We start from the raw sequence: 120913 nt of genomic DNA, 5'->3' as shown, positions 1-120913 counted from the left end.
TCTGGACTCTTTATGAACAAAATTGGCCACCCGGCCGGGTGGAATTATTGCACATAAAATCCACCCGGCCGGGTAGCTCCCGGCAGTCCGCGCGGCTTTCGTAGATCGGTCATATCTCTCTCATCCGAACTCCGATTGGGGCGTGTGAGGTACCCACGCGAAGCTCTTTCGATGATGAAGACAATGGTACTCTCAAAATAGGATTTGGACCCCATATTGATAGGCAGATTAACGTTTGAAGCAGACCCCAGTCACGGCTTGGCTCATTTTGACTCCTTTTTACCTATTTGAACTTCAAACACTGGATAAACTCATCAAAGCACCTTTATAGTGAAATATGGACGTAAACTCAAGTAATATGCATTTAAACACCAATTATCATCACGTTTAATGCCCAATAAAACAGTTAAAATACGAGTTTATCAACTCCCCCAAACTTAATCACTTGTTTGTCCTCAAACAAGAAGCAGACAACAATCAAATATAAACTCGTACACATAAGTTGGATCTCATCATTGCCTCAGTTAATAAACAATAGCATGCATCAATAACTTCACACGCATGTAAACCAACTGATCATTGCTTCAAGTTACTAACACGTACGCAACCTTGTCAATTTGCCCTCACAAGATAGATATGTAGTGTAATTCTCCCACTCTCAAAGTGTATAGGTAAAATACAAGCTCTCAAATCAATCAATCATGCATAGTTTACCATAGGCTTGCTCGAAATCTAACCTCTCCTCTACTATTTTGTGACTATAAATCAAGGATCTGACAGGTCTTATTTGTAGGTTGTAATGTAGGCTTTTTGGTTAGGTGAGGAAAATTTGGCCAAAGTGACTTATAATCCCTTTCGAAACTATAATAACTTCGTTCTTTAAACAACTCAACTCCTCAGTAGTCTTTATAGACTCTTCTCATCTACCAATTCTCCCCCAAACTTGGTTTCTTACGCATTTCTAGACTTCGTCTAGCTTATACCCCCTCTAGGCTTCGCCTAGCTTATACCACCAAATTATTCTTCTTTTTTTACAACTCTTTTTTTTTCACAACTAAAAGCATACATCCACTTTTCCAACGATATTCAAGTCAATACTTCATCTTTAAATTCTTCTTATCATCCAAAAGTGTTCTTTCCCCCCAAAATTATTTTCAAGCATATATACCCACGCGAAGCTCTTTCGATGATGAAGACAATGGTACTCTCAAAATAGGATTTAGACCCCATATTGATAGGCAGATTAACGTTTGAAGCAGACCCCAGTCACGGCTTGGCTCATTTTGACTCCTTTTTACCTATTTTAACTTCAAACACTGGATAAACTCATCAAAGCACCTTTATAGTGAAATATGGACGTAAACTCAAGTAATATGCATTTAAACACCAATTATCATCACGTTTAATGCCCAATAAAACAGTTAAAATACGAGTTTATCACCGGACCAAGCGGTTCCCGACGCCGACCGCAAGGAATGAAGAAGGCGGCGGCCGAACGCCGTCGCGCCGCGACTCCATCTGCCCACGCTCCCGAACCCGCACCCTATGTTCCACCTCCACCCCCGAACAACTCGTTGTGGGCCCTTTTGGCCCAACTCAATATGGCCGATAGGTCATCTATGACCCCCACGCAACTTCAAACACACGAGACCATGATATTGGGTCTCCAAAAACAATTGGGGTTGGTGCCGCCGGATGCGTAGTCTTCCTCGGGTAATATTAGCCAATAATTGTGTAATTTTTAATTTTTAGGATTTTAATTATGTAATTTTTAATTTTTAGTATTTTAATTATTTAATTTTTAATTTTTAAGATTTTAATTATGTAATTTTTAATTTTTAAGATTTTAATTATGTCTTTTTTTATTTTATTTGTAATTTGTAATATTTATTGTGGTTTTTTAATGAATTTTAGTATTATGGAAATGTTTTTGTATAATTGAATTTTAAATTAATTGTGCTCGTCCTTGCGGAAGAGCACAGCTGTGGGTGTTGTGCTCTTGCCAGAGAGCAGGCAGAAAAAGTCGGGTCGAGCCCACAACCGTGTCGCTGGCAAGAGCACAGTTGTGGATGCTCTAATGGTCTTGTTAGCGTTTACTACTAAAAAAATAGCCTAATACTACATTAAATTTGTGGCACTTAATAAAAACTGACATTACAGACAGTCACTCATTACAATAATATTTCACCACACATATCCTAAACTAATACTACGTCTCCAAATAAATGTCATTAATAGAATTATTTAGTGGCACTTGTGAGTCGGTACAATGTATCGTGAATTATTGAGAACTTTGTTTCACCTCAAAAAAAGAAAAAAAAAAGGCTCCAAATATTCAGAAATTTTCCCTTCAAATTTTCGCCCAACATTTCCCCCTAATTCTCAAATTTCTAATTTTTCAGTTTTCAACTCATTTTGCCCTGAAATTTCAATCAGCTACGGAGAAATCTGCTACTCTGCAATCTGCTTCCCAGAGATAGCAATAGCAAGATGGAAAGCGTAATAATTGGATTCGACCACCGACAAAGTAAAGAAGCCACGTCGCTACCACCCGGAACGGTTGCTTTTAGGTTCCACAAATGTTACCACAAATTGGAATTACTCCTAAGAAGGTCTCCTAACTTCGTATACAAATCGTTATTTCAATTTTAGTGACAAAATAAGAATCTTCACAAGTTTCTGTGCAATCACAAAACAGTGTACTAATATATGTTCCTTATTTCTTCTTGTAAATGCTCCTTATTTGCTATGAGTGAAGCAACAGTTGTGAAGGAAATGTTTTGTGCTCGTGCAGTCGTGCTTTAAAAGTTATTAGTGCTACTGCTTTTTGATTTTTTTTCTCAATTGGAGTAGTTTGTCACCGTTACTGTGGAATCTTGTACGTATTTGAAACTAAGTAGGCTATATTTGCTGTGTTTTCGTTTGCAGGATTTGAAAAACATGAGGCATGAATAATGGCTTACTTTCTGCTGCAGCTGCTTCAACAAATAGTGCTTATGGTACTAAATTTTCTTATGTTTGTGTGCTTGTTAGTTACATCCCTTTTTTGGGAGGGAAAAAGCTGAATTTTTTTATAGGTAGTTGCTTCAACAAATAGTGCTTATGGTACTAAATTTTCTTATGTTTGTGTGCTTGTTAGTTCACATTCCTTTTTGGGAGGGGAAAAGCTGAATTTTTTTTATAGGTAGTTGTTTATGGGGGCTCTGGACTGTGCTATCTTGCTTGGTAGTTTTCATTTTTTTGGTTTTTAGTGTTCAAAGGTCGTAGTATGGTTTATAAAAAGAATAAACACGCATGGATGCATTTAGTATTTGATAATTCAGATTTTGTCCCTCTAGTTAGGATCCACCATAGACATCAAAGATTACTCTAGTTTCTCTTGAATTGCTAATTAATGTTTTCGATCTCTTACAGAAATGGGAACAAAGATGCATTGCAAAAGCTACTTCCCAGGGCCCAGGGGTTAAGATGGTGAGACCTTAATGATGATTCTTGCAGTAATAGTTGGACCTTATCTCACAGGGCCAATATTGTGGCAAAGAATGCTTGTAGTATATAAGAATCTGGTACTTTTGTCATCTTTTATCATTATATTTCTCATTCTAAGATCAACTGCCATTTGTTTTGATCAACTATATAATGCATAACTTCTTAGAGTTTCTTTGGGCACATGTTTTTGAACTCCATCGTATTTCTATAATTTATAGGGACATATGGAATAGTTCAATATGAGTGATCTTCGTAATGGTGATCGAGCATTAGGGGAACCAACATCATTATCAACTCTTCAAGGACTTCAAGTGCCTTTAAAAGATGTTTGAAAATAGCAGGTTTTCCTTTGTTAAATTCTTTTCATGGCAGAACATATGTTGCTCCAGTTAGATTTGGACACTTTATACACATAATAATCTGCTTCATTTTCTGGAATACTTGTGTTCTTATGTACCTATTTTTTAATCATCTATTTGGATATTTCTGTAGCAGAAAAGAGTGATGGATTTTTTGGAGGGTATACACCTCTATTAAATCAAGATTCATAGGTAACCGACCTCATTTACAAAGTTTTTATGCATCCATTTTCTGACATGTGTGTTTTCATCCCATTTAGTTATATTTTATTCTTTGATATAGTTTATTTCTTTCAGTTTTTTCATTCTTCTTGTACATAGTACATTGGTTTATGCAGTAATTCCAAATTTTAAACTGAAATGTTCCAGGTTGGTTGCAGAGAACATTTGCTCATTTGACAGATATAAGAGACTCACATATCTAAAGAAACAAGCATGTCTCGTGCAAATATGTTATGCACTTTTGGATAGATAGGACTTTACAGTTTTTACTACATAGAAGATGAACAACACTTAATATGTTTAGTATGCGTGTGAAAAAACACATTACATTTTGGCATTAGATACTTGGAATTTTTGTTACTTAAACATGGCATTTTATTTTAATGAGTTGTTTATGTAATTTTGTTGGATGAATAATTATAGTTTAATATGATTTTTTTATATGTTGGAAATGAAATTGAAATATTATATATGTATATAAAGGTAAAATGTAAATTTAAGTATTTGAAGGATGTAAATATAAATTAAAAATATTTGTGGACTAGAATGTAAATTATATAAATGCAGGATTAAATTGTAATAATATATATTTGTGGGGTATTCTCTAAATTTCATCCGGATATATTGGTGTAGTCTAAAAGAACATGTTGTGGCTATTTCTAGTGCCATCTCTTCATCACATTTTTTTACTGTAGCAATGATTGATCTTTACTTACACTTGATCTATTATTACATGTGTTGGGGCTGACACTTGTTTCAAGTGCCATTATAGGTAAAGTGTAACGTTAACATAATTCTTGTGGCATTTTGAAGTGCCATAAAAAGTCAATTTTCTAGTAGCACTAAGGGAGTTTGCTAGATCGGATAGATTTTGTACTTGGTTTTGTCGCCTTGCAAACTTGTGCTCACCATTCATGGCTTGAGCCTTTTATTTTTATCAAAAAAAATGATTAGTATAAAACATGTCAAAATAGAAATCGTGATTAAAATTATCTTATTTATTACAGTAATTAACCATGATAGAAATAGTAACGAAATTAGACAAAAACAAATGATAGGGAGGGAGCATAGAATGCAGCCTGGCCCCTATGGTCCCCCCATCATTTTTATCTATATTGGTCATATATATTTAGAATGAATAATTAGTGTTACTCTGGTGCAATTGGTTACTATGTCCGCCTAACTCAAGTGCAGGAGCTCGATTTTACTTGTTTGCTTACTAATTTTTTTTTAAATATTTGTATTTTTTTGTTTACTCTATTCTTAAGTTTTGTTAATTCTTTTAAATATTTGTATCTTTAATATAGTAGTACTATGTAAACTATTGCTTTCTATTTGATTGTGGAGTTCTTTTATTATAGATAACAAAAAATTAAGTAAAACAATATTGTAAGATTTAGCAAGAAAAAAATAATTGCTTGGTTGTTAAGGAAGAATGTTATTAATGGAGTAGTTTTTATGATAATACTATTGTCGCTAATGTTATAGTACCATTTATATCGTAGCCACTTACAACGATGACGACATCAAAAATATTCACAAACATTAAGAATAATTAGGGCCCCAAATATTATAATTCTGGCTTCGCCACTGATAGAATGCATTAGCTAAATGCATCACACACCATATTATTTTAGGAATGGGAGTACCTTATTAAAGATAGTACTCGTACTAGTAATTAGGGAGTACTTACATACCCAATCCTAGTGCTAAAATTTTACTCCCTCTGTCCCGTACTACTCGCACGTTTCATTTTTGGCACGGAGATTAAGGAATGAGTGTATAGCAAAGTCAAATATTACGGTTGTAGGTGAAATTTTTTACTAAAAATGGAAATAGTGCAAATAACTTGGGACGCCTAGAAAGAAAATAAGTGCAAGTAGTCCGGGACGGAGGGAGTACTATGCTACACTCATCATAGAGAAACTTTGCAAACCTCTTCATATGTTTTTCACCCAGCGTTATCGCAATATAGATGCCCCCTTCATTTTCCGGATCAGAATACAGATAGCCCTTCCCTTCAAAAGTAGCCACGCCGAAATCCACTTCGTAAAACGGGAAGCGCAGCCAGCTCGTGATCCCGACGTTGGGGCATTCGCGAGTGACCGCAGTGCCCACGATGGCATCGCGATGCAGCTCCATGTAGTCGACAGCCGACCTCAAATACTCGTCGTCCATCCGCGCGATCGCGTCGTGCACTCTCCCCACCGCGAACGCCAAGGGCTCCGTCACCAGCTCCCCGCACAGGGACATCGCGTCGGTGTAGAAGATCGCGTTGCCTAGGTATCCCGGTGGGAGGTTCGGCTGCAGCCTCGTGCGAGCGTCCACGGGGAGCTGCAGCATGGTCTCCTGGTCCCCAGGTAGCCCACGTGCGGCGCTCACGCAGCGCCACACATGTCCTGTAACAACCTCGTACGTTGTAAATTTCGAATTGTTGTTGTTGTTGTTTATGTAAATGTTGTGGTTGCATTTTTGTTTGAGGGAGTTGATTTGGTCAAGGGTGAGCTTGAAAATGGAGAAAGTGGTGTGGGAGAGGGGGAGGGAGGTGGGTGGGGGACGGTCGAGGAAAGCAGGGACGGAGGGGGTTAGGCCGCGAGCGATCTCACCCCATAACTTGTTGAAATGTTGGCCGGAGGTCCCATCGGAGAGATGGTGCTCGTTTGCAAAACCTAAGCTCACTCCGCCGCATTTGAACGGAGTTAGGTGTATCAGAGTCATGTTTCGGTCATAAAATGTGAATGAAAATGGTACTCATTCTAAAAAACCACCAAAGATGAAAATTTATTGGGTGTATATAGACTTGCCTTATTTGATTGCATGTCAGACTGGAGCAGGTCATTTTTCGCCAATTGGTGGATATCATGCTGAGATGGATATGGTACTCATTCTGGATGTTGCTAGATTTAAATATCCCCCACATTGGGTTCCCCTCACACTTCTTTGGGAAGCCATGGACTCCACTGATGAAGCCACTAAACTGAAGAGAGGGTATGCTTGCTCTGATTTGTCACTACTTTCTAAGATTTACTTGCATGATGGTACCTTACTTATTTCCTCTTCTCAATCTTGTTGTAATCTCTTATACAAGTACTTGTCCCTCTTCTGCTGTGTGTGTTCCGAATACACCCATGGTTGTGTTTCTCGAGTTTCCCTTCTGGGCATATGCTTGAGTGAATTGCAAGTTTTTTTATAATAACATTAGATTGTGTAATTGAAGGAGAACATGGTTAAACAAGTTCAAAACTATGAAGTCCATCAAGATAGTAGTAGCTTGGATTTTTTTTATTTATCCCTGTTATCACTCTAAGTAAACAGCTCCTTATTGTCTATGTTACTTCCCTTCAGGTTCATGCTCGTGTCAAGGCGCCAGAGAGAACCAGCTTTGCTCCATACCCTGGTACAACCCGAATTACTTTCACTCAATTTTCTAACCTTCTAAGAAAACGAAAAAACAGATACTTCATCGCCTATAATAGATAAGTGTCCTGTGGATTAGTTCATGTTTATTTATAGGCTTGTCTAGTTAGTAACTTTTAAATCAAAAAATGGCAATTGATAGGTAAAGTTTCCCTGTTTATGTTTTCCAAAATATGCTGCTTTTCATTATGTTGTATCCCGATTGGTGTAAGGCTATATAAGGGAGTGTTCTTTTTTGTTGCAAAACATATCATAAGAAAAATGAGGGATAAAAGAAGATTGGAAAATTCTCACATTTAGTAGTCCTCCCACCTTCCCTAGGGCGTAAAACATAGGAAATGTGAGGAAAATTGGAGTGAAAACGAGGGAAAAAGGGGTTGCCTGGAAAAAAATTCAACATACTTGGGAAAAATTCTCTATCTTACCGAACATGTGAAGAGAGTGGAAAATGATGAACATACTTATATGTATTTCACCATTAATACTTACTTTTGCAGAGCTGCAAACATGATGGTTGGACCAGTATTGGGAAATACTTGACTGATGATGTCCCATTGTTGCTAAGTTCCCATAGCATCAAGGATGTAAGAGATGTCATTTCCACTGTTTTCACTTCTCTACCTTCATTAAGTGGGTGGCAGAGGTTCTCCTTGCGAAGGATGGTGGTCTGCCTCTAAGTGAACAAGAGAAAGTAAAACTCGAATTTAAGGTAAGGAAACAAATACGTATTATTAAAAACTGAAGCACCTAAACACTTAGTTGGAGTATTTACTTTTCATGATTGAGTATGTTATGTCATTTACTAGGATATCTCCAATTAATCTATATAGGTTAACTCTCAAAAGTAAATACCCCATTATCATCATGTGCTTACCCGACTTGAGTGAGACCTTCCAACTTTTTTAGGAAACAGTGTTGAAGCAAGTGCAAGATACTAGCCTCTACAAGCATGTGACAGATGCACTGTCTTCAAAGAATTGCTTTTGCAAGAGAGAACAAAATTCTTTGCCACATACTGTAGCAAGTGCTAGTTGCAACAATGCAAGGGAAATGAGACGTACTGTTGATAAGAACAATGCTTGTGCCACGAAAATCTCGAGAGCAGAAGCAAACGGTGCTGGAGAGGTTGGAGTTGATGTTGGTTCTGAGTCACATTGCTACTCCAGCATGCACCAGGCAAGCAACCATGTGTTGACGGTGCTTCTCTTCGCCTTGCCCCCGGAGACATGGCGTGCCGTAGTAGATGAACAAGTGTGGGAGGAGATATGTGGCCCAGTTTCAATTCAGAAACTTCCTCCATTGCTTCAAGATGAGGTATATAGTTTATTGTAACACTCTCTGTGTTTATGAGCTGTTAGAAACAGGGCAGAGTATGTTTTTGGAAGAAAAGAAAGTATTTTAGCACCCCTTGCTGTTTGAAGAATTTGATTTTATCTTCGTAAAACTAATTTTCTGCGTACGCACCTGATTCGCGATTTCTTCGTGTTGTTTTGTTTGCAGGTTTTGCACTTGAGAGGTCAACTCTTTGTGCTGAAGATATCTTAAATAAGAACTATGAACTCTGTAACATGATACTCCATTTTTTAATCAAATTATGTAATAAGATAGTACAATTATATTTCTTCCATACGCTAGAATTTAGCTCCTGACTCAACTCATTTTAATTGATTTAGCTTGAAAATGTAATGAAATTTTTAGCTTGATACAATTATGCATCCTTTTATAATTAGTAAGAAGTGAATTAATATAAGAAAATAAGTTTATCTATCAGTCACAATTATATTATACTATATCATTAACAATAATTTTAAGAAATTATAAGATACCAGTGAATCTATTATTATTGTGGATGAAACATTAATATTTTAGATATATAACAATTATGAAAGTTTGTTTGAGCCCAAAGAAGCTCATAAGCTTCGAAATATTCGATAAATAAAGCTAGATACTAAAAGAGCTAATCTTCTAAACACAATAATTTCTCATAAAGACTTGCCACTAATGAAACATATTTCAATGCTCACTCTTATACCAATTGAGAATCTCCTTCATCAATCATGATCAATTTCACTAAAGCAATAACAACTCAAGAAAAAAAAGAAAAAAGTTGGCATCTTTGTTTCATGAAAGCTGATCTAGTGTAGGAAGAGTGAGATTCTTGAATGCTGTGAAGCCACCATCCACCACAAGATTATGCCCACTAACAAACTTTGCATCATCAGAAGCCAAAAACAAAGCAGCATTTGCAATGTCACTAGGCTCACAAGCTGCCCCTTTCAGTGCACTAAAATCACTCACCATCTTCGCCAGCCGCCCGGGGTCGACTCCCGGGTAGTACTCCCGTATCTCGTCCATCACAAACGGGGTCGGGATGGCCATCGGGGATATGCAATTGACGCGTATCCCGTGCTTGCACATCTCCGACGCCACCGACCGCACCACCCCGATCACCCCACTCTTCGACACCGAGTAGGTGTGCTGGGCCAGCCCGCCCATCATCCCGGTCACGCTGGCCGTGCAGAGGATGCACCCCCTCTGCCTCGGGATCATGACGCGGGCCCCGTGCTTGATCCCGGCCACCACTCCTCGGACGTTGATCGCCATGGTGCGGTCGAATATGGCCATGTCGAGGTCGACGATGCTCGGGGGGGTGCGGCACGCGACGCCCGCGTTGTTGTACATGATGTCGAGGTGGCCGAACTTGGACACGGCGAAATCCACTGCGTCCGAGATGTCCGATTCCTTGGTGACGTCGCACGGGACGAAGGCCGCGTTTGGACCGAGGTCCCGGGCCACTGCACGGCCCGGGTCGGCCTGGATGTCGGCTAGGACTACCTTGGCACCATTGTTGATGAATTTGATTGCTGTTTCTTTACCTATACCACTTGCTGCCCCTGTGATTAGAGCTACCTTGCCTTCTAGTTTGCTGAAAATCAAATTAGTCAATTAATTTTGAGTTATTCAAATTTTGTGTTACCAGTTTTTCACTCTTTTTTTAGAAAATGTCCACGAGATATGGATTGAATTTTCCCCAAAGTTGAAAAAATCAATTAAATTATACATGTAAATTAAACTATAATCTGCTTAAGAAACAAAAACTATAATCCATCTAAAAATCCTAAAAATTTCTTCATTAAATTATAATCCACCTTAGAAACAATAATCCACCCAAAAACACCCACCTCAGTTAATGCTAATTAAACCATAATTTGGCTAATTAAAGCTATAATCCACCTAAGAATCCAAAACATCACCAAATTATGTCAAAAGGGAAAAAATAGAGCAAATTTACCTTGTTTCTTGAGAAAACCATCTCTGATAGGGTGGAGTCAGCAAAACTCTTGAAGCAGACAACTTTCTGTGTCACGAAAAACCAAACAACCATTCCAAAAGTCAGAATTATTAAAGCATTATTGGAGAGAGAAAAAAAAACCCAAATGCAAGATCTTTCAATGTGAATTAAAATATAAAATGAGGAAGAATCTTTTTTAAACAAGAACATAAGTTAAGAAATTAAGCATGAGAGAGAGAGAGAGACCTGAATGGAGTCCTCAACATATTGATTCAAGTGAGAGATGTGAATGAGAGACAATCACAATGCATTGAAATAAGAAAGCAAAGTCAGGATTTGGCTTGTCAGAATAAGCTAGCGTTAATAAATCTAGCAAATTTAATACAGCTAAGAAACAGAAAGGAAGAATCCTTTTTTTATTTATTTGAGTAATATTTAATTTTTGTTTTGTTTAACTACTTCTCATATACTCCCTCCATCGGTGAAATATTGTTCAATTTTGTCATTTCGGTGCGTCGGTAAAATGTTGTTCACTTTGCTATTTTTCTATTTTTGTTAAATGATCTCTACTTTCCACTAATTCATTACACTAACATTCTATTATAAAACTAATATATAAATGTAGGGCCTACATTCCATTAACTTTTTCTATTCATTTTTCTTCACATTTATTAAAACTCGCACCGAGTCAAACATTGACAACATTTTACGGACGGAGGGAGTAGTGTATAAATACTAAATAGAAATGCTATTATTTTCAGTTTATTTTATTTATACTCTATTCTCTTCACACTTAAGATATAAAATCTCGTAGGGAATAAGATATGCATGTAATTAAATGGGACGAAAAGTATTTTATTGGTTCTAGGATTCCGGTTTTACAACTTTTAGATCTATTTTTTTAAGAATTCACAGAGTGCATAAGGTTTTACTATGAGATTATATTTGACTAATCATGTCTTTCACATGATAACATATTAATACTATTATATTAAAATGATATACTATTAGAGTATCTATAATGTGTAATTTTATTTTTTGAATGTTCTCATAATTTTCATATATAATGATGTGATTGGAGTTCATTTGGAATAACGATAAATATAGTATAATTATGCTTCGTATCATGCACCATTTCAAATGTATGGTATAGATAGAATCACATAAATTTGTGGAGTCCTATATGAGATAAACTTCAATATATATCGGAATTTTTATTTATAGATTTAAAATTAACAAGATATATATATCGCAGTATTATTTTACAAGCAAAAATTTGCAAAAAAAAATGAAAGGTGGTTGCTTAGAGCATCTGTAACGCAAGGGGCCGGGCCGCATCTCGCGAGTCCTGGCACGTCCCGAGCGTTGCACGGAGGAGAGTCACGGCCCAGGCCCGTCCCGGGGCCGCATTCCCGGCCTGTCGCGCGTCCCGCGTCCCGGCCTGGGACGGCGTTGCACGGTGACGGGTCGCAACTGTAGAGTCCCGGCCCAGCGTTACACGCTCCTCGGGCCGGGCCGCAACCAATATTTTTTTTTTAAATTCGAAAATTTTTTCTATAAATACTACTCCATTTTCATACACATTCAACTTCATATTCAACTTCAAATCTCTTCCTAGAATTCGAAAAAATGCCTCCACGTCAAAGAATATTCGAAGATCCGCAATGTCATGGCCCGTTCAGCTGCGATGCGCCAAGAGGAACAACACACTCGCCTCCAAGCCGATCTAATCGAAGAAATTTGGACTCACACCAATGTTTTCCAGAATTGACGTTATGTTTTTATGTATTTTATTTTCAGTTTTAAAATTTCTATGTTGTAATTTTGCAGTATTCGATGAAATTAAATTTTCCGTGTTATAAATTTCCAGCGTTTTTTATTTTACGAGTTAAATAGGTTGGAGTTGTGAATAGTGTCATTTATTAGTTGCGGCCCGGGCCGCAACCTGCAGGGTTACAGCAGTTGGGGCCTGGGCCGCAACTGTAGAGGAACGATGACGTGGAGGGGACTTGGGGCCGGAAATGGGGACGGGGTTAAAGATGCCCTTATTACTAGAACGTTTAAAAGATTGAATTCACAACACAAAATGAGTGAAAACTAACACGTTAAATCAGCAATTAATTAATCCAACAAAATAAACAAAATAGCAATATTACATCGTTGCAAGAAAACAATTGAAAATAATCCCAAGGCTAGATAGAAACATTGACTACTCGTACAAATAAACCTGTCATATGCATATGATGCATTGCAACTCAAAAGCTTGGCGATTTTGATCAATGCTACTATGAATCTTCTGTGAGGTCTCGGGCATATGCTCTTAATCCACCAACGTATGTCGCTTCAACCGATGCAGAAACTTCTGCAGCAAACTCATCCCATGAATCCACAGACAGAACCACAAAGTCAGCCATTTTACCCGGGGATAGAGACCCGATTTCTTCATCAAGGAAGCACGATCGAGCAGCAGAAATGGTATACCTACCGGATTATGATAAATAAATGGGTTTAGCTGTAGTTTCACATAATATACACATCACAGTGCGAGCAAGAAAGTGTCAATTAGGCCATTTTTGCAACCTCCGTCAAAGTTCGGTCACTTTTTTGCATCTTCGGGCCATTTTTGCATACTGCTCCTATGTTCTTGCTATAAACTACGGCTGACCCTAATGAATGATGACTACTCATTGACAAGGCAAAGATACATAAACTACTAGCACATGAACTCTCAAGAATTTTAGCTGGTTAATTGGCCTATGATAATTCATGTATACCACAAAATTGGTGAGGTCTGAAACTTAATCTTTGAGCAAACAAGAACATGGGGTTGTAGTGCATACCCGTTCAATGCATCGTTTAGATCAATGCATTCAGACGAAATCCAAGCATTCCCCCAACCACGAGGCACTCTTCTCATTGATGACTTTATGCTTCTCAAAGGATTTATTTCGACAACCTATAGTGAGATAATGAATGAGCAACGTTTAAACAGGTAGCATGAAATTTTGTAATTCTAGAGAAGAGAACTGATAACTAAAAAATGTTCTTACTGGCCAGTCAGAGCCAAGAGCCAACTGCGCATTCCCAGCAAGGAGTGACTTAAATAAATATGATCCTCCATTTGCCCTTTCCACCCCGAGTTTTTTTATAGCGGAATCAGCATCATATAATAAGTGATCAGGCTGTCACGATGGTACCACGATAAGCCGATTAGGGATCTGAGGACTTCCAATTCACATTAATCACAATGTTGGTATTTCAAATTTGCCTAGTATTTATCTTCTATAATTAGAAAATGTGCATTACAAATGCTTAAAAACATGTTACTTATTGTTTAGTTCTTAAAAGCACATGTTTTCGTGTTGGTTCTCTTTCAGCCTTCCCATGCATGCACGGGTGGGTAGGGAACACACTCTTTACCACAAGTTCAACTTTAAGAATCACTTTTCTACCTTGAAATGCATGCATTAGGCAATTAGACAAAACCTGCACGGAAGCAAAAATTTCTTGTTCACCAAATCTGGGTGCCGTTCCAGGAGCCAAATGCTGTGCGTGCTCGATCTGCAAACCTTTGCTGAGACAATAATAAGCAATACCCGGAACAAAGATTAAAGTTTTGAAGCAACTGAACAGCTCGACTTACCCTGAATCTTCGATCTCTGATTCCATTCTCAGTAGCCACTGATTTGTACAAGTCCAAGATCACATCGTTGGATCTATCACCTATGGCGTGAATGGCGACCTGAAACGAATTATGAATTCTACAGTATATGTATCTGCAGATATCTTGATGGCTTTTGCAGCAAAGAAAGAAAACGTTTTTTAGAAAATGCAAAAGCACCTGAAGACCGGCCTTATCAGAAGCGAGAGTTAAATTGTACAGCTTATCTATGTCTGTCACTTGCAAGCCGTGATTGAGTGGTTCCTCGACATAAGGCTACACAAAAACACACACACCACACACAAAAGTCTCAATACAATTAACTGGTTCAAGCTTCCAGATTTGAAATACTAAAACTGGATCTGTACATCACTTCATTGTCTTAAAAATAAGAGTTTTTCTGATTTACAACATGGATTTTACTTTTTTATAAAACAAAGAAAAAGAAAAGAGAAAATATAACTATTCTCACCTCATAGAGTAGTGCACTACTAGAACCCAATGATCCATCAGCAAAAGATTTTACACCACCTAAGTAAAGCCATTCGCTCAACTTCCTACCTACTCGATTTATAAGTTCCTGTACAGGAGAAAAAGGGCAAAATGGAAGTAATAATTAAGACGTTACAGGTTCTAATCAAAGATGATGCATAAAAGGAAACAATTCCAGTTGAAGTTAATTTTGACTGTACGAAAAGTGGAGCAGTGTTTGACAATAACTGATACAAATCCTACGTCCCTTTGGTCATATCTTTGAAGTTCCATATTTGAACTAAAAACACCAAGCACACAGCAGCTGTCTGAACTACTAACAAATTTACGCAAAAAGGTATGGTGAAGCTGGATTACATGTAACCGATCCCATGTTTCGATTGGAAAAAATAAGCAAACCCTAAGCTTCATCTTTCCTGATAGGTTGGCCCATCTGTAGACATCTGCAAGGACCAGAGAATGAGATTGAAATAAGAAGGCATTCATATATTGTCTGTTAGCTTTTGTTTGAACACTAAACTACAAGCATTATTAATGGCTCGTAATTTGTTGGTCTTAACATACATGTCGAAAAAAAAATCAAAACTACCACACTTATCCTTCAGTACATCAAAGCAGAACCTGAGAAATCTTCCCAAGAGAGCTCTGTTGACGCGCCAGGAAAATATCGCCCCATATCAACAACTGTTGTGACACCTTTGCTTAAGGCATGATCACTAGCTCTCAAAAGAGCTTCCCTCCTATCCTCCACTAAGACCTCCGGGATGCAGGAAAAGATGAGCTTCATGGCAGAATCAATCAATAGACCAGTAGGTTCTGCATGCAATAACAAAGCCAAAAGGCAATCAGCTTAATCTATATCCTGAGAGATAATTGCGCCTAAATACACCAACTTTCACCAACTCCTGGTTTTGCACACAAACTAAAAATTCTACATCATAATACACAAACTTTCAATTGTTATGATTTTTCACACGATTGTCGCTTGCCTCCACATTAATGTTCAGATTCTCCTAGATAAAGTTATTGTGCAATGTGCATTGAACCAATACAATATAAGTTATCCCAGGTAAAAAAAGGATAATGTAATTCACTGTAGGTTCAACAAAGTTCAAACTTGATTATAGAAATAAAACTAGAAACAGTATGAAAGAAGGAACCTCCTAGACTGTTTCTCATGACAGTTCCACCATCAGGATCCTTCGTGTTATTAGATATTCCAGCAAGTTTTAATGCTAGAGAGTTAGCCAAGCCCATGTGACCATCCATTCTTGACAGCCACACCTACACATTAAGTTACCTAGAATCAGCTACACGTTATTTAACTTAAATCGAATAGCACATTAGGAATGGTGACTACACTTACAGGATTCTGAGGCGTGATATCATCAATCCATGATGCTATTGGAATTTCTCCCCCCCACAGATCATTGTTCCAACCACCACCCTGCAACCAAGTTCCAGGTGGCTTATCTGGGGAAATTTTGAACCAGACGTTAGATAAGTAGTCGTACTTTAATATGCTAATAAAACAAATATAAGCTTATAAAAAATGAAAAGGGGGCAAATAGTTTCCCCCTTAAGCTGATCAGGACAAGGAAGCACACATCTAATAGAAAAATAAACATTGAGGCCGTCAAATATAACGGACAATAGGGACATTAGAGTGCAATCAGCACTCGATGAAGAGTTTCTGCTGGAAGTAGGGAAAAGTGTTTTCTATATGCATAATTAAGATAGAACTTACTTGATACTGCCTCTTTGACCTTGTTCACAAAGTGTTCTTTTCGGCTGACACCATGGAGTTGAACTTGACCCATCTGTTTCGATTATTAGCTCAAATCCATCATACGAACAATGGTAAAACTATCATATTGCAGTCTAGTACCACTTTTATTCACTACAACTTTTCAAGGTTCAAGTCAAACATACAACTTTTGGCTCTGCCCAGTGAACCAATCAACAGTGATTTTTTCTACTTGTTGCCAAGTTCCTCATCCATAACATATTCTTAACACAGATCAAGTTCCAACTTTTTCATCTGATGCAACCCAACCCCATCAAGTTCGGTTTCCCAACTAAATACTCATCCCTACATCCATTAAGGGATGAATTTTACAGAAGATCTATGATAGCTGTTGCAAACATCAGCTGTTCTAGTGGAGTTTTCGAAGAGACTTTATTCTAATGAGTCTAGATAGAAAATTACTGTTTTCACCATTAAAGAATTACATCCATCAGGTTGAAGAAGTCTGATGCCTAAATGCCAGGTATGAACGAAAACTCAAATCAGTACAGACTTTCACATATCTTTCATGTATACATACATCCACTGAAGAAGATAATTGATGTTACTTATCGAAGAATGGCAATGTGCAAGCAACAACCATGGAAAAATCAGTTGCTTCTTCTATAGAGAGGAGACAGTTAAAAAGAGATGGATAGAAAGAAGGATGTTTTTACTAAAGCTCATGAACCACAATTATGTTTCACCAAAGTAAAGAGCAATGAATGCCAAATATATGCATATCCAGAACCTGTAATCCTCCAAAAAGGAAGTGCACATGTGAGTCAATGAATCCAGGAACAACCACTTTCCCCTGTAGATTCTCCATCCTAGTCATGGACCCGACCGACTTCTGCATTCATCCGTATCAAATGTAATCATATAACAAATTCACATTTTGCCCACAACAAAGACAAATTTGGGGATATGTGTATTCGATAGAACAGTAATGCACCTTAATGGTGGAATAGTTTCCAACTCGGAGAATCCGGCCGCGACGGATGGCCATTGAATCAGCGAAAGGGGAAGCGGCGTCGCCGGTGTATATAGTCCCATTCATCACAACCAAATCCGCCGCGTCTCCGCCGCGCAGCCATGGCTCTGTCATTGATCAACGCTACGCACATTTCAAGTTTCTTTCAAAGTGTAAATGAATGCAAAAATAAGCTCTTTTAGCAGAATTTTCGAAATGGATATGCCCTAAGTTCAGCTGCGGAAGCGTGAGGGAGAAATGGCGATTGCTTGAATCAGAGAGTGATTCGTTGGACTTACGGTGCAGGAAGTGAGGGTGGTAGATGGAGGAAGCGACGGCGAGGAGAGCCACCAATGCCGCCGCCGTGGCGGAGAGTGACAGCGGCTTCATCGCTGCAACTGCAAGGGAGATTCCTTTAGAGAATCGGGAAAGAGGGAATCGGAATCAGTTCTCCATTTTCTTTCACGTGAAAATATTTCCTAGTGCCACGAGTCACGATGACGTGGCTGTATAAAACCACGTCGTTTTATTCAGATCTAGTCGCCTAAAATGGGGTCGACCGAGGCGCTGGTGGAGAATTGGACATATGATTTGTGATTTGTTTTATTCGGTTCGATTTGTTTTGGGTATTGGTCCACTTTTGGTAAAAAAAAATTAAATTCAGATCGAGCTTATTGTTCGTCATTTTATAGGTGCTCATAATTGTCTCTCTTAGAATATCCGTCTCCCATAACTTTTGTATTTACTCTATCATAAGGGCTCGTTTGGTTGCCATGTTAGGAAATAACAAGATAGTTATCTTAAGATAGTATTTTCGGACCGAAAGTGAAATAGTGTTAAATAGTACTTTTATGATGTTGTTTGATTGACAAGATAGTTTTTATAGATAAAAATTATAAGGACAAAAATACCCTTATATATTTAATTTGTTTTATGGATCTTAAATACTCCATATAAATTTTAATTAATTAACTATATTATTGGTTTATTAAATAAATTTGATAACTTATGATTGATTACTAAATATTACTACTACTATTATCATTACAGTGATAATTATTCTTCATTAAGGCACACAAGTTTAGTTGTACTCAATCTCCTTCATCATCTCCTCTATTACAAAATCAGAATCCAATTTCAACTCGATGACCAAATTCGGCTCCATCTTCCCGTCCCATCGCAAGTAGCCTAAAATCGAAGCCTTCGTGGAAGAGGTCGAGCGGTGATCCGCCGGAAGGAGGCAGCGATGAGGAAATCGATGTCCTTGTGCAGAATGAAATATTAGGTGGAGACGATGGGGAAAATAGAAATTTGGACGGAATTCTTCTTGAGCTCGAGAATATTCCGGTCGGATGAGTAGTCAATTCCGGCAGGCAGGCAAGATGAGGAAATGATCGGCGCCTAGGTTTCGGTTCAATAGGGAAAGTCGGTGCGAGGTCTCCGATGACACGAGCCATAGAAAGCGTGAGATGTGGGGAGAAGGGGACGAAGAAGAGGTGCGCGTCTTCGAGATTGTGAGTGGGGAAGGGGCTGCGGAGGAGGAAATTGTAGAAGAGAGAGACGGGGACGACGGGGAATTCAAAAGGGGTGTAAGGGGTGCAAAATTTTTATCTTGAAAGTTGGTAGAATGTTTTGGTAGTTGAGAAGATGCGTCGTCGAGGAGAGGTAGGGGGAGAACATGGATGTGGAAGGCGGGAGGAGGAGGAAGAGAATTGTGCAGAAGAGAGAGAAAGTGAGGGTGAAAGAGGGTGAAGAGAGGAAGAGAAAGGGGCAACATTGACTATCTGGAAGAAACAGTAGACTATCACACCATTTTAGTGGTATAGTCTAATCTCCATTTTATGGATGGTCCATCGGGCCGAGACGGGCTTTTCACTTTTTTTCGGGCTTAGAGATAGTGGTAACATGGCAACCAAACATATGAAAAGCATGGATAAGTAAAACTATCAAGGACTAACATACCAACCAAACGAACCCTAATAGACTTGAATTATACAAAATGTGTGATTAAGGACACATGTTGGACGTACCTCGTATCCCGACAATGAGATCTCTGCTAATATCCTCTCAAAATTCAAAGATTTGCATGTCGCGAACCTATGTAAGAATCTTCACTTCATTGTAGTATTAGCCGATTTGGATGTATTTAGATTTTAGGGAAATGGGAAGTTATAGAAACAAAATGTTGGAAATATGAGAAGTGTGTCATTAAAATTGGAATTTGAAATAAGAGTGCGTGGGGAAGTCGTATGTTGTAAACCACTATTAGAATTATAATAAGTCAGAATTAGGAGGGGAGGAGATAAGAGTACTTGTAGGTTTACAAAGAGAATAACAATTAAGATACTATGCGTCCAGCCAATGTGTGCGCAACACACGAGAGTAGCCGATGCTCGTGCCTGGTGTGGCAACCCGCAACGTGTATCTCCAAGGAAAAATGGTACATGGAGATATACAGAGAAATAACTACCATTGATGCGTATTTTAGAATATCTAGATCAATTCACACAAATTATCAAGTTTAATTAATTAACTCTAATAATACTACAATACTGCAATATTACAGTGTCGTAAAAGTATTTCAAGTGTCGATCCACAGGGAGGTGAAAGATTGTTTACACTTAAAAGCATACAAAAACATGTAAAGATTTGATTTTTGATTTTGAAAGTAGTTAACAAAATAAAGCTACAAGTTAAGTAAAGAAATACTTTTCAAACGGGAAAACATGTCACTCCAAGTTGCTCACTAGATTTGTATTGTTCTACTCCTTTAGCAATGAAACATATGAAGAGATAAAAACATTAACCTAATCACATACACTGAACATGTACACGATGAGAAGTTCACAATTAGCTGAAAACATAACCTATTAACCAATTCTCAATGTCTATAAACTCTTGCGGAAGCACGGGAGAAATAAACACCTACTATAATCACTTACTTAATCAACTATCAAATTATCCTCTGGACAATTTTAATTCAATAGCATACCAACAATCAAACATTCCTCAACTATGTTAAAGAGACAATAGCAAAGGAAAGAAAATCCATACAAAGCCTAGATTACAACTTGGAGCGACATAGAGAGCTTAGCCTAAACACATGGTGGAATTTGCAATAAAAACCATAGGAATCATGCTCCCGTTAAGTGGAATTGGGATGTGGAGATGGATCGTCATAATGTTGGCCGAAATTTCTTCCTCCTCTCTTTCTCTATTTTCCTCTCCCTTTTCTCGTCCGAGGATGTCAGAATAATACCCCCAAAACTGCCAAACTATTTGAAAACTGAATTTGGTGGTTACTGCGTCTTCGTAATGGACTGGGTGGCCAATTTTGAGGGCTTGCTGGAATTTCTGCACCGTGGACATGTTACCTGGCCGGGTGAATTATTAGGCATAAAATTCACCCGTCCGGGTGCCTCATTTTGAGCACATTATGGACTCGCAACGCAGACTGCACAGTCTGTCAAATTGGGCAGTCTGTCAAATTGGGCATTTTGCACGACTTTTTCAATTACCTTGTTCTCCTTCCGAGCTTCATTCCATATTTCGTTTCGCCATTCATTCATCTTCCTACACCATAAAACATACTTTTGCAAGCATCAAACTATATAAATCGTGTAAAATTATGGGAATAAAAATGTACAATTTGATTCGCATCAACATATTTACCTCCTATTCATAAAAATTCATTTTCCAATTGAAGATGTATTTAAGAAGGTATTAAACCTTGTTTAATTTTGAAAAGGTATCATAACCTTCTCTTCACACAAAAGGTAAAAAAATAGTTGTTTTTTTGTACCAATTCAATTTACATTCTTCTCTTGGAGTTGATTAGTTATTTTTAGGAAGATATAGTTACCATTTTGAAAAGATAAATGATAAATATATCTTCTCAATTTATCTTTTTCTCCTCAGGGATGCTCCAATGCGTTCCACCGCTCTCACGTTGCACAGGGGCACCGCCGGTTTGCCCTAAATGCTAAAGCCCATGAAATGGCCCAACACTCTGGGTAAAATGGCAACTCAATAGTAGTTCAAGAGTCCAAGACTGATTAATCAAACAAGAATTTGCATCTATCAAAATTCATAAATTCCTGAATCCATTTTGCCATTAAAATAGAATTTAAAATAATTAGAACTTCTATATCTTTAATGTAGCCGTATGATATTGTTGTATTAATCATTTGGTCGTGTCACTCTTAATTGCGGGAACTTGGACACGTATGAAACTGTACAAATCTTAAAATCGGATGTAAAATCGAGGGGTGCCTATAATTTGTGCATTTAGTGACAATAAATTATTTTTAAAATAATACTCCCTCTACGAATATGAGTCTCATTTTTCCATTTTAATTCGTCCGCTAATAGGAGTCTCGGTTCACTTTTACCATAAATAGCAATATGTCTCACTTCCACTAACTCATTCCACTCACATTTCAATTAAAACTAATATATGCAAGCGATACCTCTATTCCACTAACTTTTTTCCACGTACTTTTCTTAACATTTCTTAAAATCCGTGCCGCAAAAATGAGACTCCTAATAGCGGACGGAGGGAGTAACTCGGATTTTTTAATCCCATATAGATAACCATAAATTAGCAAGAAAAATTCTAAAGAATGATTTAGGATTGTATCATGACTCGTGACTCGTGAGCTTAAGAAATCGATTTTTTTCCATAAAGTCTTTCTTTAAAAAAAGGTTGTAGTAGTAGCTTTTTAACTTTTTCGCCTTTATAAAAGGAGAAAAGAATGATAGATTTATCTCTCTTGACATTATTGATGTTACTTATCGATAGATTATTGGACTTTGCCCACTTTTTAATATAAAAAACATAAATTAGTATCAAAGCTAATTGCAATGGTGCTCAAAGTTGCAATAACATCACCATCAATAACTAAGTAACTTTATTAAGGTTAGGTCGAGTTAGACTTCTAAGAAACGTGTCAAAATCAACCATGTTTTTTATTTAAGTCGTAAGTATGCTAACTTTATCTTGAAATCATTTTTATTTTTCTCTAACTTCAAAGACAAGTTTACTTCTTGAGCAAATTTAGTTTTATGTTCAAAATTGGTGGTCGTTTCCTCCACGCCTCAATTAAACTATAATACATACTCACAATTTTTATTTTAGCAAAATAGTAGGAAGTTTTTGAAGAGAAAACTGAAAATTAGTATTTATATTTTTGAAACACAAAAAATATATTTTAACTTTTATGCTAGATATGGGGGGTTGGCTTTTTCGGAATATTTTATTTTTATGGCTCCAAATTTATCCTCAATAATTGTGTACCTATAAAAAAGTTAGAACAGATAATCCAAGCGACAAAGTTGACATTTCGATTGATAATGTTGATCAATGAATGTGTTTTTTTATTTATTCCAACTACCCCAATTTATATTTTTTCCTTTACATCTTTTTACTAAAATTTTGAAAAAAACGACTGTTGATATTAAAATATATATATATATATATATATATATATAAAAATTTAATTAAAAAAATTACTTACTTGTTCCAAACATGTTACATGTGTATTATACCTTCCCATGGACCATTCACATTTATTTTTCATTAAGAATGCTTTATACTTTAAAAAAGATATTGCAACCACCATTAATTATGTAATAATGAGAAAAATTACGAGGCATCTATACTAACATTAGGAAAACCAAATTAAAAAATAAAAAAAAATCACATAAGCATAGGACTAAATTAAATTAAGCTGTAACAAACATAACACAACATAACGACATGGATTTATTTATTTGATTTCGGGTATTAATTTGCCTCCTCTCCTATTAAAATAACATTGCTTCAAAAACTTCCACATCAATTAAAACGGCTTCATTTATGTTAATTCTATATGGTTGCCAGCATTACTATTTCATACAAAGGGGATTAAAATAGCCTATTTTCCATCTATATCAAAAATACGATCTATTTCCAAAAGAAGAAAACGGTATAAAATGTTACTAAATGACAATGTGATATTAATTCATCTCGAAATATTTAAATATACGTTTCTGGATTAAAGTTGACACTCACCAATTTTAAAATTGATCAAATTTGTCCACATACCCAAATAGAGAATCTATTCAAAATATAATATACTGCGAAATATAGGAATGTGGTGTTGAATGTCACAAAAATTTCAAATTGGTAATATCATCCCAAAATAAAGAGACCAATTGAACTGCTAATTTAATCTGATTTTGCTAATGAGATTAGACTTATCCAAGTGTCTGCTGATTTAGCTATATTCGATTTTTCCTATTAATCTGGATTGGGATCTAAAAATCAGATTATTGTGTTGAATCAAATTTCAACATATGGAATAAATATAACTAATATGTAAAATAAATAAAATCTGAAATACGGCCAAAGATATTAAGGCCATCCGCAACGCTGTCTCTTATCCGTCTCTTAACCGTCTCATCTCTTAACTATTCATGAGTCTCACTGTATTTTTCACTCCATCTCTTAACTAAGAGACAACACCTGCAACCCTCCATCTCTTATCCGCCTCTTAACCATCTCATCCCTTAACTATTTATTCAATTTCATTTTTAATGTTTATTTCCAACAAATTCAATTAATAAAAAACACACTTCATTAAATAAAATAAAAATACAACTTAAAATAACAAAAAAAACAAAAAAAACACATAATTAAAATATTAAAAAATTTTTACATAATTTAAAATACAATTTTATAGAAATTAAAAAAACTACTCCGCCGGCGAATCACCCCCCGAAGGCGGTGGCGGTGCACTCAAGCTACCTAGTGGCAGAATACCAATTTGTCTTGCCATATACTCAATTCCGGCAAGATGGACTTGATATTGTGGAGGCGTCATGCGGGAAGTGTCCGCCATCGTGGCGGTCAAGTACATGGACAATAGGGTGTTCGAGCCCGAGCCCGCCTGGCTTGATTCGCCCCGGCCCCTCCTCACTCTAGCCGCTTTCGCCGCCTTGGTCCCTTGCGGCCGACGGCGCCCACGGGAGGACCCCCTGCAATGGTGGTCGTGCCCTCAACCTCTTGTGAGGCAAACTCTTGTGCGGCGCTGCCTGAACCGCCCTCACTAGACTAGTATTGGCCACCCGCCGTGTGCTTCGTGCGTTTCGAGGTCGAGCCTGTGCTGGACTGGACACCGCCAACCCACATTTCCTCGTCTCTGACCACCTCCCAAACATCGACATGTTTGAATTTTTTGCCGTTGTCGTAAAAAAAGACTCGCAAAGCCGCTCTCAGAATGTCGACTCCACTAGCTCCGCTTTGGTAATTCGCCGCTTCATTCTTGTAGATCCCGCAAAATTTTTTGACTTCTCTGTCGACTCGGTCAAAATGACTGCGGGGCATCTTCAATGTGCGGCGGCGGGACCCCTTTGGCTTAATCTCGTTGTAGGAGTCGATGACCTTTTCCCAAAAACACTTCCGGGTTTGTTGATTTCCGACGATGGGATCGTACGGGACGCTGACTCAGGCGTTGTACAGAGCCATCGTGTCCTTGCGGCTGTATGGATGACGGCCTACATCCTCCTCTTCCTCTTCCTTTACGGCGTCGAATGCGCGAGCCCTGGAGCTTCCACCGCCTTGTCCTCCTTCTGAATTGGGTTCATCCGGATAATCCTCCCTAATCTGGGATAATCCCTGCGAATACCTCGGGTGGAGGGATTAGCGTATGCATCCACATCAAAATGGGGTGGTTGGTACGCCGCCGGCATGGACGAGCCTTAGGTGCCCGGCGTCGACGAACCGGAACCACCCAAGACATTGTACATGCCCCCAGTCGCTAAACGCGTTAATGTCAAAGCCGCCGGAGCCGCCAGAGTTTCCGTCGCCGGACATTTTATGATGAAAATTGGAGAGGTGAGATGAAAATTGGAGAGGAAATGAAGATGATTTGACAAGAATAGATGTGTGATTGTGTGTATAATGAGGATGAAAGAGGAGTATTTATAGAATAAAAAAAGAAAAAAATGAAAAAATAACCGTTGAACGGTCATATGACCATTTTTTAAATTTATTTATTTATTTATTATTAAAATCGATTTTTTTAAAAAAATAATTTATTGCGTCAGCGTGATGTCGCCCACTTGCGGGCCGACGAGTGGGCGTCACGCCTAGCGCCAGCGCGCGCCAGCCATCTCGGTGGGATGAGACACTCGCCGAGACCGGGATGAGACGCGGGGCTGCAATGCCGTCTCGTCTCGCCGAGACAAGATAGAGATGACAACGAGACGCGTTGCGGATGGCCTAACTAAGCTTCCATCAAATATCTAGAGGAGAAAAAGAAAAAAGAGTCAACGATAATAATTGTGAGAGAGAATATTGTAAAATACAAAGACAACAAAATCAGTCTCTGGGTTTTGCTCGTTTCTCCATTTCTTATTCTTCATTCAAACCACTCCCACCCACCACCGATCTCCGCCGCCCCCGCCGCCCGCCGCCGGGGGAAATCCGTGGATTATTTCTTAAACAAAAAAGGCAAGTCTTTTTTTCCCAACGCAGGAAGGTTTCAACTGGAATTCATCTGTTTGAATGAGTTGTTGCGCTTAAAGCTCGATTTTTGGGCGTTTTCTTGCAATTACGAGTTATATTGTTTTTGGGTTTTTGTTGCGGGGCTTGATCGGATTATTCTGGATGTGGATTGAGTTGATTCATTTTAAAATTTCAATTTCGGGCTTAGTTCATCTTCTAGTTATGCGTAGAAGTTCAATGTGAATTGCATTTGGGGGTTTTCTAAATGGTTGACTAGCTTCTGTTTTGGTGTGATCCAGTTGAGATTTTTTCCTTTGGGGAGTGGAAATAGGAATGGCCAATTTTGTAATCAGCTAGGAAGAAAACGCTTTATTTTTTTGCTATATTTCTAAATGGTTTCTCCTTGCTGTATGTAGTCAAAAGGGTTCAGTGTATTTTCTTTTGATTTCTCAAAATGTTTGAAAAAGTCAGAATTTGCGATTTCTCTATGAGGTTGTAGTGTTGATTGAATCGTGTAGCTGGACTGGGATTTGGTTCACCCAGAATTGGCAATTGCTCTATGAGGTTATAGTGTTGATGCAGTGGAGTAGCTGGACGGTTATTATGGTGAACCCAAAATTTGCAACTGCTCTACGAAGTTGATTAAATCGTGTAGCTGAGCGGCAATTTTGGTGCACCTGGGGACATGTTTGTCTGATCTTTTGGACATATATACATGTAGTTATGTTATATATGTTGTTACTTGTATCTATTCATGTAATTACAAGTACAAGAAGAGCTCGAGTTGTCTTAGTGCATTGCAAAAGTGGGATTTGAGCAACTGATTTTATGCTTTGGCTGTTCTTCTTTCGCATGTATTACCTTGTTGTGACCTAGTTTTCCTTCGATTGGAGGCTCTTGAGTTTATGTATACAAGTTAGACTTTTGATGTTTTGGAGGAATCTTTGCTCAATGATCAACTATTTGCTGGGGCTATTTATTGTTAATATTTTCTGTTGCGCCTATTGTTGGATTGTTCGCAATTCTATCAGAAGCTATTTCCTCAAATTAACATTTCTGAAGTACTAATATACTTTTGAAAAACACACTAACTGATACCTCTCTTGAACTTATCCAGTGAGTTTTGTACTTGTGAATTGTATAATATCTTTTACCTTTGTCAAAGGTAATGGAGAAGATTATAAAGTGATCTAAGTACGTTACAATACATTGTCATTATATATGTAATATCTTGTTTGGTCTGAAGATCATATTACGGCTCTACACTGTAATGTTTGCTTAGAAATATCCCTCTCTTTATGGATATTGAAATCGTGTTGTTTCTCCTATAATGATCTGCTATGCTTTATGGTTGTATCTAAGTATGGGGATAATGAAGAAACAATGTAGTTTTAGTCCTTAATAATAACTTATCATTTTCATAGTTTCAAATATTTATGATGTGCTGCATATACAAACCAACTAGTCAAGTAAATTGTACTCATAACTAGGCATTTAGCAATGCTAAAATGATCAGGAATTGTTTAGCCACTGCCACTAACCATTTTGTAATTTGGAATGATTGAAGTTAGATGGGATTTTTTAAAATTTTCATTTTATTTGGTCGATAATTAAAATTTTCTACTGATGCAGGCTGAGTTGCAGTCAATCCTTAATTGGACCCTGGATTTTATGGTATTTGTACCATGGAGCTTCTGTGTGAGTAGATGACTTTTTCTTTTATTGTCCATCGCTTTGTGCTTGAGAGTCATTATGCAGAAGAGTGGGAGTCTGTCCAAGCATAGTTCTTTGCGACTCACAACTCAGCAGTCACTTCGTCGTCTCGGTATTTGTTCTCAAGTTTCAACGGCACAACAAACATCGCCTGTTGTCTTTCCAGAAAAACGTGGTAGTAGAGGGAAGGCCACGAAATGTGGTGAAATCGGTGTCAACAATGATGATCCAAATGGGGCTAAGAGGACAGAACACAGGATTGATGTTGGAGATGAGCAATCTGATTTGCTTGGATATGAAGTTTTCACTGGAAAACTTGCCTTGGACAAGACGAAATCCAGTAAGGATTCCGTGGTACAAACTTCAGAGAATTCCAACTCGGATGCAGTTGATGCTAAACTGACAAGCAATGCATTGATTTGGGGTTCTAAGATGTTGCATCTCGATGATGTGATTTCGGTAATTCCTTTGTGTCCATTTCTAATTCTTTCCTGATTTAATTTAAATTTAATATCTTGGTCCTGATTTCTTCTTACATTTGGCAGTTGTCCTACTGTGTTGGGCTCAGACATTTTACTCTGCATGCATATCCATTTAGAAAGGGTTCATGCCTTTTAAAGAAAAGTGGGAGAAGTCGGAAGGACTTTCGTTTTTTTGCTTCCACCCCTGAGGATGCAATCCAGTGGGTCAATGCCTTTGCAGATCAGAAGTGCTATGTGAATTGTCTGCCTCACCCTATGGCTTCTAAGAAGCAGAGTTCAGATTCAATTTTCAATGAGTTTCCTCCCGAGTCATATATAAGATGTAAAAGTCCACCGAGAATGCTCGTCATTTTAAACCCTCGTTCTGGTCGTGGCCGTTCAAGCAAAGTTTTCAATGGATTGGTAGAACCTATATTTAAAGTAAGTTTATTTATGGTGCTTTCCGCTTCATATTTTATTTTGTTATGTTGTACAGCGAACATAGCTTTTGGTACGGTACGAAATGAGCCAAGTTACTTGTGAGCAATTCAGGTCTTAATTCAATAAAAGCTCACTCGAGATCGTCTAGTTAGACTTGATCAAACAAATAAACCAATCACTGGCTTGGGAATATTTGGCTTGTTGGCACATGAATATTGTAAACTATAGATCTACCCATTGGGTACTTAAGACAAATAATTTGTATACATGCACCTATGGTAGTTGTAAGTGAACATTTTATCAAAAGAAATATCCGTTAGAATATGTAATCTGCTTGGTATTGAATGAATAATACTTCAATTAATAATAAATATGTATATAAAGCTTGTTTAAGCTTGGTTAGGCTCGAATAAGCTCGTGAGGCTTGAATACATTGTAAATTAAGTGTGGAGTTCAACTTGATTATAAAGAAACCAAATCAATCTTTGGGGTATTCGGTTTGGCTCTGCTCAACTACACCCTAGCTTTAGGTTGTAGACTCATAGACATAATTGTTAACGGTGCATCTTGCTGCCGGTCACTGAGTAGTTGTACAACAGCATACGATGGACACATTTTTCAAACAACACTCAAATTCAAGGCTCATAACCTAAATAATATAAACTCAACTCGTGGAACTTTTTTTCTCCCCTACCTTCTTGTTTAGTTTCTTAACTTCCCTTCTTTTCATGATCCATACACGAAGATCTACTTCCTGCTAATCTTGCGAAGTTTTCTTCAATATGATGATAGGTTCTTCATGGAAAAGAAATAAGTAGGTAACATATTTGGAAGTTTAATTGATTCACCATAGAAGAACATAAGGAAGTTATCTCTTATTTGAAGAAGTTTATAAAATTGGCTCTGGCTGACCTTTTTTATGGAGAAAATTTAGTGTGTCCCGTTTCATACCTCTGGCAATTTAAGCCAGCTGGAGTGAAGGTTCCAGGAAACACTGTTTTAAAAAAAGCTGTTTGGAGATGAGTTTTACTGTTAAAAATGTTATATCTGGTCGACTGCTGCTAACATTCTGGATTTGTATGCTACAATTGTTAAACTCCCTACGTCTCCCAGATGACTGGCCAGACTGAATTGGTTTTGTTCTTCATTAGTATACTATGCTCTTAGGTAACTGGCCAACTGCCATATCTTTGTTGTTGTCATATGATCTATAACTGTCCTTTTCTTCTGATGGGTTAAATTGCAGCTTGCGGGATTTGAGTTAGAGGTTATCAAAACAACATCTGCAGGTCATGCTAGAAAGCTCGCAGCGAGTGTTGATTTCAGTACATGTCCTGATGGTACATCTTGCTTTTATATTCTATAATACTCCAATTAAGTACTACAATTATACTCCTCCTGACTATTGTCTCTTTGACTATTATTCCTTGTAGGTATTATATGTGTAGGAGGAGACGGAATCATAAATGAGGTTTACATAGTCACTATCTTGTCGTCCATTTGTATTCCCCGGACAATGATAGATACCTTATGAAGCGATCATGCTGTATCATTTCTTCAACATGTTTTTAATTGGCATTTGTTTGGATTTTGGGTTGATTTCATTGGTGCACTGATGAAACAAATGCTTGCTTCCTTGATGTAAATACAAAAAAACAGTCCCAGGAAGAATTTTCAAGTTGACACACAAGTTGGAACATGCAATTTTCTAGACTTGTCTGGTGATAGGGAACAGCCATAATTCCGTCACGTATTTATGGTTGCTAAACAAGTGGCTTTCATGCATTTCTGTTGTGTTTTTCAGCACTTATGATGTGTGCTGTTACATTTTTCTTTTACTTTCAGAAATTCATAGCTTTGCGTTTGACCATTGGTTCACTTGTATGGTATAAATGATCTTAGGTCATGTGGTCCTATGTGGTAACTGTTTAATTGTGCTTCATACATTTTCTGAAGTTTGGGTAATATATATTTGTTTTGTGGGAGTATGTTGTTTCTTAGTATCATTAATATTGAGATCTCAATCTTGCAGGTTTTAAACGGATTACTTAGCAGAGGGAACCAGAAAGAAGCAATTTCAATCCCAATTGGAATCATACCTGCAGGTTCAGATAATTCTTTAGTCTGGACGGTTCTTGGGGCCAGAGATCCCATATCTGCAGCAATTACAATTGTTAAGGTAGTATTTTTATAAAAATTTGGACGTTCTTACATTATTTTGCTTTTTCCCGAAGTAGGGATAGTATTCATTTTCATTAGTTCAATTGCAATAGAAATGTTGTTTCATGTATGTGTAACTATTAACTTTCTGTTGATGTGAAGTTCTAGAGACTGGAGAATTAAATGCTACATTTAACTCAAAGGGTCAACTCAGTGGTCAACTCCACTCATGAAAGTACAATATGTTGCATCAGTATGCAAAATAATGTCTTATCACATAGAAATATACTTCCCTGAAATCCTTTCTTTTCTAGTCATCCAAATTTGAATGACTGGAAATGATTTTTCCATTGTATGCTTAACAAGATCCTAATCGCTATTTATATATGCAACACACCGAATGAATTTAAATGCTGAGTTCATATGTATATCTTTGTATTATTCTGTAGTCAGCCAGGTTCATATGTTGGAGTTTTTTTCTGGTGGATTTCAGGGAGGTCTTACAGCCACTGATGTTTTTGCTGCGGAGTGGATCCATACTGGAGCTATCCACTTTGGGATGACTGTTACATACTTTGGTTTCATTAGTGATGGTAATTAGCATTTTATATTAATTCATTCTCATTTAAAGAATTTCCCCAATTTCTCCAACATGAATGATTTTATCCCCTCCTTTTCTATTTAGATCTTTATATGGAGCATTAGACAACATTTTTATCCATTCTTTGAAGCTTGTCTATGATTACAATTGAGTGTTTGATGGTCTCTAACCTATTTTACATCAGTTGAGTCTGATTGTTTCTCTTACATAGTTTTCATTGCTGGTTTTGGAGATAATGGAAACTTTCTAAAAAAACGCTCCCTTTTGGGTCCCAAATATGATTATATCAGTCAATTGCTTGAAATATATTGATGTGGCAGATCTGCATAACAACAAATTTATGTCCCGATTCTCGCTTCTTATTCTTCTACATGAAACTTGCGCAAATAGTTTTGCTTGTTTCGCTCTCATCCATTCATTCGGAAATTTTTGCTTTAATGGTAGCCTTAGAAGCCTTGTTTTCCGTTTAAGTTTATTGAGAAATTCCAAAGTGCATGAAAATATCCAAGTTGTTCCTCCCCTTGAGTAAAGTTTCTTAGCCTAATTATTTTGACACTATCTTGAATTGTTTTATGATTTTATGTCACAGTTTTGCTTTTGTTATTCTATTATTGTAATGGCTCATAAAAGATTTGTTCTGTCAGACTGACTTTTGGATGAAGCTAAAACACATTTAGTTTTCTTTATCCCTGTAAACTTTATCCGCCTTATTTTTGAGTCCCATCTTCTCTGTATTTGCTGTAGTATTGGAGCTCTCGGAGAAATTCCAGAAGCGGTTCGGCCCTTTGCGCTATTTTGTTGCTGGCTTTCTCAAAATTTTCTGCTTGCCCAATTACAATTATGAAGTGGAATATCTTCCGGCACAGACTGGCTCCGGAGATGGAAAAGCTTCTGATGGTCATGAAACTTTGGAAATGGCAGAGCTCTACACTGATATCATGCGTAAATCAGGCAAGGAAGGTCTTCCTCGGGCCTCCAGCTTATCAAGTATAGATTCAATAATGACCCCAAGCCGAATGTCTGGAAACGATTTCGATACGACCTGCAGTAGCATTGAGCCATCAGACTATGTGCGAGCCATTGATTCAAAGTCGAAACGACTCTCAGCTGGTAGAAGCAACGTGACAGCTGAGCCAGAAGTTATCCACCCTCAGCCGCCACATTCGGTCACTCCAAACTGGCCCAGGACGAGATCCAAGTCGAGGACTGACAAAGGCTGGACTGGCACAATCACCATAAATGATTCCACCAGATGCTCCTGGGGCAATGCAACAACTTATGATAAAGAAGATATCTCTTCGACATTGTCGGACCCTGGGCCGATATGGGATGCTGAGCCTCGATGGGATTCTGAGCCTAACTGGGACGAACATCCTATTGAATTGCCAGGGCCGCTAGAGGGCAGTGAAGCTGTTGAGGAAAAGGAAATCACCCCTCGACCAGAAGAGAATTGGGTGGTTGCGAAAGGCCAATTTCTTGGTGTCCTTGTATGCAACCATTCTTGTAAAACCGTCCAGAGTCTGAGTTCGCAGGTCGTGGCGCCCAAGGCAGAGCATGATGACAATAGCTTGGACCTTTTGCTGGTTCGTGGTAGTGGGCGATTCAAGCTGTTGAGATTCCTTTTGTCTCTGCAGACGGGTAGTCACCTTTCCTTGCCATACGTCGAATATATTAAGGTAAAGAAGCATCTCCTTACCTGCACAACCACATATCCCAACATGATAGATGCAATGAATAAAAACTGCAAAAAAAAAAGACTTTACATTATAAAAACAAGAAAGATAAACAAGTAGAGGTCTCTCCTGCATCTGTTGAAAGATGTTAGGAGGGTTCTAAAAAGGCTCACTATTTAATAATACTAAGAAGGTTGAGATATGGTGACTTCTTATTGGTCTGAATATAAATAGCATGTACTTACTCCTATGTTCAGAACAGCCCAAGTCACAATTTCGGGAAACTCGAGTTTTCGTTGTTATAAAAAATAGTGGCATCAAGGTTGTTTGTAGACATATCATTGGTTTTGATACCTTATTCTTGAACACACATCAACTCAAGCTAGCTGGATAGTGAAACTTAGAGTGCAACAGGTGCTGATTTGCTAGTATTGAATTGACCTGGATGGATTCTGCTAAATGCAGGTGAAGTCCGTTAAAATTAAACCCGGGAAGCACACACACAATGGATGTGGCATTGATGGTGAGCTGTTCCCAGTAAACGGGCAGGTGATCTGTTCACTATTTCCCGAACAGTGCAGACTCATTGGCAATCCGTTGTCTTCTAGCCTTTGATCCGCATCTTCCAAAGGTACGGATACCTCTCTTGAAGAGGTGAAGGCGATACTTGAGAGACTTGGTTTTCGTTGGTGCATGTTTGGCTTTTCATTTGACAGAGTTTGAGGTCCCTGTAGATTTTTGTCGTTGCTTCATTCTTTCTAAACTATCACTGTATCGGGGTCGTATGTACCCTTGCCCAGTTGCCCGGGGACGTGCTTATACACGCCTAGCTAATAGGAATGTAGGCCTAAATCCTTCTATCTCATGTATTTTTCATCGAATTGCCTCACATTCCAAAGTTGATCTTGTTTGTAATTTTCTTTTCCTTTTCCCCATGAAATCCTTATGTTGTATAGATGTGTTGAGGAACTGTGATGTTTGTATTATATTATATTGATATTTCCTTTTTTTGATGAACTCCCAAATTTACTACTCCTTTTAGTCGTATTCATTTCTCGGTTGTCCTGTCCCACTGAACTTGAGTTATTTTCTATTTTGGCAAAAAATGAGATTTTGAATATAACATTTACTAATTCCACACCTTATTACTCCAAAATTTTATTTCACTCTCTCCTCTCTCCCTCCCTCCTTTGTTCCCTCGACTCATGACTCTTGCTCTTCTTCTTCGATTTCCTCTTCGGCCTGCTTTCAGTTTCCTCTGTGGATGTTGCTGACCTTCCTCTTTGATTTTCCGACATGGTTTGCCAACTGAAACCATTGTACGTCTCTTCTTGCTATTTCTCTGTTTCCAATTCCTAAAGAAATCCAAATCCCCAATTAATTAGTTGAAAGTAGAGATATAGTAAATTAAAAAATTACAAATTAAATTTAAATATTAAATAAAACACTCCACAAAATAATTTATTTTTTACAATCAATAAAAACAAAAAGCAATCAATATTACTACTTACATATGCACTAAAACTTATCTATTTTATTATCCGTCCATATAAAAATACTAAAAAGCCACTTCATACCGGAAAGAAATACCTAACTTTGGGCGGGATGAAAAAAGTATTTGCTATCGTATTATTGAAGTGATGTATGTAGATTTACTTACCAAGAATTGTTCCAAATGTGTTGTAGTAATCTTATTTGCATTGCCTAATATAGAATTAATGCATGATAATGTGTCACAATCTACATGCATTTAGTGAAGTACACAACAACAAACAAATTCACAAGAGGATTCTATTTTTTAAATATGTCAATTGTCAACAACCAAATTGTTGAATATGTTATCCTTTGCTAACCAAAACTAAACAGTTGAAACAACTTAATCATATTATATCAAATTTTTTCTACCATATCCACCTGACCAAACATTCTTTATATACTGCAGATTTTTTCCGCTAAAGCAAATTTATACTGAAAATAAATAAATTCTTACCTCAGTAAAAATATGTTTCACACAGGAAGAGAGAGAGAGAGCGAGCAAAGTGTCAACACAAGGAAAAAACGACGGCAGAACCCAACTATCAAGTTTTCTCACTGGAGCTCACCTTCCCAATTTCCTACCTTTCTCTCTCTAAAACTCTTCCCTTTTCATGGATCTGCGCTTCTCTCTCTAAAAACCAGCGATACTCGCCGAATCTTCATCTCAATTTAGCTACTTGCTGCCGCGATTCTCCCGGCGAGTAGAAAAATCAGCATTGACTAGGCGAAAAAAATATATATTAATAAAAAATCATTAATTGATGAGGGTGCCGTGTTGCTCAGTTTGCCAGAACAAGTACAACGAGGAGGACCGGTGCCCTCTCCTCCTCCAATGCGGCCATGGCTTCTGCCGCGAGTGCCTCTCCAAGATGTTCTCCGCCTCGCCAGATTCGTCCCTCTCCTGCCCCCGCTGCCGCAGCGTCTCCACCGTCGGGAACTCTGTCTCCGCCCTAAAGAAGAATTACGCCGTCCTCTCCTTGATCCAGGGCGGCGAGGACGACGAGGATGATGAGGACGATGAAGACGATGAGGGTAGTGGTAATAGGGCTTTTATTAACAACAATTTGTGCGGGAATAGTAGTGTTGTAAATAGTAGTAGCGGCGGTGGTGGTGGTTGTGTTTATAGCAATGGGGGTAGGAGGGTTGGGGAGGGTTCTAGAGGTGGGAGGATTGATTTGGGGGTGCATAAAGAGGTAAAATTTGTTAAGAAGATTGGGGAAGGGATTAGCAGGAGGGCGGGGGTTGAGATGTGGGCGGCGATTGTGTCGGGTAGGGGATGTAAGCATAAGGTGGCGGTGAAGAAGGTGGTTAGTGGGGAGGATACGGATGTGGTGTGGATGCAGGGGCAGCTTGAGGAGTTGAGGAGGAAATCGATGTGGTGTAGGAATGTTTGCACTTTCCATGGAGCTATGAAGATGGAAAGTAGCCTTTGTTTAGTGATGGATAGGTGTCATGGGTCTGTGCAGACGGCAATGCAGCGGAATGAAGGGCGTCTCACGCTCGAGCAAATACTCAGGTTTGCCTTTGTTGTTTTAGTGAATGCAGCAGCATAGGAAATTTGGTCATATAATACTGAACGTGGTGTAAGTAATTAGGTTGTAGGTTTAGCTATTGGTAATTTATTTTTAGCCTGGATAAGGTATCAAGGTTTGAAAGCTCGAATATTGCATTTCCGCTGTTGCTATCTCGTCAATTTTAAACTTTGATGCAACAGGTAAAAATGTCTGCCGTTTTATAGCATTAAGTTTTCTGCTTAAGTCAATTGGACAATTTCTCGTCAATTGTATTTGCAAGTGATTATGCTGCACAGTACCACAGGGAGCTTAAAGACTATTTTTTTAAACTTTCAAGCCATGTAATTGAGAATTATAATAGCTTTTAATTTACCTATAACTCTTTTTGTGCATAGATATGGAGCAGATATCGCCCGGGGAGTTGCTGATCTTCATGCTGCAGGTGTTGTTTGTATGAATATTAAACCATCCAACCTGCTCCTGGATGAGAATGGTCATGCCTTGGTTTCTGATTATGGGCTCCCAGCCATCTTAAAAAAGCCTGATTGCAGAAAATCCGGAAAAGAATGTGAGCCATCAAAAATTCATTCATGCATGGATTGCACAATGTTGAGCCCAAACTATACTGCCCCTGAAGCATGGGAACCTGTGAAGAAGTCGCTGCATCTTTTCTGGGATGACGCCATTGGCATATCTCCTGAATCTGATGCATGGAGCTTTGGTTGCACATTGGTAGAAATGTGCACGGGTACCATTCCGTATGTTGAATTGTTTAATATATTCCATGGATACCCTGTTATTTGTGTCTTTTTAAAATTTTGAGAATGAATGGGAAAAACAAGTAGGTTTCTTCTATACAGGTGGGCTGGTCTAAGTGCTGAAGAAATCTATCAATCTGTTGTCAAAGCCAAACGACAGCCTCCTCAATATAGTGTAGTTGGTGTTGGAATACCGAGGGAATTGTGGAAGATGGTTGGTGACTGCCTGCAGTTCAAGGCTGCAAAAAGGCCAACTTTTCATTCAATGTTGGCAATATTTCTTCGTCATTTGCAAGGGATCCCTAGGAGTCCACCGGCAAGCCCAGACAAGTAAGAAACTAGATCATCATGGAGGTCATATTGCATGATATTTGTGTGCAAATAAGTAAAAAAAAGTATAAAATGTTTGCTACAGATTTCCTCATAGTACCTTGTCCCTCAGTATCTTTTGGTATTTATTTATAGATAACCCTGTAGTTGGTACTTCAATTCATGTTTGATAAGTTTGACGTTAAAATTTACTCATGTTATGACCAGTGACTTGCCTATTACACCTGTGATAAATGGGATTCCTCCCTCCACATCAGCTGAGGTGGAGGTTCAGCTAGCAAATCCCAACCTTCTACATCGACTTGTCTCTGAAGGAAATTTCACTGGCGTGAGGTGAGGCATATTTCCATTATTCGTGATTGTAATAGCAGATATAGTGTCTTCTTTAAGATACATATTCCACTACCCATCCCATGCAGAGAGTTGCTTGCAAAGACTGCTGCTGCACATGATCGTAATATTCTACATTCACTTCTAGAAGCACAAAATGCGGATGGCCAAACTGCTCTTCACCTGGCTTGTAGGCGGGGCAGTGTTGAACTGGTTGAAGCTATTTTGCAGTACGACGAGGCTAATGTTGACGTCCTTGACAAAGACGGTGACCCACCTCTTGTTTTTGCTCTGGCAGCTGGGTCACCTGAATGTGTTCGAGCACTCATTAAACGCAATGCAAATGTGAGGTCCCGGTTGAGGGAAGGCCTTGGTCCATCAGTTGCTCTTGTCTGTGCCTACCATGGCCAACCAGATTGCATGCGAGTATGTCTCTCTGACCCTTTTATCCTATTTTCGTGGACTAATTTGGAGAAGACGTAGAAATGCAAAGCAGGATAATTTAACTACATACATAACTCAGATTTTTCCAAAATTTCATGCGACATGTTTTTGTTTCTTAATCTTACTAACTGTTGCTTTGTTTTTTTCTGATATTTATTATTTCTTACCCTCGTTTGCCAACAGGAGTTATTATTAGCGGGCGCTGATCCAAATGCTGTTGATGATGAAGGTGAATCTGTACTTCACAGAGCTGTTGCGAAGAAATACACTGACTGTGCTATTGTTATATTGGAAAATGGAGGATGTAGATCTATGAGAATCTTGAATTCTAAACATCTGACGTAAGTGTGAATTCATCTTCAGGTAGCATAGGTGGGATTTTTTGGCTAGTCATATGGAGTACTAGGGTAGAGAAAAGCAAGTTACGAGAAACGTTTTTCCTTTGAAAGTCAACATGATAAGTAGAGTCCACTTTCCATTTGACTTTATTATGACTTTAGTGTAGGAAAACATGATATACAGTATATTTTTACCTCAGTAACATTGGGTAATGCATTTGTCTTAGATTTTCAAAGAATTGAAAAAAAGTTTGAGATTGAATGCTTATAATTACATACATAAAATTTAATGTGGAAACATATTTGCATGCTGTGGCATCTCTATACTATTAAGTGGGCTGTGGAGCAATAGATAAACTTTGAAAATGCACTATATGACAGAGGCAATATAGTTCAGCAGGCTATTCTTCCATTAATTTGTTCCTGTGTTGGTACAAGTAAGGCTGCAATAGCATCCGTTGTGGAATGCCTTTGAAAGTTATGTATTTAGTTTGGTAGTCACTTTTATTAGTTTGGATTGAGTCTCCTGTTCAATGGTGTAATTATCTTTGATTGTTTGTGATATAAATTAATATGAGGTTCATAAGACTCAAAGCATCTGTGTCTTTTATTGTTTGTGGTCAAGTTCCCATGTGCTGGTGCATGCTATAAGGGCATCTTATTTGACAGGCCTCTGCATTTGTCTGTAATGACCTGGAATGTAGCTGTTGTCAAAAGATGGGTAGAGCTTGCATCTGTGGATGAGATTGAAGAAGCAATAGATATCCAGAGCCCTGTAGGAACAGCTTTGTGCATGGCAGCTGCCTCCAAGAAAGATCACGAACCTGGTATAAGTTGGGCAATTGATTTCAAGCCTTTTTAATCTATGCTTCTAATAGGTTTCAGAACAATTTCCCCCTTAATGCCTGCAAGTTCTGTTTCTGGCATTTACATTTTCAGTTTTCTGTAATCCTGTAGAGGGTAGAGAGCTGGTGAAGACACTGCTGGCCGCCGGAGCAGATCCAACAGCTCAAGATACCCAGCATGCCCAAACCGCGCTGCACACTGCTGCTATGGCTAATGATGTGGAGTTAGTCAGGGTAGGCCAAGCAATCACTTAATTACACCAAATTCTATTCCTTTTGGATCAATGCTAGAGCTTTAAATGAGAAAAGAAAATTGGGCAAGATGTTACTAGGTGTAAATACTTTATTGAAAATTTAACCGGTGCAGATCATATTGGAAGCCGGCGTTGATGTGAATATAAGGAATGTGCAGAATACCATCCCTCTCCATGTAGCACTGGCCAGAGGTGCAAAGTCTTGTGTTGGATTGCTTCTATCAGCTGGGGCAAACTGCAACATGCAGGTTTGATAACTTTGGGTCTTTGGTCCGAGTACTTGGCATAAGTTCTAGTCTGGGGAAATCATATTAAGAAAGGATAACATAATTCAAGTGATATTTGCTTAATTGTGGTAAAAGACACAGTGCTTTTGAATTTTTTAGATCAATTTAGCATGTTTGAGGACAGGGGCGGAGCCAGGATTCTAAAAATGAGTGGATGGAATTATATTTTTGCTTTTAGGAACAAGATTAGAATGGCGAAATTATAATTCAGCATATAAATATAAAGCACAATACAAAATTCAGTGCAGCTGTACCCTGCTCATTTTTGGACCTGTAAAGCCTAGTACTCTACGAAACTTAATCTCGAGTTGAGTGGAATGTTTACCAACATAATGAATGGGTCTTTGGTACCCATGAACTAAACCGAATCTCTAGTTGAGTTGACCCGCCAACCCTTGTACTTTTTTGAATTTTCAATTGATCATACTGAATGTGTCTTCTTTTGCCATCAATGAAAAAGCTGTTCCAAATTAGGATATCATACTAATAACTCAAAAGAAGTGTCAGTCAATTAAGATAAGTGATTGTGGGAAAAAAAAATCTGGCACTTCGAGTATATAGATCCCAATGGCATGTTCAAGAAAACCCGTCAAACTTTGTTTGACAAGCTTTATGTAGTTATTTTTAAGTGTTTTCTGGCTTGAACTGAGCTAATTTTACCTACAGATCCTAACTTGATGTGTCTCAGTGTCTGCCACTTTAAGGAGATGGTTGAGCATACTTTTAAGTTTTCAAGATATTGGACTTGTTGATAATTGTGTACAGTTTAAATTATTCTATTGCTTGTCCTGCTACCTTTTAAAATTTCCATCGATCATCACTGAGAATATAACTAAGATAATAATCCTACATGCGTTATCTTCAGGATGATGATGGTGACAATGCATTTCATATTGCTGCTGATACGGCAAAGATGATACGTGAAAATCTGGAATGGATCATTGTTATGCTTAGATATCCTGATGCTGCAGTTGATGTTCGGAATCACAGGCCAGTTCTGATATCTCTGAATTACTTTTCTATGTAAAGTTGTTCATGTAATGTATGGCGAAGTATAATATTAATAAATAAATGTCAAATGATTTGCAGTGGTAAGACATTACGGGACTTCTTGGAGGCTCTTCCTAGAGAATGGATTTCTGAAGATTTGATGGAGGCACTGGCGGAGAGAGGGGTCCATATGTCTCCTACAGTGTGCGTAGACAACAATATCATTACTTAGTGATTCTAGTGTTTATCTTATAGTGTATTTGACGTTCTTGGTACATATTTTCTATATGAGTAGTTTGATGCTGTAAAACGTTTTTGCAGATATCAAATTTGTGACTGGGTAAAATACAGACGAAGCATAACGGAACCAACTTATGGCTGGCAAGGTGCATCACACAGGAGCGTAGGCTTTGTCCAAAGTGTCCTGGATAGTGAAACCCTCATTGTAATATTTTGTTCTGGAGAAGCTCAAGTACTAGCAAACAAAGTACTAACAAATGAAGTCATAAAAGTAATTCCACTTGACAGAGGGCAGCATGTCAAACTTAAATCTGATGTCATAGAGCCAAGGTATGACCTCTCTGACATGGACATAAACCTTTTTAGAGTTTTAGGCATACTTACCAACTTTTGAAATTACATCCAGTATATTTTTCTTCATTCTTAAGCTATGCTCATCAATTATTGAATACTGCTTCAGATATTTGTGTCATCTTTATTGTTAACTTTATGCGTCGCACATTCCTGGTTCTCTTGCAAAACTTTTAGTTTTTTTTTCTGAAGTAGGTAGCCGTAGCTCTATCTTTTTTGGTAGTTATTTATTTTTTCTCTCTCTTCCATCTCATCGCTTTATGCATTAGTATCAGTTAACCCAGTTTATATATTAGACTAGATAATGCATAACTCTGACTGTAGTGTTGCTTATTCCATCAATCCCTTCTAGTAATGTAATTTTTTGAACTCTCAGATAAGGCATAATGCTTAGTCACAAATATAATGTTTATTTGTAGTATGCGTGGGTTTTGAAAGTATGATCATTTGCTAAGGTCGAACCAAACTAGACAGATTGTACTCCATCTATTCACGTGCATTAGTTCCGTCTAGTCCATGCTTCTAAATTTGCAGAGATCTTCTGGAATATGAGCATCTTTGAATTAAATTTTGTTCTTAATTCAACAATATGACCTGCCTTTGGCCAGTCTTGTCTCTAGAATTTCCATTTTGCTCTCCCTTTATCCATTAAAACATGGCATGAAAAGTCCAATTTTGCTACCACCTGCTGGAAAATATCACACCACTTTTGGTTGTCCTTAATTTTCACTAATACAGTTAAAATACAGGCCATATTTCTTATTAATTTCCTGTGTGTCCACCAAACTCACATCAACTCTCTTTCTGTTAATGCAGATTTGGTTGGCGGGGTCAGTCACGAGATAGCATAGGAACAGTTTTGTGTGTTGATGATGATGGAGTCTTGCGTGTTGGATTCCCTGGAGCATCTAGAGGATGGAAAGCAGATCCTGCAGAAATGGAAAGAGTTGAAGAATTCATGGTTGGAGACTGGGTTCGTATACGCCCAACACTGACTACAGCTAAACATGGACTTGGAGCTGTGACTCCAGGAAGCATAGGTGTAGTTTATTGTGTTAGACCCGACAATAGTCTGTTATTGGAACTAAGCTATCTTCCTGCTCCCTGGCATTGTGAACCTGAAGAAGTTGAGCATGTGGAACCATTTAGGGTAAGGGCATTTCAGTTGTAATATATGATTTTAGTTTCCTTGTTTCCCGAGTTCATCTCCTTTGGTTTTAGTTACAGTAATGTCTTATTTTCACCAGATTGGTGATCGAGTTTGTGTAAAGCGGTCTGTTGCTGAACCTAGATATGCATGGGGCGGTGAGACACATCATAGTGTTGGAAGAATTAGTGAGATAGAAAATGATGGTCTTCTGATAATTGAAATCCCCGATCGGCCTATTCCATGGCAAGCTGATCCTTCTGACATGGAAAAGGTGGAAGATTTTAAGGTAAACCTGTCTTAGTTATTGGTCTATGATCTATGTGACTGATGTAAACGTCTAATTCTATTCACTGTCTAATTTTCAACTTACGCAGGTAGGAGACTGGGTCAGAGTAAAAGCTTCTGTTCCCTCTCCGATATATGGATGGGAAGACGTTACAAGGAACAGTATAGGTATTATCCACAGTTTGGAGGAGGATGGTGAAATGGGAGTTGCATTTTGCTTCCGAAGCAAGATTTTCCGCTGTTCGGTTACAGATGTGGAGAAGGTACCTCCTTTCGAATTGGGTCAAGATATTCATGTGATTTCTTCTGTTACTCAGCCTCGTCTTGGATGGTCAAATGAAACACCTGCTACTATTGGAAAAGTAGTGAGGATTGACATGGATGGTGCCCTGAATGTAAGTTTGATTCTGTTCTTTTCCATTTTATTGTGTCCAACTTTCATGTGGAATAAGTTGGTTGCTGATTGAATAAAGAGTTTCTTCTTGGAGGACTGTGCCCTATCTTTTTCCTACACAGCCTCCTGGATTCAGTAAAGAATTTGTTTTTTAAATATACACGAATAAAACCTTGTGGTATTGGAAAGACTGAATTCCTTGGCGCTATTTCCTCTAATAGTGATTTCACTGATCTCCGAACATTTCTGTCTTGGCTGTGTCATGAGTTATGCCACTGAAGTATCTTCCTAATTATCTATTTCAGGTGAAAGTTACTGGGAGACAAAATTTGTGGAAAGTTTCGCCTGGTGATGCAGAAAGACTTCCAGGTATTGAAGTTGGTGACTGGGTGCGTTCAAAGCCAAGCCTGGGTACCAGACCTAGTTATGATTGGAACACCATAGGTAAAGAAGGTTTGGCAATTGTGCAGAGTGTACAGGATACTGGTTATCTAGAGCTAGCTTGCTGTTTCCGCAAGGGAAGGTCGAGTACTCATTATTCTGATGTTGAAAAGGTCCCAGCATTTAAAGTTGGACAACATATAAAATTCAGATCTGGTCTTGTTGAGCCAAGATGGGGTTGGAGAGGTGCTCATGCTGATTCTCGGGGTGTTATTGTTAGTGTAAATGGTGATGGTGAGGTGAGAGCAGCGTTCTACGGTGTACTGGGTTTATGGAAGGGGGATCCTGCAGATATAGAAGTCGAGAAAATGTATGAGGTAGGGGAGTGGGTTAGATTGGGAGATACTGCTCCTAGTTGGAAATCTGTTGCCCCTGGTAGTGTTGGTGTGGTACAAGGGATTCAGTGTGACAACAATGAATGGAGTGGAAATGTTTTGGTTGCATTCTGTGGAGAGCAAGAGTTATGGGTTGGCAATACAACCAATCTTACTAAAGTCGACAAACTAGTGGTGGGGCAGCGAGTTAAGGTTAAGAACTCTGTCAAGCAACCGAGGTTTGGTTGGTCGGGACACAGCCATGCAAGTATAGGGACTATATCAGCTATAGATGCAGATGGAAAACTCAGAATATACACACCTACTGGTTCTAAATCATGGGTGCTGGATCCTTCGGAAGTGGAAACTATTGAGGAAAGAGAACTTCACATCCGAGACTGGGTAAGGGTCAAGCCAAATGTCATTCCTACTCATCATTGGGGAGATGCAACCCATTCAAGCATAGGAGTTGTGCACCGTATAGAAGATGAAAACATATGGGTGGCATTCTGCTTTATGGACAGGCTATGGCTCTGTAAAACTCACGAGTTGGAAAGATTAAGACCATTCAGAGTCGGGGATAAGGTAAAGATCAAAGACGGGCTGGTGACGCCCCGGTGGGGATGGGGCATGGAGACTCATGCAAGCAAAGGTGAGGTAGTAGGAGTCGATGCGAATGGGAAGCTGCGGATCAAGTTTAGGTGGCGTGAAGGGAGGCCGTGGATTGGTGATCCTGCTGATATCGTGCTTGACGAGAGTTGAATGTTGTGTGCCTAACATTTTCTACCCATACTGAAATCTGAGGCGTCTCGACCCCATTGAGGTAACAGCGCTCTGCATAGCTATCAAATTGGAGTTGCTTCGCGGCGGAGGAGACGCCATATTGATTATATAGCCGACGATAAACTTATAGAAGAAAGGGGTTGGGTTGATGGTGTGCTCAACCCGCTCAGCTTGCTGACCTTAATATTATTGAGTTGAAAATTTATGTGAAGCTATTTGAGCTGTAGACTACATACAAATAAAGGTATAGTTGTGGTTTATTCGTTTGTATATTCGAATAACAGAACAGTTTCCTCGTATGAGTTCCAGTGATTTCAGATTTTTTAAGTGATCAGATTTTAATCAAGACTAACAATTTGGCCTGGAACCGGAACCGGAACCGTGTCTGCACGGTCGAACCATAAACCGTTCTCTTGGTTCTATTAGTCCGGTTATGGTTCATCTTAAATCAGAACCAGAATTGCGGGTTTTCGATTTGGAACCGGAACAACTTTTCTTGAATTGAGGGAATTGCCAATCATCAGTCCATTTTCAACTCCAATTTACTAAAGTCTCCAAATTCAGTTATTTGGATTGTTACAGTCCAATATCTGCTTAAACATACAACTCCAAATTAAATTACACACAGCTAAAAAAGATACAAAATGTGATATATAATCACACACATCACTCTCTCTCCCTCACTCTAAGTGCATGACTCACGCGCAATGCCGAGCTTAGAGTTGGCAACATCGATGAGAACGCGGCGGTTCTGCTGCTGGAAGGAGGCGATGACGTTGAGGACGGAGTTGACCCCGGTGTCGGGGGCTGATGCCATGGCGAGGCAGGAGGTGGTGCCGGAGCTGCTGCGGATGAGGAAATTGTCCTGCGGGAGGCTCATGTTCAACCCCTGAAACATAAAGGTTATGGTAGGCACTGTGACTGGCACGGTGTAGCACGTGTCGAAGCCGCCAAGGGTTGACACGGTGGCATTTCCCATCTTCCGCTGGACCTCGTCTCTCACTGCCGTGTAGGCGGGCTTCACAAGTACGGTGAACACCGTGCCTATCAAGGAGATAATAATTCAGTTCGATTGGAAAGATGGATAAAAACAAATGATGATAAGAACACTGATAATTAATAGCTTCAACTCAAATTAGTTGCTATGTAAAAATGTATTAATAACTTAAAACTCAAATCAGTTGCTATATAAAAATGAATTAATCAATAGTCAATACTAGTTGCTATTTGTTAGCGACCGTTTAATAAATTATTGTGGCAGTCGCACCGTCTACACGGTGCGGATGCCACACGAGTTCCAACTCAGAAAACTAACCTGAATCGATAACGGTTCCGGCCCCAGTAGAGGGATCAAAGGCAAATGCAGTAGGTGGGATGTTGACAACTCTTCTTCCAACCCTAATTCCCATGAGACTGACATAATAGAAAGAGGATCTTCTTGGATTCTTGAGCAATGGAGTTGTTTGAATTCTTATGGGCTGGCTATTGGGCCCCAATCTCAAAGATCCACTAAAACTAGTGGATTTGTAGCCCGGCAAACAATATGAGAATATGGACTGGTAGAGGCTTGATGTTTGGGACATTAGCGATAACGGGCCTCGGCCCAGGCCCAATAGCCCTTGCGACGGGATTGACGTGCCTGTCGCCTTCGTGATGCACCCGAAGGTGTAGCCAGGGATGGAGTCTGTCGCGAGTGTGATGTTATCCTGAGCCAGGGTGGCGGCAACGGTGGAGCCGCCGTAGGTAAGGTTGAAGCCGCAGGTGGCGCCACCGCAGCTTGGATTTGGGACCTTAAGTCATAGTGTAATTGTAGAGATTTAGTGAAAAACCATTGATTTAAGAGTAACTATATGATGTACTAGTATATATGGATGAGAGAAAAAAATACTACTCCGTAATTAAAAAGTGAATTTTGTTGGTTCACATAGTTAACTGATAAACGAACTCGAGGAACAACTTTTATCAAACTAAGAAAACATCTTGGTGTGTATTTAAATTAATAAGTTCTTATATCTTGGTTACCAACTTTCTTGGCATGTTTTCGCATGGTTTTGTTCCTTAATTAAATGTGAGGATCTACACAATCATGATATGGATGTCACTACTTGATTTCTTATTTCTAGATAAGTGACTTATAATGGATATCCAAGTAAGTGATGTGACAAACAATTATTGGACCTAATATAGACAAAAGAAAATGTAGAAAATATAATATATCTCCAAAGTAGCTAATATGCTTGAAATTCAAATCAAAACTCTTATATAGAATCATCAAACACGAAACTTGACATGATATGTAATGAAAAAACTTGACATGATATGATGTTATTGGTCGGTCATATGCAAAAAAGTGGTGGAGTGTGATGGCATGGGTTAGGCGGGAATAATCGACCGACCCCATCTTCAGACCATAAGAGCTCATAAATTCCATTAAATTTGACATTTAGAAACAATTTGAAAAAATCCCATTATATTGAATCTAGTACTTACTTTTTAAAAAATTATATCCAATTTCTCTAGTAGTAGTTGAAATCAATGTAAGATTATTGATGAAAGCAATATGGTTCACGGGTGACACTGCACTTCCACAAATGGACAACAGAGAATACTCACACTATATACAGTAGCAACCACGTGAAGAGAAAGAGACGTGAGATCCACTTTGGTAAATTAATCTAAAGTATATATTTTTTAATTTTTTAAAAATACTATTCTTTAATCTACATCCAAGTAAGTAGTGAAAGTTAAATTAATCTAAATCATATATTTTTCTTTTACTTATATCAATTTTACATTAAAATTTGTATAACCACAAAAAAACAATCACGAGCATAAAGACCAAGCCAAGCCTCCGTACATACCTGAGCGCACTGAGCCGCGCCGCAGCTCACGGGCTTGAACGAGGCCGACGCGGCCGGGCTAAAACCCACCGCGACGGACGAGCATCCGACGCAGCCGGTGCAGGGGACCCAGGCGGCGTCGTTGCTGGTGTCGACGGCCATGAGCAGCGTCTGCGCGGGGGTGCCGATGGCGGCGCGGACAATGTAGGTAGGGTTCTGCGTGACCGCCCTGCCGGAGGCGATGGGGGCGATCCTCTTCCCCGAGGTAGCGGCGAGGAGGGTGGAGAGGAATTGGAGGCGGGCGGCGTCGTTGGACTGCATTCGGAGGACGGAGTCCTGCCAGGAGAGGGCGGTTTTGGGGCGGAAGGGAGAGCATGGGCTGTTGGCGTGGAGGAGCTGGAGGGTGGAGGAGTCTAGGGGGGGTGGTGCATGGCAGCTGAGGGCATGGGAATGGGATAGAGAGAGAATGAGGGTTACTAGTGGGAAGAAGAGAGTGGGAGTGCCCATTTTTGGGTTTGGGTGGAGATTGGTGATTGGGTGTGGTTTATTATTTATAGATCATCAAGTGAAGGATTGTTAGTTGAAGTGTGTGTTTTTGGGCATCTAAGTTAGAATCATAAAGTTTGGTCCTCAATTTTGTTGTTTTATACTAATTCTAAATAAGAAAAATTTTGAGTAACACATTACTCATATATACTCCCTCCGTCCCATTAAATATGCAACATTTGCTTTTCGGCACATGATTTTATGTAGTGTTGTTTTGTGAGTTAATGAAGAGAGAGTAAAGTAAGAGAGAAGAAAAAGTAGAGAGAGTATTGTTTCCATTTTTAGAAACGTTTCATTTTTAATGGGACAGACCAAAAAGGAAAACGTTTCATTTCTAATGGGACAGAGGGAGTATATACTACTACTACTAATAATGTGGAATATCCCACAGTCGACTAACGGTACTTCCACTAAATGTTTTCTTTACTCTGACAATTATACATTAAAATTTGTGTTGTTTCAATGTGCTATTTTTATGAGACAAGGGAATATACCATGATATTGATATTTTTCTAAATTGTTTCATTGATTAAGATTCGAAGGGACATTATGTAGTAAGAATTAGAAACCAAAATACTTTAGTCTAATTTTATATATTTAATATTTTTCATACCAAAGTTAATTGGTTTTATGGGTGATAATACCAATTTGCAAAAAATAATGGATTTCAATTTCCAAATCATACATATTTTTTCTTTAGTCAATGGGATAATTGAGAAATATGTCACATAATTGGCTTTTTTGTATGAATAATCAAGCATGGTGATTTTTCCGGCAATTTTGCTTAAATATATTCAGAGTAATTAGGGAGGTAGTATAAAAAAAAGTTTGTTAGCTTTATTCTATGGAGTATTTTTAATATTTATTAGTTCCATATCAATTTTTTTTCAATTTATCGATTCGCGACCCTAACTTTTGGACTCGAGTATCTTGAATTTTTATCAATCATTTTTTAACGTACCTGGAAAATAGAAATTAAATGCGAAATGTAAATATCTTTATACACAACTTATTCTTCAAAGTAAAATAACAAATGACCGATTGACATGTCATGATTGTTAAATTAATGCTTGAATATAGTTGAAAAGCTACACTAGAATTGATTTCTCTATTCTTTTGTACAAGGCTAGGTCTAGAGAGTTGATAAGTGGTAGCTTAAAAGAGGAAACTAATAAATTCTATTCACTTTTGTCATGTTCTCAACTTGTGATTTTTATTGCTTATTTAGAATATAGAACTGTGGATCGGTAGGTGGCTGTGTAGGCACATGTTACGATTGTGATTTCCATACTTTTGTGAGGAATTAATAAATTTTAATTTAAGATATTCGGTAATTTTGTTTTATTTGCAAATTGGAGATTCAACATAAGAAACAATTAATAAATATAGTTCTAGTGGCTAATAGTATAATAATAGTACTATATTGTATGCGATCCAGTGAGAAATTCATGATGGTTTTATGTGGAGAGCTATCAATTTCAAGATCTTCGATGCAAGAATATTCGAGTGGAAGAATAATAATACAATTGCTCTCCCACTAGAGATAACACACCCATGTAATATAACCTATGACGGTACACTTGTAATTAGTTCATATTTGAGTTGTTTTTCACTGCTAGCTCACTATCTTTTTAGCTTATACTAGTACATTTTATATTACATCTGTTTTAGGATTAGGAGTCGATCGAACCATTGTTGGCTCGTGTAGGTCACAAAACTCAATTAAATTCAATCTTTTGAGTTGTCGTCGATCTCACGGTGCGCGCGATAACTCTACATTTAGCCACTAGGGTTGGGATCTATTTTTATTCTTTGTCTGTCATTACCTATAACAGTCGCCACATGGCTTGAAATCACGAGTTTCATTCTCTGAATCCATTTTCAGCATCGCACATGTAATTGGTCATACAACTCAAAAAGTGTCGGTCTATGTGGATATTATTTGATACCAGACTGTAGTCCATTTAGTTTTGTTGTATAATAATAGCAGTTGAGTGGTTCATATTGGTCCAATATACATAAAAAAGAGAGACAAGGAGGTGTGATCACTTTTCTTATTAAATTCAGTGAACAGCTCTATTAGTTGTACATTTTGTTTCCTTCCTTGTGTTAGTGTGTCGCAGAGAATGTGGATTTGGATTTTTAGGATGTAGACATGTATAATAAATTTTATTTATAAGGGCCAAGTACAAAGGTTATGCAGAGAGTCCAATGGAACACATGCATATAGTATGAGATTTGCAAGAGGGAATATACACCAATGTGATTAAATAATTTAGAAAATTTAAATAAATAAAAGGGTGTGTTTCGGAGTGTCATCGACCCTCGAGTCTTGTGTGTGTGCGTGTGCGTGTGCGTGCCCGTGTGAGATAAAGATAGAGAATAATTATTATCGATGGAATGATATGGTAATTCGATTATAAGCCACTTATAAAGTACAACTAATGCTTCCCAAACATTATTTTTTTAGATTGTCGCAAAAAACATGAAATTTTGTCGTACACAAATTTTGTGGCAAAAATCATGAAATTTTGTTTTACACAAATTCTCAATTGATTTTGTGAACCTTTATTTGAGAAGACGTGCGCTTGTGCCCGCCAGCAATTTTTAACGAAGGCCCAGATTAGAAGGCTCAAATATTAATTAAATAGGCTCAATAATAATCGCATAGGCCCAAATGTAATCCTATACATATGTTCAAATATAAAATCAGCCCTTAAAATATGTTCTCTTATTTTACATGTGTGTTTCATTTGAATTTTAGTACTACTACTATTTAGGACGACGCCCATGCAAAATAGAGCAACGAAAAGATTGTTCAATTTCTCTCTCCTTCCATCTTAAATACCATCCCTTTCTAATTTAAGATTTTACTATCATTTTGGCAAAGTATTTTAAGATTATAAGGTGGAGTATATGTTAATTTTAATTTCTAAAATTAATTAGAAATTTTAAATATAATACAAATAAAATCTAAAATGATTTTAATTCTAAATTGAGAAGCCATATATATATATATGTGCCAATTCAATAATATACAAATTTATGAATTTCACTCAAGGGGAGTGATCAATTGCTAATTAATTAGCAAATCACAAATTAAGACCAAATCTTAATCATTAGATTAAGAGGAGATCTAGTGGTTGAAATAATGTCTCATGGATTATATTTTAAATTAAAAAAATTATTAAATAAATTTAGAGGGTATTCATGTTAATTCTCTCTAATCAAAATCATCTTAAAACTTTAAATTTACGTAACTTTCTTAATTTAAATTATTTTTTCCAAAAATATATCAAATTAAAGATAATTTTATAAGGATTCCAACTAGATCTCAATTGCATATATTCCGACGATGTTCGGGTGATGAAATTTGATAAATTATATTTCAATTTTCGTACATGTTGATGTGTAATTTTCGAGCTTTTATATTAATGGATTATTAACACACAAGTTTAATAAAATAGCTCTAATATTACAATCTATCTGCAAGAGTACAGAGTCGACTGTAGTACTTCGAGTGTCGAACCACAGGGAGGCGTAGGTTATTTAACAAGAATTGACAAAATTAATAAACTAAATTTACAAACTAAGGTACGAAAATGGAGAAAGATGTCACTCAAAGTTGCTCACGAGGCTTGTATTATTCTACACCTTTAACAATGAAACATACGAAGGGATTAAAACATCAACCTAATCGCGTGCACTGAACATGTTTGCGACGTATAATTCACAGTCAGCTGAACACTTGTTCCATGAATTAATTTTCAATGATATTAAATTCCTGCGGAAGCGCGGGAATAAAAGATCATCTACTATAGTCACCTACTTAATCCACTATCAAATTATCCTCTGAACAATTCTAATCTGATAGCAATCCAACAATCAATCATTCCTAAACTATGTTAAAGAGACAATAGCAGAGGAATTAACATCACTACGTTATTAGCCAAAAACATAGTGAATAAATATTGAGCACATTGTTGGACAAAACATATGAAATCAATGGTGTGAAAACATCCATACAAGCCTAGATTACAACTTGGAGCAACAAAGGAAGCTTAGCCTAAACACATGGTGAATTTGCAATAAAAACCGTAGGATTCAAGCTCTTGATGAGTGGAGTTGGGATTTGGAGTCGGATCGTCGGAGAGTAGGCCAGACCTTTCTCCTCTCTTCTTTCTCACTTTCTCTCCTTTCTCTTTCCAGCCGTCAACTCCCTCTCTCCAATCCCCTGACCCGTTTTTTCTGCAGCCTTTTTCTTATTTAATTCCTCAAAAACTCCCGAGAGAAAACTGCCAAAATGCAGTTAAAGCACCAAACGCCCGACCGGGCAGAATTAAAAGAGAAATTCGCCCGACCGGGCGAATAATCTGTACTCCTCATGCGTAATGACAATTGCCCGACCGGGCGTTTTTGCATCTTGGAATCGCCCGATCGAGCGAAGAATCTGACCTCCGCATGCATGCCTTCCTTCATTCTTTTCACCATCCGAGCTTCGTTCCTACACCATAAACATACTTTTGCAAGCATCAAACTATATAAATCATGTAAAGTTAGGGAAATAAAAATGTATAATTTGATTCACATCAAATGTTGATAAACAGATTTTATTAACAAATGCAAAAAAAAACTCAATACAATGTAGGTAAAATATCAATAAAAATGTGTTGATATTTTCTTGTACTTGTGTTGATATTCTCATGTCATATTATTGATATTTGTAATACACTATGTTGATATAAAAAAAACACCCACGAAAATTATCATATGATAACATAATGACGATATTACCCTTTTGTTGATATTTTGTCTACTATTTATTGATATTTTTATTATTCAATCTCAGCCTTTGATTTTTGGATCAAAGGGTCCAAATTCAGTCTCAATTTGGGATTAAGGTGATAAACTCAGTAGAAGACGACCCTTTCACTCAATTACTCATTCATCCCTAAAAAATATGAACATTTGGTTCGACACGAGTTTTAATATATAATCAGTAAAATAAGAGAAATAGAAAAAAATATTATTAATGGAGAATGAGTCTCAGCTCATTAAAGAAAAAATAATTTCCAAATTAAAAAAATTATATTTTTCGGAAACTTACTTAAAAAGAAATACTACTTCTTTCATAACTCATACTCCCTCAGTCCCAACTAAGTTGAGACATAACTTTAGAGCATAGACATTAAGATATTGTGTTGAAAAGTAGGAGAGCGGAATAAAGTAGGAAAGATAAAGAGAGAGTAAAGTAGATGATTGAATAAATTAAAAGTGATTGGATGTTTTGTTTTTTGTTAAAAACAAAAATGACTCAACTTAATTCCATAAAAGAATACGACTCAACTTAGTTGGAACGGAGGGAGTATTCATTTATTTTAAAAATTGATTGATATATACGATTACGTGTTGTGTTACCACACTTTGATAAGATATCATAAACATTGCTTTCGGTTGTAATATGGAGAAAAAGAAGAAAACGAAAAGCAACCAATGATTGAAAATTTTTGATTCTTGATAAATTTAACTAGAGAAATAAGATACTATCATTCATGTCTCAACACAAAAACACCTAATCTCATCTGCTCTATCCATAAATATAATAAATAAATACATACTAAGAAATATGCCTCTACAACGTTCTATAAACATAGTATGATACAAGACTTTTAATAACAACACTTAAAAATTTAATTCCACGTCAATTCATCAAAGCTTCCAAGAACATCAAGCTGCAAAGGGTCATAAAACGAATTGGACGAAAATGCCCCTTGAAGTTGCTCACTCATTTGTGAAGTGAACACACTAATGTCCATCTGCCCTTGAAATGAGTCTGAGCTAGTAGGGGTATCTTCGGTAGATACCGACGAATTAGTCCGGTATTGGTCGTCGCTCGTCTCCTTCGCACGAGATTGATCGTCACAGTCAATCTCGTGATAGAAGTCTTTGGCTAGATAGTCCGAGTTTTCGTCCATGTATTGCGACACGTCAGAATTTTTACCCGTGAGTTCTTGCACGAGCGACCTAAATCTCGAGGCGCTCGTCTTGACCTTCATGGGGCTAGAAATGTACACCACTTTGAGTGGATCACTCTTCTTTCTCTTGCCTTTGTAGCTTTTTTTGAGACTCTTCACCAATCTTGGATCACCGCCGTTCATTTCTTATAGGGGAATTAAATTTTTGGGACTAGTTTTAATTTGATGGTGTTGGGATAAAGATTTTATTAAGTGTTATGTGGGATTAATGGGTGGTGTATATATAGGTATGTTGCTCTGTGTGGATGTGAAAAATGCAATCCACAAAAAGGGTGTTTCTTGGAAGGTGAGATGAAGAAAGTGGGAAATAAAATTGGATTGATTAGGAGATATGAAAGTTGGAGGAAAAGGGGAATAAAATAGAAGTTTCTGTGTGTATATGTATTTTATTTGATTTCATTAATAAGTGAATTGATAAATATCTATTATACGAATTGTAAAGATAAAAATTTACAAACTTGTCAGATTTTGCATGTGGTAATTCACAAGATCTTAGTAGTAAACTAGCCTTATTTTTTGGAACAAATTATTATCACATTTTTATGTAAATAAATCTATTTTTATCTATAAATCTTAACCACAAATATTCTTAGTACTCTCTACTTCCCTATAAAATACTCTTAGGAACTTTTAAAACTTTACGGGATTTAATAAAAAATCGATAAAATAAGAGAAAGATAAAAAGAAAAGTGTGTTAGTGGAAAATGAGTCTCGTCTTATTAGAGAGAACGAAATTGCTTACAAGTGAAACGGACCCAAAAAAAAGAGATTCTACTTTTAGAGAATGGAGTGAGTGACATATTATTCAAGAGAATTAAGAACCAAACAACACTTCAAGCCAAAAAATAGCTAATTTTATTTAGCAAAATGGATATCTTACTGCATTACTTGAATCAATTTTTTAAAAAAATATTTATAGTTTTTGACATTGAAAGGGCAAACTTGGCTTAGTTGTACATGTTTTTTCAGTAATTAAAATGACTGATATAGTTTCTTACTTAGTTGATTATCGTTCTTAGTCTCAGACGTATTGTTGTAGGAAAAAACTAATTAAGCTATTCAAATAATTAGGTGTATTTGCGAGCACATACTCTATTACGCAAGGGGCTTTAAGTTCCTATCATTCTTTTTTTTTTAATTGTTATTTTTGCTTTTATAGAAATGTTCAAATTTCTTCAATTTTTTATGTAAAACCTTATATCAACGATCTAAATTATATTAAAAAATAATTTGGAATTAAATTTTGAAAACGTAATTTCTAGTATATGATTTTTTTATGCGTCCATATGTTGTGATAAAGATAGAGTCTTAGGTGATTATGAAAAAAATTAATGGATCCGTTGTAAACACGTGAGGTGATATAATTGGCAGGATATGATAGAGAAGTCTTTGGAAATATATATGTGTAAATACAAGGTATGTGGAATTTAAATTGATTATTTAATGGATTTTTTTTCTTATATTATTAACTCGTCACTAGAAAATGGACATGTAGGGAAAGTTACCGTTTGTTATTGTGGAAAATCTCGATGGCTATTTTGATTGAAAAAAGGTGTTTGATTCGTGATTAATTAAATGCAGATTGACTAAATTAACAATATTTTGGGTCTACCATTTTATCTCATCCAATTTAAATTAATAGTACTCTGACGAATTATTTACTAATTAAAGCTGATCACGATGGAAATATTTAGTTTAAAATTTTAAATATATTCTAACTAGACATTGATAATTACTAATCCAGTTATTAGCATGTAATGGCTATTTTTGGAAGTGCACTTTGACTTTAAAAAATGACAACATAATACATGAATTTTTAATTTGTTTGAATTGCATCACGAGGTTAAAACCCCTCTTTATTAAAGCTAAACTCTCCTGAATTACAAGGTATGATCGTGGCATAAATCTTAATCCTAGGGTCGAGCCTCATTAAAAAATTAGCAAAAATCCAATAGGAAAAACACCAATTAAAAAAAGAATCGGTCTATTACAACAAAAATTACAAAAAAAGAACAAAGTTCTAACAAGCCTAATATTCGACCCGTGACCCTCTATGTCATTAATAATTATATAATTAAACTAATATCTACATCTAAACTCATGTCATATGTAAAATTTTCAATTTATTAGTAATTTGTTATAATTTTTAGATATCCTATGTATGAATTTATAAATGCTATGATCTTATGAATTTGGATTCGTAAAACGTCCCACATAAATAAATAGAACGATGGGCTGTTTTTCCAAATTAAATTACCTTCTTTTGAGGCTATCCCATATTTACTAATCATGTATGAATAAAAAATACTCCGTATTATTTACTGAAAAATAAAAATCTTAATGCCATATCGCTTGTATAATTGTGTGAAACTACATCAAATTAATCAATTCTAGACGACATTACTTTCTGCTAATTACTTCAAAAAAGAGTAGTAGGGTCAATTCCTTAGTCAAATAATGAGGTAATGCGTGACGCAGTTTTGTGAGGTGACGTCTATGGACCATGTGTGCCAATGTCTTTCTAGATAATGTAAATACAAACCCACGTCATCCACAATAGAGACGGATGTCTCGGCGGACACCCCAAAAACACCTCATGTCACGTCATAAGGACATCCCACAACACTGTCACGTCATAAGGACATTCCACTGCACAATAGCGGACATCCCTTAGGACAAACACAATAATAAAAATTCAACAAACCCACAAATTAACAATTAAGGAATTAAAATTTTGACACGAATACGGGAAAAATGCAACCATTTTATTTTTAAAAAAACATACATATTTAAATTAAAAAAATACATAGTTCACCAAAAAAAAAAAACTATCCAAAACCAAAAAATGATTCAAACAAAATACATGATATGTCTTGAATCTGTTTAGTTTGCCGCTAGCCGAACGGGGGTCTCGCTGTATATATAGAGTTTACAACGAGCCGTATATATAGAGTTTTTTAATAAAAAAAATCAAAAATCGGGATGTCCACCGGGACGTCCGCGGATATCTCACGTCCGTCGGGGACGACAGCGTCCTCCTCTCCTGACGCAATAGCGGACGTCCCGCACGGACGACCGGCACGCCGGTCTGACGTCCATCGGGACATCCGCTATTGCGGATGCTCTAAACTATTGTCCTATAATAGTGCTCCACTGGTTTCACCGTAACTAATTGATTTCTTTTAAAAGCAGAATTTAAGAAAATAAAGTAAAGAAAATAAATAAGAAAAATAAAAAATAAGTAAGAGAGAATAAATATGCTGCTTTGTCCTAAAAATAAAAATCATTCACTTGTAATAGGACAACCAACAAAAAGAAATTAATCACTTATAGTGGACGAAGAGAAAAATAATTATGGGCAATTATTCAATTTTTCGATCGTTTTTTGCCTAAATTAAATCCAACTAAACCGGAAAACCTAAATTTTATGAAAATTAAAACAAACTGAATCATCGAAAAAGCAAAATCCAAACTACAAAAATTGGTCTGAACCGGAATATCAAAATTTCTCAAATATATTCGAAAAACCGAAATCCAGACCACAAAATCTGAATCCAAAAAAACAAAATTGCACGAATATATTAAAAAATATGTTAGAATCACAGTGATCGACTGATCGAATAATATGTTAGAATCATAATTATTGACTGATCGACTAAGTTCAAACATCAATCGGACAAACTTGTTGTAATGATGTACTCCCTCTGTTTTTTAAAAATAGAAATTTTTAAAACGATACGAGTTTTAATGCAAAATTATTAAATGAAAAGAGATAAAGAAGAAAATAGATAAAATAAAAGAGATGAAGATAAAAAGGTAGTGAAATTAGTATTAGAAGATGATGGGTTCATTTTCTAAGATAGAAAGTGTCTATTTCCAAAAAAAAGACTAAAAGGAAAGGGTTTTCATTTATAGCTTGCGGACCGGTCGATCTACATGATAAGGATTTTGAATGAGTTTTCAAATGGGCCTAGTCACGAACCTATTTAATCATTGCGGACCGGTCTGATCTGGAGTATATTTTAAGGATTTTGAATAAATTTTCCAATGGGCCTAGGCCCGAACCTATTTAATCACTCTCATAAACTCGACTGACCTTGAAATTAGGGTTTAGGGTTTAACTAATTTTGAACCTTCAATTATCTCTCTGCTGAGCATGTCAATGGCGACGAACCAGGTAGAAGGAAATGGCAAACTAAACGACGAGCTAGTGAACTCAAAATGGCATTGCACTGACTCCGAAGATGACGAAAAAGAGTTGGAGGATGAGACTTGGGACGATTGGCAAGACGAAGACGATGATGCAGAGGAGGATTGTTCAAACCTGCTGTGTCTCTTCTGCGACTCACTTTACAGCTCGTGCAGTTCGCTGTTTGAGCACTGCGCGTCGGCGCACTCGTTTGATTTTCACGAAATTAAGAGAGCTCATAAGTTGGATTTCTACAAGTGTTTTATGCTCATCAATTACGTTAGGTCCCAGGTAGCAATCATACATTAAAGACCATTTTGTGCTTTAGTTCATTGAAATTGTGATTTATTTGTTTTGATTTGGATTTTAATTTGGGATTGAATGTTATGGTGGTGCTATCAGCAATGGTAGGGTAAACAATGGGTTTTATCTTGTTTGATAATGTTTTACCTATCGATTTCCGCTTTACATACCATGCAAGTACGAAACAAAACACTGTTAAAAAGTACCAGTTTCATACAGACGCCATTTTTAGGTCATATGCATTTACCTACTATGAAAGAGAATGCAAATTAGGGTTAACTGATTTGGAATAGCCTTGATTGAGATGTTTTGATAAATATCTCATGAACATGAGCTACTATTTGGGTTGATTTATACTATGTATTTTGGTTAAGATGCATGTTTATATAAGTTGGACTGTTGGGTGCATATCTGTACTAAGATATTTCCTTTTTCTTCTCTTTATTAGGTAGCAGCTAACAAATCTTGGAGTTGGGAGACAGCAGTTAGTTTTGATGGGAACAGGTTTCCATGGGATGATGATAAGTATCTCAGCCCCTTTCTACAAGATGATCCCCTGTTATACAGTTTTGATGAAGATGGTGATGTAGACGAGGAGTGTGAAAACATGGTTGCTGATAAAAACGAGATCGATTCATATTTATCTCAATTTGAGCCTATTGATATTCATGAGGATTTTTCTGATAGAGGAGCATCTGAGTTTCATGGGGGAGATGCTGTTGAATCATCTTCTCTTAAAGACGTGACTGCTGCAAAGCCTTTTAAAAGCCTAGTGGTGGATGATACTAGCAATGGAGGGGATTGGGCTTTGTCCACCGGTAATGGGAAAAGCAAGTTGGGCACTTTTCCTTTGTCAGAGATTGTAGTAGCAAAAGAGATCACGGACATCAATAAAAATTATTTTGGCTCATACAGTTCATATGGCATTCATAAGGAAATGATCAGTGACAAGGTACCATCAAATGTGAATGATTTCATTCAGGATGAGCATATTCATTTATTTAAGATTTGATCATTTGTTGAAATTTAAAGGGTATGTGCAGGTAAGAACTGATGCTTATAGACAAGCTCTTGTGGAAAACCCTTCTCTTCTTAAAAATGCAGTTGTTATGGATGTTGGTTGTGGGACAGGCATTCTAAGGTTAGAAAGTTATGCTTAATCTTATGTCTATTTTACCTAAATTCTTCAATTATATAATTGTGTTCAGAACCTAAATGGCTTGATTTCTTCTGAGATTGATTGCTTCCTTATTCCTTTTGGTATACTAAGATAGTAATATATAATGAGAATGCATTATAAGTTCCATGGACTGTTTGAATGAGATGCATATATCTAAAATATATGGCATGTATAAGTATTATATTGGCTTCTAACATCTGGACTTCAACTGCGGACTGGAAGCGGATAAAATTATATGGAATGAATTCTGCAAATAAAACAAAACGAGAATAGTAAACAAAACGAGAATAGTAAGTTTAACTATAAAATTTAAATAATAAAGAAGAGAACGAAAAGGGAGATAGAGATATAAAAGAAACATGTTTGCTCAAAATAAGGTTGTGTTATGGCGCTCTTAACATCTTATATTTATCCTTGACTTTGCCAAGAAGAACAATATGAACTTAGCAATGCAATCTGATTACTTAACCTATGCTAACCACACTACTGTCGAGATGGAATGGTGGCTTGCCTCTATAATAGCCAATGTTATAGTTGATATTCTTCTCTATAATAACCAATGTTACAGTTCCAATCTTTTGCAATCAACTTAATCTAACCCCAGTTTGCATGACTGTGACGCAATCTTTAGTTTGGTGTTCCATCAGTTGATATATTTTGTTTCACGGGATTGATTATGTTCTCATTCATGGTATAGCAAGGCATAACTGATTTTCTAGAGTTCCTTTTAGCAGAAATTGTGTGCTTTTGTTTATGTTTTTTGTATCTGAGTTTTGCTTCGTCCTTTTTTGACCTACACTCTGTTCCTCTCCGTGGCAGCCTATTTGCAGCCCAAGCGGGAGCTTCGAGGGTTATTGCAGTTGAAGCTAGTGAGAAGATGGCTGCAGTGGCTTGCCAGGTTTACTTTTCTTTGATTTATTATGAATGTCCTTTGAGACAGTTAAAATAGTTTACATTTGGTAGTGTGTTGTTTTTAGATTTCTAATTTCTTATAATTTAAGTTTGTGCAGATTGCAGGAGATAATAATCTTCTGTCAAATGGAAGATCCGGTGATGGCAGTCAACAAAATGGATCTATTGAGGTAGTTCAAGGCATGGTTGAAGAGCTTGATAGTGTTACGCACATCCCACCTCAAAGTGTTGATGTGTTAGTGAGTGAATGGATGGGCTACTGCCTCCTTTATGAGTCAATGCTTGCCTCTGTACTCTTTGCAAGGGATAAGTGGTTGAAGCCTGGAGGTGCTATCCTTCCTGACACGGCTACTATGGTGAGTAAGCTGTCACCACATCTCTACTTAGCCCTTGTTCAACTTTGGTTGCTTCTATACTTGGATGTTGTCCGGTCACTTTAGAGCTGATAACAATTTTCTCCACCTTTACACATTCAGTTTTTAGCTGGATTTGGAAGAGAAGCTACTAGTCTCCCATTCTGGGATAATGTGTACGGCTTCAATATGTCTCATATTGGCCGTGAGGTTGCTGAGCATGCTGCCCGCTTTCCCATTGTTGACGTCATTGACAGTTCTCATATTGTTACGGACACAAAAGTTCTTCAGGTTAGTGTTCAATGTCTTCTTTTATGTGTTAGCAGAGAAAAACCAACAATTTCCCCCTTACAGGATTAGGTTGTGAAGCTATTATCCTTACTAAGTTCCAAGATGTTCATCCTTTCCTCATGTCAAATATAGCTTTCTGTGTTATGATTATGCAATAAATTGATGCTGCTATAATTAATAGATTAAGGAGTAGCTTACATAACCTCTGTATGCATCTTTAGGCTTCACATTTATTTATCTTAGACAGGTTCTTAATACAAAATTGTAAATATCCACACATAAGTGAGTTCTTTCATTTCTATCCCCTAACAGTTTGAAGATGTGGATCAACACTATTCTAGACCCTTTTTGTATCCTTGTAAAGCAGCTCCAATTTTTGAAGTCATGGAATTATACAATTAGATCTCTAACTATTGCTGGAATGTTGAACATTCGTAATATAATTGAAGGCAGACTCTGGATTTCTATGAAGCATGAAACCTGAAACTGTAGGAATCTTTGAAAAATTTCCCCATTCACCCTCTGAAGAAATTTAAATGCATTAATAAACTAGGTAAATTCTAACAAAACTATGTCCTCTCGTTGCCTTTATACGCAGCAGAACCACTATGATTGTGAAAAAGGTTGAATATATGAATATTATGGTTATGAGCCTTGTCACTTTCTACAATGGTTACTAGTTTTTGCAGTCTTAAGCTTAACATAAATACATCTATTTTCAGAGGTTTGACTTGGTGACAATGCAACCAAAGCACATGGATTTTACAGCCATTGTTGAACTGGAGCCAAAGTTGTCGCCTCAATCGAACACCCCTCCTGATTCTAAATCAGAAACCACTTGGTGTTATGGAGTTGTACTGTGGTTCGACACTGCATTCTCTGAGAGGTTTTGTCGTGATAAGCCTGTGAACCTGTCAACATCACCCTATGGTCCGAGCACCCATTGGTCACAGACTATCCTCACATTTAGAGAACCAATCGCAATGGCCTCAAACAATGCTGGTGAGAAACTTGCACCAGTTGGTACCGAGGAATGTCCTGCTGCAAGAATACAAGCCCGGGTAAGTGTCGCCCGATCTGTTAAACATCGCAGCATTGACATTTCGATGGAACTTACTGGAGTCGACCATGGTGGTAGAAAACGCAACTGGCCTGCGCAAATCTTCCTTATAAACTAATTGCATGATTTATTTGGAGAATTTATTGTTTCTTTGTACTATTAAATTAAAGCATCAAATTTTCTTAATATAAGATCAAAGCATTTGGTTGGCGAAGCTTTTTCACCTGTAGTTGTTTATGTGAATTGAATTTCTGATGATTTGTCACATTATTGCTGAGAGACGTATTTGCCTCTATGAGGATCAATATAATCTACTTTATAACATTTTGATAAAAATCAAATGATGTTACCTTTTACGCTTAATAATTGTAATTAAATAAATAACTTATATCCAAATGTTTTGTTTTTAACCAAATAATTTTACCTTTTTGATTTGGCACACGATTTTGATTTCTCCCCTAGTTTACTTTAGTAGAAAAATCAGTTAATTGAACTAATAATTCACGTGCAGACAATTTTTGGTTGAAAAAATCGTGACAACGCAACATTACACATTGAATGAGTGCTGATAGGTACATAAATAGTTATAGTAGAACTAAGCATTATTATTTCAAATATATAAAACTTCAAAAAGCAAATATTTCACCAATACTCCTATATTAACTTTTCTTCCAAGAAAAGTCTATTTTGAATGTTTCCATTAGTTTCTAAACATTTTTTAATTGGAAATGTAATTATTATCTCAAAGATTTTAGTATTTAATACAGATATTTGAAAAGAAAATCTTTTACAAGTATTTTTAAGAAAAGACAATCTATTAAGAAAGTAAATTGAATGCAATTGGACTTTATGATCATAGCATTTACTTCTTACATAATCAACAATACCCAAAAGAAATAGGGAGGAATCTCCAGAAGTTTATGGAATATGTCGAAATTACTGTACAGTTGATGAAAAGAAAAGAAATTCGAGAACTGGAAAACAAAATAAAACACGCAACCATCTCAGATTCGGGGCTCAATCTCACTTTCTCTCACAATTGAGGTATCGAAATTGATTATTTTGTCATCTTAAGCAAAAATGTAGTCAAACAGTTTCAAATCAAGGATTGTTAGCGTCTGTTGCGTTGTTGATCTGCCTAAAAAATTTCATCTGAGCTTCTTTCTTCAGCTTTCGCCATTTTTAGTACGCGAGCTTAATTATAGTTGTAGTTTTTTTTTATATCTTTTTGCTTGTGTGTAATTTTAAGACTTTTTTTATGGGAGTTTGTTTTCTCATTTTTTTGTGCTCTCGTATGATGGTTGTAATGTGGTTGACTGCTCTGTGGAGTTAGTTCACAATTTAGTACAGTATTGTACTAAATTTGTTACGCTGATAGAATGAATATCTCTGGCTGATTAATTATGGAAAATTGTGTTTTTTGGCTTATATGGTGTTTCATTGCGATGTTTATTTGTTGATTAGGTTGTGACGTTGATGGATTGAGTGCTCATATTGGTTAGTATTCTTGGAAAAGGACTGAATTTGGATATAAAGTGATAGATTTGATCGTATATTGTCGATAGCAATGGCCTGGCTTAAAGTGGGGTCCACTGTTGCAAAGCATGCCATTCAGAGAACTTTAGCGCATAGTTGTTCGTATGCAACGCGGACGAGGACCCTGTCTGCTGGAAACAGATATTTGCATTCGACTGTGTTTAGGTCAAAGGCGCAATCTGCAGCTGTTCCTCGTCCAGTTCCACTCTCCAGGCTGACTGATAGCTTCTTGGATGGGACAAGCAGCGTGTATCTGGAAGAGCTTCAGAGGGCCTGGGAGCAGGATCCTAATAGTGTTGATGAATCGTGGGACAATTTCTTCAGGAATTTTGTTGGGCAAGCTGCCACCTCACCTGGGATTTCAGGGCAAACCATACAAGAGAGTATGCGACTGTTATTGCTCGTGAGAGCATATCAGGTTTATGGTCACACGAGAGCCAAGTTGGATCCGTTAGGTTTGGAAGAGAGGGATGTTACCGATGACCTCAATCCAGCCCTTTACGGTTTTTCAGAAGCTGATCTTGATAGAGAGTTCTTCATTGGTGTATGGCATATGTCTGGATTCTTATCCGAGAACCGCCCGGTGCAAACCCTGAGAGCGATATTGAGAAGACTTGAACAGGCTTATTGTGGAAACATAGGCTACGAGTACATGCACATTGCTGATAGAGAAAAATGCAACTGGCTGAGAGACAAGATTGAGACTCCGACACCAACTCAGTATAGTCGCCAGCGGCGTGAGGTGATCCTTGACCGTCTTATTTGGAGTACTCAATTTGAGAACTTCTTAGCTGCCAAGTGGACTGCAGCCAAGAGGTTCGGGCTTGAAGGTTGTGAGACGTTGATTCCTGGCATGAAGGAAATGTTTGATAGGTCCGCAGATCTTGGAGTGGAGAGCATCGTCGTTGGAATGTCGCACAGAGGGAGATTGAATGTTCTGGGCAATGTTGTGCGGAAACCTCTTCGGCAGATCTTCAGTGAATTTAGTGGTGGTACGAAACCTGTGGATGAGGTTGGTCTTTACACTGGAACTGGTGATGTTAAATATCATTTGGGAACTTCTTATGACCGGCCAACAAGGGGAGGCAAGAGAATTCACTTGTCACTGGTTGCAAACCCTAGTCACTTGGAAGCTGTGGATCCTGTAGTGGTTGGAAAAACTAGAGCCAAACAGTATTACTCTAATGATGTTGACAGAACAAAAAACATGGGCATTCTGATACACGGTGATGGTAGTTTTGCTGGACAAGGTGTTGTCTATGAAACTTTGCATCTTAGTGCTCTTCCAAACTACACTACTGGCGGTACCATTCATATTGTTGTGAACAATCAAGTGGCATTCACTACTGACCCAAGATCAGGGAGATCTTCTCAGTATTGTACAGATGTTGCGAAAGCTCTGAGTGCTCCAATTTTCCATGTCAACGGTGATGATGTGGAAGCAGTAGTCCATGTCTGTGAACTTGCAGCAGAGTGGCGTCAAAAATTCCATACAGATGTTGTTGTTGACATCGTGTGCTATCGTCGATTTGGCCACAATGAAATTGATGAACCATCATTCACTCAACCGAAGATGTATAAGGTCCATTTTGTCAATTCTCTTGCTCATATTTTCTTTGAAATCAAGATCTGCTTCTCTCACCGTTTCTTCTCAATTTGCTCAAACCTTTGTTATTATTCCTTCTTGATACTCAATATGTATATATAAGGTCCTTGCTGTTAATTTTCTTTTTCTACTTCTCTGTGATATTAGGACCGGCTTCTACTGTCGCTTTTCTACTTGTTATGAAGCTTTGTTATCTTTCCTTCTTTTAGTACCCAATATCATTTTTCCATTCATTATATAGTAGAAGCTTCTGATTATTGTACTTTTATGATTTGTACAGGTCATCCGGAATCATCCTTCCGCACTTCAGATTTACCAAAACAAACTTCTAGAATCGGGTCAAGCTACAAAAGAGGAAATTGATAAAATAAACACCAAAGTCCTTTCCATTCTAAACGAAGAATTTATGGCCAGCAAAGACTATGTGCCTCTGAAAAGGGACTGGCTTTCAGCGTACTGGGGTGGTTTCAAGTCTCCTGAACAGCTCTCTCGCATTCGTAATACTGGGTAAATTTTCACCAAATAGAGGTCCTTTGATAACATTGTTTGTTGCTTGTCTCAATTCCGGATGCTGAAATGTTTTATTTGCAGAGTAAAACCTGAGATTTTGAAAAATGTTGGCAAAGCCGTTACAACTCTCCCAGAAACTTTTAAACCCCACCGAGCAGTAAAGAGGATCTTTGAAGACCGTGCAAAGATGATTGAAACAGGTGAGGGCATTGACTGGGCAATGGGAGAAGCACTTGCTTTTGCAACCTTGTTGGTCGAGGGAAATCATGTCAGGTTGAGTGGGCAGGATGTGGAGCGAGGAACTTTCAGCCACAGGCATTCTGTTTTACACGATCAAGAAACAGGGGAAAAATACTGCCCCTTAGATCATGTTATGATAAACCAAAATGAAGAGACATTTACTGTTAGCAACAGGTATTATATGTCCCTATTTCCTCTCCACACATACGTGCTAAAAAGATACTCTGTCCTTGCACGCTCTGGTTGGAATCTTATTATTTCAAGTGAACTATATCCGTGCAAGTGTGCATAAGCATTCATCACCCACAGCTTTCTAACTGATTGTTCGATTAGGTTTCTTAATAAGAATAAGTTTCTGATATTGAAGATGGAATTGATGTTTTCTGAACTATAAATATTTAATGGGTTATTTATTTTTCCATGGTACTTATTTGTTAGAAACTTTTTATGTGGGGAATCTGAGGATTTGGCTGCTAAACTATTTCTCCACATTGAATTATGTTATATTTTATTCACTAGTTGAAAAGTTTTTACATGCAATGGTGCAAAGAAAGAGTGTTCATACGTGATTCCTGTGCCTTCTGTCAATTCTTGTGATTTTAAATATTTAGAAAAGCCAAAATTTACCATATGTGCTGTGCTTTTTATTTGATACATAAAATAGGTTGGTCCTTTTAGGAATTTCAAATTCTTAGGAAATTGTTCATGAGAATGAGAAGATGCTGATATTTACTCTTTATCCTTGCCCATTCCCAGCTCTCTTTCGGAGTTTGGAGTTTTAGGTTTCGAACTAGGTTATTCCATGGAAAATCCCAATTCACTGGTACTCTGGGAAGCCCAGTTTGGTGACTTTGCCAATGGGGCTCAGGTGATATTTGACCAATTTATTAGCAGTGGGGAGGCAAAATGGTTGCGTCAAACTGGATTAGTTGTCCTGCTACCTCATGGATATGATGGTCAAGGTCCTGAACACTCAAGTGCTCGTTTGGAGCGTTTGCTTCAGGTATCTCTTTATGATCCTTCTACTCTCTTTATAACTTTTCTTGTATTACTTGTCTTGGTTTTTCCTATTTCTATTGTTGGCTGTCGAGCTGTCTGAATGATGCATCCTAAAAGTACATTGAGAAAGACTAATAAAAATAGCTCTGAACAAGAGTGTATTCCACTGCATCAAGGTCAATGGCTGACTGTTTTCCTGGGGAAAACACTGAACCTATTATGTTTTCTAAGCACTGGAAGAGGGCAGTATTTTTGAGGCACTGGCCTTATTGAACCATGCACATTTGTAACCACAGTTGAGCAAAAAGTTTAAGTTATACCAACAAAATTTGATGGATTTCCATGCTTTTCGTAGTGCTTATACATTGGTTGAAATCAATATTTCTATGAAATTTTATTCGCATGTGATTTTACTGCAGCACTTAGAGGAAGTTTGGCTAAGGTTATTATAAGAGCTTGTAAGTTTCAACTATTTGTTACATGTTCTTAGAACTTACAGTGTTTGATCATATTTTTGTTTGATTGTTTTGATAATTGAGCATATAACTATGTAATGATAGTTACAATCATTAAAAAGTAGGTTTTTCAAAATGAGATCTTTTTTGATCCTTGCCTTTTCGAAAAGAGCTCAGAAGCTTCTGTCATCTTATTTTAAGAGCTAATAATATCCACTGTAAAAGATCTTGTAAGCTCTAAACCATCACATATGCTCTTTTAAGAGCTTGTAAGCCCAGCGAACATTCTCTGATCCCCTCTTCTGAAATTTTGCAGTTGCTTTCAGAACATTGTATCTGTTCATCCCTTCTTTTATGCGATATCCATTTAGTTTCATAGTTGATATGCGTGATTTTTTGTTTCGTGAACTGAAAAGGTACTTTTCCTGTTACAATACAGATGAGTGATGAACATCCCTATGATATCCCCGAGATGGACCCTACACTTAGGAAACAGATTCAGGAATGCAATTGGCAGGTGGTTAATGTTACTACTCCTGCAAATTATTTCCATGTTTTGCGTCGCCAAGTAAGTTCTTTTAACTCACTATATCTCTAAGATTGTGCAGCTGCATCTAGTTTCTCACCTGTTGCATATTTGTTTCAGATTCATAGGGAATTCCGTAAACCTCTCATTGTGATGTCCCCTAAGAATTTACTTCGTCACAAGGAGTGCAAATCAAATTTATCCGAGTTCGATGATGTTAAAGGACACCCAGGTTTTGACAAGCAAGGAACAAGATTTAAACGTCTCATAAAGGACCAAAATGATCACTCAGATCTTGAAGAGGGTATTAGACGTTTGGTTCTTTGCTCTGGAAAGGTACGGGATATTCTTCTTTCTGAATTTCCCTCCCCCCCCCCCCCAACACAGAGAGAGAGAGAGAAAAAGGAATAAGTATGATGTCATAGTAAAAGATTGAGAGTATGATTTTACAACTGTAGTCTATGGTTTATATTTGCAGATTTACTATGAGCTTGACGAAGAGAGGAAAAAAGTGAATGGAAAAGATGTAGCAATTTGTAGGGTCGAGCAGCTTTGCCCCTTCCCGTTTGATCTCATCCAGCGGGAACTGAAACGATACCCAAGTAAGTCTTCAAAACTTGCAAATATACAATAAATGCTGTTTAATCAAATAACTGTACATGAAGTTGCCTATCCACTTTGACAAAGACAAATTGACAAATTAAGACCTTTTATTTAATATTTATAAATCTTAATCATGTTTTGTGTCCCAAACTTTCAGCATTCTTTCCAACGTACCTCTTCTCTTCAAAGACCTTCGATTAGACTTACAGGAATTTTGATTTATGTGTTGTTTGACGTAACCTGGCGATATAACGATGAGCCACCTCATCAGATTTTTAGGTGGATTATAGTTTCATTGAGATGAATTTTGTTTGTTGGGTTAATTATGTTTTTTGTCCACAACTTTTAGTTTTTTAAGGAAAACATGAAAGTTGGGCACACAACATATGATTAACCCTTCACCCCAAAATCTATCTTAATTGAATTGTAATTCACCTTAAAATCTGGCAGAGTTGACTAGTTGTGCCATCACCGGACTTTGTTATACAAGACACAAATCAAACTTTTTACTGAGTTGAGAGTTTTTAAGAGGAATAAATAACATAGAACATTTTTCTGAAAAATGCTGGAAGTCTTGGGGATACAAAATCTATGTTGAGGTTATGAACTCCAGACAGATTATTTGAATCATCATCACCATCACCATCACCATCTAGAGTGATTGCTTGGTCTGTGATTGTTTCAGATGCGGAGATAGTGTGGTGCCAGGAAGAGCCCATGAACATGGGAGCATACAGCCACATCTTGCCACGTCTTGGAACTGCAATGAAAGCTCTTGGTAGAGGTACTGTGGATGACGTCAAGTACGCTGGCCGAGCTCCATCTGCGGCGACTGCTACCGGCTTTTACCAAGTTCACATTAAGGAGCAGACTGAACTTGTCCAGAAAGCCTTGCAGCCTCTTCCAATTACTTAGGTACAAATAACACCTTCTGGATCGAACCAACGTGTGTTTTCGCCATTTTTTGCCTTCCGCAGTCATGATTTTGGGCTGTTTCTGTATTTGTGAATAAAATTTGTCGCTGAACTCATTCAAGCGTCCTAAAATGAGGAGTATACATTTTCTGCCCTAACGAAATTGTGGACAGTTTCGTAATAATTCCTTATTATTAGTACATGATAATATCAATCTTTTAAAGTTCTATTTTTTTTTTTGTTTTTCCTTTATTTTAGTTGTTATTAAATTCCTTATTATTAGTACATGATAATATCAATCATTTGTTTTCAACAAAGATGTATGTATCGATGAGTTTTTTCAATGGTGTTACTTGTTAGTTTTACCTTTTGGTACTGTGTTGAAAGGAACATACTTATCATTCACCGTTTAGCTCAAAATGTCTTTTAAATCTCATATAATAGCAATAAACAGTACAAATATTTGCAGCTATGCTATTATAACTAAAATAATCTCTCAGTATAATAAACATTAATATTATTGGGGTAAAAGGAAAGGTTGAATCTCCTACCCAAGGGGGTAAATGCTAAGGGGACATGTGGGATGTAAATCAAGTACTCAATAGCCCGTTAAATGGTTATTTAGGAGCGAGACTCGAACCTTGCTCATTGGGGTAAATCTATCATTCCGGAACCAGCTGAGCTACACCCTGCGGGCATAAACATTAATAATATTATTATTATCACTGAAACTCCGCATCAGTTATAAAATACTACCTTCTGAATTATAGGAATCATATGTAATTTGATAATGATAAAACGACAAGAATGTCATTCTAATTACAAATTACAATACACCATTCAACTATCATCATAATGAAAGACTAATACTTGTAACTAAACTCCGCAACAAATATGGAATACCTTGCGTCAATATATATAGATGATATATTTTCAATCATCAATTTACTTTGATTACTTCAAATAACGTGTATATGTATCATTTATATTTATGTCTATTTTGAAAATTACCTAAAAGACTAAAAATAAGTTATGTTGTTTTGTTATTCTTTTATTTGAAGTTTTTTGTTTAAATATTTTTTTCATTATATTACTCAAAGTTTGTTAGTATTAAAATCAAACATAAGTTATTTTTATATTTGCGTTATTAATTTAATAAATAAAAACTAAAATTCGAATATGCTTATTCATGTATTTAAAAGTGTAGGGTATAAAATACGTTATTTTATACTCCTATTGAATAGATGTAAATGTAATTACACGTAAACGCCATAATAATTGATATACATATCCTTTAATTTCCCCAAAAGCAGCAGCAAACGCTCTCTTCGCCAAGCGCAGCGCTATCAAGGTTGGTACCTGATCTCGATCACATCATATTTGCAGTGATCTATGTATCTACACTAGGTATTTCATCTCCAATTTTGTTATTGTAGTGCGATTGCAGAGTGAGATTTGTTGTGCTTTCCCTCCGATCTTCGTAGCTTCCATATGCATGATGATTTCTCTGGATCATAAAGGTTTTTTCTTCTCTCTCTCTCTCTCTCTCTTAAATTTATGCTTGCGTTACTAGGGATCGCTTGCGGAATGTGATTTGGTTCGTGCAATTTTTCCGAATTTTAGGTGATTTTGTTACGTCATGGGAATTTAGAAAAAAAAACATCAACTGTAACAGGAAATTTAGCGACGATCAGTGTTATTTTCTATTTTCTCGATTCGGTTCGTTTTCTCAATTTCGGGGGAGTGAATTGTGTGTCGTCGTTGAGCTTTTTTTTCGATTGGGCTTGAGATTTTTACGCTTCTTGTTTATTCAAAGTAGTGTATTTATGTATAGATGCATGTGCTGAGAAAGGTTAGCGTTGGTGATCACAACATTGGCTAGTGTATAGTGATATTAATTTAAGAGTATGTTTGTTTGTGTGTTGGTTAGTGTGTGATATGCTTACGTTTGCTTCTAAATGTTTTTTTAATAATCTAATTGTTGTTTTATGTCTGTGGTGTAGTATAGCTGATTTGGAGCTATTGTCTACTCCATATAGAGACAGCTTAGTTAGATACACATTCAAACAGTGTATCTTTTTCAATCTAATCTATTGCTAAAAGTAAATGCCGCCTTAAAGATACGACATAAGCTCGTTGGGAGAAGACATGACATGAAATAGAAGGTTTGAACTTTCTAGGATGCAGAAGGAAATAATTAGAGGAAAGGAATTGGAGGGGAATTGTTCTAATATTTATCCTCCGAAATTCCCCAATTTTCTTTTGTGTATGGAATGTGCAACTAAAGATTGCAGATTGTTAGGTTGGATAATCATATTTGGTCTTTCAAGAGTTTTCAAGTGAAGATGATACGATCCAAGTACGTAGGGAGTATTATCACAGCATTTTCTAAGACATGGAAGTTTCTTTATGAGTGTCTTTGAAAATTTTCGATGGAAGAAGAGTTTAGTACAAAAAGAAGTTGCTTGTATTTCTTAGCTCACATTAATCTTTGCTCCAAAATTAAAAAAACAAAATACACTTTCGGACCATGTTCTTAAAAGTGTTCTGTCAAAGAAACATGTGTCCTGCATAAGGAAAAAAATTAAGTATAAGATCTGGTCTGTTTATCTGGTTATGAGATCTAATATAATTACAGCAGCATTAAACTGAGCTTCTGTTAATGCTGTTCAGCCTGTTTGTATACTAGCATAGCCTTTAGTCTTTCTATACAGACTTATATGTAGTTCAACTGTGTGAAATGTGTGAAGTTCCATTGCTCAGAGTAGAGCACCACACAGTTGAATTTATTTTATCCACATCATGTGTCAATATATGAATTTTGTAACAATAAGGAGGAACTGTATTAGAACTTTTTGATACTGTATGTTTCAGATTACTTAGTAATTCTTTGCCTTTCATTTGAAATGGCTTGGATAATTAGCTTGTGTAGTCAGTGCTAGCTTGCATTGTGCATGCTATGGTGATGAACTACTAATGCCATGATCCCTCAACATGCAGATGCTATGCAGAGTAACCATGAGACCTCAATAAAAAAGATTCAAAATGCGGGCTACTTGTGTTCTCCATCACATAGAACGGCCTACTTTGAAGGTTTTCCAGAGTTGCATGATGACGCCCCTGTTCAAATAGGTTCAAGTTCGGGTTCTGGTTCGGGTGCTATGGATCAAGATTGCCCCTTAAGCAGTGAGCCTGTAGAAACTCTTGAAGAATCTACGAAGAGGCCCTTATATTATCACGACTTTGGCAAATGGTCTAGGAATCCTGGCTGCAACAATGCTCTTATGTGCCACCTGAATGTCTTTCATGCCCATTTTCACCCTTCTGCAATGAACTACAGATTTCAGCGTGTCCCAGCACATATGATGGCTCAGAGTTATCTACATGATAAGCAATTCCAAGATTTCCAATATTTTGTTGTCATCGACTTTGAGGCCACATGTGACAAAGAAAGAGTTCCTTATCCACAAGAGATTATTGAGTTCCCATCTGTGATTGTCAGCAGCATTACTGGACAACTAGAAGACAGCTTTCAGACGTATGTTCGGCCGACTTGTAATCAACACCTAACTGATTTCTGCAAAGATCTGACCGGCATACAGCAAATCCAGGTTTATAAGCATATTCAGCTTTCTTCAATGCATGTTTTTTTGTGTCTTTTGTTTGTTTTTTCCTTTAAACTATCCTTGGACCTCAGTTCATTGTCAGGGTTTATGCTGAAGAAATTTGTGATTCTCTCTCCATGATCTATAAACAGAACTTGTACTGTTTAAATGTCTAAGCTACTAATGGCATATCTATTTACACTTAAAGTGGAAATCCTTGTAACAAAATTTGAACCTTTGTGGATTCGGTTTGAGTAGCTGCAGAAAATTTGAACCTTTCCTTAGGAAAGTTCTTTCTAATGCTCTGCTGAAGCCCATAATATATGCTAAGAAGCCTGCAACCCCAAGAAGAAATTTGTGAATGACAATATGTGAAACTAGTTATGATGCTATATGATGAATTGTTGCTTAAATCTGGAAGATCTTGACGCTTGTCTGTATTTTGTACTTGCTTTAGGGGTTCTATGAACTTAATGTAGTTCCTGATGTGTATATATATTTATCTTGCGGGCTTTTAGGTTGACCGTGGAGTTTCGCTTAGTGAAGCTCTTCTCAGCCACGACAAATGGCTTGAAAACAAAGGAATAAAGAATGCCAACTTCGCGATAGTAACATGGTCTGATTGGGATTGCCAGGTGATGTTGGAATCCGAGTGCCGCTTCAAACAAATCCGAAAGCCTCCATATTTCAACCGGTCAGCACCATAGCATTATTATTTGATTGAGATGAAAAAGCTTCTAATACTGTATAAAAGGCACTAACAGGATTCGCTCTCAACTGTGTTTGACTAGATGGATTGATTTGCGAGTCCCCTTCCGCGAGGTGTTCGGTGGGGGGAGGTGCAACCTGAAAGAGGCAGTCGAGAAGGCCGGCCTATCATGGCAAGGCCGTGCTCACTGTGGGCTGGACGACGCCAGAAACACTGCCTGCCTTCTGGCTTTACTCATGCACAGGGGGTTCAAGTTCTCCATCACCAACTCACTCACTCGCGACGAACCCTTGATGTCCAATGCGCCACCAGAGAAGCCGGTTTTCATCGCGCCACGTGCACAAAGGCAGCACCAGAATCCCTTTTGTTACTGTGGGGTGAAAAGCAGCAAAGGGATAGTGAGGAAACCAGGTCCTAGGCAAGGGAGCATCTTCTTTGGATGTGGGAATTGGACATCTGCAAGAGGTGCCCTTTGCCAATACTTCCAATGGGCTTCTTTGTGATCAATCTATCTATTTTGATCATATTTTATTCGAGGGATATTAGGATTATTTTCTTTCTTTAAATAATTTCGCAAGTTTTTCCTTTGGGAGGTTAGGTAATGATGAGAAGCACTTCTTAGTTTTAGTAAGTAAATAATGAAAATTGAGAGGTAAGTTGTGGGATTGATTAGTCTTTCTATGAATCTAGTAGGTCGTGAATTTGGACAATTGGAATAGAGAGGCTGACTAGAAAGGAAAACAATAGGGAGAATTGCACTTCAGTGCAAGGGTGTTTGTGTTTGGCGTTGAAGTACATAAATTTTTAGTGTATTTTGATTTTGCAACGCAAACTTTGAAAGTTGTGAATAAGTAGATACTTTCTTCGTCTCATTTAAAGTAATATGTTTATCGGTATGATTCTCTATTCTATTCTCTGTTCATTTTATTTATAAAATTATAATCTACTAAAATATCATGTAAAAGAAAGTTTCGTTTTATGCAAAATGGATGGAGTATTATCATTAATTTTCACAATTATATATGGGTCAAAGTTAAATTTGATATGATAATGATATTGTCAATTTATCAAAACAATGGCAATACATTTATAAAAATATTATGTTGAGTTTAATTACACAAATTTTGAATATGTTTTGGGTGCACTTAGGGTGATTTACTTTTTTTTTTAAGAAAAGTGTTATCTCATTCGAAATAAATCACGTTGATCGTTATTGATCAAATTGCGTTTTTCTTTTATAAGTATTTTATTTGATCAGAACTAATAACTCGCTTTGAACATAATTTAGATTTACCAAACATCATTGAATTTCATCTTAGAAAAACCATCAGAATTTAGAGTATGGATTCATCGGCGGCAACCACCGGTGGCGGCGGAAACAGCATGATGATCTCGCAATCAACCGCTGCGTCGCCTATGGATTCTTCTGCCACCACCGCCGCAACCTCAATTGACGATCCTAAGCAGAATTTGGGTCAAGTTATAAATTCAGTTCAGAAAACCCTCGGCGTCCTCCACCAGCTCTACCTCACCGTCTCCTCCTATAACGTTGCTTCCCAACTCCCTCTCCTCCAGCGCATGTAATTTCCTCCCACAATTTCCAGTTTCTCCTTTTCTAGTAGTAGTATTTTGGGGGTTGGGGATTCTAGGGTTTTCTGTTGAGCACTAGCAGATTGTTTGGTATTTGGTATTGAACATGGCTAAATTGTTTGCCATAGATTTTTACTGTCTTGTGATTTAGGAATAACCTAGTGTTGGAATTGGACAATATGACAAGATTAGCAGAGAAGTGTAACATTCAGGTGCCCATGGAGGTTCTTAAGTAAGTCCCCATTTTCTCCTTACTCTTAGCTGATTTTATGCTTAATTTTCTAATAACTATGCCTGAGTGTGTTGGTTTGTTAAGTCTCTTGTGAATCTATGAATTGTTATGTAGTTTGATAGATGATGGGAAGAATCCTGATGAATTCACACGGGATATGTTGAACGGATGCATTGCCAAGAATCAGATACTAAAGGGAAAACAGACGCCTTCAAGGTTGGTCTTTTGTTTGCAAAATTCATTTGTTATTTTTAGTTCTACTATGTATCTAAGCTTCAGTTGGTTGTCTTGGGGATATTTCAAATTACACTGCTAAATGGTCAGATAATTTGGCACATTTGTGGTTGGTCCTGCAGATTTGTAACATGACTATTTCATAGTTAATTGGAATAAATGTAATCATGGTCAGTGCTTGGTTGAGTGTTTGAGCTATGTTGTTCCTAGAGATGGTGTTAAATAGAATCAATAGGCATGCCAGTTGCTGCAAGTAGCCACAATTCACTATTTCTGCACTAGTTTTAGCCTTCCTGAATTCAATGCACTCGTTCATCATTTGAAAGTGATATGGTTGGGTACCATTTTGATGTAAGTCGCTGGCTAATTGTTCACTTCTACGAAGAACACAATTGGCAGCTAAATTGCTGTATGAGAAAAAAGTTATGGCTCTTGTGGTGGCAGTTTAGCATTATTGGCCACTGGCTGTTATTTGACAGGGCAGCAATTTATTTTATGTCCTGAATCTTGATGATCGGGCAGAAACTTATATTCTCATTAAAGTATCTTTATGATATCATTTGTATTGCATTTATTAGCCAAACTTTCGTACCATATACGATGTAACTTGGGAGTGATTTGACTTTACAAATATAAAGAAACGGGTAATATAGTATAGAAATAATTGTTGATGAGAAAATCGATTTAAATAAAAACCGGTTTAAAATTCAAGGGTATATTGTATATATAATGTTAGTAGGAGAAGGCAAAACTGTATTGATAGATACAATCTAAAAAAAAAATTCTTTATTTTGTGAAAATAGCTTCGCGGCCATAACTATTGACGACAACAATAAATACAAAGTTCGAACATATCAATGTACAGATTCTAAAATATACATATCTGTATATTTGTTATGATCAACTTTATTTCTATACCAAGAATACCTAGTCAATAAATATCGTATTTTTTAAAAGGAAATTGTTACTACATTAAAATTTCTTGTATATGAGTCTGGAATAATTTGCGTGCATTAAAGGTGTATGCATTTTAAGAGAAGAAATAAAGAAAATAATTACTACAGTACATTACTATATTATAAAATAATAATGAAAGATAAAAATGACTCATACACTTAATATGTGATTTTTTATTGTTCAAAATTTTAAAATGTAATTTTTCCTTCTTCAGAGATTAAAAAATGCAAATCCTATTTTCCAAAAACTAATTACAAAGTTTACCCTAGAGTTAATTATTTCTAAGTTAAGTAAGTCAAATGGCTTGTACTACTGTGTCCAAGCTTGTTTATTTTATACTAGTACTATATTTTTTTAAAAAATTAAAGTTAAAAAGCTGTGACAAAAATCAAACAAATGGAAAATTAGTGTAATCATTATATTTTCAAACTAATCCCATTCTCTATAGGAAAAATTAGTAAGTAGTAGTACTAGTAATTCTTTTGTTAATAATGAAGGGGTACAACCGTACAAGTGGGAGTGTGGTAGGAATATAAAGTGTGGAGTGTGGACTAAAATTATTGAATATCACTAGTTAGGTATCCCAAAATAAAAAAAAAGATAGTACTACTACTAATTTAGATCTATTATTAAAATTAAATTAATCAATCACTGAAAACGAAAAAAATTGAGTGAAAGTACTACTACTACTACTACTAATATTATCCACATGTCATATTCTTCTAATTCACATTTATTCTACATTTAATTTTTTGTTAATTATAATACTACTCCGTAATCCGTATCGAAGAAAAAGTCAAGACTCCCATATCCTAGTACGCGATGCTTTATCAGTTGTACACCCCAAAACTTTTTTTTTTCTTTCGACTTTGATTTTTCTTCTATAAAATATTTTGTCGAACTACTGAGGAATTGGAATATAGGATCTCATTTCCGGATCTGAACCGTCCAATCATTGGTTTTATCATTGATTTTGATTTGTTCTTCTTCTTTTTTCCTTTTAATTCGGTGTTTTCTTTACTTGTTGCGAAGTTTTTTCCGATCCCAATTTTTACTGATGTGGTTCGATTAGGTTAAAGATTTATGGTGTAAATTAATATTTTTTTTCCTGTAGTGTAGTCGTAGTTTCAGTGATTTTTATACCTTTTAAATTTGGTTTATGGCGGAAGAAATCTGAGTGCGCCATGAGGAAGAAGCTCGATACTCGTTTCCCCGCTGTAAGTTCATCTTTTTCCAATTAATTCTCTCCACATTTCCAGCTTCTGTCTTTCTTTGTTTGAGAATTTTGAAGTGTAGCGTTTGTGAACTGTTCACGTAATTGTGGTTCGTGCAATCTCTCATTTTATATTTAGAATCCCCCTTTCCATTTTAGAGCATTTCCTTGTTTGCGTAGCAATTTTTGTTCTAATACAGTGTGTGTTTGTGCGCGTTGAGCCCTACTTTAGGTGTGATATGATAATGAATTTCAGGCTCTCAGTTCACACAATTTGCCCTATCGTTTGGAGTAGTTTAAGGGGGTGTTGGCAGATTGTAGAGAGCTTATATGGTGTTTCAAGAGCTTATACTGTCTTAAGAGGTTACAAGTTATGAAAGTGGTTGGACAATTGGGCTTATTAACTAGAGAGGGGATTATAAATTAGAGTTGAGAAAATGGAAGAGAGAGTTGAAATTGAAAGTGTAAATATTGAAAATAATAGTAGTAAATCACAGTACACTTGCTTTTGTAAAAATATTGTTGCTTATAAGATTATGAAAAAATAAGTTGGGATTGCGGAAGTCACTTTTTTGGGGCTTATTTTATAAGCTGTTTAGGAGTTTATTTTGTCAAACATTTTTCAAGAGCTTATATCTAGGATGTAAGAGTAAAAAGGGATCAATTTTCTTAAGGCCCATCTTTATGTAAGCGGTTTTCAATCAATACCCTCCCGCCTGTCTTAAATGAGAACGCATAACCTTACAAGCTGACCGACTGATAATTTTGAGTTTTGACAGATCTAGAACTTTGATCAACAGATACTAGGAGTGTTTCACTGAAATCTGCCAAACTGGTTAATGAGCATAAGCTGGATTGTTAGGACTTCTTTTTTGTCATGTCTGGTTTGCTATGAAGTTAAAGATTTAGGTGGCTTGGTGGTTGTCCATATCTTGTATTTTTAGGATATACTACTGTTCATGCCAAAAGTTAAATTGGCAAAAAATTAAGAGCCTTGCTAAGATCCGTAGCCCGGCACTTTATCCTTTCAAGGTAGTATATTATCTTGTACATTGTCACTAACACATACATATGAAATTTGTGTTTCTTCCATTGTACTGTTGGTTCTCAGAAATGATCTTACACAATATTTCATTGGTGTAGTCTTAGAAAATAATATCAATTACAGTAACTTACCAGAATGAAATTTTACTTGCTATGCTTGACCATGATATTTTTGTTTTGTGTTGTCCTATGGCTGTTCTAAACAATTTCCCAAGAGCTACTTAATTTGGAGTCAGTAATTTCGTGGCATATATGACAAATTAACATCTCCAAAGTTTTATTTATATTATAGAAAATTGTTTTTGACAGGCTCGTATTAAAAAGATCATGCAAGCTGATGAGGATGTTGGGAAGATTGCAATGGCAGTACCTGTTTTAGTCTGTATGTATTGATTTATTGGTGTACTATCACCTTACACATAATTGCTGGAGCCTAATTTGATTGTTTTGTGCCATACTGTTGCAGCCAAAGCTTTGGAGTTATTTCTGCAAGATCTTTGTGACAGAACATATGATATAACTGTGCAGAGAGGGGCAAAGACTGTTAGTTCACTGCACTTGTGAGTGGATTTTTTTTATTATTTATCATTATTACCTATTTAACTCAATTCCTTGATTGCTAACTCTATACATGTATCGACCTTGCATGCTGTTATAGGTCTAAAATTCTAGGAAATGTGGACTTAAAAAGCTACTATATGGAAATTCAGATATGTTTACATGTTTTTTAACTGTTGTTTGGAACAAGTTTCTGCTTGGGATTGTTTGTTGTTGTAACTTGGTTTATTGCAAGTAATAATCATTTTGTGCTCCATTAATGTTCTCTCTGTATCTGGCTAAAGTAGGCAGTTGTAACGAAACATTGTTACCCCATATCACTACTTACTTCATTCCACTTTTGACTTTATCAGCAGTCTGCTGGCATGACAAATCACTAAATGGATTCAGAATCATTTTATTTGTGCAAGAAGGTTACTGATTTCACCATTTCAAAGATTTACATAAATTGCTTCTACTATCTTAGAGCAATTTTGCTTATGCTGATCATTACTTTAATTGTAGTTGTTCGTTTTGGCAGCTACCTTCTCCTACATCATTTACATTTATATCTTAATATCTGTTGTTAGGGTTTTGAAAGGGGATGCCTTTCAGTCCATGGATTAAAATGGACCTCATGAAAGTTGTTGTTCAAAGCTTATTTATCAAAGTCATAGTACTACTTTTTCTGCATTTTTTCTCATTTTTATGTTTGGTATTAAAAATTACATTATTTGCATAATTTCAAAAATACTTGATGTGTCATATGTACTGTGTTAGTCTTGCCGCATCTTTTAGTTCTTGTGAACAAAATTGCATGGATAAGTTGAACTTGGTCCTAGCTGGAAAAAACTTTTGATAAGAAAAGCATGGGCATAGCCTAGTTGTGAGTCAGCTTTGTACTTAGTTGGGGGGAAGCCGGGGAACTTGCTATTTTGCAGAGTGTTTTCCATTTTATTTGTGCACCAGAACTATAAAAATTAGCCATGTATGGAAACCTACAGTTAACTGCATTTCCTAATTTGTCTCTAAATATGCAGAAAGCACTGTGTGCACAGTTATAATGTGTTTGATTTCCTGAGGGAAGTTGTTAGCAAGGTTCCTGACTATGGTAGTTCTGATGCCACTGCTGCTGCTGATACATCAAAAAGAAGGTGCTAGTTTTTCTGGTTCTTGGCTGTATCCAATTTTTACCAACACATATTTATGAAATTTGTTTACTTTATTGCCAGAAAGGTTGCAGCAAATGAATTGAATGAGAGTGATGAAGAGTCAAAAGGAAGCAGTATGGTATGATGTGCTTCCTTGAGATATAATACTGCATACTGTGCAACTGTAATTTCTTAATAACATGATGTGAGATCTGTTAACTAAGATAATTCTTTTCGTGAAACTTCATGATTAACAGCCGCAAGAAACTCCTCGCGGGACTAGCACTGGCAGGGGAAGAGGAAGGGGAAGAGGACGAGGACGGGGACGTGCCAGCAAAACTGCAGAGAGAGAAATCCCTCGACACGAGATTGAGCCTAGCTCAACTATTCCTCACCAAAGCATCAAACATGAATCAAGCCCTGGGAGGCAAATGGACATCAATCCCAAGAGCGAACCTCTGAACGAAGATGTCAAAGTGCCAGAAGGTGGCCCGGACTCCAGGAACTTCGACCTCAATGCTGGAGTCGATGAAAGCTCAGATAAACCGGCTTCAACAGCTGTAGTAGCCACTACATCATCAACAGGTCCATCTGATGTAAAAGTCGAAGAGCATCCCGGGCTTTCTGAAGCGGATAGGATGGCTATCGACCCCATCCACCTCACGCAATTTAGTTCGAGGCTGGACGAAGAAGATGAAGATTACGATGAAGAAGGTTAGAGTAGATAGAAAATGAAGGAAAGTGCTAATCTTCTTTGGGTTTAGGATAGGTGATTGTAAACATAGGATGAAGATGGCATGTAGGATATACATTTGATTTACTCTCTCTTAACTAGTTTTCTTCTCTGTTTTAGTTTCAGTTGTCTCATTACAGATTTATATGGCTGTATTTACAATTTCAGTAGAAAATGAATTCTTGGATAAAATCTTGATCATAACATAGCTCGGTAGGAAACCAATAAAATCCTACTAGTTAATATCCAGTTTAACTTAGAGTGGATAACAAAATGTGAAATTACAAAATTAATTCACGTGTCCCTCTTCACAAGGTCTTTAAATTATTTCTTCATTCACCATCCATAACATAACATAGCTCAGTAGGAAATCAAATTGGCGCAGGGATGCGTTTGTAGAGAATGTCAGGTAATCTAGGAGTAGCAACAGCCTCCAATGGAGTCTTCATGTAGGTAACAATCCCAGGATTCTCCCTCATGTCAATCTCTGCTTTACTCTCCCACTCGAAATGGTGCACCAGATTCCCTACCATGGATGCCACCAAGTAGATCCCGAGCTGCGCTCCGGGGCACACTCTCCTCCCCGCCCCAAACGGGAGGAGACGAAAGTCGTGCCCCTTCATATCAACATCGCTCTCCAAGAACCTCTCCGGCCTAAACTCCAACGGGTTCTCCCACACCTCCGGGTCCCGTGCCACGGCCCAGACATTGACATGCACGACCGTCCCCTTAGGGAGGTCGTACCCGCCAACCCTGACATGGGCCCCGGCCCTGTGGGGTAGCATCAGAGGCGTTGGGGGATGCAGCCTCAACGCCTCCTTCACCACACACTGCAAGTAAGGGAGCCTCGAAAAGTCTTCCTCGCTCATCACGCGCTCACCCCCCACGACCCGGTCCAGCTCCTCCCGGGCCTTCGCCAGGACCCTCGGGTTCCGGACCAGCTCTGCCATGGCCCACTCCACCGATATGGCGATCGCATCCTTCCCCGCGGTGATCATGTCCCAGAGGAGCACCACGATGGTGTCGTTGCTCAAGTCGTATTTATCTTTGAGGGCGACCAGAGCGTCGCAGAAGTGCTGCTGGGTTTTCCCGCCGGGGGTATGGCTGGCCCGGGCGTGCTCCTCCATGATCTCGTGGGTGAAGCGGTTGCGGCGCGCCTCGTTTTTGGCGAAGGCTTTCTCGTTGAGAGGGAACATCCAACGGAGCCAGGGGATGTGCTCGAGGGTGTCTAAGGGAGCCACGATTTTCATGCCTTCGGAGAAGATGGATCGGAGTTGTTCGCCTTGCTTGTCTATTACCCCTTGAGAATTAATGAAGCGTTTCCCATATGCAAGTCGAGTGATGTTGTTGAACGCAACGGTTCCCAAATACTTCCTCAGTGTCAACGCCTCCCCTGCACGGCCGGACGCACAATATTAGTTTTCGGGAGCTAAAATTTAATTTTTCCAACCACAAAAAAAAAAATACTCCATCCGTCCACAATTTAAAGTTCTTTTAATTATGCAGTGATAGTATTTTGCCTACAAATCATATAGGTATTGCTTACAAATCGTAATCATAGGGTTGTTTATATTTTGTTATGTCTTCCATCTCATATACGTTTATGGAGTAAATTTTTAAGACACATTACATTTTATACGTTTTTTGAAAATTTTATACTCCCTCCGTCCCATCTCAAGTGATTGACTGTTTTTCAACACGTGTTTTGAGAAAAATAATAATAAATAGTTAAAATGAAGAGAAAGTAAAATAAGTAAGAGAATAATGTAGATACGATTCTCCTCTATATTATTTCCTCTTTTACTTTACTTTCTCTTTATTTTAATTATTTATTATTATCTTTGCAAAACAACGGCAAAAAAGAAATCAATCACTTAGAGCTGGGACGAGGGAGTAAGATTTTGGAGCAGTAGCCTATCTATGAACTCAAATTGACTATTTTTTATTCTCTTACGAATTCGATATAAACCAAGTAAAATGAACTCAAATTACTCCATCCGTTCGCGAATAGGAGCCCCGTTTTTCCATTTTAGTCCGTCTGCGAATAATAGTCCCGGTTCACTTTTAACATAAATGGTAATATGGTCACACCTTCCATTGACTCATTCTACTCACATTTCATTTAAGTAGGACCCCTATTCCACTAATTTTTTCCATCAACTTTTCTTAACATTTCTTAAAATTCGTACCGCCAAAATATGGGACTTCTAATGGCGGACGGAGGGAGTATTATACAATTCATCAAACGTCTTGATAAATTATTTCAAAATAAATATGAACATATTAAAAATTTTATTGTATATATGATGATGATACCTTGAGCAGTGCAGTCGTTGTAAATGGAGTGAACCATGGCGGTGACTTCATCCTCACGAATGGGCCTCAAAGCCTCGAGCCTCTTTGGCGAAAAAAGCTCAACCATGCACACTTTCCTCACCTTCACGTAGTGGGCCCCGTAGTCGGCCCATATCAGATCCTGTCCGTCCCGGCTGAACAGGGCCGTGGACCGGTCCCGGAACCGGTCCGCTAGGTGTTGGTCCTTCTCCTTCAGGACCTCCCTCGCTAGCTCGTGGTTCGACACTACCACGTTAAGTGTCGACCCCATCCACACCGAGATTATGGGCCCGTACGTCTCCGCCCACTCCGCGAACCGCCTGAACCGGACCGTGCCGTTCACCTCATAGAGGTTCCCCACCACGGGTAATGGCTTCGGGCCCGGTGGGAGGCGGTAGCGGATGCGGTAGTAGAGGTGGTGGAGGAGGACGAGGATCGGAAGGATGAGGACGAGGAGGAGGAGGAGAGGGGCCATTGGGAGGTTGGTAGTGGAGTCTTTGTTAGGTGAATTATCATAGGATTATATAATGTGGGTATAAAGTTAAAAATAATTACTATTTTGTTTAGTGAATATGCATTAGCTCAAGCCTCATAGGATGAATATTCATCATGAACTGTCTTCTTATTTTGAATTATTATATAGTAGGAGGCTATGAGCATTTAGATAAGAATTTCAATAATTTTACCTCTTTATCTAATTTTGTTGCATTGAATTTGGTAAATACAAGATCTTGGGAAGGACATAAAAATCTAGTATCTTATTGTTGTTTCCAACTTTCGACACTTCCTCAGGATCGAGAATGGTGGGGTTGGGTGGGGTTGATCATATTTTTATTAAACACATGGTGTGTCATTAATGATGTTGGAAAACAAGAATTACTATATAATATGTGTGCTATATAAAGCAACGGTGTCACGTATGTTGTATTAGAGTGGGAAGTATAAGTGTATATATTCTTTGATGTGTGTTTGATCAATATTAGCATCGGCATCTAATTAAATGCAAATTTTGATCCATCAATATATAATGACAACGCTGGTTGTGGTTCTGGCACATTCAACTCACTCGCATTCCGTCGGTAAAGTCCGCCTTTTATTTTTTAGGCAATCCAATCATCATGATCTAAATAGAGTTGACCATTCTATTTTTTTGTCCAATTTCAGATCCGATCCGATTCTGTTGGATCTCATAAAATGAGACCCATCTTAATTATATAAGCTTTTTTTCTAAGATCCATAACATTTATTTTCAGTGTCTACAATCATAAGTAGCCGAGCCAAATACTAGCAAGCTCGAGCTCTGCTCGTTTGATATTCGTATAAAATTAGTGCTCGTGCTTGAGCTTTCGAAAGGCTAAAAAAAAGACTCGAAAAGTATTCAAAATGTGATGTTAATCAACTAGTTATCCGAACTTAATTAATTGAAAGTTCACCTAAGTATTGGCTTAACTGAAGACTTGCGAATATGTTAGCGATTGTGACCAAACAAATTTGAATATGTTCGCGAGTCTAACTAACCGTGTACCATCCATTTTTAGCCTGGTTTGATAAAATCATCGAGCTCGTTAATACCGAATTTCCAAGCAAGCATTTTCCAAGACGAGCCTCGAATATCATATCTCATGAGTAGCTCTATAATTATTAAAATCTTCTTATTTCTTTTAAATTAAATGTTGGTGGATAAAAATAATCAAATATTCTGAGACCTAGACGGTGGGTTTTATTTATTCAATTCGTGATCAGTCTTCTTTCTTATTTTATTTGCTTGCTATCACTCTAATGATTAGATTATTTGATCGTGTAAAGGATTTCTATTTTTTATTCATGCAACTATAATCTTTAATGATTTGATTCTGGTGTAAATAGTTTATACCCTCTTTAAAATTGACTTCCAACTTTTGATCAAAAGAAAAAAGGCACTTGATCTTTCATATGAATGAATGAATAGCCGCAATAATGGAAGTAAATGCGTTTAGTTTGGAGTCGTGGATGTCACACTTTTATTTTATTATTGTTTCTGAAAGCAAAAAATGATATAATAAATAAAATAATAAATTTGAGTAGTGTCATGCAAAAAAATAGGAGTACAAGAATATATATTTCACCTTATATGTAGGATGTAGGTGATGCAAGTTTGTGTGTAAAAGTATTCTTTTTCTTTAACTAATGGTTTTTTGCCGTGTACGCATCTTAAAATATTGGAATTATTTTGCAACCCATTCTCCATAAATAGCCATCTCAAACTATTGGGATTATTTTACAACCCACTCTCTATAAAAGGCCAATTTATTTCAGTTCTTTATCTCCGAAAAGGAAATGAGCGAGTAGCCCGGGACGGAGGAAGTATAAGTTTTTACTGATTACTATTCATTCCTATTTTACTATTGTGCATTTGTGTTCATGTGGTGTCCTTGGTCGTGTGTATATACTCATTCGAGCCGATCAAATTCTATTCGGGTCACATTCATATTTGGCTCTATAGTCATTTCAATCTGATACACCTAACACGCACAAATTTTCAGCCTAGTTAACATTGGACGTGGTCAAATTCAATTCTAAAAATTGATAACGAGGTCACAGCCAAATCTTGGTGCAAAAAACTAAGACAGTGATATATGTTGTAAGATAGCATCACAACATATGGTTGAGAATGGCAAAATGTGTAGGATAGTTTCGCCAATGGAATTTCATCATACAAGAGTGTTATTGTGATAATCGTCTTGGTTCATGCAAATCGCTAAAAACAATGTTATAAATTGAGTTTTGTTGGTTCATGGAATGTCGGAGATTTGGCAGACCGGCGGCAAGTTATTCCATGAGCACGAAGTAAAGCCCCGAGTTGAAGCAGAAGCAGAAGTGTCCCCCAGAAGAGCTGCCATCGAGCCCCTCTGCTTCGAAGCCGGTCCACTCTGCTCGACCCAGCATGATCCAAGCATAGCATCCGGTCTCAAATAGTCCACTTTGCTTTCACCATCCAGGATCCAACTTGGATCGAACACTTCTGACTTCACATGGTGCACTACACAAAAAGAGATTAAACAATTCATGATGCATTTATAGTTGAAAACAATAGCGTCCATGACTGAATATGATACCAGGACGAGTCTAAAAGGGCCGGACACAAAATAATCATAGTCGAAAAACTTTAAGAGTCGACTTAAGAAACTTTAAGAGTCGGAGCTAGCAATTTGATGAAGTGCAAGTTAATCCTAATTGGTCACGTATAGATGTCATGTTAAGGCTAATTTCTACTACTTTGACTGCAACAAATTGAAACAAACGCATCAAGCAATAGCATCCAGGACTGAATCATGATACTGAGACGCGTCTAAAAGGGCAGAACCTAAGAGAATCTATTTATGACAAACTTAAAAGAGTTGATTTAAGAAATCAAACGGGTCACAAGCTGGATGTGTGTCAAGTTTCTACAGCTAACATCTACAAGTTTGACAGAAACAAATTTACTTGAATGCATCCGAGTTTTCCATAAATAATCAATATAGAGTTACTTCAATAGAGAAACAGCGGCTACTTACTAGTCACATCGTCTTCCAATGACTTTCCAGTGGTAGGAGTGTACCTGTTGAAAAGGGACCCCATTGAGTTACCTGATGGAGAATTGCGATCAATACAGCCTTTGAACTCTGTGGAGCATGTTCTAAGGGCAGAACCATCTGTTACTTCTCCATGGCTGACGTTAGATGGAGTTGCCAAGGCGGAAGATTGATTCTCCGACCTTCCCAGAGCCATAGCTTCATAAATTAAATCTTCTAAAAGGCCACTGCTCCCTGGCGAAGGACAATGCGATGGGAGTGGGCCTGGTAGAGGAGACTGGACCAAAGAATCGAATGATTCAGGTGCAGGATCCCAGACACCTAGTCCAGTCTCTTGATATTGGAGTGAAGGGAGCTCCGACTTCTGAGCATTTGCAAAGTGCTCTGAAGCAGAGTAAGTGACATCTGACATAAAAGGAGTGTCTGGATTGACATCAGACGAAAATAGTTTCTTGGTATGGTCAGTGTCATAAGGGTAGCATAGACCAAAGGACTGAAATGATTTGTTGACACAACTATCAGTTTGAGTCCTGCTAAACATAGGTGCCTCATTAACACCACCACTTCCATAGTCTGACATAGGCTCATCTGGTTCTCGAGCCTGTCCAGAGACTCCTATAGTTTGAGGGTTAAAACCATAAGAGTGAGGAGAAGCAAAACCGTTACCCATTGATACGCTGCCAGGAATACCTGGAATTGCTGGTGCATATCTGAAATTGTTTAAACTATCAAACATGATATTAGGTGCCCAGTAACCATTACTTTGCAAAATATCACATGCTTTATCTCCATCATATATCCTGGGCGAACTAAGTTGTTGCTGATTCTCTGGAAGCGATTGTAGGCATAAATCAGGAGGATAAAGGGATAAACCGGCACGTTGACGCCTTTTTATTCGAGTATTCCAATAGTTCTTTATCTCATTGTCTGTCCTCCCTGGCAACTGAAATTAGAGGAGAAAAAGTAAAGATCCCAGGAAAGAAATAAAAAATTATTGGAACCTCAAATCACATTATATCTGAACGTGCAAAGGCCCATTATATAAAAAAAAACAGAGGATGATATGCAATTCCTTAAGTTATCTTAACCTACCAAGTACCAAATACATTCTTCTCTTTTCGTATTTCCTTCTTTCACCCATAAAAACTATCTGCATACAGAAGTTCTACGGCAGCCATGCATCGCTATGTTAATTACTTAATTCCATAATCAGAATGCCATAGAGTTACCATCTTAATATCTGCTACCATCGAGGGAAATTATTCATTTCATGATACTTGGAAGAATTCATCAGAAAGTAATTACAGTGTTTTAGATTTATACTGTCATTTCACCAGAGAGATGTCAAGTGGAAAAGTGTGTATTAGATGGTGACCTGAGAAATATCAATATACTTCTTTTAAACGAAGGGCATTATAAACACCAACTACAAGCCCAAAAACATGCTACTGGGAACTAACCCACCATTTTTCACATAGAATAGCTCCTGATGCTTAAGTTATAACTCTTAAAAAGGCCAGCACAAATTTTGATCTCACACTATATGTACGGGTTTACATGCTAGGAGTTTCAAAACAGAGCACATATCAGCTATTTGATGCAACCATCATATAAGAACAACAAACTACAACAGTTCAATCTTCATAAAAACACCATGGGAGTCTTTCCAATATGTTTACTATCCGATCAAATATGTTAAGTTCTAGATAACGGCAAAAATATCCACAAAGTAGTTAAAGTGAAGCTTGAAGCTTACGTGTGCTGCCATTCGCGCCCATTTGTTCCCCATTTTGGCATGAAGCTCGATTATAATCCGCTCTTCTTCTGATGTAAATGCTCCTTTTTTCAGGTTAGGTCTCAAGTGATTAGCCCACCTCAACCGGCAGCTTTTACCACAACGTGCAAGCCCGGTATGCTTCTGAACTGCATTCCAATTTCCTTCTCCATGCTTCTTCACGTACTCGACTAAAATCGCATCCTCAGCTGCTGTCCACGGCCCTTTCTTCAGAACAATGCCCCCACTAGAGCTTCCACCAAAATTATCGCCATCGTTACTCAGAGGTGAATCAGCAGAGAGCACGCCATCTTCACTCTCAGCAGTACTGCTGTTGCCCATTTGCTCAAGCACATCTAACAAACCTTATAATCCACAAAGCAGCTATAAAATCGAAGAAATCAAATTATTGATACAATATGCAGAAAAATGTTGAGTTATTATAAACATCCATGGCTACTATAGCATGTGTAATTCAAATTTATACCATGGAAATGAAAAGTAATAACACAACATAAATAGATGTTGACAGATTCATATCGCCGCCCAGAAACTCAAAACACCTAACATCAAAACTAAATGAATCAACTAAGTTAACAAATCTGGAACTCTAAATTAATGCGAGATCAACATTCAATTAATGAACACACGACACAGCTAATCGGAAATAATCTCTTTTTAAAATAAATAAACCTATAGCTGTATATTTTATCTAACCATTACTACCAACGCAACAGTATTAACCAAATAAGGAAACAACAACGATGATCCGTAGTTCATTTATTGAAGCTAATAAATGCATGCAAAATTCACATACAATAATTGTAGGGTTGACCTAATAATTCCAAACATTTAGAATTCCAATTTCTTACTAATTCTCAGCTTCAAATTCCTAATTGTAGTGAATGATAAAATCGAATAGCGCGGATCAGGGTACAGAATTGAGCAGAGGAATTACTTGATTGCGGGAGGATTGAGCCGAGAAAGGAAAGACAAGGGGAAAATTTGGGAATGGGAGAAGTAGAAATGGAGGAAAAAGTGGAATAGTAAGAGGAAGCAGGAGCTATATATAGAAGTGTATGCATTCACATAGTATGTGTGTGAAAAAAATAGTTGGCGAATTATCTGAAAATGGAAGCAGAGTACAGCTCGCAATCTTCGTTTACGGGAGTCGTACTCTCCCTCTACTATTGCCTAATTTAGGAATGCACAATTTCACTTTACATTATTACTTTTCAATTTACTTTCTCGTGTAAAATGAAATTATGAAACCCATATTTAGTAAATAAATGAAATAAATTGAGAATAAAGTAGAATGAATAAGTTTAGTTAAAGCAAGTAGAGAAATGAGTTGTTTTTTTAAATAATATTGGACGGACTATTTTGTCGTAAAATGACTCAAATATGCAAGACAATCCAAAATAACCCGAGACAAAGAAAATACTACTAATTAATAAAATGATAGTACTTCTAGTGAAATGATAATAGTTCTAATGAAATGATAATAGAAATTGTCAGATTCAGATAAGGTCTAGTGTTAAAACACAAAGTTTAAAACAAAAACGACTTTAATATGTTCACATAAGCAATCTTTTTCAGTTCCTTTTATTTGTTAGTACTTTGTATTTTACTAATGCATTGTGGTTTTGGGTATCATCTAAAAATAAAATAATTAACAAAAATTTGAACTTTGCGTTTAATGTTCTCTCATTGTTTTTTCTAAAGAGAATTAGAATTTTGTGATTCAACATATTTAAGAAAAATTATAAGTACCAAATGTCAATACTTTTCAAAAATAGTACACATGAGTAAATTAATAGAATAAATATCTTTTCATAATTCGCTCAAAAATTAATTGAATGTTATGTTTAATGAAATTCAAATAAGTTTTGTTTTGCACGAAATATGGTATAAGGATTAAGCAATAAATTGGAATCGAAAAAAATAAAATATGGCATATAGACTTTCAAACAATCAATTCTATAACTATAAAATAAAATAGAATTTAAATAATTTTATAGTAATCGATCCCTGTAACTACGGAATTCATAATAATCCGAAATATAGGGCTTACCAAATATTTATATGAAGAAAGGAACAAGTGAGATCAATAATATGTCTGTCTCAGTGACTGTGATGTTATTTAATCTAATTATAGTTAAGTAGTACTCCACATTATTATGTGATCCTACAACCATGATGATAGCATAAAAACACTTTTAATAATAGTATTAAATAAAAATTAATATAAATAAAAGTTCTTGGTTTTTTCGTTTACAATTAAATACTATGCAACTAGAATAACTATTTTAGTTTTGATGTAAAACTAATTTTCTAATTCAACCACTGATGAATCCGCGAATTATTGATGATGATGAATGCTCGTAAAAATAAATTACGACACGGAAATTTTACGTGGTTCGATTTACTGAGGTAAATCTACGTCCACGGGGAGAAATGGGGGCAGGTTTGTATTGCTTGATCTGCAAATTACAGCTTACAACACAGACTTGCTATATGATTTTTTCTCTAGAGAGATTCTAACCTCCTCATATCAGATCTAAGTTCTATTTATATATGGAACTAAGATCGTGGCTTGCATCTCCACCCTAAGTCGTGGATGTCGTGTAGGTCATGGCCTAAGATCGTGGATGTAGCGTAGGTCATGGCCTACGATCGTGGCCTGAGTTGACACCACGTGGTAGTGGGTGCGTTGGACATCCTGTATGGGTCCACTAACTCCTTGTTCGGTCGAATACTGAGACCGAACTGCTTTGGTTGCCGATCTTTGAGTAGAGCTTGATGCCGACCTGAGAGCAGAGCTTGATTGGTTGGCTTTTACCGAGCTGTAGGCTGAGGCCGAACTCTTTGGTAATGCCGAACTCATACTCCTGCTTTGGTTGCCGATCTGAGAGTAGAGCTTGATAGGTTGGCTTTTACCGAGCTGTAGGCTGAGGCCGAACTCTTTGGTAATGCCGAACTCATACTCTTCCTTGGGCTTTGGGCTGATGGGCCGTCATTGCTGTTGGGCTTGTTTAGTGCGCACCCCATCACTACCCCCCCGAAGGGCGAAGTGAATCACTTCGGAGAAGTGAGTCACTTCGGCATTCTGGATAAAGGCAAGGGGGAGGCTGATGTCAGGGGACGTGCCTTGCGCGTGACTGCATTAAATGCGACAGTAAAATCCGGCCGTTGAATCCTGAAAAGGTGGGATTCGAAACGGTGCGACGATTTTGAAATCTTCGCCGAACCTGATAAATACCTCCTTTCTTCATCATTGAAGCACTTTTGCGACTGCTTCTTCTGCACTCTCTCTTTTTTGCGAAGATTCTCTCTCCGCTTTCAAGAATTTCTTCAGACTTTCTTCACCTTCAAAAAGTAAGAAAAATGTCTTCTTCTTCTTCTTCGGAGTCGGGTAGCGTTAGGAGAGGCGGTAAGGGGTCTTCTGGCCGGAAAGAGTCCGGGGAGAAGACCGTAGAGTATTTCCATAGTATTTTGAGTAAGGATACTGTGATGTCCCTACCCGAAAAATACTTTTTTCCTGGGGGGAAGGCGGTGGTACCTGACGGTGATCATAGGGCTGACTCCCCGCCGGAGGGTTACGCCACCGTGTACGAGGCCTGCTTAGAATGCGGGCTTCGTTTCCCCCTCCCTTCTGCCTTTATAGATTTACTAGATTTTTTTCAGCTTCCTTTAGGCCAGGTGACTCCGAACTCTTGGAGGCACTTGTCGGCCTTTGCTGCCGAACTCCGTAGGTTAGGAAGGGATTTGTCTTTGAAGGCGATCCTTAAATTCTTTCAATTTAAGAGGAAGGGGTCTTGGTTTTACTTGATCCCTGTACAGCCCTTTAGGGCCTTTTGTAAAACGAAGTGGCCGAAGTGGCAAAACCGCTTCTTCTACTATGATAGGACCGCGGCTCCTAGTTTTCCCTGGAGAGGGCCGAAGTCCGTTATCCGTCATCCTCGGCCTGAACCGTTGGACGAGCTCGATGGCGAGCTCAACAAGATTCCCATAGTTAGGAAACAATACACGGAGTCTGAGCTCGTCAAGGGCGACGTCGTGTTCGACATCTCGTCTTCGGACGAAGAGGCCGAGGGTGAGGATTTCTCTTTATCTTTATGCTCTACTGCTTTAGCGAAGAAAACTAACCTTGCTTTCTTGCTTTTTGGCAGTGTACATGCTGAATAAGGCTATCCGAAAGTCCTCCGAGCTTGTGGAGCCGGAGAGGCAGAGAGCCCCTCGCTCGGCGTCTGAAGCCGAGAAGGATCCGAAGAGGCAAAAAACCTCTTCTTCGGATCCGAAAGAGCCGGAGTCGTATTCGGCTAAAGGGAAGGGGAAATTTCATGAGTCCCCAAGAGTGCCGGGGAAAGACCTGGTCATCTCCGAGGTGGTTGCAGACATCCCGGAACACGTCCCTGAGCCTTTTCAATGGCCGACGAATTTTGTGGAGGTAAGCTTTCTGACTTGGCTTCTTTTCCACATTTTTTGATGGCCATTCTGTTGAGTTTTTTCCTTGTTCATCTTCAGAGAGCCAAGCTCGTCTCCGTGGAGCTCTCCAAAGCATCCCACGACTACGAGGAGATGCAGAAGGAGTTGCATCTTGCTCGTAGTCTGGCCGAACAGGCTGAGGCCAAATTTGAGAGGGCCCGAGCTGCTAGGATCTCGGCTCAGGATGAAGCTCGGTCAGCCAAAAACCAGCTCATCATCCTGCGAGAGCAGACGAAGCTCCGGGAGGCTCAGAAGGAGGCAGCCGCCGTGGCTGCCCAGGGGGAGGCTCTCCGTGTTTACACGGAGAAACTCTTTTTGAGCAGCCAGTTCTCGGCTTTTGTCGGTAGTCTGGTAAGGCTAATTACCGATAAGGGCGAGCAGGGGGCCGACGTCGTGCTGCCTCTGTACAGCCGAGAGATAGCAGCTCGGCTTCAGAATCTGCCGCTCCTTGAGGAGCTCGCCTCATCCTCGGTCCTGCTTTCTGCAGACCGAGTCCGGAGTTGTCGAGCTGATCGGGACGAGAACCTGGAGGCTATCTTTGCCTCCGTGGGACCCGTTTCACCCGCTTCGACTTACAACGGAGAGGGTGAGGCCGAGCCGCTGGAGCCGGAGGCCGAAGTCGAGCGGGCCGGGCATCCGGAGAAGGAAGCCGATCAGGAGGCGGAGGCGAGGCCGGCAGGATGCGAGGCCGAGGCTGAGGTAGCTCAGGAGAAAGAAGCTGAACCAGAGCGAGGAGCCGGAGACGAAGCTGGCGGAGTATGATTTCGTCTCCCTTCTCTTACTCTGGTTTCTTCCTTGTAAAATGGCCTTGAAGCCTTCCTAGTGTAAAAAATTTTCCTTGTGAATGAAAAATTCTCTACACTTGTCTTCGTATAGCTTTTCGTACTCGCCTTTACTCCTGTTGTATTTTACTATCTGCTCGGTACAGCTGCCGAACTAATATAGCTGCTTTGTACTCAAGGAGATGGAGATACTTCACTGGAAACGGCTGTACTCTTCGGCTTTAGACGAAGCTGAGAAAAGAGCTATAGCCGATCAGACGAAGAATGACGAGCTTCTGGCTCGTTTAGTGAAGCTGGAGGCCGATAATAAGGACTTAGAGTCCGATAAGAAGGATCTGGAGGCCGAGCTGAATACGACCATTGCTGAGAGGACTGCGTACGAGGATTACATCCGTGTGCGCGGGGGAGTGACCATATCAGATGTTCAGAGTCGAGTTGACGAACTGTGGGAGGAATATCATGTACTCCGGAGGAACAATGCGCTGGAGAGCTCGGCTTGCCAACAAGTTGTGAAATCATTGCGGCGCTGGGCTTCTCGGTACAACATTGTTCTTTCTCGGCGCCCCTCCATAGAAAGATTCCTTCGGCATATCGTGCCAACAGATGCTCGCACTCCAGATCAAACCTCTGGTTCCCTTGTTCAAAATCCTACTCCCAGTCAACAACGAACTCCGGAACAGCCGGAAACGTCAAGACGAGAACGGGCTCAGGAGCAACCGGAATCGTCAAGACAGGGACGGACTGAAATTCGCCGAGGAGTTGTGACTATGAGCGAGCAAGATCAGCAGATGCTTATTGCAGAGACTCTTCATCGCCGAGGTGTTAGGACTTCTCGGGCTCGGGGAAGAGGCGTTGGGTCGAGGATAGCATCTCGTCGACCTGCTTATTCTTCATCTGCTCGGAACAACCGAACTCGGCTTCCAGAGGATTTTGCAGATAGGTGGCTTAACTTCAGCAACCCTGGACAGTAGAATAGTCCTTTGTAATAGCGTAACGCCATTTTGTAGGGTAGCGGAGTTGTATGCCGAACAAGATTTGAAAAATGAAATTTTGTTTTCGCTTCTAACACTGTATTTACAGCTTAGCGAAAAAATTTCATCGTACTTGTCCTCGGTCTTATGAAGTAAACTTCTTTGACCGGACTTGGTCCTTGGTCTTATGAAGTAAACTTCTTTGACCGGACTCGTCTTTGGTCTGATGAAATAAACATCTTTGACCGGACTCGTCTTTGGTCTGATGAAATAAACATCTTTGACCGGACTCGTCTTTGGTCTGATGAAATAAACATCTTTGACCGGACTCGTCTTTGGTCTGATGAAATAAACATCTTTGACCGGACTTGGTTTGTGTTCTAATTTGGCGATTTTTGTCGCCGGGATCGAACTTTCCCTTGTCCTAATTCGGCGAGTTTTATCGCGTGGATCGGACTTTCCCAGTTAACCGAAGTGGTCTTATGCAGTAAACCTCTTTGACTAGACATGGTCGTCCCCGGTCTTATGAGGTAAACTTCTTTGACCGAACTTGGTCGTCCTAATTCGGCGAGGTTTATCGCGTGGATCGGACTTTCCCTTATTGCAGTTCGTTTCAGACGAAGTGCTTATTTCTTAAGCCGAATTGTGGTCTTGTATCTTCCTGAGAAGCTTGGACTCACAATCGTTGGCTTATTGCAGTTCGTTTCAGACGAAGTGCTTGTTAAGCTGAATTGTGGTCTTGTATCCTCCTTGGAAGCTTGGACTCACAATCGTTGGCTTATTGCAGTTCGTTTCAGACGGACTGCTTGTTAAGCTGAATTGCGGTCTTATATCCTCCTTAGAAGCTTGGACTCACAATAGTCTTTAATAATCGATCTAAAAAGGGGATCAGTCTTTAAAGAACGATATACCTTGGTACCATTTGTAAGAGACGACAAGCACATCGAGACAAAACACATAGAGAAAAAATGAAAAAGATGAAAGAAAAAAACTTTAAACTTTTTTTAAAAAACGACAAGTAAAAGGTGCAAGTAAGAAACAAACAAATAAAAACATATACCCCTATGACCGAACTAGACACGAGACGGACTGACCGGACTGTCTCTTACAAGTGGAACTTCTTGAGGTTGGAGATGTGCCATGTTCGGGGTACTTGTTCTCCTGACATGTGAGTCAATTTATAAGACCCTTTGCCGAGGACTTCTGACACCCGATATGGACCCTCCCATGTGGGTTCGAGTTTGCCCAGCTTTTCTGCTCGGCTTACTTCGTTGTTTCTCAAGACGAGATCTCCCACTTGAAATTGAAGCTTTTTCACCCTTTGGTTATAATACCGGGCTACTTGCTCCTTATACTTGGCTGCTTTTATGCACGCCAATTCTCTTCTTTCTTCGGCGAGATCTAGTTCTGCTCTCAGTCCGTCGTCATTCATTTCTGAGGAGAAATTTAGAGTTCGGGGACTGGGTACGCCGATCTCCACCGGAATTACGGCTTCAGTGCCGTACACCAGACTATACGGAGTTTCACCGTTGGAGGTTTTGGGTGTAGTTCGGTAGGACCATAGGACTTGAGGGAGATTTTCTACCCATTGTCCTTTGGCTTGTTCTAACCGAGCTTTTAACCCTTTCACCAGAATCCGGTTCGTTACTTCCGTTTGTCCGTTTGCTTGGGGATGGGAGACCGAAGTGAACCGCTGTTGAATGTTCAGCTCTTGGCACCAATTCTTGAACGTCTTGTCGGTGAACTGAGTCCCATTATCCGAGATGAGGATGTGGGGTATGCCAAATCGGCACACTATGTTCTTCCAGACGAAGTCCAATGCCTTTGAGCTCGTTATCGTAGCTAATGGTTCAGCCTCCACCCACTTCGTGAAGTAGTCCACGGCAACGATAAGGAATTTCATTTGCCGAGGAGCTTGAGGAAGTGGTCCCACTATGTCTATGCCCCATTGCATGAAAGGCCAAGGGCTTTGCATAGTGTATAGATCGGTCTGCGGCATCCTTGGGACATTTGCATGAATTTGGCACTTCGTACACTTCTTGACGAGCTGCACTGCCTCTTGTACCATGGTTGGCCAATAATATCCCCATCTCAGAACTTTTGTAGCTAAAGCTCTGGCTCCGATGTGGCTACCGCACGATCCTTCATGAACTTCTCTGAGGATGTAGTCCGTCTCTTCTGGTCCTACGCACCGCAACAACGGCTGGAGGTAAGACTTTCTAAAGAGGACTCCTTCATGAAGTTCGTACCGAAGTGCTCGGCACGTGATCTTCCGAGCTTCTCTCTTATCCTCGGGCAATTGTCCTTGATCCAGATACCGCAAGATCGGCGTCATCCAGTTCGGCGAGCTGGATACTGAATGTACCTCGGCTTCATCAATGCTTCGATGCATTAATTCTTCCACCTTTGAGCTCGGATCTGAGGCCAACTTACTTAAGGTATCTGCTCGGCTATTTTCCGCTCTGGGAATGCGGATTATCCGAAAATAGGAGAAACTTCGGCTGATGTTTTGCGCTTTGTCCAAATACTTCTTCATTCTCTCGTCACGAGCTTCACTTGTACCCAACATGTGATTTACTATGACTTGTGAATCACAATGGACTTTGAGAGATTTGACGAGCAGACTTTGCGCTAACTGGAGTCCGGCCAGGAGGGCTTCGTACTCGGCTTCATTATTAGTAGTGGGGAATAGAAACCGAAGTGAGTAGGTTACCTCGTGTCCGTCGGGAGCGACAAGTAAAATACCAGCTCCACTTCCCATTTTGTTTGAAGCTCCATCTACGAATCCGCTCCAGCAGTCCGGCGGCTCTACTTCGGATTCCAAGGGCTGTGCTAGCTCGGCATTGGCAGAATTCTTCTGTTCGGCAATAACAGGAATTGCTTGATCGAACTTTGCTTCTGCAAGAAAATCTGCCAAGGCTTGTCCCTTGATGGCTTTCCGAGGTAGATATTCAATTGTGTGCTCTCCCAACTCTATAGCCCACTTGGCGATTCTGCCTGATGCTTCTGGTTTGGTCAACACTTGCCGAAGTGGCAGATCAGTTAAGACGCATACCTTGTGAGCATAGAAGTATGGCCGCAGTCTCCTTGCTGCATTTACTAATGCCAGAGCAATCTTTTCCAGAGGTTGATACCTGGTTTCTGGACCTCTTAATGCTCGGCTTGTAAAATAGATGGGAAGCTGCTTTAGGCCTTCTTCTCGTACAAGCACCGCGCTGATGGTTTGATCCGATGCCGCTAAGTATAAGAATATTACTTCGGCTTCGGTTGGAGCAGAGAGAATAGGAAGCTCGGCTAGGTAACTTTTGAGCTCGTCAAAGGCCTTTTTCTGCTCGGCTCCCCACTCGAACTTTGGTGCCTTTTTCAACACCTTGAAGAACGGCAGTTGCTTTTCGGCTGCTTGGGAAAGGAATCGATTCAGTGCGGCTAGACATCCGGTTAGCCTTTGCACGTCATGTATGGACTTCGGCATTGCCATGTTCTGAACGACTTGAACTTTTGAGGGGTTTGCCTTGAGTCCGTCCTTTGAAACCCAACAACCCAGAAACTTTCCCGAATCTACCAAAAAGGTACACTTTTGGGGATTAAGTTTGAGGTTGGCTTTCTTGAGCACGTTGAGAGTGGACTTGAGGTTGTGCTCGTACTCCGAAGCGCTTTTGCTTTTGACGACTATATCGTCAACATACACTTCGACCTCCTTTCCAATCAGGTGCCGAAAAAGCTTGTCTACCATCCTTTGATAAGTGGCTCCGGCATTCTTTAAACCGAATGGCATCTTTTTAAAAGCGAAAATGCCGAAATCAGTAATGAAGGCCGTTTTTGAAGCGTCAATCTCATCCATTAAGACTTGGTGGTAGCCTTTGTATAAATCAAGAAAACAGAAAATTTCGAAGCCGATCAAAGCTTCTACTTTTTTATCTATGTTCGGAAGGGGATAGCAATCTTTGGGACAGTGCTTATTTAGATCGGTGAAATCTATGCACATCCGCCATCCTCCTTCCTTTTTCTTGATCATGACAGGATTGGCCACCCACGAAGGATACTTCACTTCGAATAACACATCCGCTCTCAGTAATTGGCGGACTTCGTCATGGATGACTTGATTTCTTTCTGCCGCAAAGAGTCTTTGCTTCTGTTTTATAGGCCGGATTGATGGATCAATATTTAACCGATGAGTGATTACCTCAGAGGGCACTCCGGTCATGTCCAACGGAGACCATGCAAAGACATCTTTGTACTCCTTGAGGAGCTGGATGGTCTTTTCTCGGAGTAGAGGCGTTCCCGCGAAACCGATCTTGACCGTTCTGGATGGATCATCTTCGTATAACTGAACGGTCATTGAGTTCGGCTCTGGTGTGACTTCGGTAATTTCGCTTGCCTCTGACTCCGGCTGCTGTGATTGCTATGCTTGATGATGCCGATCTGATTGCTCGGCACTTTTAAGCGCAATCTGCAGACACTCTTTTGCTCTCTTTTGATCACCTCGGATGACCGCTATCCCCCCTTTAGTGGGGAGCTTGATGGTGAGATGATAAGTAGAGCAAACGGCCCGAACTGCGTTGAGCCAGTCTCTTCCCATGATGATGTTGTACGGAGACCGAGCTTTTACCACAAAGAACTCAATCATCGTACTGGAGCTAGTAGGCGCTTTCCCCACCGTGATCGGAAGGCTGATAATACCTTCAGGGCGGGTGTCCTCCTGGGCGAAGCTCTTCAGGGGAAGCGGAGCCGGACTGAGCCGAGCTGGGTCCACTTCTAGTTTGTCGAAGCACTCTTTAAAAAGAATGCTAACCGACGCTCCTGTATCCACAAACACCCTGTGGATTAGTTTGTTTGCCACTCCGGCTTGGATGACAATGGCGTCTTGGTGAGGAGAGATGGCCGGGACGGGATCAGCATCCGAGAACGTAATCACTTCGTCCTGCTTCATCCTTTTATGCGTTGGCTCCTCTCGATTGGAGCCTCTGCGCTCTGACTTCAGGGACGACTTGGTCTTCCCGGCAGGGAGAGCGTCGATAGTCTGGATTACTCCATCATATTGCGGCTCGTCATCGTCTTCGGGATCCGGCTGCCTTTTCGGATCCTGAGGAGCGCAGTTCGCACCTCTCTGCTTTTTATTCTTCTTTGACTGCTTGCTTTGGTATTTTTTCAATGTCCCTGCCTTCACAAGAACATCGATACCTGCAGCCAAGTTTCTGCACTCCTCGGTATCGTGACCGTGGTCTTGATGGTAGGAGCAGTAGTTATCCCGGGGTCGGCGCGCGGCTGATTTCGTCATCCGCTTTGGCTTTTCGAACAGGTCAGAGTGCAGTTCGAAAATTTCCGCTCTCGGCTTGTTCAGCGGTACGAACTGAGCGGGCGGCTTCTCGGGATTGAGACGGGGTCCCAATCTGTCTTGTACCGGAGCCTTTTGAATTCTTTCAAATGGAGTCCGGCGAGGATGCCCCTGATCGCTATGATCGGGCTTCCTTCTGTCTCCTCGGGACGATGAGCTGTCTAACGACCGTTTGCGACGGTCTGCCTCATCGGCCCGGGAGTACTGGTCCGCAATGTCCCACATTTCCTGAGCTGTCTGCGGACCGCACTCAACGAGCTTCCTGTAGAGAGCTCCGGGCAGGATTCCATTTTGGAATGCCGAGATGACAAGCAGATCGTTGAGATCGTCTACTTGCAGGCATTCCTTGTGGAATCTTGTCATAAAGTCGCTGATTTTTTCGTCGCGACCTTGACGAATGGAAAGCAGCTGAGCCGAAGTGATTCGGACTTCCGCTTTCTGAAAGAACCTCCTATGGAATGCATCCATTAGATCTCGGTAAGATCTAATGCTGCCTTGGGGGAGGCTATCGAACCACCTTCTTGCGTTCCCGATGAGCAGCTCGGGAAACAGCTTGCACATGTGGACCTCGTTGAGACCCTGGTTCGCCATGTTATATTGATAGCGTCCCAAGAAATCATGAGGATCCACGAGTCCGTCATAGGTTATCGACGGAGTTCGGTAGTTCTGTGGTAGGGGAGTTCGGGTAATATCGTCCGAGAACGGAGTCCTCAATGCTCCGTACACGGCGAACCCGACATTTCTTCGGTATGGAGGAGATGGAGTTCTCCTGTGATTCCGGTACCGAGGATTCTTTCTCCTGGAAGACATGACACTACTGCGGTAGTGACTGTCTCGTATGGAGGGAGAGGGAGAATCCGCCGTTTTCGTCTCCGGCTGCTTTTGGCTTTTTTGCAGGAAGGTTAAGAATTCCCACAGACGGCGCCAGTGATGAATCCGCGAATTATTGATGATGATGAATGCTCGTAAAAATAAATTACGACACGGAAATTTTACGTGGTTCGATTTACTGAGGTAAATCTACGTCCACGGGGAGAAATGGGGGCAGGTTTGTATTGCTTGATCTGCAAATTACAGCTTACAACACAGACTTGCTATATGATTTTTTCTCTAGAGAGATTCTAACCTCCTCATATCAGATCTAAGTTCTATTTATATATGGAACTAAGATCGTGGCTTGCATCTCCACCCTAAGTCGTGGATGTCGTGTAGGTCATGGCCTAAGATCGTGGATGTAGCGTAGGTCATGGCCTACGATCGTGGCCTGAGTTGACACCACGTGGTAGTGGGTGCGTTGGACATCCTGTATGGGTCCACTAACTCCTTGTTCGGTCGAATACTGAGACCGAACTGCTTTGGTTGCCGATCTTTGAGTAGAGCTTGATGCCGACCTGAGAGCAGAGCTTGATTGGTTGGCTTTTACCGAGCTGTAGGCTGAGGCCGAACTCTTTGGTAATGCCGAACTCATACTCCTGCTTTGGTTGCCGATCTGAGAGTAGAGCTTGATAGGTTGGCTTTTACCGAGCTGTAGGCTGAGGCCGAACTCTTTGGTAATGCCGAACTCATACTCTTCCTTGGGCTTTGGGCTGATGGGCCGTCATTGCTGTTGGGCTTGTTTAGTGCGCACCCCATCAACCACCAATATTATTTTCATTTACGCATATCCATTAAATCGACTACTTGAACCAGGAAAATAAGATACGACCAATTTCCTATTTTATTTTTACAATACATAAATTGGTTAATGTAATATTCTAAATTTCTAATAATGTACATATGAAAATAAAATCTCAAAAAGTACGAAAGCATTATTCGTACGTGTCAATTTGCCAAAAGGTTTTGATTAGTAGTAGCCTAAATTAAAATTGTAATATTAATTTCAACTAATAAAATTAATTTAGCTAAAGAATATAAATCACGATTAAATTTCATAATGGTGAATTAATTAGAATACAAAATCTACTTTTAAAAATCATAAATCATTCGCAGGTATCAATAAAAGCACAAGTAGAGTGTTTTTTAAACAAATAAAGAAACAAAATCGATAATTTCCGACTCCATGGAATTAGTGTCAAGCAATTGAAGAAATCTTCTCACAGATAACAGACAGTAGCCCATTCCCAGAGTGGGCTCGCGCTAGAGAGAGGGGAAATTTTCACGGTGTTGAATGATCGAGGCGTTGCAATTCTCAGAGTGGAAAAAATCCAGGTGACAAATTTTAATTAACATTTTTTGCATTTCACTGCGTGTTGATTGAATGCTCAAGGGAAATGCTTTAACCTATCCTGGACAAATTTGCGTTTCCAATTTGAAAGAAAGATAAATTAAAGCACATTTTGGGCGTTTGAGGGTTTCTTGATCTGTCAAGGATACGATAATTCATCTTGTACCAACAGAACAAATTAATGCCTCTTAGTTACTATTCAATAGTCTGTAAAGAGCTCTGGCGATTAATCGAAGGGGCGATTTGAATTTACTCAATTTTATATGTGGAAACTTTGTTGAGCATGGATATTTGAAATTGATGGGCGAATTTATCTCTCATTGCGGCATGTTCAGATTCATCTGACTGAAAGAGTGAATTGAAGTTTAAGAAATTGTGTATATTAGTATTATATGTCAAGTGGTTAAACCAGTCATAATATTTTAGTCTCCACTTTGCTTGCAGTTCGACAGTATTTTCTTCTGTCTCTTAACATGGAGCCTGGAGGTAGTGCTTTTTGTTGAGCACATACAGAGGAAGGAACTAACAATTGTTATGGTTGAAATTAGTTGCTTTACCTTGGGCCTTTGATCACCCCCTTCCGCTCCCACCACGGGTCAGCATACAGATAAACTAACAAGTGCATTTGAAATTTCTGCTGGTATAATTTGTCTGATGAGATGGGCAATGAAGTTGTGTAGGTAGATATGGAGAAAAAGAAAAAAAGTAGGGGAGCTCCAACCCAACATGGAGATGATGAGGCTGAAAGTTTAAATGGAATTTCTACCAGTGAAGCTGATGCTGCTGGCAATAAGAAACCGTATGTTAATATGGAGTTTGAATCTCAAGAAGCTGCAAGGGAATTTTATGATTCGTATGCCAGGCGAGTGGGCTTTAGCACTCATGTTGGTCAATATACCCGTAATAAGCCTGACGGTCCGATTGTTTCTTGGGAATTTTTCTGCTCCAGCGAGATTTTCAAGAGAAAGAATGTTGAAAGCTGCAATGCCATGCTTCAAGTAGAGAGTAAAGATCCTGACACTTGGGTTGTGACAAAGTTTGTTGAGGATCATAATCATTCTATTTTGAGCCCCGGCAAGGTGCATTCCCACAGACCACACAGGCATTTTGCTGGAACAACAAAGAATGGCGTACCTGAGACATCTGATAACCAAAGCGATGTTATGGTGTCTGTGGATGGAAACCATGTATTTTATGATTCCAATCTTGTCATGGGGAACACATCATCTTTAGGGGCTAATACTGTTGCAAAGAATATGTCTCCTGCAGAAACAATCTCTGTTGGTCGAACTGCATCCTGTGTGGAAACACACCGGACCACTATGAGCTCTGTTCCAGTGATGCCACTGCAGTATGTTCAACCTTCTAGTCGAAGAAGATCTCTAGGAAGAGATGCTCACGACCTTATGACTTATTTCAGGAAAATGCAGGCTGAAAATCCTGGATTTTATTATGCTATACAGCTTGATGACGACAACCGCTTGAGCAATGTTTTCTGGGCTGATGCTAGATCAAGGTCAGCTTATAGTCACTTTGGTGATGCAGTTACTTTTGACACAATGTATAGACCTAACCAGTTTCAGGTCCCGTTTGCTCCTTTCACTGGAGTAAATAATCATGGACAAATGGTTTTATTCGGCTGTGCTCTTCTATTCGATGAATCAGAAGCTTCGTTTGCTTGGGTGTTCAAGACTTGGCTGTCAGCTATGAACAACAGGCCTCCTGTTTCCATAAAAACTGACCAAGATAGGGCCATCAAGGTAGCGGTTAATCAGGTGTTCCCAGAAGCTCGTCATTGCATTTGCAAGTGGCATATCTTAAGAGAAGGCCAAGAAAGATTGGCTCACATATACCTTGCTCGTCCATCTTTTTATGGAGAACTTTATAGCTGCATCAACTTTTCTGAGACAGTTGAGGATTTTGAATCATCATGGAGCTCTATACTTGACAAGTATGATATCCAGAAAAATGAGTGGCTTCAAGCCGTATATAAAGCTAGGAAGCAGTGGGCTCCTGTTTATTTTCGTGACACCTTTTTCGCTGCACTTTCATCAAACCATGGTGTAAGCTCCTTCTTTGATGATTATGTGAACCAGCAGACGACAATACCCATGTTCTTCAAGCAGTACGAACGTGCTTTGGAGAATCTTTTAGAAAGGGAAATAGAAGCAGATTACTACACAATTAGTACAACTCCTGTACTGAAGACACCATCTCCAATGGAACAACAGGCAGCTAATTTATATACAAAAAAGGTTTTTGAAAAGTTTCAAGAAGAACTTGTAGAAACTTTTGTACACACTGCCAATAAGATTGATGGTGATGGTGCAATAAGTAAATTTAGGGTAGCTAAGTATGAGCATGATTACAAGGCTTACAGCGTCATATTAGATGTTGCAGAAATGAATGCAAGTTGCAGTTGCCAAATGTTTGAGTATTCGGGGGTTCTATGTAGACACATATTAACTGTCTTTACTGTCACAAATGTTCTCATGGTTCCGTCTCAGTACATATTAAAGAGGTGGACTCAGGATGCAAGAGCTGGTTTGTTGGACGAGCAAGATACGGGTGTCTGTGTGGAATCACTCACAGTTCGTTTGAATAATCTTTGTCGACAAGCACTAAAGTTTGCAGAGGAAGGAGCCATTGCTGCAGAGACCTACAGTGCAGCTGTTGAGGCATTACAAGAAGGCGTCAGGAAGATTGCCCTGGTGAAAAAAATTGTAGCAAAAAACAAGCCTGCTACATATCAGAGCAGTGGAAATTCCAATGATACTGGTAACAAGAAAGCTTCCGTAACGACCCCTGATATGATCCCATCATTATGGCCCTGGCAGGATGCTTTGCCTAATCGCTTTAATCTTAATGATGCTGGAGTCCAAGCTGCTGATTTGGGCCAGCCAACTTTGGCCCCTTTGGCTATAAATCGTGATGGTGTGCTTGCTGATAACACAGTATGGAATATTATTTGTTTTTAGATTTATCAGTTTTATCTGGGGGTATCTTATGTGCTTTTTCTTATTATTTCTGCATTGTAGGTGGTTCTCACTTGTTTTAATTCCATGACATGGGTTATTGAGAATAAGACCACAACAAATAAAGTGGCTCTTATCAATTTGAAGGTGTGCATTGCTTTGTTAAATATATTCATTTTCTACTTTTTCATCATTTCTAGTCATGAGCTTTCAGGTAGCTCCATTTCTTTGTTTTCATCTTATAATAATACCTTATAATAACTTTGCCCAAGGCAGCTCCAGGATTATGGTAAGGCTCCCTCAGGAGAAACTGAGGTGCAGTTTAGACTTACAAGAACCACGCTGGAGCCAATGTTGAAATCCATGGCTTACATAAGTCAGCAGCTCTCTGCACCAGCTAACAAGGTTGCTGTCATCAATCTAAAGGTGTTTTCTTCTGTCTGGGATCCACTTCTATCAGTCAAAAGTATTATATGAAGCAAGGGTTTCATTTTTCTGATCTTGTGCGGCTCTACTTTACTACTACTCCCCACTTTTCGTACTCTCTTTGATACCACAAAGAGGAGAATTATATTGTCTCCACTTCCACAGTGGGATTTATCTCTTCATCCTCCCCATATGCATGAACAGTATCCCACTTATCCTCCTCCTACCTTACCCCCCTAACGCCCCCTAACACATAAAACAAATAAAAAGGAACCTGTTATGGTTGCAAGTGTTACTTCAGCTGTGTTAATCAGACGGTCGTAGTTAAATCCTATTTTTGCCTTCCAGCTCCAGGATGCCTCCACAACTGGAGAAGCAGAGGTCAAATTTCAAGTTTCAAAAGATACTCTTGGTTCCATGTTAAGGTCAATGGCTTATATCAGACAGCAACTATGACAAGTAAGCCTCTCCCTCTCTCATGCATATATGGGCACGCGACAGTACATCTAAATGCACATCCACACCCCTTTCTCTCATTCAATATCCACACCTTACTTTGAAGCATGTTGAAATAAAGTTGAACTGTTCCTCTAATATAATGATAAATAAAACTATTGCAGTTCTGGTCCCCATCAAACATCCTCAACCCATTGGTTGTTTCCAAACTTCATTTTATTGCATTTTTGTTAGATTTAACCTAATTCTTGGGGTCTGTTTGGTGCGACCATTAATGAGATCACGCACACTCCTATGGCATTCCAAATTTAATCATTTCTTGAACATTAGGTGAAAAGTGGCATTCTATATATTTAGAGGGTATTGTTTAAACATCATAAACTTACCAAAATTTGCAATTATAGCACAACTTAACACTGCAGGTGCACCACCCCCCCTTTCAGTTAAAACATCTGTCCAGATTTTTTCAGCATAACAATATTGTTTTTAGCATGTGTACTTCATCTTATTTGATGTTGAGCCTTCAATTTACTTTATACACATTTTGTGAGGAACTACTCTCTGTCATAATTTGATCGAGGAATTCTGTACCATGCAGCATGCAGTGTGATCATAAAGGCTATTGGAACTTGTCCGAGTTAGAATGCATAAATGTACATGTAGCAGCCAACAAAAGGTTTGTTCACTACTCTTGATGACCTTTTCCAGACATCGTTGTTGGATGACCACTATTTACTCTAGTTACCACTACTACTTATTTTTCATTTCTTCTCTAAACACAATCTGTAGATCACTTTTTCATCTTCCTCATAAGCAGTATCATAGGTTTAGGTTTACTATATTATGTGACTCATTCTTGTATAAGCTACACAGCTTCTGGTAGCCTCACTTTGTTTGTAGATATGAGCGAGATCACACAGTCGCTATTCTTAAGCTTGATACTCCAATGCCAATTGTAGAACGAATGTAGTGGACACAGTAGGAAATAATTTCATAATTATATTCTATATTATGTTGTAGTGGTTGCTCTAAGCTTTTGACAACCAATCAGTATTCTTCTCGTCTATTATTACGTTCTGTGCTTTCGGGTTTAGTAGATTTGTACGGAGGAGATATGTGATTTAACTGTGACAAATATTGCCTTATGCTACTACTAGTGCTATTACCTTGAGCATTTGTTTGATGTGGCATGAGTTATCATTCAATGTTAGTTTTGACCTTCATTAATCATCAAGCATGCATTTGATCATGTGATATATAGTAATTTCTAGAATTTAGGCTCCTTGATTGTGAAAATATGACATTTGAAATTACTCGAAGCGTTGATTAGGACAAAAACAATATAAGGTGAGGAGATTTTTGCTGACAAATGTGTTAATGTGGAAGAACAACCCTAAGCCGGTCGTAGAGATGAGAGAAGTACATCTTGAAGCGCACTGTCTCTCTGCATCGCAGCTTTGAACTCTTCGAATGTAACCTTTCCATCGCTGTTGGCGTCCATCAGGTCGAATATCTCGTCTAGCTTCCCGGGCTCTGTGATATCAACAGGAAGGTACTCGTCGGGCAAAGCCTGGAGAGACACAAGAGATGAGAGTAGCAAGATAAGAGAAGAGAATGGATAGTTAAGTTTACCTTAAGCAGAGACGCTAGCTCTTCCTTGCTAATGCAACCCGAACGGTCTGTATCATACATCTGAAAGCATAGTCGGAGTGCGTCGTCACCTTGTGAGTATTTGAGAGTAGAGAAGCCGGCAATGATCTCTCTCATGTCAACACTCCCATCTCTGTTGTCATCAAACAAATCAAAGATACGCTGAGCTAAAGGGACCAACGACAACATCTCCATCGCTTTCAACACCTCCTCGAACTCACCCAATGTTGCGTTATCACTCGTGCATCTGCATTTAGCCCGAGGAGATGGTCGGATATTTTAGTCACTCGTTATCGAAAGATGGTGAGAAGATGAAAGGAACAATTTGGTTTGTGGCATTACACTTTCTTGAAATTTTCTCTGAGATTTTCTAGCTCCTCTGGCTTAAGATCATAAGACCCCACCAAACTCTTGAGCTTCTTGGTTCTCAAGGAGAAGCTGCTGCTCAGCATGCTGGCCATCGCGGCTGCGCGAAACTTGCGCCTCGCGTTGAAACTCTGCAGCCGCGAGACAATCTCAGCATCCATCTGATCTTGCTTAGCCAGATCACCGGTCACCCAAGGGTGCTGAAGAATCTATATTATTTCGAATAATATAGATAAGTACAAGTTTATCTGTAATATTTTTTAGTTACGACAAAAAATTCACCATAGATTCGAATTTCAGGTTATAACATAAGAATAATCAATTTGTATAGTTTTCTTGCTATTTAATCTGATAATACAATAATTCACACAAAATACCCGATAATGTGTCGATTTACGATACCTCTTGAGCAGTCGGCCTCCGGTTGGGGTCGACGTTGAGAAGACTGGTGATTAGGTGTTTAACCGATGATGAAATGTTCTTCCATGTCTTCTCGTAGAAGTTCAACTGCCCCTGAATATTGATTTCCACACAACATTCAAACTAATTCGGAGAAAGCATATTAGATTTGATTAAAAAACAAGTGTTGGTTGGTTACACTTAGAATCATTTGCTGTTTCTGTCGGTGGGTCTGCGCGATGAAAGGAGGATACCTAATAACCAAAAACTCATTAAATCCAAGAAGAAACTACTATAATAGCCATTTAAACGAAGAACAAATTAATCAAACCAAATCGTTCGGTTCGACTGAGGTGACTTTCTACTTTGGGTGAAATATACTACCATTGAGATTTCCAATCTGAGAAGTTCCTTTTTTTCTTAATCGGACAAATTAATCACATGAAATTATTCAGTTTGAGTGAGTCTACTTTGGGTGAAATATACCATTGAGCTTCCCCATATGGCAAGCTCTTTTTCTAAAAGCCGGATCTGTGAGATGTGTCTCATTAATGAGAGACGCATAAACCAAAGGTATCATGCACAAGCCTTGTGCGTCTCTAAGCTTTATGTGTATCACAAATCCGGCTTTAAAATAAATCTTTCTAGATCGGAAAACTCAATGGCATTTTTCACTAAAAGTAGAAATCTGCCATTTGAGTGATTTCCTTGGTTCACACATAATAACAAAGTTTGTGTTTCTTAAGATTGTACATTCCAATTCACATATTTTCTATGAATTAGGGGTTATGTAACTGAGACAAAGCTTATTATCTCGCTAACCGAATCAAAATTTCGAAAAAACTCACCCGGAGAGTAGAATGTAGAGGATGACACCAAGCGACCAAACATCGCTCTTCGCCGTGACACCGCCGCCCGCCAGCGCCTCCGGCGATACATAATCAATGGAGCCAAACAAGCCAACGACCGGGTCCGTAAAATCCTCGACGGAGCTGAGGCCGAAGTCCATGATCTTCAAGGGCGAGTCGTCCTCCTTGCTCAAGAAGAGGCAGTTCTCGGGCTTCAAGTCCCGGTGCACGATCCCGGCGCGGTGCAGGGCGGCGAGGCCGGCGGCGATCTGGGTGACGACGGCGGCAGCCTCGGCCTCGTTGTAGCGGGGGTGGGAGACGATGCGGTCGAAGAGCTCCCCGCCGGAGCAGAGCTCGAGGATGAGGTGGATGCCGGCGGCGTCCTCGCAGACGTCGTAGAGGTGGATGACGTTGGGGTGGGGGGAGACGGCCTCCACCACGCGCCGCATCACCAGGAGCTCGTTGGTGAGGAGCGCGTCGGAGATGAGGGACTGCTTCGTCGACTTCGGAGAGGTGAAGCGCCGGAGGGTTTTCACGGCCACGTTTTTTTTTATCTTCTTGTTGTTGTTGTTGTTGGATTTCTCGGTGCCTCTTCGGACGACGGAGAAGCCTCCTCTGCCGAGGATTTCGCTGATCTCGTATTCGTCGGAGAGGGATTTTCTGGTTTCTTCTCCCATTATCACTTTGTCTCTTCTCTTTCCAAGCTGTTGAGAAGTCAACAGTGGGGTGATGTGATGTGATGATGCAGGTGAGGTTGAAGAAGGAGTAGATAGTTATGTAGAAGAAGGGATTTTTAACTCTTTGGAATAAAAGAAGAAATTTTTAATCCCAAAATATCAAATTATTCTCGATTTTATTATGGCAAACTGCCGGTAAAAATCTGACCGCCAATTTCCAACTAAACATGCAGTCAAGTGACAACCGATTTTAAACACACCACTCCTCAGTTGATGAGTGATTTTTTTTTTAATTTTATATTTTATAGTAATTTAATTTTAATATTTTGAAAAGTATGGGATAAATTAGGATTTGACCATCTATCATGATTTCTTTTTACTCCCTTCGTCCATAAAATATTATTCATGTTTGATTGGACACGCGTTTAAGAAAAGTGAGTGGAAAAAAATTAGTGGAATATAAAGTCTATTTACTAATAGAATGTAGATGCATTTTCATGATAAAATAGAATGTAAGTTTAGTGAGTTAGTGGAAAGTAATGGAAAAAATGCAAAAGTGGACAATGAGTATTAAAGATTGGTGAGGTTTTTTTGGGTCGTGCGATAGAATGTAGATGCATTTTTATGATAAATTAGACAAATAGTGTAGCAGTACTAGGTTAGGATTGCATTAGGAATTTTCCGTTTTTCCCGAATGTAGTTAAATTTTAATATGGATGTAATAATTTTATATTTTATTCGGTTCAGTGCTTTTCATTCTCACAATAAAAAGTGGTTTTTACGTTGATAGTACTCCTCTATGTATTAAAGTTAGAAATATTTAAATAAACCAATAAGTATATACTAGTAATATTTTATAGATTTTTCTTTTTTCAGCCAATTAACCCAAACTGAACCCAAAAACGGTAAAAGAAATTCCAATCTAATCCGGATAATCAGATTATATTCAGTTATTCCCGCATAATTTGATCATTCTTAAAGTCAACAATGGTTTAAGGGGAAATTAATATACAATGGATTATGATGATTTGGGAAGAGTAGTAGTTTAGTAGTGTAATATGAGGTGGTTAGACACGGATTTGAATTGAATAATGCATTTGTATTTGTTTTTTGTATGTTATGCAAAATGTCCACAAGGAAATGTACAAGGTAGAAAATAGCTGAGAATAAAGGGACAAATAAGAAATATTCTTTCCTCACAAGTTGAGATTCTTTTTGGAAATCTTAAGAGTTTGAAAGACTGATTTATTTAGTAAAATCTTGGGATTAAGATTAGCACTTTCTTCCATTTGGATCATAGAATTGGCTTTACTTTTTATTCTATGGAGTATCATTTTTTGAAAGGATAGACTTGTGCGTTGACATCATAATTGGGTACATTTCAGTAGTACTTCTATATTTTTCACTTTTACTGGTGGGCGTATTATTTTTTAAGGAGAAAGAAAGCACTTAAAATTGTAAATTCTTTGCTGCTGATTTTAATCTCTGTCTTAATAGTTAGAGACAAAACAATGCCCTTACCACGGTTTTCATCCAGTAACTTTGTGACACTTGGCATACTACTATGGTTGGTTCGTCAAATTATATATTGGAATGGTCACTGCGAATTGAGAAACCATCAAATATACTAAAAAGTTAGTTTCGGAAAAATATTGGTGCATATGGAATACAGTAGAGAAATTTAAAATAAATAAACAAGGTGTAAATTTTCGAAAATGAGCGAGAGTGCCGTTATAGAATGAGTATGAACAAAATGCTTAGTGTTCTCTACCAAACATTGATAACCCAACCTAATAAAATTGCAAACTGAATAAGAATCTAAAATTTCCGAAATTCTTTCAGTAGTACGATTTCATACAACAACATAAAGCCAAAACATATTTTCCTCATCAATTTATCTGCAGAATTACGTGGAAAAGATTTCCAAATCATAACATTCCATAAAATCCCATCATAAAGATTAATAACTCATAACAATCCACAAAATTAGTCATTCATTCTACTACAAACAGAACTAACACAATAAATAGCAGGCACTCCTGCTATATGGTCAGCCAACTCCAACGGCAGACGAGCAAATATTAGACTTGACAAAATCATTGCAGCAAATGTTATGCTCAAAATAAAGGCCAAAATAGATCATGTAAGCGCCATACTTGGAGTTATTTAAGTTAGCAGAGAGATGTGAAACTGATAGTTTTCATTCTAGTGGTTAAGTGCACGAGGACTTTCAATTACTCAGCAGAAGAACATGGAGCTGCGGACTTTCTCATTCAGGACTGGAAGCTCAGGCACAGTAGGGCCACCTCCACCACTGTGGCTCGATGACTTGTCCGACAAGTCTTCAAACTTCAGGAACTGAGACATCTGAGCCGCAGCAAGATGAGCATAGCATATAGGAGCCACTGCACCAAATGAAAGATCAAACATCAGAGATGATGAAACCACAATGACGGGAAAAGCATTATCTAGTTGTTGTAGGATCATTTCCTCCTAGAATTTCACATTGTTTGATTGAGATAAGTGTATATAATCAGAGATATGTTCTTAGAAGCTGTTTTGAATAGGGAGTATTAGTATTCAGATTTCTTGAATTTATCTAGACAGTTAATAATGACTAATTCCATTTCCAAACCTAGTAAAATGACTCTTTAAATATACATATAACTGAATTTTGCTGCACATTATTTAACTAAAATTACCTATTGATATGGCAGTAGTGCTTCTCTGGTACCTGCAAGAAATGTAATGATCTTTCATGTTACTACATGTATGATTAGAACTCTAAAACATAAAAGCAGAAACCTAGGCTTTTATGGCTGCAAGAGATTTGGGATATGTTCTTACACATAGGACAAGGAGAGCACAAACTCCTGAAAATCATCAGGAGAGTAGCCGAGCTCATCGTAGAGAACATGATAGTGTGTGGGCCGTGTTGTTCCCTGTACATCAGTAATCAAAAACTCAGATAACGCGCTAGCTGTTTCTAGTAAAGATGTGTTTTAGGAACTCACAATCATGCCAGCATGAGCACACATATAGAAATCATTGTTTCTAGGATGGCATATTCCATTGTCAATCACCGTCCCTATGAGAATGGAATAGAGATAATAAGTATATAAAACAAGCTATGTTTCAGTTTATGTATCACTTGTCGAGAGAGAGAGAGACCAGGAGGGACATTGTCAGGAGAGTTGGCTTGGAAGATCTTGGTATGGTGGTTCTTTTGTGCCACAACCAGCATGAACTTGGGTTCCCATTTCTCATCTCTAAACTTGCAAGCCTAAATAACAATCGACAGCAACCAATTTTCGATATTATCCATGTTGAAACTAAAATGATTCAAATGTTTAGAAGGTAAAAGATAGACCTGGATAATCTGCTCTAGCTCAATGTTCAGGACTTGGTTGAACTGGGACTCGCTCACTCCATCCCTGACATAGCATAATTTCAAATGGCAAGATTAAGATCAGTTTAACTATATGTCAAGACAATGAATGCATTTAAATAATGATAAACAGAAAAAACAACATGATGCATAGATATTGCAAGTGATCAGTAGTTGATATTACCTGAAAATGATTATCTGTTCAGGTCTACGCCCACAGCTATCATAGAAATCGTTCAGTAGCTCCCTGAAAATGCCTGCATCTCCAGTTGCAGAAGTTGGCTTGAACAGACACTCGATCATCTCAGATCTTGGCGGTTGAGTACGGACTGCTGCCCGGTATTTGGATATCAAAGGCCATTTCCTCGAACTGACAACCTAATTATCCAGCAGCCAAAGAAAATAAACACCAAATATAATACCGAGTCTTGTTTTTTCATAAACAATGATGATTTGAGATTTAATACCGCAGCAACAGAGGGGACATCTCGGCCAGGTGAACCATGGGAAACATCCATTCCTATAATAATGGTGGGTTTGCTATAAACCAGGGGTAGTGGTCTTGGTGGAGCATTTTCTGTAGTTAAGACAGAATTCAGGCCACCAAGCTGTTGAAGGACAAGGCAAGAGTGAGCTAAACTTGTAGTCAACAAAGTGGTCTAAAAAATAGATGTGGAGAAGTGAAACAACACTTTCCTTGGCATTGATCTTCAGCAGCAAATTTGTCAAGTACTGGTCATTGATGCGTGTTGGCGCAATGCATTGAGTCACCACACCAAGTTCAGAAAGATTCCTCTTCTTCCAAGGGCCTTTAACATCATTTAAGAAACAAGAATTCAGTCAACAAAATAGAATTACTTAACAAAAAAGTAAGAATGTTCCCAATCTTTACCATAGAGATCAGAGTTTTTCTTTTCTGGCAGAATGCAGAGAAGAAACTGAGGGGGGCCTGGAAGTTTCGACTTGACCAAGCCAATCATATCATCAACTCGGATAGGAGAAGGGCTGCGTCTTGACTGAGCCATCTCTTCGATCATTACATAAGGATCATGTATGATCTACATAAGAAAAGTATTGTCAAGTGGGAGAAAAATAATTGGTAATCTTCCATGAAATTCCAACTCAATACTCACTATTCCTTTCATGTTTCCACATCTGATCAAGTCTTTGCACAAGTTTTGCATATTGCACCGAGCAGAGAAGTTAACAACAGCCCATCTTTCAATTTTGACAGGCTCAACCAGTTTCTGCCAAACAAAACTTGAGATTCAGAGCTAGCTCTCATACAATTTTGTACAACATTTTAAAAAGAATCATACTATACCTTCTGGTTGAAGTTCCACCTTCCGTTACGTGGCGCAAAGTCCTCTCCATTGCCAACTCTCAGCTGTGATAGAAAAAAATAGACGAGCTGTTAAATCTCCATTGCTTCACAAGGTAGATTGAACAGAAGTACTGTATCAAAGAATAGTGTATCTTGTGCAATTGAAACAGGAAAATTCAATCTCAGTTGTTGCATCAAATACCTTAGGTGGTGCCAAGACACGGCCCTGAATGCGAGTAAATTCAGTGCTGATTGTAACTCCAGCCGATTGAAGAAGAGGTTCAGCAGCATAGTTGCTTTTCGACAGGCCCTACAAAATGCAGCTAACAATTGTTACAATGCTAAACATAAAATTGAGAGGACATCATCACTAGGAGAAATTAGTTGAAGAACTCACGTTTTTCAAGGCATTCATCCTCTCATGAGGCTTTTGCCTAGACTTTTCTACAAGTGCAGCTCTCTGAAAATTTGACAAAGCCTTCGTATACCGTTGAAGGGATACCAAGGAGCATAGCTATAGGAAGAAAGGAAACTTGGATCATTATTTTCACACCAAGAATATAAATTCTGCTGCACCAAGTACAAACCTCAACAGGAATGTAAGTCGGACGCTTTGGTTTCCCCACATTCAGACATGGCATTTCTCCGGAATACTTCAACTGGATATTGCGCTCATTGACAAAATAGTCATATACAGTGATCTCCACTTCTCGTGCTTCACTTCTTTGTTTCAGTGAGAACCTAAACAATAAAATCATGGGACGAATGTGAGGTTACTTCTTTGAACAAAGCATGTAGCTTAAAAGATAGATTATCTTACGTTTGCTCCTTGCACACGAAGTCACTCAAGCCGCTGATCTTGAATTCCCTATTCGAATTAGTTGCCCGGACCCTCAGATTCTTCAATGCCCTCTTGGCCTATTTTTTAACAGGTTAGAAATTTACAAGAATGTAGTACAAAGCAACAGCGTAAGCAGTTTTTACATTACCTTAACCCAATCAATGTGTGAGGGATGATCAATTTTTTGATTGAACAGGAGAAAGTCAATCACTGGTCCAGGCCTAACGATCATGGTGGTTGATACATCTGCAACGGAACAATGTCTTGAGACATTTAAAATGGAAATACAACACTCATAACAGGACTGCTTACCCATATTCAACGAAAGACCCCCTTGTGTTGCTCTAAAACTAGAATGAAAACCCCGGCAACCGAAGACACCACCTCCCAAGTCCACGTAGTTTCTATCATCATTGTGGAAGAAGGACTGACGCACTAGAAGGCACCCCCTGCACAGGATGTAAAAGAGTTTGAGTAACTTGAGTCACAGATAAAGTGAAGGAAAACACAATCAAGATACTCACTGTTGAGCAGCATTCTGTCTCAGAATGATATCTAGCACTCTCACAGATTCTTGAAAGTGCTCAGAATCTTGCCCCCGAAGTGCATTGGGAATGGCTTGCATTGGGATCTTTGCAGCATAGCTTATTGCCACATTGTAAGTCTTTGAACGAGACTGCTTACGCAGACGTTTTCTATCAAGGTCAGTAGGGCTACCATCAGCTTCGGGGCTCCCTCTCCCAGTGTTCCTGTAATTGACAGAAGATCAGATTTAGCCAAAGAACTTGAGTAGCTCAAAGAAATCACATTAGCAGAATATTACACACCTATTTGAGGAAACTTCATCCAAAATCACAGTAAACTCCAGTTTGTTTTGAGGCAAAGGACCAATAGTGAACAAGCTCTTCTCACCATCATATGCAAACTTTTTCCCATCCAGCTCAACAACATATGTTTCATGAAGTTTTTCTAGTATCTTTCTCCCAATTCCTTTTGCATCAACAGGGTTACCATCTTCATACTTGATCGAGACCTGCAACATGGATTTAGGAAGCATATATAAAATTGTTCCCAATAATAATAACAAAGGGAGAATTAATCAGTTATGAATAAATTACACTGTAGTGATAGAAGTAGCCCTCACTCTTGGCAACAGTAACCTTAAAATGGTTAACCAAGAGTGAGATGCTTTGGCCCCTGATGGCAACTCCAGGCCTAGCCATGGGAACCCTTTTCCCAATAGCTACTTTCTGTGGCACAACATTAGGTGGGACCACAGGGGGAGGTGGAGGTAGCATCTCTGGTGTACCTCTCTCCATATATCTTCTCACTGATTAGAGAGGTAAAGATCCGCAGTTAATAGATGTATGTACATAATAGGACTCGTTGCAACCATAATTGCAAACTTAAATCAGCCTTGTACTAGGAAAAATTGCTTACTACATTCAACATATCATATCACAGCAAATCTGAATCGGACACGTATGACACATAAACTCAATCATTTTTCATGCAAATAGAATAAAACTACACTTGAATATACATACTGCCTTGTCTTTGGACTCTCAAAAACTCTTTGTTTTTTTGAACTTTAGCCTTTACCCAGAAGATAACAACAAAATTTCTTCAGTCAAAAGAGAGAAACAGAAAAGAAAACCAGAAGAGAGCGAAACGTGCCAGAAATAGAAAAAAAGGAATAAAAAACGTAAAGACTGTCATGGAGACGACGGGTTTGCAGAAACTAAAAATAGTGTACGTGAAATACAGTTGCTATATCAAGGCCAAAAAAACAAAATATCTACGACAGAGAAAACGCCAATCCACGAGATATTCATTCCCGTTGCAAAATAATGGAAAAGAAGCTATTCCGCTTCAAAATTCACTCTCGTGTTCACTTCAAACGACGAATAACAACACACACATAAAAATCAAAAATAAAAAAATAAAATATAAAAAACTCTTCCAGTTCAAAAATCACGACGACGAAAGGAAAAAATACAGATCCAAACATCAAATACCGAAGAACGAACCAAAACTAACAAACCTAGGCAAAATACACGCACACACACGTGAATCCACAGAAAAAAAAAACATGAAATCGCATGAAACAAAATTTGCAGTGCATAAATGACGACGACGAAAGGCAAAATACAGATCCACACGTCATGCACCGAAGTAAAAACTAAAACTAACAAACCGATCGCAAAAAAATTTGTACGCCATAAATACATGTATAATCACGGCAAAAAAACATGAAAATCATGAGGAAGAAGGAGGAAGCTACGAATTTTTCTCACGTTAGTGTTCAGGAGCGAGTGCCCTAGAAAGCAGGAACTGCAGATTTTTCTCTGTGACTCTCGGGGTTTTTTGCGTGGTTTCGTGTCTAAGAAGAAGAGAGGCTGCGTATCTTTTGGTGAGCTTAGAGAGAGAAGCTATATTCTCGCTCTTCTGTCTCTCTCTCGATATATCTCTTGGTTTTCTGTGTCATCAAAATCTCTATCGCTGAATACAAATATCGTAAACCTAATAAATAAACTGTACGTCAGGGGTAGATTCGTCTTTTACCTCCACGCCTTGTAATCTTTTGTCTAATTTTTGGAGAGTGTTTGGCTAATTAAGCTTATCTATTATCTCTAATAATTAACCATAATGCGCTCAAAGATCCTAAATAGTTAAATTATTTTAAAAATTAATTCTATAATGTTGTTGTTTATAGCATCATAAAAGAAAGGAATTTTATTTTTAAGAAGTTTAAGCATCCGCAACACGTCTCGTTGCGGTCCCTATATCGTCTCGGAGAGACGAGACGGCAGCGAGACAGCGTTGCGGGCTCCGTCTCGTCCTCATCCCGTCCCGTAACTCGTCGCGGAGAGACACTCGGCGAGCTGTCTCGCTACGCGCGTTGGCGACATGGCGAGCTGCGGTTCGTCTGTGACGCCCACTCGCCGGTCCGTGAGTGGGCGTCGTTTAGTTCCATTGAAAATGTATTTTTTATTGTTTTTTTAAAAAAAATTCAAAAAAAAACCTAACATTATACTAGCCGTTTATAGCCGTTTTTTACAAAATTTTTATTTTTTTGAATTTTTTTAAGCCCCCAATCACTTCTATAAATATCAAATCATTCCCACAAATTAATCCACAAAAAAAACTCTCTATTCTCACTCAAACACTCTCAAACACTCTACATTCTTCATCTCAAAACATTATTCTTCTCCCAAATTTAATCCATGCATGGATCCGTTTGAGCAAATGCGTCGAATAATGGAAGAATCGCTAGAAGAAAATCGACGTAGGGAGGAGGAGGAGGAGGAGGAGGAAGCCGCAGCGCTCAACATCGATCCCGGACTTACATCCATCGTAATTTTTATTTTTTTTTTGGATTTTATTAATGTAGTTTTTTATTTTTTATTTTTAGAATTTTAAGTTGTCATTTTATTTTATTTAATGAAGTGTGTTTTTATTAATTGAATTTGTTGGAAATAAAAATAAAAAAAGAAATTGAATGAATAGTTAATGGATGAGATGATTAAGAGACGGTTAAGAGATGAAGGGTTGCAGGTGATGTCTCTTAGTTAAGAGATGTGATGAAAAGTACAGTGGGGCCCATGAATAGTGAAGAGATGAGACGGTTAAGAGACGGATAAGTGACAACGTTGCGAATGGCCTAAAGTGTTGGATCTTATTAGAGCACCTAGTCTTGTGACGAAAATGCACCCACATGGTCCCTGCCACGTGATGAAATTACGGTTATAGTAATACAGTACAATATATGTTTTCTTGTTAAAAAAATTGCAAACAATTAGTTATATTAAGCATAGGGTGATCAAAGTCCATAAATGTAACACCTCGAAGAATAAAAGAGAGAAAAAATAATAATAATCTAATTAAATCTTTTACTAGTTGACTTGGTCAAATATATCTCTCAAAACCTACCAAAAATCTTCTCATATCTCTAATCCCTAAAATCTCTCCAACAAACTAAATTAAATCTTTAAAGATACATACATCCATAGTAATATATACACCCAAACCACTCCACATATTTCACATTCCACGCATCCAAAGAAACCGAGAGGGAGTAGAGAAAGACTCTGATTTCTTCCCCCCAATTCTATCCTGCAATTGCAAGGTATTTTTCCTCTCCAAACTGAAATCTCCACGTTTTGAGTTCTATGACACGTCATTC

At 38.5% G+C, this 120913-nt stretch overlaps 18 protein-coding genes and 1 long non-coding RNA gene across 27 annotated transcripts; 10 read left to right on the top strand and 9 right to left on the bottom strand.

The window, feature by feature from the left end:
- Window positions 1–2503: 2503 nt before the first annotated feature.
- LOC121747589 lies at window positions 2504–4396 on the top strand. Its single transcript, XR_006039227.1, has 4 exons — window positions 2504–2612; window positions 2929–2999; window positions 3415–4040; window positions 4218–4396. It is a non-coding gene; the product is annotated as an uncharacterized LOC121747589 (long non-coding RNA).
- A 440-nt stretch (window positions 4397–4836) lies between these two features.
- On the bottom strand, window positions 4837–6864 carry LOC121749055 (rosmarinate synthase-like). Its single transcript, XM_042143673.1, has 2 exons — window positions 5973–6864; window positions 4837–4995 (listed from the first exon to the last, which is right to left on the bottom strand). Exons 1-2 carry the CDS (start codon window positions 6786–6788, stop codon window positions 4837–4839), a joined length of 975 nt encoding a protein of 324 aa, XP_041999607.1. The 5' UTR covers window positions 6789–6864.
- Window positions 6865–6939: 75 nt separating this feature from the next.
- Window positions 6940–9032, top strand: LOC121749053 (glutathione gamma-glutamylcysteinyltransferase 1-like). Its single transcript, XM_042143670.1, has 6 exons — window positions 6940–7058; window positions 7416–7467; window positions 7985–8071; window positions 8119–8196; window positions 8394–8801; window positions 8988–9032. Exons 1-6 carry the CDS (start codon window positions 6940–6942, stop codon window positions 9030–9032), a joined length of 789 nt encoding a protein of 262 aa, XP_041999604.1.
- Window positions 9033–9486: 454 nt separating this feature from the next.
- Window positions 9487–11165, bottom strand: LOC121746434 (short-chain dehydrogenase reductase 3a-like). Its single transcript, XM_042140263.1, has 3 exons — window positions 11026–11165; window positions 10780–10845; window positions 9487–10413 (listed from the first exon to the last, which is right to left on the bottom strand). The coding sequence occupies exons 1-3, from the start codon at window positions 11043–11045 to the stop codon at window positions 9609–9611; spliced, it is 891 nt and encodes a 296-aa protein (XP_041996197.1). The 5' UTR covers window positions 11046–11165; the 3' UTR covers window positions 9487–9608.
- A 1719-nt stretch (window positions 11166–12884) lies between these two features.
- On the bottom strand, window positions 12885–18276 carry LOC121749736 (protein LONG AFTER FAR-RED 3-like). The gene is made up of 15 exons (XM_042144351.1): window positions 17991–18276; window positions 17674–17819; window positions 17470–17571; window positions 16680–16752; window positions 16299–16405; window positions 16093–16216; window positions 15554–15748; window positions 15290–15375; window positions 14913–15020; window positions 14621–14716; window positions 14423–14521; window positions 14266–14340; window positions 13830–13961; window positions 13620–13735; window positions 12885–13260 (listed from the first exon to the last, which is right to left on the bottom strand). Exons 1-15 carry the CDS (start codon window positions 18079–18081, stop codon window positions 13065–13067), a joined length of 1746 nt encoding a protein of 581 aa, XP_042000285.1. The 5' UTR covers window positions 18082–18276; the 3' UTR covers window positions 12885–13064.
- Window positions 18277–26032: 7756 nt separating this feature from the next.
- LOC121747961 (sphingoid long-chain bases kinase 1-like) lies at window positions 26033–34245 on the top strand. The gene is made up of 9 exons (XM_042142144.1): window positions 26033–26185; window positions 27812–28351; window positions 28438–28794; window positions 30041–30134; window positions 30228–30265; window positions 30827–30973; window positions 31448–31547; window positions 32300–33231; window positions 33694–34245. The coding sequence occupies exons 2-9, from the start codon at window positions 27932–27934 to the stop codon at window positions 33841–33843; spliced, it is 2238 nt and encodes a 745-aa protein (XP_041998078.1). The 5' UTR covers window positions 26033–26185; window positions 27812–27931; the 3' UTR covers window positions 33844–34245.
- Window positions 34246–35258: 1013 nt separating this feature from the next.
- Window positions 35259–45139, top strand: LOC121748196 (E3 ubiquitin-protein ligase KEG-like). The gene is made up of 16 exons (XM_042142426.1): window positions 35259–36280; window positions 36674–37036; window positions 37139–37366; window positions 37574–37699; window positions 37786–38122; window positions 38324–38481; window positions 39148–39305; window positions 39436–39557; window positions 39691–39825; window positions 40730–40854; window positions 40954–41058; window positions 41176–41424; window positions 42262–42595; window positions 42693–42881; window positions 42970–43275; window positions 43580–45139. The coding sequence occupies exons 1-16, from the start codon at window positions 35526–35528 to the stop codon at window positions 44789–44791; spliced, it is 4902 nt and encodes a 1633-aa protein (XP_041998360.1). The 5' UTR covers window positions 35259–35525; the 3' UTR covers window positions 44792–45139.
- Window positions 45140–45313: 174 nt separating this feature from the next.
- Window positions 45314–48240, bottom strand: LOC121748197 (aspartyl protease AED3-like). The gene is made up of 3 exons (XM_042142427.1): window positions 47674–48240; window positions 46128–46602; window positions 45314–45856 (listed from the first exon to the last, which is right to left on the bottom strand). Exons 1-3 carry the CDS (start codon window positions 48157–48159, stop codon window positions 45498–45500), a joined length of 1320 nt encoding a protein of 439 aa, XP_041998361.1. The 5' UTR covers window positions 48160–48240; the 3' UTR covers window positions 45314–45497.
- A 5452-nt stretch (window positions 48241–53692) lies between these two features.
- On the bottom strand, window positions 53693–54497 carry LOC121748198 (sigma factor binding protein 2, chloroplastic-like). Its single transcript, XM_042142428.1, has one exon. The coding sequence runs from the start codon at window positions 54354–54356 to the stop codon at window positions 53889–53891; it is 468 nt and encodes a 155-aa protein (XP_041998362.1). The 5' UTR covers window positions 54357–54497; the 3' UTR covers window positions 53693–53888.
- A 3856-nt stretch (window positions 54498–58353) lies between these two features.
- Window positions 58354–62744, top strand: LOC121748603 (probable protein arginine N-methyltransferase 3). Its single transcript, XM_042143070.1, has 7 exons — window positions 58354–58713; window positions 59174–59677; window positions 59769–59866; window positions 60725–60803; window positions 60916–61173; window positions 61294–61461; window positions 62184–62744. Exons 1-7 carry the CDS (start codon window positions 58390–58392, stop codon window positions 62637–62639), a joined length of 1887 nt encoding a protein of 628 aa, XP_041999004.1. The 5' UTR covers window positions 58354–58389; the 3' UTR covers window positions 62640–62744.
- Window positions 62745–63383: 639 nt separating this feature from the next.
- On the top strand, window positions 63384–70133 carry LOC121748364 (2-oxoglutarate dehydrogenase, mitochondrial-like). Its single transcript, XM_042142672.1, has 9 exons — window positions 63384–63565; window positions 63986–65639; window positions 65944–66170; window positions 66255–66587; window positions 67170–67416; window positions 68307–68435; window positions 68514–68729; window positions 68872–68995; window positions 69682–70133. The coding sequence occupies exons 2-9, from the start codon at window positions 64089–64091 to the stop codon at window positions 69909–69911; spliced, it is 3057 nt and encodes a 1018-aa protein (XP_041998606.1). The 5' UTR covers window positions 63384–63565; window positions 63986–64088; the 3' UTR covers window positions 69912–70133.
- Window positions 70134–71155: 1022 nt separating this feature from the next.
- On the top strand, window positions 71156–75096 carry LOC121747440 (ERI1 exoribonuclease 3-like). Of its 2 annotated transcripts, XM_042141475.1 has the most exons (5): window positions 71156–71261; window positions 71347–71430; window positions 72911–73521; window positions 74034–74209; window positions 74307–75096. In XM_042141475.1, exons 2-5 carry the CDS (start codon window positions 71406–71408, stop codon window positions 74725–74727), a joined length of 1233 nt encoding a protein of 410 aa, XP_041997409.1. In that variant the 5' UTR covers window positions 71156–71261; window positions 71347–71405; the 3' UTR covers window positions 74728–75096. The 2 variants fall into 2 exon arrangements, with proteins under 2 accessions (XP_041997409.1, XP_041997410.1); XM_042141476.1 differs by lacking the exons at window positions 71156–71261; window positions 71347–71430 and adding an exon at window positions 71519–72269.
- Window positions 75097–75371: 275 nt separating this feature from the next.
- On the top strand, window positions 75372–76839 carry LOC121747442 (mediator of RNA polymerase II transcription subunit 10b-like). The gene is made up of 4 exons (XM_042141478.1): window positions 75372–75804; window positions 75966–76046; window positions 76161–76262; window positions 76614–76839. The coding sequence occupies exons 1-4, from the start codon at window positions 75566–75568 to the stop codon at window positions 76633–76635; spliced, it is 444 nt and encodes a 147-aa protein (XP_041997412.1). The 5' UTR covers window positions 75372–75565; the 3' UTR covers window positions 76636–76839.
- Window positions 76840–78121: 1282 nt separating this feature from the next.
- Window positions 78122–82034, top strand: LOC121747441 (dr1-associated corepressor homolog). Its single transcript, XM_042141477.1, has 6 exons — window positions 78122–78454; window positions 79804–79876; window positions 79961–80054; window positions 81072–81185; window positions 81264–81321; window positions 81440–82034. The coding sequence occupies exons 1-6, from the start codon at window positions 78422–78424 to the stop codon at window positions 81899–81901; spliced, it is 834 nt and encodes a 277-aa protein (XP_041997411.1). The 5' UTR covers window positions 78122–78421; the 3' UTR covers window positions 81902–82034.
- A 110-nt stretch (window positions 82035–82144) lies between these two features.
- Window positions 82145–84724, bottom strand: LOC121747439 (cytochrome P450 98A2-like). The gene is made up of 2 exons (XM_042141474.1): window positions 84232–84724; window positions 82145–83308 (listed from the first exon to the last, which is right to left on the bottom strand). Exons 1-2 carry the CDS (start codon window positions 84722–84724, stop codon window positions 82287–82289), a joined length of 1515 nt encoding a protein of 504 aa, XP_041997408.1. The 3' UTR covers window positions 82145–82286.
- A 2169-nt stretch (window positions 84725–86893) lies between these two features.
- On the bottom strand, window positions 86894–90741 carry LOC121746914 (transcription factor GAMYB-like). 4 transcript variants are annotated; one of them, XM_042140873.1, is made up of 4 exons: window positions 90536–90741; window positions 89560–89942; window positions 87786–88746; window positions 86894–87268 (listed from the first exon to the last, which is right to left on the bottom strand). In XM_042140873.1, exons 1-4 carry the CDS (start codon window positions 90660–90662, stop codon window positions 87021–87023), a joined length of 1719 nt encoding a protein of 572 aa, XP_041996807.1. In that variant the 5' UTR covers window positions 90663–90741; the 3' UTR covers window positions 86894–87020. The 4 variants fall into 4 exon arrangements, with proteins under 4 accessions (XP_041996807.1, XP_041996809.1, XP_041996810.1 ...); XM_042140875.1 differs by having other exon boundaries at window positions 89560–89961; window positions 90536–90655; XM_042140876.1 differs by having other exon boundaries at window positions 89560–89961; window positions 90065–90630.
- A 12428-nt stretch (window positions 90742–103169) lies between these two features.
- On the top strand, window positions 103170–108873 carry LOC121747926 (protein FAR1-RELATED SEQUENCE 3-like). 5 transcript variants are annotated; one of them, XR_006039374.1, is made up of 7 exons: window positions 103170–103361; window positions 103822–106331; window positions 106416–106499; window positions 106629–106778; window positions 107127–107237; window positions 107833–107910; window positions 108739–108873. XR_006039374.1 is itself a non-coding variant. In XM_042142090.1 (7 exons), exons 3-6 carry the CDS (start codon window positions 104064–104066, stop codon window positions 107232–107234), a joined length of 2610 nt encoding a protein of 869 aa, XP_041998024.1. In that variant the 5' UTR covers window positions 103170–103361; window positions 103822–103972; window positions 104058–104063; the 3' UTR covers window positions 107235–107237; window positions 107833–108282. The 5 variants fall into 5 exon arrangements, 2 of the variants coding, with proteins under 2 accessions (XP_041998024.1, XP_041998023.1); XR_006039375.1 differs by lacking the exon at window positions 108739–108873 and adding an exon at window positions 108621–108731; XM_042142090.1 differs by lacking the exon at window positions 108739–108873 and having other exon boundaries at window positions 103822–103972; window positions 104058–106331; window positions 107833–108282.
- LOC121747928 (calcium and calcium/calmodulin-dependent serine/threonine-protein kinase-like) lies at window positions 108535–111279 on the bottom strand. The gene is made up of 6 exons (XM_042142091.1): window positions 110498–111279; window positions 109849–109903; window positions 109653–109763; window positions 109227–109459; window positions 108867–109131; window positions 108535–108804 (listed from the first exon to the last, which is right to left on the bottom strand). The coding sequence occupies exons 1-6, from the start codon at window positions 111172–111174 to the stop codon at window positions 108628–108630; spliced, it is 1518 nt and encodes a 505-aa protein (XP_041998025.1). The 5' UTR covers window positions 111175–111279; the 3' UTR covers window positions 108535–108627.
- Window positions 111280–113120: 1841 nt separating this feature from the next.
- Window positions 113121–119178, bottom strand: LOC121746841 (protein argonaute 4B-like). The gene is made up of 22 exons (XM_042140782.1): window positions 119025–119178; window positions 117846–118057; window positions 117555–117760; window positions 117252–117476; window positions 117040–117176; window positions 116876–116973; window positions 116707–116804; window positions 116474–116627; window positions 116284–116400; window positions 116089–116196; window positions 115887–115949; window positions 115696–115809; window positions 115455–115620; window positions 115259–115371; window positions 115030–115170; window positions 114747–114940; window positions 114545–114608; window positions 114346–114457; window positions 114189–114262; window positions 114022–114116; window positions 113877–113908; window positions 113121–113579 (listed from the first exon to the last, which is right to left on the bottom strand). Exons 2-22 carry the CDS (start codon window positions 118044–118046, stop codon window positions 113413–113415), a joined length of 2679 nt encoding a protein of 892 aa, XP_041996716.1. The 5' UTR covers window positions 118047–118057; window positions 119025–119178; the 3' UTR covers window positions 113121–113412.
- Between the last annotated feature and the right edge of the window lie 1735 nt (window positions 119179–120913).

This window comes from Salvia splendens, chromosome 9, assembly GCF_004379255.2.
Source record: "Salvia splendens isolate huo1 chromosome 9, SspV2, whole genome shotgun sequence".
NCBI lineage: Eukaryota > Viridiplantae > Streptophyta > Magnoliopsida > Lamiales > Lamiaceae > Salvia > Salvia splendens.
This window is presented reverse-complemented; position numbering and strand designations above follow the sequence as displayed.

Bases quoted from the DNA above. Each gene is read 5' to 3' on its own strand.
- LOC121749736 (XM_042144351.1), bottom strand. From the start codon at position 18,081: ATGAAGCCGCTGTCACTCTCCGCCACGGCGGCGGCATTGGTGGCTCTC. The intron at 15,021-15,289 runs GTAATCCAGCTT...TCTCCTGTACAG, and splicing joins AAACATGGGATCGGTTACAT to GAACTTATAAATCGAGTAGG. The intron at 14,717-14,912 runs GTGAGAATAGTT...GTTTTTGTGTAG, and splicing joins GTAGTGCACTACTCTATGAG to CCTTATGTCGAGGAACCACT.
- LOC121746914 (XM_042140873.1), bottom strand. From the start codon at position 90,662: ATGCATACACTTCTATATATAGCTCCTGCTTCCTCTTACTATTCCACT. The intron at 88,747-89,559 runs GTAAGCTTCAAG...CTCTAATTTCAG, and splicing joins GGGCGCGAATGGCAGCACAC to TTGCCAGGGAGGACAGACAA. The intron at 87,269-87,785 runs GTAAGTAGCCGC...CTTTTTGTGTAG, and splicing joins ATTGGAAGACGATGTGACTA to TGCACCATGTGAAGTCAGAA.
- LOC121747439 (XM_042141474.1), bottom strand. From the start codon at position 84,724: ATGGCCCCTCTCCTCCTCCTCCTCGTCCTCATCCTTCCGATCCTCGTC. The intron at 83,309-84,231 runs GTATCATCATCA...CCGGCCGTGCAG, and splicing joins CAACGACTGCACTGCTCAAG to GGGAGGCGTTGACACTGAGG.
- LOC121748197 (XM_042142427.1), bottom strand. From the start codon at position 48,159: ATGGGCACTCCCACTCTCTTCTTCCCACTAGTAACCCTCATTCTCTCT. The intron at 46,603-47,673 runs GTATGTACGGAG...CTATGACTTAAG, and splicing joins GCGCGGCTCAGTGCGCTCAG to GTCCCAAATCCAAGCTGCGG. The intron at 45,857-46,127 runs GTTAGTTTTCTG...TCTCCTTGATAG, and splicing joins CGGAACCGTTATCGATTCAG to GCACGGTGTTCACCGTACTT.
- LOC121749055 (XM_042143673.1), bottom strand. From the start codon at position 6,788: ATGACTCTGATACACCTAACTCCGTTCAAATGCGGCGGAGTGAGCTTA. The intron at 4,996-5,972 runs GTACTCCCTCCG...TAAAAATAAAAG, and splicing joins TCTATGATGAGTGTAGCATA to GCTCAAGCCATGAATGGTGA.
- LOC121748196 (XM_042142426.1), top strand. From the start codon at position 35,526: ATGAGGGTGCCGTGTTGCTCAGTTTGCCAGAACAAGTACAACGAGGAG. The intron at 40,855-40,953 runs GCCAGTTCTGAT...AATGATTTGCAG, and splicing joins GTTGATGTTCGGAATCACAG to TGGTAAGACATTACGGGACT. The intron at 41,425-42,261 runs GTATGACCTCTC...CTGTTAATGCAG, and splicing joins TCTGATGTCATAGAGCCAAG to ATTTGGTTGGCGGGGTCAGT.
- LOC121748198 (XM_042142428.1), bottom strand. From the start codon at position 54,356: ATGAACGGCGGTGATCCAAGATTGGTGAAGAGTCTCAAAAAAAGCTAC.
- LOC121749053 (XM_042143670.1), top strand. From the start codon at position 6,940: ATGGATATGGTACTCATTCTGGATGTTGCTAGATTTAAATATCCCCCA. The intron at 8,072-8,118 runs GTAAGAGATGTC...ACCTTCATTAAG, and splicing joins GTTCCCATAGCATCAAGGAT to TGGGTGGCAGAGGTTCTCCT. The intron at 8,197-8,393 runs GTAAGGAAACAA...CAACTTTTTTAG, and splicing joins AAGTAAAACTCGAATTTAAG to GAAACAGTGTTGAAGCAAGT.
- LOC121746434 (XM_042140263.1), bottom strand. From the start codon at position 11,045: ATGTTGAGGACTCCATTCAG. The intron at 10,846-11,025 runs GTCTCTCTCTCT...TTCGTGACACAG, and splicing joins ATGTTGAGGACTCCATTCAG to AAAGTTGTCTGCTTCAAGAG. The intron at 10,414-10,779 runs GTAAATTTGCTC...TTTGATTTTCAG, and splicing joins TGGTTTTCTCAAGAAACAAG to CAAACTAGAAGGCAAGGTAG.
- LOC121747442 (XM_042141478.1), top strand. From the start codon at position 75,566: ATGGATTCATCGGCGGCAACCACCGGTGGCGGCGGAAACAGCATGATG. The intron at 75,805-75,965 runs GTAATTTCCTCC...CTTGTGATTTAG, and splicing joins CTCCCTCTCCTCCAGCGCAT to GAATAACCTAGTGTTGGAAT. The intron at 76,047-76,160 runs GTAAGTCCCCAT...ATTGTTATGTAG, and splicing joins GTGCCCATGGAGGTTCTTAA to TTTGATAGATGATGGGAAGA.
- LOC121747928 (XM_042142091.1), bottom strand. From the start codon at position 111,174: ATGGGAGAAGAAACCAGAAAATCCCTCTCCGACGAATACGAGATCAGC. The intron at 109,132-109,226 runs GTAATGCCACAA...GGCTAAATGCAG, and splicing joins AGAGAAAATTTCAAGAAAGT to ATGCACGAGTGATAACGCAA. The intron at 108,805-108,866 runs GTAAACTTAACT...GTGTCTCTCCAG, and splicing joins AGCTAGCGTCTCTGCTTAAG to GCTTTGCCCGACGAGTACCT.
- LOC121747961 (XM_042142144.1), top strand. From the start codon at position 27,932: ATGCAGAAGAGTGGGAGTCTGTCCAAGCATAGTTCTTTGCGACTCACA. The intron at 30,135-30,227 runs GTACATCTTGCT...TATTCCTTGTAG, and splicing joins TTTCAGTACATGTCCTGATG to GTATTATATGTGTAGGAGGA. The intron at 31,548-32,299 runs GTAATTAGCATT...TATTTGCTGTAG, and splicing joins CTTTGGTTTCATTAGTGATG to TATTGGAGCTCTCGGAGAAA.
- LOC121747926 (XM_042142090.1), top strand. From the start codon at position 104,064: ATGGAGAAAAAGAAAAAAAGTAGGGGAGCTCCAACCCAACATGGAGAT. The intron at 106,332-106,415 runs GTATGGAATATT...TCTGCATTGTAG, and splicing joins GTGTGCTTGCTGATAACACA to GTGGTTCTCACTTGTTTTAA. The intron at 106,500-106,628 runs GTGTGCATTGCT...TGCCCAAGGCAG, and splicing joins TGGCTCTTATCAATTTGAAG to CTCCAGGATTATGGTAAGGC.
- LOC121746841 (XM_042140782.1), bottom strand. From the start codon at position 118,046: ATGGAGAGAGGTACACCAGAGATGCTACCTCCACCTCCCCCTGTGGTC. The intron at 117,477-117,554 runs GTGTGTAATATT...TGTCAATTACAG, and splicing joins GATGAAGTTTCCTCAAATAG to GAACACTGGGAGAGGGAGCC. The intron at 116,401-116,473 runs GTTTGTACTTGG...TTCTTCCTATAG, and splicing joins CGACTTACATTCCTGTTGAG to CTATGCTCCTTGGTATCCCT.
- LOC121748364 (XM_042142672.1), top strand. From the start codon at position 64,089: ATGGCCTGGCTTAAAGTGGGGTCCACTGTTGCAAAGCATGCCATTCAG. The intron at 66,171-66,254 runs GTAAATTTTCAC...TTTTATTTGCAG, and splicing joins TCTCGCATTCGTAATACTGG to AGTAAAACCTGAGATTTTGA. The intron at 66,588-67,169 runs GTATTATATGTC...GCCCATTCCCAG, and splicing joins ACATTTACTGTTAGCAACAG to CTCTCTTTCGGAGTTTGGAG.
- LOC121747441 (XM_042141477.1), top strand. From the start codon at position 78,422: ATGAGGAAGAAGCTCGATACTCGTTTCCCCGCT. The intron at 80,055-81,071 runs GTGAGTGGATTT...CTAAATATGCAG, and splicing joins ACTGTTAGTTCACTGCACTT to AAAGCACTGTGTGCACAGTT. The intron at 81,186-81,263 runs GTGCTAGTTTTT...CTTTATTGCCAG, and splicing joins GCTGATACATCAAAAAGAAG to AAAGGTTGCAGCAAATGAAT.
- LOC121747440 (XM_042141475.1), top strand. From the start codon at position 71,406: ATGATGATTTCTCTGGATCATAAAG. The intron at 73,522-74,033 runs GTTTATAAGCAT...GCGGGCTTTTAG, and splicing joins CCGGCATACAGCAAATCCAG to GTTGACCGTGGAGTTTCGCT. The intron at 74,210-74,306 runs GTCAGCACCATA...GTGTTTGACTAG, and splicing joins AAGCCTCCATATTTCAACCG to ATGGATTGATTTGCGAGTCC.
- LOC121748603 (XM_042143070.1), top strand. From the start codon at position 58,390: ATGTCAATGGCGACGAACCAGGTAGAAGGAAATGGCAAACTAAACGAC. The intron at 58,714-59,173 runs GTAGCAATCATA...TCTCTTTATTAG, and splicing joins TCAATTACGTTAGGTCCCAG to GTAGCAGCTAACAAATCTTG. The intron at 61,462-62,183 runs GTTAGTGTTCAA...ATCTATTTTCAG, and splicing joins CGGACACAAAAGTTCTTCAG to AGGTTTGACTTGGTGACAAT.